The following is a 144,179-nucleotide window of genomic DNA, read 5'->3' as shown; positions in this document are numbered from 1 at the left end:
TGTTTAAAAAATATATATTATTAATATGGTTTACTTCTTGCTTCCTTTGCAATTCCTCATTTCTGTTTTATGCATAACTTGTTACATGTTTATTAAATATTTATTAAATGACTTCTAACTTTAAAACAAAGAGTGTGATCCTGGTATAATAATAATCATGAATTCAGCGATAATCTTAAATTCAGCCCTGACGCCACTCAGGAAAGACCACGAGATGAAGCTGAATGTGAACGACGGAACAGTGTATCCACGAAGGGGGCGTGAGCGAAAAGCTGTCACTCACTCAGATTGGCAGATTTAAAGGAGCGGCGATGCTGGGCTCAGGCAGAATTTAGCGCCACCCTTTTCCCCAAGCCACATGCGCTCGGCGAAAAAGCTGTTCGCAGGGGCTTCCTTTTGTTCCTCCCTCACGTCCGAGGTTTACGGAATCAATTAAAGGCTCTGTGATGACGAAGAGAAAGGCAGGTCGGCTTCACTTGCTTCGTCGTCCGTTTTTGCGGTTAGATTTCGACGGAGAGGCCCGAGCGTGATTTGAGCCCGATCGCGTTCGGAAGCGGGAACGGGCTACGGCGGACTACAAAAACGAAGGCGTTGGGAACGCGGTCCGTTGGGACCGGTTTGAATTCCTCTCCGCGGCAACGCTCTGGGTGTTTCGTTTAGACGTTTGGCCGTTTCGTTCGGAGCAGCTGGCGCGCAGACAAAGCCTGGACGGCAGCCAGCGGCCGCCCGAGAGGCGGAGAGCGCAGCGCTGACTTTCACAGCGACAAATAAAGACGGAGCACAACTGTGACCTGTGTGCAGGAGCGGTGTGATTGGTCGATGTCAGCAGCTTCTCACCATTCATTCTTCACCTGGTCACATACACACACACACACACACACACACACACAGGCATCAACGCACACACACAGACAGCACACACAGCACATACATCACCACACACACACCACACACCACACACACTCACGACACACACACCACACACACATCATGCACACACACACAACAACACGACACACAGCACACATCACACACACACACAGACACACACACACATGAACACACAAGCATACACAGTCACATGCACACACACACACAGAAACGCACACACAGGCATACATACGCACACACACACAAACACACATACACACACACACACGCACACAGACACACTCACACACATGCACAAATACACACTCACACACACACTCACACACAGACACACACACACACACAGACACACACACACATGCACACACAAGCATACACAGTCACATGCACACATCCACACACACATACACATGTACACACATGCACACACACACCAAGGTGCATGTACCAGCATGAACACACATTCAGAATGCGTAACACCAACATATATAACAAACATAGACTAAACCATATCCATAGACTAAAACCCAAACACACTCATGTGCACATATAAATATAATAAAAATTAATATGTGAAGCATGCACACATGCTGAAACATTCACAGTTACACAAACACACAGACTAATGCATGCACAAACACAAATACTGCTTCACACGTGTGCATGCATGCACTGTTTAAATGAAATGCAATCAGACAATGCAACGCACATGTGCACGCTCGCGCATCCACGTGCAGACACAAATTCTGATACTGCAACACATAAATGGCTGAGCGCGCGTGCGCGCACACACACACACACAGGTTCACGTGTGAGGAGTGTTTGCATGCACTATAATCAGAATCCTTTATCTTAGCTATATCCTGCTGTTTGGCCACTCCCCCTAAGCCATTCAGTTACATAATCAGAGAGAAAGAGAGAGAGAGAGGGAACGAGATTGAGAGATGAAAGGGAGAGCAATACACTGCCACTTGCCACAAACTGAGGGACAGTAAGTAATTATAACATACAAGCAATTACAATTTTTTTTAATTATTAATTTTTGTATAGTTTTCTTAATTATTGTTAAATTACCGTATATATTCACTGTTTCACCAAATTTTACACTTGACATTGCACCTGCTAACATACACAAATACCACGCACACACACATATTTGTACTCTGTTCATATGTTTATTGTTTGTTGTAGCTACACTTTGGCAATATGTATATATATGTACATCATGCCAATAAAGCTTATTTGAATTTGATCGTGAGAGAGAGATATATGATGTAGAGAGAAAGAGAGAGAGAGGGAACGAGACTGAGAGATGAAAGGGAGAGAGTGAGGGAGAGTGAGGGAGAGTGAGAGAGAGAGTGTATGGCCCTCTGCCAAGCCTGGGGCGCCCGCCCACCCCCCCAGTCTCACGCATGGAGCAGGGCTACCACACACACACACACACACACACACACACAAACGCATGGGCACACACGCACACACACGCTCTCACAAACACACACACACACGCTCACATATACATGCTCACACACACACGCGCACACACACACACACACGCTCTCACAAACACACACACACATACTCACACACACATGCTATCACACACACACACACACACACATATGCACACATACACACTCACTCACACACATACACACACACACATACTCACACACACACACACACATGCACTCACAAACACACACACACATGCTCACGCACACACACACACACACACACATATGCTCACACATACACAGACACACACACACTCACACGCTCTCACACACACACACAAACACTCACATTCACACTCACACACACGCACACACACACACACACACACATGCTCACACACACACAGACACACACTCACACACACACGCGCTCTCACACACACACACACACACATGCTCACACCACACACAACACAAGACACACTCACACACAACAGCTCCTCTCCACACACACAACTCAATCACCAACACACACAAAAACACACACACACTCTCACTGCATGCCTACTCATTGTGCGGGTTCAAAGGGCCTAAGAGACAGCTGGTAGGTGATTAGAAGCTAGATTACCAGCTCCTGCGTCGAGCACGTTCACACGACACAATGCCCAGCCCACAAGCGGGCATGCAGTGGGGCACTTATTTATGCAACACGCAATCAGGCTGGATTCAGTTCATTACAGCTCGTTCATTAGGGAAATGCTTTGCTAGGTTTGCAAGCACCTTTCCTCACAGTGAGATAAAAAGCATTGTGTATACGGAACAAGCATCATAGTGAACTTCTCTGCACGTTATTCTATTTATATGCAGGTACACGCATCTAGATGTGTGTGTGTGTGTGTTTGTGAGAGCATGTGTGTGTGAGCGTGTGTTTGTGTGAGCATGTGTGTGTGTGTGTGTATGCGTGTGTGTGTGTGTGTGTCTGTGTGTGTGAGCGTGTGTGTATGTGTGTGTGTGTGAGAGAGCATGTGTGTGAGCGTGTGTGTGTGTGTGTGTGAGCATGTGTGTGTGTGTGTGTGTATGCGTGTGTGTGTGTCTGTGTGTGAGCGTGTGTGTATGTGCGCATATGTGTCTGGGTTGGTGTGTACTTGTGCCTGCACGTGAGTGTGCATGCTTACATACGCGCACTCACGCTTATGCAAAACACATCTTATTAAAACACTTGCACAGATTAATAGCTTAACTTGATAAATTGATAAATGGCAAAAACTATTTTCATCTGTGAAGCATCCAGAGTGCATCTTGTTTCAGTACAATATTAATGTCATATTTCATCATTCATATAGCTTGGAACAATGCATTTTAATTCTATAATTTAATGATGTATTGTTTTTTTTCTCTCAATCACACTCTGTAAGAACACATATTGCCAAAGGCTTTGAAATTATTAAAAGGGGTGCGTCTGGCAAGTTTATGACATTATTACATACACATATATATATATATATATATAATTAAGTTACATTCTCCGAAGCAGTAATTAAGTAGTTTATGCTTCATTAAAATAATAACCTGACCTCTTTGACAAATAAATATTACCTTGCAATTATAATTATTTAAATGATCCATAGTTTTAATAAAAACCTGCGAATGCATAAGGCATTCATGTACTTGGGAATCGGAACGCGGTAAAGTATTATCTGAACTTAAAAGATTCATCTGAAAAAACGCGCCTTTTGCCTTTGACGAAAAACCAAAAAAGCTAAAAAGTTTAATCCGGTTACGTGTTTAAAAAATAAATTTAAAAGTAAAACACGATTAAATTTCCACACACACAGTAAAATGTCCAGTGTCGATTCAGCTCCAACAGTGTTAATTCAGTTCTTAAAAGATGACATTTGGTCCCACACTCCAAAGTGGGACAAGATTTTATCTGTTAGAGTTGAATTATCCTTGGACATTTTACTGTGCAGACCTTTTAAATTTGTATCGCACACCTTTAAAAAAAAAAAGTATCCTATACTACGTGACTGTAGTGTCAACGCATCTTAATGGTCAGGAATGACGTCAGGCGAAACCGGGTGGTGTGGAGGAAAGGAAACGTACGCGTGGGATCGAAATTGCCTACAGTGACGCTTTCGTCAGAGAAATACATTCCACAAAAAAACAAAAAAACAAATAAAATAAAAAACCAGTTCGCTTCCAATAAGAGAAAGTAACTGTCTCATATGCAACACCGTGAATATACTGCAGTTGCAATTGTATATGCTACTGCTGCTGCCGCTAATAATAATATAAATAAAAATAATATAATAATAAAATAAAAAAGAATACTAATAATGTGCTTTCGAGTAGTAAAATAATTGCATCTAAAAAAATTTCACGTTTTGTTTTGGACAATTCCCATCTTCACTCCACTCCATTTATTATTGTTGTTGTTGTTGTTGTTGTTTTCATTATTATTATTATTATTATTATTATTTTTATTATTCAGAAACGCATAAATTGATTTCATACAAAAAGTACTCAACATTTTTAAAGATTATTTTACACCCAGCAGTGCAGTATCTGAATATTAGATTTAAAAATACAGATACCATGGCTCGTGAATTCAAGAACAATTCAAAGTTTGTTTTCAACATAACTTCACTTTGCCGAATTGGAAAACTAACGGTTTATGTCATTTAAACGTCCTATATGAACTAACCACAAGTGCCAATATTCAGCACCTTCTGAAATGGACAGCAGCCCCCATTAATTTACCGTTGAACTACGCGAGTGAGCGGCACGCCCGTCTCGTGCAACACACATTTTAACATCCTTAAAATTTCTAAATTAAATTTCAAAGCTAAGCATTTAAGTATAAGTAAACACTGACATATTAACATTAATAACTGTCAATTACTCGTGCATGAATCATTGCTATCAGAGAGGATTTTAACAAGCTCCCTCTCTCTCTCTCTCTCTCTCTCTCACACACACACACACCACACACGCAAATACATGCGCACACACACACGCTTGCTCACACATATGCACCTTATCTTTCTGGCGGGAGAGGGCAGGACTCCCGGCCCCTTAGTCGCAGTAGTAAGAGGATTCCAGTTGTGTCCGGTTCCGACTCGCCTGCTCTCGAGCACGCCGACCCACCGACTGTGAATCATCTCGAGGCGCCTCTTCTCTTCATTCATACCCTCAAAACTCCTGTCATGCGTCCTGCTCTACCATTGGCGGTATCAGTGGAGTGACGTATTTATCCTGACGACACACCTATACTCATTTTTAATTGGCATTTTGCATTAGTCTTATTTGGAGGGGGTGCTGACTGCGGCCTAATTAATCCCTGCACTATCCGGAACCGTTTGAACACCCCCATTATTTAGTTGAATCTTGGATAGCGCCCGGAGAGTTACGTGGAAACGGAAGAAAGATAATATTTCCTCATTACAGCTAAGGGACCTTCACTATCAAACGTTTCAAGAACATTGCTCTATCTAGAAATATGTGTATAATCATATGTAGGCCTGAGCAACATTTAAAGTTCAATATATCCCCAGCACACTATGCGGATTTGGACAGCATTCTTACTGCACCAAACGCTGGGGGGAAACTAAACGTAATACGCGGATAATTTCATTGTATGCCATCAAAATATGACTATTAGCCACGTCGTGTTATATTTTACTATATTCTTACAGTCATCCACTTCCTCTAAATTTAATTCGATCCTTTGGCCGAGCCAATCTACCGTCGTCATAGGCACCAATTAACTAAATCGATTTATCTCAGAATTCATAACCCATAGAGGTCTAATTCTGTGTAGTGAACATGAGCAGTTGGAAAATTGTTTAATTTGGAGAATAAAGAACAGAACTCAGTGCATTCTTTTTTCAAAATAGTGGAGCCATTTACCAACCGAATAAAATGTATTGTTATTCACGAAATTGTAATAGGAAATTGCAAACTGTTACACTAATTTTAATTCTAGCTTTTGACATTGGTTTCGTGTATACTTGGCAAAATGTTCCCTAAAAGACCAACAGTGTTTGTATAATTGTTGACTAACAGTTTACGTGTGCCTTGGATTTAGTTCATTCTGGCAAAGACAGTATATTAAAATGTAGGCCCAATAATACTTGCCTGGTGGGTAATGACGGAATCACCTTTATTTTGTGTGGGAGGGCGTGGGTTGGCACTAAAAAATCTAGCCCAGTTGTTATACGAATGTGTGAGCTTGCGTATTTTGTTTATGCATAAATTAAATCTTGAACAGATTGATTTTTACTGATTTGACATGGGCCACTATAAATATGTGCTTTATAGCAGCGATGTGGTTGTAATGCAATGTCAGACCTCTTAGCTATAGCCTACATAAACCCACCTCTGTAAATCGATCTCAGTGGCCTGTGTGTACTTAATTGCTTCAAGGCTCCAGTCGAAATACTTTACTTTCACCCTTCGCGACTGGACCACTGCCAAAATACCAAATAAACAACTCTTCAATTAACTAAAAGGAAATCAATCACAAGAGCGATTTGCAATATATTTTCGCCAGTCCAATTACAAAAAAAAAAAAACACTTTAGCATGCTGAGATCATTTAAAATGGAAATATAAATGCGTTAAATACATGCTCAACATGATAGTAAAACATAAACGTGAGATAAATACGCCCCTATAACGTTATGAAAAACAACTGCATGTAAAAAAAGAAAGCTATTCTGGAACAAACTAGGCTATGTTGTCACGCAGCTTGACAACATGACGGACCAAAAACACATCATGGGTGGAGATATACATTTAAATATTTCTAGTTGGAAAATCTTAAGGATAACGATAGTTGTGACATATATTTATTATTTAACAACATACGGGTTGGTTAATATTGTTGCGCCACAGATGTAGTATGTGCCGTGTGTAGCACACCCGTTCACACTGTGAAGTGGCAGGTTTCATTGTGCGGATTTAATGATAGTTGAGGCCAAAATGAACACACGATAAATACAGGCTTCCATTTAAACCGCTGATTTTACATGTCGAGTGTCTGGGGAAAATGTTTTTACCTGTGCCGTGTGGCCCGTCCCTCCAGAAATGTTCTTTTGCGAGGTCCTGAAAAACATCAAGCATCCAATCATGTTTTTGTTAACTCCAGCGCACATATATGATACCTGTTCAAATCTTCATGGGCCTACCGGTACGCAATTCGCACATGTACCATTCTTCCCTGGACGTTAATCTCTGCATTGATCTCACGTGACGTAGGCAAAGGAGCCGAGCACACTAGCATCCTTCAACGGACGTTCGTTTACCTCTAATTACAATTATGACTTTTTCGCGAACTGCGATACACTGCTGCCGATTTAAACGGATACTGGGGGAAACGTTCCAGAGTAGATTTGTGTGCTTAAAAGTGTTGGTTGGCAATTCACGATGGAGGAAAGCACACGAAAACCACACCCGCACTCACGTGAGCAAAAAAGCAAAATTAAATTAGCCTTTGCTCATGCGCTTTAATCGAAAACGAGGTAGGCCCCCTCCGACACCCCCAATAACAGTTGATTGTGTATGGAATTGTTTCAGCAGGTGTGGGCTACCGACAGCGTGTTCATTCAAAGGCCCGTGCAGTAAAACGCTGTCTGTAAAATTATTCTCTTCCAGTAGAAGCATAAGACGCCTCGGATTGTTCCGCCCAATTTGTTGAATTGTATTTTGTGTTTATCGCTGCGTTCAAGTAATACAAATCGGGCAACCGAGAATATCACACGCATCTTTACATTGGCACTGCATATGGTACTTCATACATGAAGTTTAAAATTCAATACTAAATCAAATTTCTCCCTTTCCAGGCTAAGACTTTCCCCATTACAAATGAGATCATATCTACGGTATAGTGCTATCTGTTGGTCCTGGTTCTGAACAGGTGACTATTACCTTCGGTCACCCTAGACAACTTCAATTAAGACAGGTGTAGGCTAGAATAAATCACTTGTTTTTGTTTAAACCGCCTTTATTGATAACGAAATCAAGGATTTTCCGTCTCTACTGGCCGACCTACAGTTTAAAACGCTTAATGGGAAACAGGCGTATGATGTCGTTTGAAAGAATACGATCTAATATTGCCTTATCTTGTCGTAACTAATGGTTTCAGGCCATTTTAGCCACTGAAACAATTGTATGAAACAAGTGTCACAAAACCGAAAGGACCTTGTATGTATCATATAGCTATCTGCGATATAATTCTTGTACTTGTATGCTTTTTAAATGCATGTAGTAGCACCGGGGCCCCTTTCCTGCACTGCGTTAATATGTGTTTTTGCATTTGCTCAACAACCTAATGTGATTTGCAGCAGTGTTAGCGGACGCTATAGCCTCGCTGCCGCCTGTTACCGCCCAGTCATTTCAGTTCTTTTGCTTACGGTGCCAAACATGAATTTAACTAACGTCTAATTAACAAAATGAACGCACACTGACTGGAAACACCACAGCCAAAAAGCTTTATTCAATACACGCTTCAGAAAACAGACACACACTAATTCGGCTGCCATTCGTTTCAAGTAATGGAATATTCATAAATGTTACTGTATTAAAGCCACTCGTAGGCCAGACTGGGCGCATAACCAGACGTTGGCGTTGCGACGCGTTCACTGCACTTGTGCGATTCCACACAGCCAAGGGTTAATTATCATCGAGGCATTCTTAATTATTCATGACCTCATTAAGATCAGATAAACCTCAAAACCACCGCTCTGTGGGATCTCATGTATGTTAGACAAAAATACAGAAATCCTCACACAAGCCACAACTACAATAACATAATAATAATAATAATAATATTATTATTATTATTATAATAATAATAATAACACAAGATAGTTAAGAAGAGTTCTATATAAAAAGTCGGGAAGGCTTCTAACCACAAAAATGCCTTGTAGCTAAACACGTTGCCGTGAAATCCTATGTGGCATACCCCCCTTTGTAACAGTAATTAATATTCAACGCAAACTCTCTCATTACTTTCACTTGGAGCTCGAAGGAAAGATTCTACCGCTCGCTGCCTGGAATCCACGGCAGGTCTTGACGCATTTCGCTGCCATAAAATCCAACTCCTTTTCCTTTTAAATAAACCTCCGAACAAATCAGATTAGAAAATGTTTAATCCCAAACGGATAATGCACCCCGTGGCAATTCGCTACGTTAAAGAGAGAATGGTAGGCCTGCTAATCGTCGAACAAAACTTCACAGCACGCTGAAGGACCTGCTAACCAAAGGCCAAGTGAGAAACGGGATTTGCCTTCGACTCGTGTGCATTGAGGATTTTTCTGAACGTTCCTCTGGATTTCTATCAGCACACAACATAACCAAGGCCCTCAAGATTAAAATTTGTAAACACCTGGTACCAAAGGCTAGTTAAGCTGTATTGCACACTGTGTAAATAGGAAAGGTTTTATCATTCGCAGAAACAAACCAAATGCTGAGCTACAAAACAAAAAATGGCAGTTTGTTTTCCATCAAAGGTTAAAGCAGGCCTTATGTAACGGTAAGATCTTCGCTTTTTAATCAGGCTGGTAAAACGCACGTGTCTCCGCACAGTAGCCTACGTCTCACAATCTTTGAAATGGTGGACAAGTACATAGATTATTGAATATTTTTATTTCTTGTTTTTCCCCCTGCTATTTTTGGTTTCCATATTATCTACATGCACCGAGAATGTTTTAATAGACAGAAAATAATAACAATATACAATTTTATCAATGTGAGACTTGCAAACCGTATGGTAGTAGTACCGCAATAAAAAATATTGCCTGGCGTTTAGTTAAGGTTATTTTCACAAAACGCGGTCACAAATTGTTGCACACGTGCGTGGTCATGCAAACCGTGTTCTTGTAAGACACGGCTGAATGGATGACTGGTAGGCTATTTGGCGATATGGTCAATGCAGAATAAGTATGAACTTCTACAATGCCCAGGTTATGATTTTTGTCGTTTTTTTTTTTTGCCCCTGCTCTTTCTCGAACTTGTCCTCGAGGTAACTGAGGTATAGGCCACGTAGAACACAAGGCCCGAATTTGCGCAGTGATATTTTCTTGACAGATAACACCCTGGCGACAACAGACGCGCGTGGTCATTCTTTTAACGCAGTCTCTGATAAAGACCGTTTTAAAATAAACTTATCCATGTGTTAATTAACGAGTGCGCTACAGGCACACAACGCCATGACAGAATATATGTTGGGTAATGTATCTAGTGTTACACTCCGGAATTATTCAACAATATAGAAAACAACAACACCAACAACACCAATAATAATAATAATAATAATAATAATAATAATAATAATAATAATAATAATAATAATATTAATAATAATAATAATAATAATAATAATAATAACAAATAATCAGCGCCATTATAATAGGGCAACCATACACTGATTGCCCTCTACTTTGTAGATACACTCAGAAGTAACATATTGGCTCTGGATTGCTCACGTAATTCCTCGCTAGCACATGGTCGTAAATACAGTGGATGCTCTTTTGTCCGTTGAGAGGTCTTGGTCGGCACGTCGCAGGGGTATTATTGCACGGGTTTCGTTAATCTCCTTCTAGACAGGCCACCCCTGCCTTACTCCGCCACAAATTGAGTTGCGAAGAGGAATGAGATGAAAGGGGAAGAGAGAGGCGTGAAGCTCGGAAAGGGGAACAACGCGTCCTCCAATAGACGAGATTTTAATCTGATCCGACGCTACCGTGACCTTCCAACTCGCCAACTCAATTCCCCTTAGTGTCGAACTTCGGCAGAATCGTCAAAGTCTAAGGATGGGGAGAAAGAACTCCAGCGAGGACATCTTTAGCCACGTTGCCAATTTACTATATCGAGCGTGCGTGTTGAAGCGATTTCTATACTTCGAAATTCTCACGTCAGACCGTTTTGTAACGCAAATACATTTTTCACATCGGGTGCATTGTTCGTCCTGGTAGGCTGAGCAGCGTTCGGTGAAATATAAAAAAATGTACGCTAAGTAAACGAGACGACAAAGAGAAGAACGTTGGGCTTTTTTTCTTAATACATTTTCGTGTCATTTGAATTGCGACGATAGTTTTTCACGCAGCTAGAGGAGACCACGACTCCTGCGTACGACGCACGAGATGTAGCGCGTGCCATTCCAACGGAAGGGAAATGATGCCGGAGAAAGTGACTACATTTTCCTACAGTGAAGCAAAAAAAAAAAAAAAAAAAAAGATACTGCGTTTTGGGTATCCTCGGTAAAAGGGCAAAAATGCAATATTCTCTCCAATTATGTCGCACTTACCCTCCCCTCGAAGACCCGCGATGATGTGAGGATTTGTCATACGCTTTCCACAGCCATCAACCGAACGATCCAGGCTACGGTGGATAAATGTGCTCCTGGGGTTGGCCCTCCCTTGGTCTTTCGCTTTGTGGCAGCGGCTCGCCGTGACGTCGCGCCGGCCCCGTCCATTCAGCTTTTCTCGACCGGGTTTCCCTGTTTTTTATTATCATGATTATTTCCCGTACAGATAGCTCTCTCCTCCCCTCAAGAGAAAGCGAAGTGAGCCGCTCGCTCGCTCCTCTCCCCCCCACACCCACCCTCCCAAGCCCCGGCGACACACCATCCCTTGTGTCAAAGACGGGTATGGACTTAACCACTTACGCCAAAAACACATATACCACCGCCAAGGCCCACCCCTAAATGACACAATGCGGTTGGATTCTTTTTGTCCCACCCTCTGAAATAAAGCAAGCGAGAATAATGCGGTGAAGTGAAGACATTGCAAACCTGTTCCCCGCCCATTGTGGACGGTCCCCCCACAGCCCCCTCCTCCCCGTGTGCCAACCGTACGTATGTCTGTCTTTTGCTCTGAACCCACCCATCTTCGAGGATTTGATGTGGGCACGCTGAACACACTGCTGTCCGTTAGTATGTCGGCGCGAAACGTTCTCAGCGTCCATTTTGTTTTACCTTGAGCTGTATCCCATTCTGGCCTTTCCCTGTGGACTTCTCACCTTATTTTCTCAGATCTGGCAAAGTGGTGGTACATATAGCACTACACTGTCATTGGTGTTACAGTATGGGCTTCAATGTATGGGGTCAACGTTATTAAAAACGGTGTAGGCCAACACTAAAGGAATATCAATTTAGTTTCAATGCCCACTTTTTAATGTTTATTATTATTATTATTATTATTATTATTATTGTTGTTGTTGTTGTTGTGTGCTTACATAAGTTAGATTTCTAGATTTCAGTGTAGGCCTACAGGCCCACTAATGGGCGTTTGGGAAACCATGAACATTTTTGCAGTGCATTTTTAAAACATTTTTATTTTTTTATGAACAACGCTACTGTACAGCCAGCGACACTTAATCCTTCTTAACACCTTATTATTATTTTTTAAACCGTACCCACATGATTGTATTCAGCCGCCAAAAACAATGGCTCCCATTCCTCCTCCTTCTTCTTTTTACCCCCTTGGATATCCTGAAGTCTAGGAATGCGACCGTTGGGTCACCAGCGCGAGACCGTGCAAATCAGCTTCAGCTGTCAGCACCAAGTTCAGACCCGCAGACATGCGAATAGAAAGAGGGGTCTGGGTCGGTTAATTATCATAATAATCACATCTCGGGGATAAAAATCTCCTTTGAATACATTATTTGTTCAATAGGAGGCGCGAATACCAAATAGTCATCTTAGCCCGTCCCCGTTGTTGGTTTCCCTGTACACCGCGGTCCAGGTTTCGGCTTTCTTCTTTCCTCAAACTTTGGACGCCGTCCTAGAAGCCGAACTATAAATACAGCTACTGTTTCGTGTTCGATTTAAGCCGCGAAAGCTTTCCGCGTTCAGAAAGCTCACAGCGATGCCTGGTTACCAGGGGCGGACCACGGGACCTCCTTTGGAAGCCGGCGCGAGAGCGGCTAATGGGGTATGGATAATGCACAATGGCTTCGTTTTTCTCCCCTCAAATGCATGGGAACCCGGACGCGCCGAAGTTGACAAGAGACTTTCTGAATTGTGATGAGATGCCTCAAGTTCATTATCACCCAACCCAAGTGTTTTCCCAACCCCCACTCTCGCGAACAAAAAAGGGGGAAAAAACTGCACGTTGCCAAGAGACGACGTATGAGAAACAGAAACTTGGCTGGATATCACGGAGAGTCGCAAATGTTCCAGGCAGCACACCGCGTGCAGTATCCATCCCATTGTTTTCCGGGGACGCTACCAGACAACAATACGTTGCCTGTCGACTTGTCAATCAGACCTTGTGAAAAAGACACATCAACATGCGACAGAGTAGCCTGCACCAGCAGGAGCGGGCGCGCGCGTCGTTGTGGGTTTCTGACATTTTCAAGTCCATTTTGCCAAATGGGCTACATTGCCCAGGAAGCTCACGTGGACTTGCATCGTCACCGGCGGCATCTTTCATTCGTGCGTAAGCATGCACGTATACTGGCAGACAGGCACACACATGCACACACACACTAAATAATGCAACTTCATTTCATTTCTCTTTGTCAAAAGAACATAAAATAACTCCCAGTGAAGGATTTCTCTCCTGCAGAATATTGCCTGACGACAGTTCATTCGTTTCGCTAGGCACTCCAACAGTTTTTGAGACACGTCCAGTGTCGTCTTGCTTGGTGCTTAGAGAATTGCATGCAACGTTTAACGCTAATAATGACTAACTGTTACTGTGGACGTTCCAAATGCAATGGATCAATCACTTGACCGATTAACAAATAAATAACATGAAGTCTATTGATATTTAAAGATATTAATAACTTTGTTTCGCAAATTTCGGTGAATGTACGCCTCCCGTTTAACACTTACTTGTCTTACATGTTTAACAGACGATTATTTATCATTATTTATGGGCATGCTTGCAGTGCTGCGCCTGCAAATTAGGTCATGTGAGACGTTGCCAATGCTGACATTTTTATTTTATTTCAATTGTTTTAATAAGAAAACTGGGATTGTTACGAGGCGACTGTCATTCATTTGCAGGTTAATTGGAATCTCAACCTCTTTGGCTTGTTTGCATGGATCCATTTCTACTTTGAGTTTTATTTTCTGGAAGTATCAGGAAATTTGTTTCTATTGATTTCGTACCATTGGTGACTGGGATGGTTAGGTGACATGCTATACCATATTGCTTAACATTGTTCCGATTGTTTAGATAAAGACGCAGACTTAAGAGCGTCGCACTTAGCACGTGCTAATAATTAAGGTTTCGGATTTGAATACAAATGGTAGCGTTCCAGCAACCGTCTTCAGAAGTTTTTAGAGTAGGCCTAAATTTGTAACCAGAATATTGTCGGTTCCAAACGAGGCCGTGTTCGAATCGTCGAATAACGGGCTCTTTCTTGATGTCTCTAGTAAGCACCGAGTTCCATGCAGGTAATTGTCAAACATATGTTCATTAAGTATTCTGAGCAAAGAGTGTCTGCTCACCGACCAATTTTAATGTTGGAGACTCTGCCATTCAGTCTAAAAACACGTAGTCATCTCTTATTTTACATTACTACGAGGGGGATTCATTAATAAACACGAACTGGCAAACAATGTCACATGCGCATAATAAAGTAAATCAACAGTAAAAATAGAACCACGTCCGAGCATTTACCAGTAACTGTTTCTGGTGTTTTAAAGGGCGGATCCTAAAATAGTCTGAAGTCTAGTGGGTGACAAATCGTGCTTGTCAAAACTCATATTTGATACAGGAGGGGACTTAATAGTAATGCACACGTGGCGAGTGCTCCATTCCAAAATAAAGTGACTGGAGTTACAAAATGAAAAGGATGAAATCACATTTGTATGTGCGTGTTTATGTACATTGTACTAACACCTCAGTATATATTTCAATTAAATCAAACATCAAGCGTGTTTTATTACCTACACATGATGTTTATCCTACAGTGCACAGTGATATCATAAATGTAAGCGTTATGTTATTCATATATTTCCCAGCGTTAACAATTTACACTCTGTGTTTCAGCTAATTGAACTGGTTCCAAGTGAAATTACAAGCGGTTCCAGACGGTGGGCGACGACACGCAACACGGTCGCCGTACAACATGCTGTTCAGCATTCAGCTGAAATTGTGTAATGTTGGCACCGTTTCATCAGACATTGTTTTAAAAAATACATTTGTGGATTGTGCTACCACAGCCATTTTTCATTCGGATGGCGTGCTGGAGACAGTTTTGTAGGATGTACTGTCTTGCGTTGTAATCCAGTCTCCCGCCAAGCACACGACACAGAGATTGAAATTAAATTTGGTTAGCCCAACTGAATTGTGTTGCATTTTACTATGCATTTGAGTTTGTACACTGCTATAAAACAGGTTTCCATCTTATGAAGCATATAAACGGACAGTACATTTGGATAATGTAACGTAACACTTCAGCACAAAAGTGGGTGACACAAAGTTGGTTTCTCCAAGTGTTTATTAATTTATGCAGTAATCGCTTGTTGTAGCGCAGCATGCGAGCGCCTATTGAACATCCAACTCAACGCTAAGCGATTACTCTTCCTTGGACGCCCAATCCTCGTATAGCATGTCAAACAGAGGCAATGAGAGTTGATCAACACAATCTAGAATTGGCCTGTATTGGGGATCGAGTAAATTTCAACTGAAAAATATAACAAGTAATCCATATATATCCTTTGTTGAACGAGGACGACCAGTAAACTACATCTAATGGGAATGCACGCACACACACACACACACACACACACACACACACACACACACACAGAGCGAGTTAACTGCAGTCGTGCTTCATTGGAATTTCAATAGTATGATTTAACTGAAGCACCGGCCCCAGTCGAAAATAACGGGTTAATAGAGCCAATGCGATTATCCGCACTTAGAAACTCCGGACAAGGGCCCGCATTGTACTGGGCCTGTCAGCATCTTAACGAGTCGACACAGACAACCGCACCACAGCTAGACACTCTCGCATCTGAAAACAGTCCCTTCCGTCGACAGGTTTAACTATTCGAAACTATCGATAAATTGTATATGATAAATGCCAGCGTTTGATGATATCACGAGATGGTCCACGGCGGAACAGTGGCAGTCCAGAATTTATTTTTTATTTTTATTTTTTTAATATGTATACAGTGCACACTGTACTAACCCTCCTGTTCTCCTCAGAGTAAAGAAATGACCCTATCCTGCGTTTATCAACAATGACAACCCCCGAAGTGTAATTTTTTTGATGTCATTTGATGACTTTTCATAGTGTAGTGACCCTACAATTAGAAAAAAATTTAAATATTGACCTTTTTATATTTATATTAAAGTGATACACCATCAGGGTACAAAGATTGTCTTATGAGCCTTTTTTTAAAACCTGCAGTTATGAAATCAGAATAAAAGTCATAATCAAAGTTTAAGTGCCACACTTCCATTACAGCACTTAAATCATCTATGATGTGGGTTTTGTAGTAAACAAGTGGTGAAGACTGAAGAAATACATTCTCTTTGGATGGTGAAGTAGCAAAACAGTTATTCACAGATTTATTGATAAGTGACAGGTTATTTCTACAAGAAAAGTGTTGATTTAGGGCTTAAAATTCAATGAAGACACTTTATCACAGGGGGTATGGTGAGGATGGCTCATCCTTAACCCCATGGACACAGGGTGCATGCATAATACAAAGACAAAAAATGGTTTTAAAAAAAGGCAGCATTCAAATCCAACGAAAACATGTCAGGACCAAAAAAATATTTTAATATTATTAGTATTATTACTGTTATTGTTGTAAACTTGCTTAACAACGAAGGAATAGTTCATAGAAATGGACAGTTCCAAAAGGCAGTTAATGAATTTGCTACACAGCAAATTGACCAATGTTAAACAAGCTCTGACAGAGAGTATTTTTATCCATCGTGGACTCAAATAAACAGTATTAGAGCTAAATACGAGGTAACAATTCTTTACACGCTTTGTTCACTTACTGTATTGGCACTTATCAACTTCCAGAGTACTTTTAACTGTAGTCGAGTGCACATTGTCCCGTTTAAGGCTCTTATAACCTCTGTTGGGGGTGTTTTTCTTCCCCTGATCAAGATTCTCTTGCCGAAGGAAGAGGAAAACCTACTTGTCACATGCTGCAAAAAGGAGAACACGTGACATGTTTTCCGGAATGGATAAACCGACCAAAATTTGAGGTAATACACAGCCTTTATGCTACTCCTGTGACAGAGTAGGTCTGTATGCTACTCTGGCACAGATCGTTCCATGAATTCTGGTATCAGAAGGGACGGAACGACTCGGGAATGGAATGAACGCTGAGCGTTTAATGACGGAGCCTACTTCCCAGGATCCACATGTTTCACCCACCAAATTGGGTTTTCAGTGTGCCTAATTAAAACAATTAAGTTAACATTAAAAGTCCAAGATGGTTATATGGGTCTAGTGTTGAATATATCAAATTAACTAGGGGCCTCCATTGCTTAAAAAATATCCTAGTATGTCTTCTGCAAATAATAACAATTTTAAAAACTGAATCCACTGAGAAGTTGTGACAAAATGGAGCATAGATTATATACTCATATCCCCTGTAATATGAAAACGAACATGAAAACTTGAGTTCTTTGCCTTTCTGTAAAATACATTCTCAAGTGATAACGTTGCTACAAATGATGTGCTGTGGTTGTTTTCTGTACAACATATTTGTGTATTGCGTGGTACATTTGTCGCCCTAGACCTACGTCACATGCAGTGGAGCTGTGAAATGGTTTTTTATCTAGGTATGGGGTGTTTTGCGAATAGCCCCAAAAGTAATTTATAGAATTCACCGTCGTGGTTCTATAGCAAAGTCCACCACCTTTCCTTAGAGGTTATGTTTTTCCATCACTCACCCAGATTTCCGTGTTAGCTATTTGATTTCATATTTAAATACGCCTGGTTATACAAAATGTCACTTTCGTCAGGTGCTGAACAGTGCTGAAAGGGTCTTTTATACCTCATGGTCTCCCGCCTAAAACGTTAGCCAACCTTTGGAAATTCGCGCGTGGCTTGTTCTGCATCCTTCCGTTTAATAGCGCTGCTAGATGCTGCAGGGCTTGTGTTTACTTATTACATTCGCGTGGTTGCCTTTGAAATAGAGGAATCTCTGGGTCCGTTTTTTTCCACGAGACCAGCATAGTTATATTTTTCCCTTCGACTTTTCTCAGCACTTGCCAATAAATTTAATCCCTTGTCTGGCCAGCTAAGATTCTTGAACGTGTTTAGCAACCCAAACCTCGCCGTCCTTTGTTCGGCCAATCTGTGCATATTGTTGGCCGGAACCGATATCTCCCCGCCCCTAGACGCACACACACACACACACACACACACACACACACACACACACACACACACACACACACCATTTATACCCACCTACACCCCCCCCCCCCCCCCCAAAAAAAAAGAGTAGGTGTAATTCACAATACTGCATGAGAAACATCCTTGTTTCTGGACCGCTCTGGAACCTTTCAACATTTCATATTCAATATATACATTCAACATTGGAAATGGTATCTAAATGTTCTGCAATTACAGCATACTACCTCAATACGAGTTGTTAACTTAGCGCGAACGCTGGCGAAAAAGAAAGACTCGCTACAAACATAGTAGGCTATCACTACTTAGCCTATGTTTGAATTTCCGAGAGTATGAACTTAATAGTGTACTTTCTCTCAACGTTATACCAGTTTCATTCTAAACTACAGAGGAGGAATTCTAATGTGATTGCTTACCTGGTTGTGACAGAACGCTACTCCAGCATTCGACTGGTTTTCCTCGTATTTTTCAGTGATTCCTGCACCTCGTGCAACATACAAACGCACAAGCGCCCCCCTCCCGCTACTTGTCCTCAGATAAGGGATAATATGGACCTGAGATAAGTCATTCAGCATTTGATATATTTAATGTATCAGTCGTTGAGCTTACTGTGGAGCACCAAGCGGCGAGAAAGACTGAGTGCCTGATCAATGCAGCGTCAGTGGCGCGTGGGCTGCAGAGGGGACTGGTGCTGCTGCACGTGGAGATTCTGCACCCGCCGTGCATGTGTATATGTAAAGATGGTGGTTATGGGTAATTTTGAAACGGCTACGATATGATATTTGTAAACAATGTATGGTGTAAAGGGGAATAGTTACAGGCAGAAAGATTATAATATGATTTCGGGTAGAGAAAAATATTTTTGAATGAACAAATAACCCAATGCATGTTTAAAATGAATACACACATGCAGGGTAATTAGACGGGGTTCATTTGAATATATGCAAACTATTTGCAAATTTATGCATAATTCAAATGCGGAAGATTTTCTCGAGGCACAAAGCTGTGAGCCGTCCCCGTGCCAAGATTATAGAACACTGTAGTAATAAGCCCACGCGATGCATTGCCGCAGACGGAAATATCATGCAGTCAATATAGCCTATACCATACGAACATGCATGAGCATAGATTTCATCAATAACCTGCATTCCACACTAGTCTTTTCTTTGGAATTCATAAGCGATATGTCTCGCAGGGCTAATACAAGGATACCATGAAGTAGCATATGTTGCAGAAGGCTACTAAAGAGCAAAACATTTGCTTAATTAGGACTGACATTGTTTACATTTTCAAAAAGTTTCCGGCAGAAAAACTGTTTTCCAAGCGCTGAGAAATATGTTGGTCATCATCATGAACTGAAGTCGTATAACATCAAATGTTTAGTTGACAAAACTACACTCATAGGGCGTGCAGTAAATCTTCAGTCAGTGATTCCTTATTCATGCAATGCAGTAACATAGTTTTGCTCTATCGCATTAAGTTATGTTTTGCCCGCACGTGTTCAACACCCAACCTTGTGTTACAACCAAAGCCTGGGTAAGACTTAAATAAAACTTTTTAAATATGTAGATATACGTTGACCTCGTCATTTAAGGTTTAACTGATACTTGGCGATAAACTGGCCAGGCCTTCAAATGTCTAAATTGCAGCATGCCTGCATTAATAAACAGGAGTTCAAGTCGCTCCATACTATTGACTGAAAGGAACAAATGTATACTTCTACGGAATGGATTATCGCAGTTTTAATTAATTAATTAATTAATTAATTAATTAATTTTTATTTTTTACATAGCAGTCTAGTCAATATAAATACTCATTTTCTTCTTTTTTCTTCTTCAGCAGGAACAACAACAACAACAGCAACAACAATGATAATAATATGATACATTTAATGTTATTAATCATAATACAAAAGGAAATAATGTTAACTATTACGTGTGGGGGTGGGTTCGTGTAGACGCTCGTACGCGTATTTGTATAAAGCACTCTAAATTTTGTACATTTACTAAAAAGTCATTTGTTATGATATCCTCCTAAAACTCGGTAGAAAAAAACTTTAAATATTTATGAAACAGAATATATAGTTCTTTAGATTAAGTCCAGAGCCTTTGTCTCCTATAGAGGATAAAAAATGAAAATACTGGGTCTTTGGAGGATTTAGCCACTGAATTGACGACACTGAACAACACTCGACTGTAGGTCTGTGGAATGAATATATATTGAGCCAAAAACCGAAAGATGTTCACTGCCTCATATTCCTTCTTGTTTAGATGGAAACTGGCACAATCCTGTCAGCAATATTTTTTCTAATAATAGATAAATAATTATGTATATAGTTGTCATTTATTCTGTAAGGCAAGAACATATCTTCGGTGAGTCACGTGGCTTTAGCCGAATCCCGTGTACGCAAATTTGGCAACATTCCAACATTGTCTTCCACAGAGGACACAAGCTGAATGTGAATGAAAATTACAAATGATGACCGGCATGGTTTTTTTCTAGAAACTTAACTCTTTTCAACCATGGAATGGCTATATTAACATTGACTGCAGTCAAACTTCAATTTAATGACAGTACTTGTCCATAAACCTTGCTGCCGTTATTTTATTCTTACCCAATTGTGTACTTCAATGCCAGTGACCTCCTACCTTGTCGAGTTGGGTACATCTGATTTCGACTCGAGCGCATTGTGGGTAGATTGAATAAAATGAACGAAATAAACGGATTTTACTTGAATCTGTACCACACACAGAGATCTTTCATAAAAAAGAAAAACCTCACTTCCGATTAATTATCTCACAGTAAAATATTCAGCGTAAACTCTTGCAGGACTCGTATGTACTTTGTTAGAGTTTAATTAACACTGGATATTTTACTGTGCAACAAACTTCAAATGTGTAATAATTTGCAACAGTTGCATCACGTCTAAATGATTATTTTTGGTTACTATAGGATTTCAGGTAATAATGTATTTACTTCTTGCTTGAATAGCCTCCAATATTACAACGATATTTCCCAAATATTAATTTGAGTTGACTACATTATGTCAGAACACCGGTATACACTCTGCACAGCTGGCACTCGTACCATGACATCATGAAATCCTAGAAATTAGTAGGATATATATATATCATATACAACCCCAAAGTTAAACAGTAAAAACATATTATTATTATTATGAATGATAAAAAGAAGAATATCAGTTTAAAAGGATTTTATGAACGAACTCCTGTAAAGGGCGGATATTTATACACGTATGCAGTGTAGACATACTTCATTGTGGCTAACTTCTACAGGCTCCACACCAAAAAAGTAAAAATAGGCTGTTGACTTTTAGGACACCTTTGTGGTTCGTGTAGGGGCCTTTTGTTTTTACTGTTGCCAATTATTTCCTGAGTTCCTTTTTAAGATGAACCTCTATTTTCTAATATAATTTAGTAGAGCCACGAGTAAATGAGTCTTTTACCTGATTGGAAAGTAATACAGCCAAGCATATTAGAGCCTCTTGGATTTTATTCGTTACGTAGGCTATAACAGCACTGTGATTTTGGCGGTGGTTTCTGTTAGCAAGACCTTCTGAATTATTATTTTTTAATTATTTTTTTTTACTTTGAAATGAGTTTATTATTTTATCGTGGTTTAAGCAGAGTCTAGAACGCGCTCGTGGGCCGTTGCCGTTGAATTCTTCTTTAGTTTAATGAGACTACAGCCTCTTACGGGTAGCCGTCATACCTGTTGTATGACATGTCCATTTTAATTCAATTAATGCGTTTTATATTTCGCTCAGCTCAATATTATACCAACGAAATGTTTATATTTCGCGTTGATTTTGTGTTTGGCCATTCTCGTGCATATATATACAGATAGCATTCACCTGTGCCATGGTAATGTTACTTTTTAATAGTTTGTATTCACGTGATTTGCATTCCCTTGTAGTCGGGCCTACAAACAATACGATCAGGCATTTACAAGCAAAACAGGCCGTTGTTCATATGGTATAGGTAACGACTATTTAAGAGAACTTGCTCGAGAATACACCAGTACCCCAATATGAGATATTAATCCACCCAGGTCAGTCCACTCCGTACAGGTGTCAAGTAAGTTTTTTTTTTTGTCATAAAAGTTTGACTGGTCTGAACAGCACATGAAAGACGCAGCTAGTTCCCATTACGTCTGTGATCAATTCCGAATACGAGTGAATGTTATATTAGTTCAGTGAGTAATATCAATTATATTTGTACGATTGTTCTCCAAAATCGTTATTTAATTTCACCGCGTGTTACTTCCACGGTAAAAAAGAGAGGGGGGCGGGTGGTGGCGGTGTATGGAGCGGGGGGCGTCAATCTCGCTACATCCCTCACTGCCAAACTTCCAGCGTCACCTGCCCTTGTGTTGTTCGGGTCGATTATCTCACTTTGGACCCCATTCATGCAAAATCTGGTGAGGAAAGGCGGATTTGCGATAATATGGCCCACTCCCTCTCTTCTCTCCTGGCGATTAAAAAGACGAGGAGAATGGGCGAAGGAAATCACGGGTGGAGAGACTGCGGCGCGGGAAGCCGATCCTTTCAGGCCTTCTAACCTCTGCGATTGAGTTGTCAGCATGGGTCCCTTTTATTAAAAACAGGAGGTCGAGCCGCGGAGAAAAAAAGAAAAGACTTCGCTACACGACACGGGGCTGCTATTGGAGAGAATGAGTTTTTATTTTGGCGGGGCGCGCGAACAATGTGCCTCTGAGCTCGCAATTTAAAATGTTGGTTTCTTTAGCCTACCCCTCGAGTTCAGACAAATTTAGTGGATTTTTTCGCTCTTTCACTCCCTTTATCGACAGGCACAAAGGGGCATGGAGATGTTTTTTCTCTCTCTCCCCACCCCCCTTTTCAAACTTAGGCTGGTCCTGTTTATTTTAGCGATGGCCAAAGGGTGGGGGGAGAGATGCCCTTTGATGGGATTATGGTATCAAGACGCAAATCTCTGGTGATGAGCACGAACTTGAAATATTCCCTATTAAGACGAGCTCTAACGAACCTTAATTTTAGGTTTCGTCCCAGTGAACTGAATGCAGATTCGTGTGTTTGAATTTAGTTTGTATTCGAACATTGATCAAACGTACATTTCAGATAACGATAACCTGGAGTAGTACTGGTCTGCGCTTTACTGAAGTTTCCCTTATAATCACTGGTCAAAGTATGATATTGCTCTAAGTTCTTTCTGTCGGGCGAATGCACGCGGGCTATATTCTCCCTCATTATAATTCGCTTTGGATAAGAACGTCTGCCAAAAAATAATGCAATTTAATGTATAAAAAGCTTTTATGTGCAATGAATACACAATGGCCTACATTGAACTCATTGCGATTTCAACGTTTTCCCCCGAAAAAGAATTGCAGCTACTTTATACTTTATACATCCGAATGGGTTGCTTTATTGAATCTTAGGGAGAAATTAAATGGTTGAACCCTAGAACTTTGCGCTTTGTCACGATTCATTCAATAAAAATACGAAAGAGAATACCATGCCTTGATACAAGGCTAGCTAGAACATAAATACAGATATAAAGTTTGTGCTATGTATATAGGCCTTCTCGACAAGTGAAAAATAACTAGTTTTGTCGTTGTCCGTTTTGATAAATCAGTTTTCTAACAGGTTTCTGTCTTACCTTGATTCAGTTACACTTAAGTGTTGCATTGGTACCCTTGGTACACATACACATTTCAATGCATTGGTAAACTCTCAGAAGTAGGCAAAAAACACTTTTTAAAATTAACTGCTGTTCTATTTCAACACTCCTTTCCAATTATTGAAGGCGCTGTCCATTCCATGGTGCTGAAGTCCAGCAGTCGCGTCAGGGTCATCCGTCTTCGTGTCGCGACATCTGATCCAAAAAAAATGTAGGCCCCTCCCAAAGTTATTCTGCCTTCAGCTGAAACCATTGTTTCTGAACGAGGACGAGGTAAAAGTGAAATACTTTCATAAGTGCAAACGCTAAACAAATAATAACAGTAGGCTAACTCGCAACACCGGGGTCAGGAGCACGATATCTGCAATCTCTAATGTCTTATGTTATTTTAGGCCCACGCAGTTGTGGTTCTGCCTATTTATTTATTTATTTTGTGAATGTGATTAGAATGTTGCTAGAGTGTACGTAAAATATGATTTTAATATAAATAATATTTAGGACGAAATTCTATGAAAACTGCGATTAGAATGTAATTTTAAGCACTTTGTAAAATCGGGGTTGGAACTGGGTTGCATTATTAAAATGTGATTTGGATGTATCGTCGCAATGGTCTGTGATTTGAATGTTGATGACGTCACAATCAGAAAAGGAAAACTGTCAAAAACGGGAGAAGGTTTGGAGAACAAAATCAAAATCAAAATAAAAAAAAACAAAAAAACAAAATCAATTGGCAGAGTAATTATTGCAGCAAATATCCTGCTCAGTATGGTAGGCTATATGTTAATACATGTATAATTCATTGTAAACTATGTAAAATATTTTTCAAGGGAAAGACGTCAACGGTTTAGGAGTCAATAAACCTACCGCCCCTGAACTGTTACTTACTTCGACTATCTTGTATTATTTCACAGGTGCGACACAGATCTGGTTATATTATACCACTATAATTTAGACCTTTTAGGCGAAGCGTTGCCCTCCCTTCAGTTCGTGTCGCGATTTAACCATATACCAAAATGCTAACATTCAGGAATCTTTTATGCATTATGATTCAATCAAAGCACAAAAGTGAGTTTACAATTGTATTCAACTACTTTAAACAAACGTCGATCCTTTCTGGTATTCAACACGCAGTTGCCGTGTATTGCACCCTGAAATTAAACAAAAACAGCCTTCTTTTTTTAACCAAAATCTGTCTTTTGGTTGGAATGTAATCACTCTTGTATCATTATGGTATCTGTTTTTTTTTCTTCTTTTCGTACAAAATTCCTGACCTGCGTTGATTGCCAATCAGAAAATTACAACGGCCTTCATTCCCACCTCAGGAAACCTTCAGGAAAGTTAAATAGCAGGTATAGGTAGCAACTATTCATCCCACTGATTATAGAACATTTAGGACAACACTAAAATTGGGCTTTTCCGCTTTCTCTCGAAGCCAACAGAATGCTGGAATTTGATGTTAACCGTTAAGGTTGCACGCATTGGTCGAGCGTACACACTGGCCTAATTGTTTAAGCTGCTTCCAATCAGTGCGAAACAAACTTTCACAAAGAGGGAGGAGAGATGGCTGGCGAACGGAAAAAGGATCTTGCTTACGGATTAGAAAATCAAAATCCTAGTTAACTCAAAGAACAGTTTGAAAGTAAACTCGGAGGACAGAGGGCGAATGGATTTCCATTCAGAACTACAGATACATTTTAATCACGTGATTGAGAATTTAGGCATGTTCTCGCAACTTTCTGGAGGTATCGGATCAGTTAACATAAAAATACGTTGTTTTCCCTTGTTGTTCAGCTTTAAACTTGTATTTAAACGTTTTGTCCTTGCCTTTTTATTTCTCTAAATTCTAAAGAGAGCCTAGGATATATGTCCACTGTAAGCGTTACCGTGCCAGTTTTGATTTAATTTGGACAAAACTGAAATATTTTTCGTTTTCCCTTTTCCCTTATTAAATTTCCCCATGTATATTAATTCACTTATTAGCCAAATTCCCCGGTTAATCGACACCCTAGAGAAATCGAGGGCTGAGTCAAGTGCAGCAGTCAGATAAGTTTTTTGAAAAAATAAATGCTGTTTAGAAATAGAATAGCCTTTTCTCAAAATAAATAAATAAACAAATAGAAACACAAAACAATGAATTGCTATTTAGAGATACAATAGCCTTTTTTCTCCAAATAAATAAATAAATAAATATAAACACAAAATAAAATACCTTTCTGGAGGCTAAAAAAGCTAAAACACCGACACCTCTCACGAGGACAGAGGTCACCTGACGTCACAATAACAGTAAATAATATGTAGGCCTTCATCCAGGTGTATCTACATTTTTGTGCATATATTCTGGCAATTTACTGCTACTTCTTCTCTACTGCGACTATTAGTCTACTGCTGCTGCTACAATTACCACTACTTCAAACATTATTATTATTATTATTATTATTATTATTAGTAGTAGTAGTAGTAGTAGTAGTGGTGGTAGTATGAGAGGTAGGAGCTAGTTGTAGTTAATTACCGCGAATGAAAGTAAACATTTATTAGAATTGTAGCCTACAGAATGCTGTCATTATCCCGACATTACAAGCTGAGTTCGGGGAGATATACAGTCGTTTCTTCGCAAACTGTACATGTCGCGATGCATATTCAAAATTACAAACAACTAAGCGGTAAAATCAGGCCGTTTAATCTTCTGACTTATGATGTTAATTTGATTGCATTTAATCTTACCTGAAAGTCAGTTGAGTTCAAATTTAGAAAACACCTTTAAGCGTGGCTTTGCAAGCATTTGTCAAAATACAATTGAAGTAAGTAAAATTTACTTTAGAACTGTTTTCAAGGGAATGGATTCGATCAACATTTCCCCTTGCTAACTTATAACTTACAAGTACACCTGGTTTTTTTTTTTTTTTGTAAAACAGTTCGGCTTGTTTTAATTTCATTGATTGCTGAACTGCTGCTGAATAAAAAGCTTTATTCTAGTTGGACATTTAAAAACCTTATAATATATCATGTTATAGGCTACTGTCATACTATATGATGGATATATGGCAACATAATAATGTAATATGTCAAGACGTTTTCTGCTTGTGATTTTTAAAAGAAGCATACATTGTCACGAGAATGATTCATTGAATAGTATTATGATTACGATGACTTGTGTTGTTGTTGTTGTTGTTGTTGTTATTATTATTATTATTATTATTATTATAAGTAGTAGTAGTAGTAGTAGTAGTAGTAGCAGTAATAATTATTAGTAATTGGTAAAATACCCATAAATCTCCATTTCTAACTGACAGTTCAGTGTACTTTCGTATAAATGCGATGTGCTACGCAATTCCTGAAAACGAATTTTTTTTTTTTGCACTATTTTGTGTACAATGCTAGATAGCAACTGTGCAGCTAGCCATTTTAAATACTTCTTATTTTCATTTATTTCAGGTTGAATGATTAGGGCGTCTCCTTGCTGTTCAGCAAGGTGTGGCCTGGGACTGCTCTAACCTTTTAAGGTGTGAGATCACAAATATATGATTAGAATCTTATTAACTGAACATTCTATTGCTGATGTAACAATCACCATTGGTGACGGATAGCAAAGGAGTTCTAGAACACTAGCTGAGAATTCTGATAGAAAAAAATCCAAAAAAACCTACTCTTCAAAAGGTTAGTAGAATTACCAACAAAACATGTTCTTGTAAGAGGCATCGCACAGCTGACTAGAAACACAAAAAACACCCCGCAAATACTATTTCATACTAACCCACATTCCTTTATTTTTGAACGTTGACCACTTATCAAATCGAATTATGGTTAACACGGCTATAACAGCATGAAATTTTGATTAGACTGAAATGCACTAAAAACTTATTTGGAAACTATATCAGTTTGTTTCTCGATGCATGCTAAAATATTTGAGAAAAGTTCACAAAATAACAACTGCTTTGCTGTAAGTAGCCAATGAAATTAAGTGTGCTTTACTGTTTATGGAATATTTTCCAATAAATGATTGCAGGTTGTGACAACGACGTGATTAACAAAAACAAAAGAAAAAAAATTAAGGCCAAATTTACATAATAATCTAGACGAAGGCAATGTGAGTACGCGTAGAGCACTTTACTCTGTATATACATTCAGAAGTTTACCGGATAACTATTAGTTTATATCTCATTGGAACCACATATCCGTAATTCTGTTTTCTGAAAAAAAAAAAAAAAACATACGAACATGAATGAAAAAAATTCGTTTGGAAGAACAAAGAACATATGAAGTCCTCAGCATTAACAAGGCCGAGCCGCGAACCACCCAATCACTTCTGCAGGGTTTTTGTGCTTTAAGCAGACACCTATACAGGTATATCCAAGTGTTTGAACGTAGTACTGCATCAATGTAATTTATAGCGGTTCAAGATAACAAGGGGATCACAGACAGATGCAGTTTTAAATAATTCCTATTAGATGTGTGTGTGTGTGTTATTATGTGTATGTGTGCGTGTGTTATTATGTGTGTATGTGTGTGTGTGTGTGTTTGTTATATGTGTGTGTGTGCGTGTGTTATTATGTATGTGTGTGTGTGCGTGTGTTATTATGTGTGTGTGTGTGTTTGTGTTATTGTGTGTGTGTGTGTGTGTGTGTGGGCGGGGCCATCATACCGAATTTATCTCTTTTGACGTAGCAAATTACCTGTGGAGAATGTTTCTTTTTGTTTCCACACCCAGTGAAATGTTCAGTGTTAAATCAACTCTTACAGAGTACATAATGTTCCCCATTGGACTCTGTCAGAGTTGGATTAACACTGTATTACTGTAATAGTACGGAGAACTCTTCATATGTCCTTACACATTTACAAATTGCTTGATATCTGTTTACCATCTTTGACAATTATTTGAACCACTTTTTTGTTTCCTCTTTGCATGTAACATGTACAATGAATTTATCTTTCCAGGATATTTTCATTGCTTCACTGTGATGTTGCCCTGTAAGAATCTATATTCTATATTCAATTGATTAACTGTATGGTTGGTTTATTGATACTGGACTTGCCAAAGCAAACACACACACAGTAAATTATTCTAACAGTTTATATAAAAATTATACAATATTTCTCATGACCTTTTTGGTGTGTACAAAATAGAGCCTTCTTGAAGACATTTTTAATTTATTTTGTTGGTCTGGCAACATTACGTGCACGTGATTTCAGTTTTTTCTCTCAAAAGCATTTTCTCTCACAAACATTTAAAAGACTTTTTTCCTGAAAATTCTGGTGTCTATGAGTTGCCGTTATTAATTATAAACCAATATCGTCTCAGCTTTAACCTTGCAATAGACTCTTGCTTACCTCTATGGCTCGTTTCACATGCCTTTGTGCTGTTTTATTCCACAAACACGTATTCAATTTATTTTAATCTCATCAGTGGTAAAAATAGAAATGTAAAGGGCTTAAGTATTGGTGTGTTACTTCTCCAAAGGGTAGTGTGAACACTATAGGTAAGTTTTTGAACATTTATTTTTTCTGTACGTGGAGAGACTGGGAGTTGGGGGGGGGGGGCTTAACACACAAACACACTGTTCATTTGCATGTTGTGTCCCACAGTGACAATTACAATGGCGGCCAATTAATATGCGCATAAATTAAGAGCCGGGAGGGATCCACATTCCAAGAAACGCTTCAGACGGCGAAGTATCAAACCGCATTTTCACACGCTAAATTTAAGAATGAAGGGATGCGAAGACGTTTAGACAGCTGAGGACCGTCCAGGCTTTAGCAAACCAAAACCAGCGCTTCAAATTCAACCCCAATGTTCCAAGACCAGTCCCCCACCCCCTCACCCCAATAAGGATTAAATAGTTCTAGATTCAACAACCTTATTTTTTTGGTTCGTTCGTTATATCTACTTCATAAATAGATGCAAATAACACACACGCGCGTGCACACACACACACATACTTGCGTGCGTGTGCTTGTGTGTGGCTGGGACCCTTCTTGTTCATATAAGATAACCAAGTAGCAGGCGGATGCACCAGGTGCCAGGGCCCTGTGTTGTTAAATGAGCTGTTTATCCATCTCCCAGTTGCCCATCCTATTTAATGGAGACATGATGCGCTCGTGCACTTGACTTAAATTTTCAGTCGATGGGTTCTCGAGACAGTGAGAACGTGTTGAGCCGATGCTATAATGTATGTTGCCCTTGCTACAGAACATTACGAATTTACTTACTCCTACGAATTTGGAGAAGTTCATACTGCGTGCTAAAATATCTAGAAAGTATCATTTTTTTGTTTGTTTCTCAGTTTTATTTTAAAATTTACCTAGAAATTAATCAATGAACACATAGTTATTTTACATTCTAACACCTGTGAAGATGGGAAATTATACCATTTATATAACTGAATAAAATAATATTTGACACTTACCTTCGTTTACTAGCATCCAACTATACGGGATTCAAAGCAGATGATATTTAATACAGCCGTTCTATATTGATGTTATATATTTTATATTTGCATTTTGTACAATGTAAATGTGCAATAGATTACAATGAGCCTAAGCAAATACAAATATTACCAAGAATATGGCAACCGCGCGTCGGGGTTTGAAACATGCTAATTTTATATTGACGTATAAAAATTTTATTTTATTATATTTTTAATGAAACATCTAAATATAAAAGAAAGACTCTTAAAGAGGGAACCTAATTGTTCAATTTTGTCGAAGGACCGTCCTGGGACTCTTTCACCGCTCTCTGGGGGCCCCCGGACACCAGTTTAGGAACCACCGACTTAAAACATCCATTCGTCAGAAGTGCAGGAATGTATTTTGAACCACGACGCCATCGTGTGGGCACGACATACACTGCACTCTACGTCGTCGTGGTCAAACGCAGATTTGCGTTGCGTCACGGTCCAAATGAATCCCGGTCAACTGTCAAGGTGTTTTTATGGAAGAACAGATAACTGATACATTTTTTTAAAGGTTGTGCATAAATAAAAGTAATATTTCGTATTTAATGATTTGGCCTGCTACTGACAGACATTTCGAGAGCTTAAAAGTAGGGTATACGGGTTGTCGCCGTAGAATTTTAGACCAATATAACAGCATTGCTTTGTATTGCATCCGTTAGTTTTAGTTCAATCTGTTATATAAAAAATACAGAACAAAAAGCATTCTAATTTTGACAAAATGCCAAAAAGAACCCTATGTTGACCTCTCGATTCAGTGCTTTTTGAGATCTAGGGGGAAAAAAGGTTCTGCCCTCGGCAGTCAGTGAATGCCATATGTTCGTCATTCATGACCCACGTCTTCCAGGATGAGGTCTAGTCTACACCAGTGTGCGCCAACGCAGCAGCGGGACACACAACCCTGTGTTAGTGTGTAGTTGCGCGCCACTGATTCACTCACTCAGTGAACACAACTGTCCATTTTAGCGTCCCCGTGAAAGGACATAAATTTGTTCTGTGTGCGTTATCATGACGTTTCTGTGTGGTGTAGCCTACATTGTTTGATTTCATTTTAGTTGTCGTATATTTCGTCGTGTGCAAGGTGACACTACCCTAAGTACACTTTTTGTAAATATAACGGATAGGCTATGTATACACCAAGCACAACGGACGCACAGTAAGCCACAAACCATGTTTTAACTGAATTTTCAAGTTAACGATCCGCTAATAAATAGAATAGTAGGTGAAAGAGAGCCCCACACACCCAAATATCAAAGTCTGATTACTTACATCGGACACCAAAGTAATACTGACGGAACCAGTTATGTGTCAAATGTGACAAACTCGCAAATATGCCGTATAATGGCCCCACTCAGATGCAGACGCCACTGAACGCGTTTCTCATTTGTAAGTTGTGCTTTGCTCGGAAATGAAATAGTGACCGTTAAGCACACCAGATGTGCGTTTGTTCACGCCTACGCCGTTGCTCGTCTCTCGGTTCGGTGACCGAAGGAAAAGCTAATTGTCTGCAGCTCAAGAAACCAAAATCTAACTTCTGTCCTCAAAATAACATGACACCCGTTTTATTTTATTGCAACATTGTTTGTGTGTGCATTTTTCTGGGGTGGAATGTGGAATTAGGCTACTGATGATTAATTCTTCTAGAGAAGAATTTCCGTTTTAAGATTTGGAGTGATAATAATGTTATTAATATGCCGTCCTTTCTGGAGAGTGTTTCAAAGGCCGACAAGTCAAGCGACGACTGAAGACTCACCTCTTCAGGCCGCACCTCTCCCCATCCCTCCCTACCTCCCTGTAGTCTCTAATTTGACTATGTAATTTTAGGGTTGTAGCTAGGTAAGCTGTTTATTTTAGTTAACTTAGTTATTGCACTCGCGCCTACTCAAGTATTGCTTGTATTATTTGCATAGACTTCTTTGTTCCTGTTTTTGTTTGTGTTAATCAGATTAACCTACAGGGTCCAAGTTAAACTACGCGGTCGTTCCCTGCACTTGGAACTGTACTTCCCTCTAGGGTTTCCAGCACACTTATTCCTGGTTATGGTTATACACTTTGTTGTACGTCGCTCTGGATAAGAGCGTCTGCCAAATACCTGTAATGTAATGTAAAAGGCCATTTTTACCTGATTAGTTTGTAATGTCAAGAAAAAGCACTGCCGCACGTGTATCGACAGTATCACATTTCATAGGAAAATAGGCTACTTTTATAATCGTAATCAGTACCATTATAACAAAATGCTTGATATCACTGTTGAATCGAATCGGTCATACAACAAACCACATGACTCTACCCTGGACCGCGGTCAGATTTCTATGCATTTATTTTATAGAGGGAAAGCAACATTACTTAATGGCTCTATCTAGTGGTGAAACATCGTCACTACAGCATTTGCTCACTCAGCGGAAATTCGGCGGGTTCGAGGCACAACCGTTAAAATAACAGCCTGACCTATAGCAGCTGAGAGTGTCCAAGTGTTGCCACCCACAACGACAGCAGGCACAACGTTAAAGGTCACTGTTGGTCTGAAATACTACCGGCTGCTCTGAGACAGCATCATAGATTCAGATCTACAAGTGAGAAGCATTTGATACTGTTATTTCTTAAGTTGAGATCAGACCTGGGTCAAATACGTATTTGTTTTGCATTTCAATACTTTTCTACGCTTCACTGATCTTGTCTGGTGTATTGTAACCAATGAAATACTCTCAATAAGTGCAAACCCCTTCTGGTCATATTGGCTGGGTCAATTACACCAGGCAAGATCAAATATGTATTAGACATCAGAGCAGGTCCTAGACATAGGCTACATAGAGCTGTTGCCAAGGGGCCATTAGCCTAGATGTGCCCATGATAGTCAGTGGAGTGGCAACCCAAGACCCCCCCCCCCTCCCCATTTTAAATGTTGGCCTTTTAGAAATTGAGATCACAATGGAGACACAGAGTTGGAAATTACTGAGTCAAACCACAAAGAACTGGAAAAGACAAGCCGTACCGAGAGACCATTATGTTTTTATTCAAATACAATTCTAAAACATTCTTGTTTAATTAATTTAAAATGACATTCGTTGCAGATTTATGTTGAAATCAGGTTGGCTTTTTTGAGAAACAAAAGTTTTTTGTTTTTTTTGAAAACGCTGTGTTTATGTACAAATACAAAGGCTTATTCAAATGTTAACTGTGTCAATGACAGCCCCTGACGTTAGGTTAAGGCAGCTGAACGTTGTTACTTAATTCTACGAAACTTTATTACAACATAAAGCTTTCCCATAGAACCGTGTCAGTAAGATTATTCTGTTTTTCAGAAAGTGCATGGGTAAATTCGTGAATTAAACTGGAAAAGGCTAACGTTTCATCAATGGTTCTCAGTACTAAAAGAAATGTTATGTGTGCAGTAAAAGGCTGGAAACAAAGAGTTTTAGAAATTTGTCTTCAGAAATACAGAGTGCTTTAGAAAAAACTGCTTTGGAGTTGCAAGCCATCATTAACCCTGCCTGATGACATCACATCCTGACTGCTCCCCCACTCCAATCTCGACAGTAGATCGGTTGCTGACAGTGACAGTGTGGAGGGGCGGGGTCCTTAAACATCATAATGGGCTTGACTAACATTTGCTGTCAATTACCAACTTTTACAAATCACTCAAAAAAACTTTCTCCACCCACTCCCAGGTTGCTATAGTTGCGTAATACATGAAAGATAACAAGGATGAAAGAGCTCCGCCCATTTTGTGGTTGGCCGAAGCCTCAGTCTCCCACATCCAGCTGTTGCTTGTTGATTTGCTGACCACCAAGCGCCGAATATGGAAGCAGCCAATCAGAGGAGGAGGATCGGTGAGGAGCGGTGTGGGGACTGGGGAGAATCCAGACCCCTTTCTGTGATGCAGCCAGGACCCCGGGACAGCGAACACCCTAAAATTTCGGGAAGTGAGCGGAAGGACCCACCCACCCAGATGAGGGGTGTTTCACACCAGGGGCATAAGCCAAAAAGGTGCTGGTGTCGGTGCAGGATTTTGTTCTAGCCCAGCACTAAGACACCTGATTTTACTTGTAGGTATCATGGTCTTGACTGAAGACCATGATCAGTTAATTAGTTGAAACAGGTGTCTAAAACAGAAACCAGCGCCCACACCGGCCCTTTTTGGATAAGATTGGACGCCCTTGTTTTACACCCACGAGTTACATGGGACTGGCCAGAGAATCGATAAGGTAAAAAAAAAGAAGGAAAACACAAATTCGTAATCCATTTCTCGTGTCTTCCTTTATTTCATTTTAGGTGACACCCAACGCATTGGCTCTTGAATTTTTCATGGGTGTGCGACAAGGCAAGAGCCAAAATGTCAGGTGTCGGCTAAAATGAAATATTGTGATTCCTTTTCTCTTAACCTGGACCAGTGAGTGCACGTATCCTACTAAAGCATTTGGGTGGAGTTCTGTTGCGTCTTTAACCTGGTTGGAGGATCGAAAATACTCAGTGCTAAAAAACATACAGTCGCTCCTCGATATCAAGTGAAGGCCCAGCTCTACGATAGGTCCAGTGGGTGGGGGTGTGGGAGGGGCTCAGGGTAGGGGAGGGGGTTAAAGGGAGAGAAGAGAGGGGAGTGAGTGGGGCTTCAAAAATTCCACTTGATGTCCCAGAACCGGAGTGTGGCCTTCTCGGTGGCGGTCCCCTGGACGACCCCTTCTTCTTTTTCGACGGGGAGGGCGGCGCCCTGCTCTCCCTCCACTGTGCTGGCGGGGTCTGGAAGCAAAGCGGACCCAGACTCACGCTGTTAAGGCCCCATCGCCACAGCCTCCGTCTCAGGGGCACATAATACATACGTACACACGCTTCTGCATTCTGTGTGCCCCGCTCAGCTGATTGGCTGCAGATAAGCGTCACATGCTGCAGTAAACCAGACCATATATGGGCAGAGCCTTTCCACTTCATGAAGAGCGGGGCTTCCAGTCTGCAGGACTTTGGTATCTGGTAAGACAACTCCATAATCCTCACTCTCCCATCCCGACCAATCACCTTCCTTTCCTGACCTCTCTGGTATGCTAACACAATGCATAACAGGCAGCCATGTTTGTCAGGGCCACATGTTGTGTTTCAAACCATACTTGTGTTCTATCTAGCGTGTATAGCAGGAGCTTAAGTAAAACGGTCATGTGATCAAGTGTGTTCCAAAATGAAGAACGCAACAAGGCCAGAATGCGAGATTTTACCAGGACGTCTCTTCATGTTCTTGGGAGGACTAAAAAAACTAAGTGTGCTTTGAAGCAGACTTTTCCATGCTTTCCCTTCCCAGCAGCCATTGCATTTTCTGCTCTATATTTGAGGGCAAATAATAGTTTTTTACTCAGCCAAGAAAATGGATGACAGAAAGCAGGAGGATTCTGTGTACAAGTCTAAGTATACTTTATTAATGTATTTTTGTACTGTCGACGTGTTTCCTGCTAAGGTATGAGGTCAGCAGTGGTGATGTCTAAGTACAAATACATTTCAAACTGAAATGCAAAGTGTACAAAGTGTAGTCTTGTAAGTGCACCTGGACGCACGTTCTTACAAGAACTCAAAAAGACAGAATGCAAGTATACAGCCACAAACTCTACAGACTGCTGGTGACAGAATATTTCAGTGGAATACAACAGCACAGAACAATCACTGAGCAATGCGCAACCAATATTGTGCCTGACCACACCCCCATAATGAATATCAACCAGGCTTGGCCACACCCCTTAATTAATATTCAAACAATGCCTCAGATTGTAACGGCTTACTCTGAACAGCAGGGGAGACATGAATGTTCAGTGTTGAGAGTGCAGATTTGAGTATCTTATGGGTCTACAGAATCTGCACTGGACTTTCTGGGTAAGTTCTGGGTGGACTTTAACCCCGCCCTCCCCCTCTCTCACCTTGGAGACACTGTATCTGTGGCTCCTCCCACTTGCCGCTGGGCAGGCACCGGATGACGGGGTAGTGCCTCTGCAGGAAGCCATCGGCGCAGTAGTAGCGCACCACAGAGCTGGTCTCGTAGCGCGAGCGGAGCTTCCCAAACATCCTGGCATTGGGGACCACGGGCGGCTCGCTGCAGAAAGCTGCTCGGAGACACAGGGTAACCGTGACGACTGCTGGGACCATTAGCAGCCATAACACCCCAAGACCTGGCAATTATTTTTTTTGTCCCTTTACATTACATTTTTCCCTTGTCCCTTGTGGAGGACATGAGTCGCTGGTCATAAGAGTCTCTGTTCTAAAGAATAGTAATAGTCTACTATGCTGAAACCAACAGTACAAGAAACATTAAATGAAAAAAAATTTAAAAAATGTTTTTTACTGTGACTTCCTTTTATTTACACGTAGGTAAAAAAACAATTAAAACACTAAAAACTTTTTTTCTGCCAGGTTTCAGTAAGATAAACAGAGAGCATGAAAACCTGTGGATAGAACAAAGAAGTAGACAAAAAACCATGGGGAAGCATTCAGTTGGACATACTAGAGTGATCTGCTTGTCCAACCAATACTATCCCTGGGGGGGTTCTCTGTCCCACAGACTCTCACACAAATCACGTATCCACAAATCCATCATCTGTGTATCTTATCGTATGCATGGTACTGGAGTGTATTAGCGTTGCCCTGTAGCAATAGAAGGACTGCAGTGTATTAGCATTGCCCTGTAGCAGGGGCAGCACTGGAGTGTATTAGCATTGCCCTGTAGCAGGGGCAGCACTGGAGTGTATTAGCATTGCCCTGTAGCAGGGGTAGTACTGGAGTGTATTAGCATTGCCCTGTAGCAGTAGTAAAACTGGAGTGTATTAACACTGCACTGTAGCAGTAGCAGTATTGGAGTGTATTAGCATTGCCCTGTAGCAGGGGCAGTACTGGAGTGTATTAGCATTGCCCTGTAGCAGTAGTAGTACTGGAGTGTATTAGCATTTCCCTGTAGCAGTAGTAGTACTGGAGTGTATTAGCATTGCCCTGTAGCAGTAGTAGTACTGGAGTGTATTCGCATTGCTCTGTAGCAGTAGCAGTACAGGAGTGTATTAGCATAGCCCTGTAGGTAGGCAGTGCTGCAGGGGTGTACGTGGGGCAGGCGGTACGCACAGGTGCCCTTCTTGCAGGTGTAGGACAGGTGGTAGTTGCAGGGCACGTCGCTCCAACGCCCCCCCTCGTGCCACACCATCACCACACAATCTTCTCCTGACAGGAAGTAACTATCCGGCTGGCCCCTGTACCAGTTCTCATAGAGCTGACAGAGGAAGAGACATTAGTTTACTGCTACTACTACTACTTCTCCTACTACTACTACTGCTACTACTACTACTTCTACTACTACTACTACTACAACTACTGCTACTACTTCTACTACTGTCACTATTACTACTATTAGTTCTTCTACTATTACTACTACTACTGCTACTACTACTACTATTAGTGCTACTACTACTACTGCTACTACTACTAGTATTACTACTGCTACTACTGCAAATATTACCTGTGCATTTAGTGCTACTATAGCCACTACTACTACTGCTACTACTACGAGCAGTGCTACTGCTACTACTGCTACTGCTGTAGCTAATGCTACTACTACTGCCACAACTACTACTACTTCTACTATTGCCACTATTACTACTATTACTTCTACTACTATTACTACTATTACTAATACCATTACTACTACTACTACTACTACTACTGCTACTACTTCTGCTACTACTACTAGTACTACTTCCTGTGCCATTAGTGCTACTACTGCCACTACTACTGTTGCTACTACGACCAGTGCTAGTGCTACTACTGCTACTGCTGTAGCTACTGCTACTACTGCTACTACTACTAGTACTACTACTACTACTACTAACAAACAAATAATAATAATAACAACAATAATAATAATCATTGTCATAACATTAAAAGTCATCAAATTTTTACAAAAACAAGAATAACAATTTTAAAAATGGCCAACCTGAACTCAGGCTGAAAGTCAAAGATAAGGGTTAAGTTCACTGCAGCTGAACTGAGTTTAACTCACCACAGGGTTTCCATCAGACCAGCGAAAGTCCCCTTCGATGGTTTTGTCATTCAGACCGGTCCACTGATACTCCTTGTAGTTATCTAAAAGGCGAAGGAAAGGGTGAGATTGGGTTTGAGTTGGGGAGGTACTGTGGTATTGGGGTTATTGACATCAACCTCTACAGCTAACCACCGCATTACCTGCTTAAACTGCAGCTGCATTCGTCAGGAAACAACATTTTTTAAAAAGGAACGCTGGGAAAGTATTCAGTTGGCCATGCCGAAGCTCACATTGTGTCAATGGCCCCTAACAACTGACTGGCGGAGTCCGAATCAGCACACTTGCCTACTATTGAGTATACACATTGTATCCAACTTGCATGCAGCTTGTATACTCAACACTAGGCAAGTGCGCTGATTTGGACACAGCACTTATTTTTAAATCCCCGGCACGTCCAACCTAGAGCCGTCCCTGGAGTTTGCTGGCTCACAGAGAGCTCATTTTAATGGTGGAGGAATAAAGGGGGGGGCGGGGGGGGAAGGAGCGAGGAGGCGCGGGGCGTACCGTTGATGAAGTACTGCTCCTCGGGGGTCATGACGGAGACCAGGTGACCCCCGGACATGCGGCAGTGCTGCTCGGCCACCTCCCAGCTCTTCCGGTTGGAGAAGTGCTTGTAGCAGAAGCCCTGGAACTTCTCCCAGCCTGCCTCACACTGCTCCAAATCTGAGAGAGAGAGAGGGAGAGGGAGAGAGGGAGCAAGAGGGACAGAGAGAGGGAGAGAGAGCAAGGGGGAGAGAGAGAGAGAGAGAGAGAGTAGTGTGCATGTTAGGACAGGCCTATACTTGTCTGTACACCATATGTCTAGATTTATGTTTATGTTCTCAATTGTATATGTTCTTTTCTGTGCTTTGGCAATATAATAAATATCTTGTCATGCCAATAAAGCATTTTGCATTTTAATTTGAGATAGAGACAGTTAGAGAGAGAAAGAGAGAGAGGGAGAGAGAGAGAAAGAGAAAGGAGAAAGAGACTGAGGGAATGGGAGAGCTAGAGAGGTAGAAAAAGAGGGAGTGAGAGGTATGACTGAGAAAGAAAGTGGACATGAAAGAAAGACACTGAATTAAATAGAGAGAAAGAGAGAGAGGCCAAGGGAAGTTTGTTTTAATCATCACCCTGCCAATAAAGTTCATTTGCGCATATGGAGTTAAAACAGCATCACCACCACTGACTGACACAGGAAGTTAAAATGATAACACAGGAAGTAATATGAATGGTGAAAAGGACCCCATTGTCTGTGGGTCAAGCTTACATCTGTGATTCTGGTGCACGTGTGTGTATCAGTTAGATACATTTAGTCGGAAATGACACAAAATCTTGTCATTTACCCAAATGAGTTATCTGCCTTTAATTACACAGTGAAGCTTTCTCAGTTGTTCCTCAGCACTACTTGCTTCCAGTTTTAATTAACTTGCCCTGCAGCCAGGATCTATTTCCCCTTCTCTGCAAAAGCACTTTGTGCTCTGGAAGCAAAAGTAACCCGCAACCATAAAAGGGATAAACTTAAGCCAGAGGGTGTCTTTTGAAAATACAGGAAGGCCTTTCGGTAGGGGTCCTGCACTGTGCTAGACCCACATAAAGAATTAGATACGCCGGAGTGACACCCGTACAATATTGATCACTCTTTGATCTCCTTCGCAGAGACTCTTCCTGCGCCAGTCCGATCAATGACTCATCGTCTGAATGACAGCTTTGCTCTGTTCCGTCTGGTTTTGTGTCGCCTCGTTCGAAGCTCAGCTGCAGGTCGGGCACGTTGGGCCTCATTCACAAAACATGCATTGATCGTAAACTGCGTGTAAGAACGTTTCTAAGCACATTTTGACATTAATCTTTTTTTAAAATCTATACTTATTTAAGGCCGTTTCCTTATGCTAATCACATGAACAGGATTGCCCATTAAATTTACAGTTAGCATTCATCATCTCATACGCCTGGGATATGCACAAAAACAAATGTCTGCAACAAATGTGTCATGAATCCCGTATTAGTTTTTCGTAGAAACATTTTTAAGAACAAAACTAAGAATAATTTAAGAAAAGTTTTGTGAATGAGGCCCATTGTGAGGAAGGTTCCAGTACATTCAGACTTTAGCCAGCAAGAAACCCTTTATTGTTTAAGTTCTCCGCATCAGAAATTGAATACTCCGCAATAAATTGCACATGTGCGAACCTTTTTGATAATATAATGAAACTTATGAGCACCATTATTTAAGAAATGCTTATTTTCCCATATAATGTGCAGAGTTGCAATACCCCAAATATACATTTTATTTCAATATATTTTGAATATATTCCATTTCTGTTAATGCTGGTTAGCTGTTCCTGAAAAATATTTATTTTTAAAAACAGATTATGATCCATTTTATGTGCTCCTAGACCTTAAAATACACTTTTTTTGTATTTATGCACGTTACACGATGTAAAGAGGATACCCAAATGCCACGGGGAGGTAAGGTGGACTTTTTTTCAAGCGAGAGAAACGTCATCACACCCTTACCCTTATGACAGAAGTCTCCTCCGTACGTGGGCAGACAAAGGCACTTGGCATACCCTCCTTCCTCCACGCAGGTACCCCCGTTGGCACAGGGGCTGGCCACACAGGCATCTAAAACACAGCACACAGTGGGCAATGCTGGCAACGCTAGGTGAGGCGGGCGGCTTGGTCGCGGGCTAGACTTTTGAGCAACGGAAAAACAGCGAAGGCGCCTCGCCGAGTTTACGGCGTGGTGCGTGAGATAAACTTAGCCGACGCATACAAACCAACACAACCGGGACTGTGCGGGCGACAAGGTTCCGGAAGGCCGCTTCCGAGTTTCACGACTCCTTGCGTTACCTTGTACCCCCACATAAATTTCCTCGTACACCAAGTAGGCCTACTTGCCTTTGAAAAGTCGCCATTTTGGCTCAGAGGTGCAGCATTTAATGCTTTAGCACTAAGACATTCCAAAAACTTGTGAAGTAAACTGTGACATGCAATAGAGAATCTACTGAATATTTTTATGAATTGATAATAATCGAGTAAAAAATCAGTTATGTATGGTATTCACTGTTAAATTATGATGTTCAATTAATCTCTTATGCACTTTGTAGTTTTTTTCATGCTTGATACATTTCCTTTCGGATTAATTATGAATTCTATCAGCTTTTCGATTAAAACTGATTGAAAAAATGTACCTGTGGCCAGCAGCTATTCGCAATGCTGAAAATTAGCTTTAATGCCACAGCCCAGCATTTTTGCATGAGTGTGCAACTGTGTGCCAGCAGATGGAGACATTTGTCTACGGAGAACATTGCAGAAGATTTGTACGGGAAAAAAAACCTGGAAAATGTCTTTTTTTGCATTTGACTTTCACCTTTAATGTTGTCCTCTAGAAGCATTCCAGTCCATTGAGTCATTGTGCAAATATTCCTTCAAATATGCATCGTGGCTTAGAGCATCAAATCAAGGTCACGTCTCTTCATTACAAAATGGACAAAATATAAAGTCTATCCATTATATATGTTATATATGTAAAAAATAATCTCCTACAAGATAACTGCCATAATCCAGCAGCTAATATCATGATTATATAGCTAATATACACAGAAACAGCCCAAACCTCACAAAACATTCCATGTTCTTAGGCAGGTGATGCAAATCCTGCTGTTCATGTTTTTTTTTAATTTACAGAAATGTCATCCATTTCTGCTGGCAGCCAAAGGGGTGTGGCAGTTACCTTGCAGGGCTGAAGCTACCTCTTACCCGAACATGCTAGAAAGTGCACAGCTGACCATTTATTTTCATAAAAACAGGCTTTATGTTTGTCAAACTCTCTACAAAGAAAAATCTTCTTTTTTCCACATAGGAGTTGATAAGATTTCTAAACAGGCATTGAAGAACATAGAAAACATTTTCACAGGAGAGCGCTGTTAGAAAATGAAAAGGAATTTGATATAGTCTATGGTAATTAACACATTTTCTTCAAATGCTATTCTTTCTCTGCAATACAGAAAAAAGCACTGCAAATGCACGTGGCTATCAGCTATCAAAACTTGGAACTTACAAGTGTTGTGGAGGATTTAGATACGTTTCACTATCAGTTGAGGGGATCCATACGTTATTATTCAGCAGTTCTACAGCATAAAGTTTTTTTAGTGTAGAGTATAGTATCTTTTTCATACCAGTGACATCACAATGATTTCTGTCAGTAATCATAAAAACTCCAAAGTGGGAAACAGCATCACCTTCTGTTTGGATTCCCACCCAGCTGCTTGGGGTCCATTAGTGATGAATGTAATACTGGAACAGGTGATTACCAAAACAATGGCACCAGTTTATAGCGTGAAAGAAACTGTCAGTTTAATCATGTATATTTGAATAAAACAACAACTTAATAAATAAATCTATGTAATAAATAAATCTAACTAGAAACTCAATATTGTGTTATACTCTGTAGCTGGTTACCATATTTGGCTGTGGGCTGGGGTGGATAGATACTTTACTTAATTGGAGCTTGTCAGTATTTGTGATACTAATTGATAATGAAATTAATTTTCTTCTTTTTGAACAGTTACAGGAATGTCTGGTTCTCCATCCTAAAACAAACAGGACATGGAGCTGAACAGAGGCAGGCATAGGATAAGAGGGCATCCTGTCTCACAGAAAAATTTGAGGGGGGGCGGGGGAGGGGGGGGGTACAGGCAAAAAAAAAAAACAATATCATTGTTCCTTTTTCACAGAAACCACTGGTCCGAAAATCGAGTACTTCACAGAAGTCACGGCTCTAAAAAAAAAAAAAAGCACAAAACAAAAAACAAACAAAACAAACAAACAAAAACAACAGCAAGAGACTGATTCGTCTGACAAACGATTTAGTGGAGTCGTCCCTCATTTCAGTACCCGGTGGGAGGCCACACAGGAGGGGGATTGTTTGTGGGCGGGGTTGAGCTGAGGGGGCAGGCAGTGAACCAGACTGGAAGATACACATATAGTAGAAGCGAGGGTTGGAGGGGGGTTGTTGAGTGGGGATGGGTGAAAGTGGGGGGAGGGGGAGGAGCGGGGGGGTTGGATTTTTAGGTAGTACTTTTTTAGTGCGTCATCAGGTCGAGAAGGAACAGGAGGTTGGTTAGCATGGTTAGCGTGGCGCAGACGTTACCTGAGAGGCTCCGCCCCCTCCCCACCGCCGCCCTCTCATTGGGCAGGCTGGCGAGGGTGGGCGGCTGGGTGGGGGGTAACTCGCGCTGGGCCTGCTCCGTGCCCACCGTGGGGGACCGGTCCTCAAAAACGTCCTTCTCTGGGCCGGCCGTTTCCGCGAGAGGCCGCCCCTTGGTGGCGGGGGGGCTGCTGGGCTCTACAGACTCGGTGGTGGGCGGGGCCTCGAGCTCAGCCGAGGATTCTGGGACGTGCTCCCGGACGACCACGTCCTCTCCGCCGGGGCGGTCGTCTCCGCTGTAGTCCAGCTCGGACCGGGACTCCTGGGGGGCGGTGGTGGAGGGGCGGAGCCCCCAGCTGGAGGTCTGCGATTCGTCGGGAAGGAGGGTCACCTCTGACTCGAGAGGCGCGGCCTCCGTGCCGAAATCGTGTCCGCTCTCCTCGTCCCGGTCGGAGGCGTCGTCGGCGTCGGCAGTCACGATCGCGGTCGCGGTCGCGGTCGCGGGCATGTCAGTGACCGCGAAGGCCAGCATGGAGGAAGCTGTGGTCAGGTACTGGTTTTCCTGGTCGGAGGTGGCGGTGCGCCTGTACCCCGGGTCGGGCGCAGGTGTTTCGGACGCCTCGGGGGACGGGACTGGGGTTGCTGTAGACAGATACGGGGAGTCCGTCGCCTCTGCGGTGGTCGCCCCATCCCCGGACCCTGGCTGCGTTTCGAGCGGGATGTCCTGTTCCTCCAGCTCCGCCTCCTCCGGGACCAAGGTCCGCGGCTCGCCCCAGGGCGTGGTCGGGCCGGGGGTGTGGAAGGGGACGGACGGGGTGCTGAGCAGGGTGATCGTGACTCCCTCGGGCTGGGCCTCCTCTCGCGTCTCGGACACCGTCTCCACGGCAATGACACCCGGGTGCTCCTGGGCGGAGTCTCCCTCTGTGGGGGCGGAGACACATATAGTTTCTACGGAAACGGATTAATCTCCTATGCCATTTTAAAGACTGTTTCATTAACTTCCATGGCATGCAGGCCGTTTTGCATTTGTACTGCTACTTTTTAACTGTGCTTGGTTTTATAATATTTTTTTTCTTTTAGTAAACCTGTATGCTCACTTCCTGTTGTTAATCCTGATTGACTCTCTCTCTCTTCCGATTTCCTACTTCAGCGAAGAAGTAGAGCGAGCCGTCCCAGTGTTACTGTTAAATGGTGCGTTTCCCTCCGCTCATGTAGGGCGATCAGTAATGCTGACTGGAAGATTGCCTTTGAACGGGCTGCACGTACAGCAGAGTGGAACCACTTTCATCAATAATCGACCCTGTTTTGTCTCATCCCAAGAGACGCAAAACTGTGCTCTGATAAACACTTCTCACTTCTCCCATTCTTTAATCAATCTTTAATAAGTTCTTTGATACATTTTGGCCAGGGCTCCCTTGAAAAGGAGATTAATACGTCAGTCTGACTCACCGGGATAAACAAAGGGCTAAACACAAATAATGAGTGTGTTAGTGCAGTATTTTATGCTTCTATGTTTTTCTTTTTGTTTGGGCAGAGAGGTGAGAGGTGAAAATGCCGAATGCGCATATCTGAAATATTCAGAATGTAAGACCGTTAAAAAGGCAACCTTCCAGGCAGTTGGTAGCACTAGAAAATTCTCAATGGTGTTAATTGTACCCGAGAGAAAATGTCGGAAAATGTGATGGTGAATTGGGTCCAACCCTGCCCCCTACACCCCCCCCCCCCCCACCCCCCCCCCCCCCCCCACGAAGCTTCGCAGAGATCCACCACTGCTTCCACCCCCCCTACAGAGATGCATACTCTACCTGTGGACGTGTCTGAGGGCCCGGTCTGTGCTGAAATATGGACCTGGTCGACAGGACCATATGAGACCGTGCTTAGGGGGCCCTGGGTGACACGGTCAGCGGATTTGGCAGTGCCGGAGGCGCCCAGCTCTTCCCGATGGGCCACTGCCGCCTCCCACGGGTCCTCGGGTCCAGGGCCGAATTCTCCGGAACCTTCCGTAGCGGAGTCGACAGAGAGGGTCTCTCTGTCGGGCGTTAGGGTGGACCGGGTCAGGGGTGTGTTCGGGTCCCGGTCCTCGCCCGGCCGGGCGGTCGACGCGGAGGTCTCCTCCACCCTTCCCGCCAGGCCCTCTCTGGACGTTCCGCGCCCGCTCCCGATGGAGTTGGGGGTTGTTGTGGCGACGACCCCCGACGTACTCCCCTCCTGTTCCTGCACAGCCCCTCCGGACACGTTGAAATGGGGCCCCGCAGGCTCGATGGACTCCGGGTTGGTCTCCGGCATGGGCTGGTAGTGCTTGGAGCCATCGGACAGTCCGCTGTCCGGGGTCCAGGGAGTAGGTTTCGGGTGCGTGTCTGGCGTGGGGTGGGCCTGCTCGTGGTCTTGGCCCAGAGGCTCACCAGATTCCAGGTTCGTCTCCGGCATGGGTTGGTAATGCCCGTGGTTTTTTATTACAGGTTCACTGGACTCCAGGCTGGTTGCCAGCGTGGGATGATAACGTTCGTGGTCTTTAGTCGAAGGCTCACTGGACTCCCTATTTGTGACGGGCACGGGGTGATGGTGCTTAGGATTTTTGGTGGAAGACTCCTCAGACTCCTGGTCGGTCTCTGCCGTTGGCTGGTAATGCTTTGGGTTGCCAGGTTTTTCGTGTGGGATAACCGGCCTGCCAGATTTCGGGGTCGCCACCGTGGCAGGTTTCCATGTGAGCCGGGGGTCCTGGGCAGGGGAGGCCGGGGTGACGGGGGTCTGGAGGTCAACGGGGAAGGGGTGCCCACCCCGAGAGGCGGCGGCGGTGGTGGTGCGAGGCTCGTTCCCGACCTCCTGCCGTCCCCTCTCCCGCCCCCCGAAAACGGGGAAGGACTCCAGAGCGCCCTGGACCTCGCTCTCCACCTCCTCGCTCACCTCCCCCAGGCTGATCTCCTCCAGGGGCTCCATCAGGGTCACAATGTCCTGCCCCAGGTCCTCCGGCTCCGTGGCCAGGTAGTCCATGGGGGCGTCCGTGTGGGGATTCCCGTTACCTGCACAGGTGAGCAAACTACCCTGAATAGAGCTTTCTCATCAGACTGGGGTAAAATAATCATTCCACCCTGTTAGAAAGCCAGTGGAGTCCCTGCATAGTACTGACAACTTCAACAGAACCACATATTTACACTATTATTCAGAAATCATTCAGAAATAGAATGATTGTGTGTGCTTTGGTTGGCTACATATTTCAGTTAAAATAACACTGGGTGATTTGTTGTGCACTGAACAAAAGGCACATTTCTCCTAACTCATTGTTGCTCTGGATCAGGGCCGCCCAACCCTCTTCCTGTAGGTTTTCTCTCCAACTCTAACAAAGCACACCTCATTCATTCATCAACCAGAGACAGATAGCTAGAGTCAGTTGTGCCAAAGCAGGTTGAAAGGGTGAAATGAAAAACTTAAAGGGCAGTAGATCTCCAGGAACAGGGCTGAGCAGCCCTGAGATAGATATAGACAATGACCAACAGTCTCATTTCAGCCAATTAAAGTTCTCATTTTTGGGCCACTACCACAATAGCCAACAGAATAAATCCTAGCCAATGAAACCAATCTTTCTCTGATCCCTCCCACCAAGACCAACAGTCTAATCCCAGCCAATGAAATTTTCTAATTTTCTGGCCACTCCCACAATGACCAACAGTCTAATCCCAGCCAATAAACCTTTTTTTTCTGACCCCTCCCACCTCTGAAGCAGAAGGCGTCGTAGCGGGCGTGGGGCTCGGGGAAGCCGGTCTGGTTGGCGTGGCGATAGACGGTCTTGACCCCGGGCTGGGATCCACCACAGCGCTCCCTGGGGGCAACGATGGGGTAGCGCACGCTGCCGTCCGCCAGCCAGCCGGGGCTGCAGTGGTCCAGGCCGTCGTTCCAGGCGGCGTACAGCTGGCCTGTGGTGGCCAGCTCCGCCCCCGACGCCCGGCAGAACAGCTCTGCCTCCTCCAGCGTGAGGCGCTGTGGGGTCGAGACGTGGAATACCTCACCTGCAGGGTGGACAGACGGACAGACGGACGGACAGAATTTCATTTATTGAATGTTTTTTCTTTATACTTCATTGATTGTACTGTGTTTGTCAATAGTTGTCAATAGTCTCTTAAACTGCTAGAAAGGTCAAAGGCAATTTTTCCACTTGTTTGGACAATAAAGCATTCTATTCTATTTTATAATACCTTATTCTATTCTATTATAGTCTGTTCTATTCTATAATACCTTATTCTATTCTATTCTATTGTATAGTACTTATTCTATTATATTCTATTCTGTTCTATTCTATAGTACCTTATTCTATTCTGTTCTATTCTATTCTATAGTACCTTATTCTATTCTATTCTATTCTATTCTATAACGCCTTATAAGTTTCTGAAACTAGAGGACACACAAAGGAGCAAACACATTACCATCAATGTTCTCCACATAGCAGTACACATCAAACAACTCTTCTGGGTACTGCGTCCCATAGTTCCTCACTCCTGGGAACCCGTCCATGTCACCGTAGCAACCCTCGCGGGGGGTTTGGATGGGGTATCTGCAAGTGCAGAGATAGAGAGAGAGAGAGTGACATTTCAATGACACTACTATGATGTCACCGACACATGCACAGCTGCATGTGACCTGTCTGACCTCCAGGCAATCTGTGCTGCAGTTCCATCATCCGCACATGTTGCTGTGTGTCCCAAACGGAATGTGCATGTTCTTAACATGATATTTAACATGTATTCACACCCGTGCAGTTCCACTCCACTGGCCTGCAGTACTGAACTCACCTGATATGTAATGCATATTTAAACCTGATACAGATCCACAGGCCTGCAGGACTGAACTCACCTGATATTTCACACATATTCACACCTGGACTCACCTGACGGTCTGGTCGGAGAGCCAGCCGGCGTCGCACTGCTCGTAGCCGCTGTCATAGGCTGCCAGGAGCTGTTCGGGCGTGGCCATGTGCGCCCCGATCCCCTCGCAGGCCAGCCGGGCGTCCGCGAAAGAGAAGGCGTAGCGGCCGAAAGCATGGCGGTAATGGAACACCACACCTGTTAACATGCACACGTGTGAACAACACCACACCTGTTTACAACACCATACCTGTTTACACACACACACGTGAACACATCACACTTGTTTACACACACACACGTGAACACATCACACCTGTTTACATGCACACACGTGAACACATCACACCTGTTTACACACACACACACGTGAACACATCACACCTGTTTAGACACACACACGTGAACACATCACACCTGTTTACATGCACACGTGTGAACAACACCACACCTGTTTACATGCACACGTGTGAACAACACCACACCTGTTTACATACACACACGTGAACACATCACACATGTTTACAACACCACACCTGTTTACATACACACACGTGAACACATCACACCTGTTTACACACACACACACGTGAACACATCACACCTGTTTACACACACACGTGAACACATCACACCTGTTTACACACACACGCGTGAACACATCACACCTGTTTACATGCACACATGTGAACACATCACACCTGTTTACACACACACAAGTGAACACATCACACCTGTTTACATACACACACGTGAACACATCACACCTGTTTACACACACACACGTGAACACATCACACCTGTTTACACGCACATGTGTGAACAACCTCCTTCTGCATGTAAACAGGTATGGTGTTGTTCAGGCGTGTGTGCATGTAAACAGGTATGGTGTTGTTCACGTGTGTGTGTGTAAACAGGTATAGTGTTGTTCACACGTGTGCGTGTTTACACGCACACACGTGAACAACACCATACCTGTATACATGCACACGCGTGAGCAACACCACACCTGTATACACACACGTGTGAACAACACTATACCTGTATACATGCACACACGCCTGAACAACACCATACCTGTTTCCATGCACGAGGAGGTCAGACCCCCCAACCCCCCCCCCCCCCCACTCTTGCCAGTTACCTTTCACCTTGACCTGCACGAGGTCGTGTGCGTCCTCCAGACCCTGCTGAACCTCGCAGCGGTAGAAGCCCGTGTCGTTGTGGCGGAGGTCGAGGAGGTGCAGGGTGAGGTCGCCGCGGTGGGATGCGTAGCGGGGGAGAGAGGCGCGCTCCCTGTAGGCCTCGCTGATCTTCACCCGCTCGCCCCGGGCCACCAGGATCTCCGTCTCCCGACCGGCGGTCAGGATGCTCCACTTGAACCGCGGAGCGACCGGGGACGAGCGACCCAGCGCACGGGGCGGAGACGCCAGGCACGGGAGGGTCAGAGACCCCCCCAGGGTGGCCGCGGGGCGCGGGGATTTGGGGATGGTCACTCGCAGGACCCCTGTGTCTTCTGGAGGGGGCGGGACGGGGGGAGAAGTGGAGGGCAAAAGTATGTGTGAGAGAGAGAGATGGAGAAGGGGAGATAATGCCAGAAAGAATGATGGAATGAGACAGAATGAAAGCAAAAGGACATGAGAGAAAGAAGGTGAATGAGAGAGGGGGGTGTAAGATAAAAACAATGAAAAAAGAAAAAGAAGTAATACAGGAGAGAGAATTAAAGAAAGGGACAAGAATATAAGAATGGCCAAATAAAAGAGAGAGTACACTTTATAGATTATTCCTCTGTATTAATGTTTACACAGATTACTGTAAGAACAGACATATCTAAAAATGTATTTCCTGAATAATGCTACTTCAGCTTCAATGCGTGCGGGTGTGTGTCTGTGTGTGAGTGTACGCGTGTGCGTGTCTGTGTGTGCGTGTGTGTGTGTGGGTGTGTGTGTGTGCGTGTGTGTGGGTGTGTATGTGTGTGTCTATGTGAGAGAGAGACAGAGAGAGAGAGAGAGAAATCCCACATCCTGGGTTCTTCTTGTATGATCTTGCATGTTGACCGACAGGCCTTGGAAAGTAGCCATCACCATCTGTCTTATTCTACACCGCGTGCCCGAGCTCGGCCGCGCGGAGCCGTGAGCTCACGCCCGAGGCCCTGATGGAGGGGCGGCGGTTTTGGGGACAGAAATAGACTCTCGCTGTAACAGATTGTCCAGCTGATGCCCACGTCATCAGTCCGGCTGTGTGGCTTTGGCTACCGCAGCTGCCGGAGGGAACTGGTAATCTACAGACCCGACTCTTTAAACTCCCCACAGTATGAGTCAGCCGAAAAAAATGCACCGAATACGGTTACTTACAGTTATTTTTATTACATTAAAAATAATGCTAAGAATTAGAATAAGAAAAAAGTAAAATTAGTACTGAATAAGAATAAAAAAAACTTAAACTTAAGATGAAAATTTACTGAATACAGTTACTTGCAGTAAATTTTTATTACATTAAAAGTAATACTAAGAATTTGAATAAGAAAAAAGTAAAATTAGTACTGAATAAGAATAAAAACAACTTTAAATTAAGATAATAATAAATAAAAAGCTTAAAATGGACAATATTAAGATTAAGAATAATACTGTACTTTTATAAGATTAATAATAAGAATAAAATAAGAATAATACTAGAATAAATAAGACATTTTTGAGATTAAGGTGAAGAATCTGTATTTAAATGGGAGGGCGGTAAGGAGTGGGGGGTCCTACCTGCTCCTTGTCCCAGGTTCAAAGGGGATGCATGGATTAGGGGACAGAGAGCACACAGGAACAACAACAGAGTCATTTCACATCTGCAAGAAGAGAGAGAGAGAGAGAAGAGGAAGAGAGAGAGAGGGAGATTAGAGATGACTGCAAAATATTAGATCAATGGGAAAATTAATGAGTGAGATGGACAGAGATAAAACGGGTCAAAGACATCAATCGAGAAGGGGGAGGGGCTTCTGATAAGAGTAGGGTGGAGTAGAGAAGAAGGGATGTAAATGTGCCTAACAGGGGGATGAATATCGAGAGAGGGAGACACTGACGGAGGTAGAGGATCCAGGCAGGAGAACATCCGAAAAATGAACGGGGCCAGTGCAGGAGAGGAAGGGGGAGAGAGGTGGACCTCAGCCAGCCAAATGAACTCCCATTCAGAAAAATGCCATTAACCCTCTGAAGAGTAGGTTTTTTCTGGAATAGTTTTTTCCAAAATCCTAAGTCAGCGTTCTAGAACTTCACTGCTTTCAGTTGCCAGTAGCGAGCGTTACATTAGCATTGGAATGTTCAGTTGAGAACATTCTAATCGCGTATCTGTGATCTCACAGCCTAAAGGGTTGAAAGGCTTACAGCAGGGCTATGACCCTGAGTTTCCTCAGAGTAGGAGTGCTGATCTAGGATCAGGCGTACCCCGTCCTCATCCTAAGCTTCCCCGTCATGAGCCGAAAGGCGAAACTGATCTCTGACCAGCACTCTGAGAAATTTTCTGAATACAGGCTGAGTTCTACATCAGCATACCCCCCAGCTAGTGACAGGATAGTAAGCCCTTGCTATGTATGTTTTAAAGATGCATCTGCTTTGTTCACACCAGGGTTTTTTGCTTTAGCACAGCACTATGACACCTGGTTCACCTAATTAACTACTCACGGTCTTTAATCAAAACCTTAATTAGAATCAGGTGTCCTAGTGCTGGGCTAAAACAAAAACCTTCACCCACATCGGCCCCTTTTTGAATAAGACTGGACACCCCTGGTTTGAACAGGTGTACAATACATATAATTTATATTACAAACACTTTGTGGGAAACAATTGGCTCATATGCACCTTTTTTTAAAAAGAATGTGGCCTCTGGGAAACAGTAGTCAAGGAACAGACCGTTCTAGAATGTGTCAGACAAATTCTCTCCATGCCTCTCAGGTGATTGGCCAATTTGAATAGCCAATGGGAGGCCGAGGACAAGCCGCAAGGTTGCATTAGAAGAGTGAGGTAGGGAGGCTGCTAGCTACCAGGCCCAAGGGAGTTGGCTCTGATTGCAGCAGCGTTTTGTAATAACGGGTGCTTCTCAGTTCTTCTGACACTGATGTTGATCTTGGTGTCCTCACAGCCACTCGGGAACGGAGACACCTGACGTCAGCGTTATTATTCAGACCAGAGCTGACTGCTGGCGTGAACACCCTACGCCCCTGTTACTCTAATCACGGCTCTCAGGGTCCAGGAACTGCTGGTGTTCCACCCGCTCCCTTTACCTGGGAGTCAGGTGTGAAGACAGTCTGGCCAATCGGTAGCACTTACTGTTCAGTAAATTACCTGGGCGGAAAAGAAAACCAGGACCGGATTTGAATTTGAGGTCCAGATTTGAGTATCCGTGCTCTACGCGGTCGTTTAGGGCAGGGGTGTCAAAATAAACTCCCAGGGGGCTGTAGTACCTGCAGGTTTTTGTGGTTTTTCTTTCAATCAGTTGCCAGTTAAGGCCTTGAGAACAAGCTGTGGCAACACTTTGGGGCCACAACCCCACTCTTGTTTAGGGCCACCAAAACCCTGAGGCCGGGTCAGGACCCCCTAAACCAATATCTCAAAGCGGTCCGACGCTTGGCAAAATGGCCGAACGGGGCCGTCCAGTGTGCCGCGCTGTTGTGCTGATGTGGCGGAGGCGCCGACGGCGAGGACGCGCTCATCGTGTTCAGAAGTGGAAAAACAACGGAGCCCGGTGTTTGAGGGAGGAGAGAGAGAGAGAGAGAGAGAGAGGGGTGGGTGGGTGGGAGAATGAGGGCTTTTCAGAGACAACACACTCCCACAGCATCTGAGAAAACTGTCTGTGTGAGTGTGAATTCATGTCTTGCTGTCTTTGTGTGCACATGTGTGCTATGCAAGAGTGTGTGTGTCTGTGAGCACCCTGTGTTCACTGTGTGTGTCTGTCGGTCTCTGTGATTGAGTGTTTGTGAGTGTGCCTTTGTTTTGCTTTCTGTGTCTATGCACACGAGAGTGTGTGTATGTGTGTGTGTGTGTGCGGGCATGAGTGTGTGTGTGTGTGTGTGTGTGAGGTGAGTGTGTGTGTGTGCTCGTCCTTGCGTTTGCTTGTGTGTGTATGTGTGTGTGTGGGTATGAGTGCGTGTGTGTGCGTTTGTGTGTGTGTGTGGGTATGAGTGCGTGTGTGTGCGTTTGTGTGTGTGTGTGTGCGTTTGTGTGTGTGTGTGTGTGGGCGTGTGTTTGTGTGTGTGTGTGGGTATGAGTGTGTGTGTGTGTGTATGTGTGGGTTGGTTGTGGTTGTGTGTGTATGTGTGGGTATGAGTGTGTGTGTGTGTGTATGTGTGGGTAGTGAGTGGTGTGTGTGGTGTGTGTTGTGTGTGTGTGTGTGGGTAAGTGTGTGTGTGTGTGTGTGGGTGTGCGTGTGTTGTGTGTGTTGTGTGTGGAGTGTGGTAGTTGGTTGTGGTGTGTGTATGTGTGGGTATGAGTGTGTGTGTGTGTATGTGTGGGTATGAGTGAGTGCGTGTGTGTGCGTTTGTGTGTGTGTGTGTGTGTGTGAATAGCCCAGCTGGCCTGACTCAGGCTTTTGGAGTCGGAGCCTGTGATCAGAATCCTGATGCCCGCCTCTTGTTTAACCCGTCTGCGGAGCCCCGCCCACACCGGCCTACGTTCGCCCGGCGGGACCAGCGCACGGAGACTTCCGTTGCTAAGGGGGGGGTCTTTTGACCGGTCGAGGCGGGGAGGCGGACGCATGAAAGGCAGATTTCCCCCCGGAGGTGTCGGGGCCCAGAGGCCGCGCGGAGAGTTGAACGGCGGAAGGTCCCGGAAGGAGCGCTGAGGTCAGGGTCTTTCCCAGGTTTACGTGCAAAATAAAGACGTTTGAAATGAACTGCGCTGAGCCGAAATGCGTCGCCAGTCCAGATAATGTGTACCACTCCTTACATTAATGAAATACACTGTGATGTATTTACAATATGTGTAAGTTTCTGGGAAATACGATGCATATATTTTTCACCGCAATGTTTTGGCATATATTTCAGTACATTGTAGTATATTCCATAAATGACTGCACTGATCCCAGTGACATCTTCAGCCCCGATCTGCAAAGAAATCCCTTAAAGAAATGTAAAATGCAGCAATGTATTGCAAATATGTGGAGGTTTTGAGATATTTCACAGCAAAATATTTATATATATGTATTTTTAAATATATTTATATATTACAATTAATATATATTATAACCTGAAAGCTCTGTCTTATTCCAAAGTTACAGTGCACTGGAACAGTTTTGTGAAACCATTATTGTGGATAATTATGTGAAAAATCTATTTTTTATGTTCTTTTTGTTTCCTAATGTTTTTCTTTTTCTAAATGAGGCAAGTCGCAGTTGGCTGGTTGCATTTAACATTCACCGCTCGATCGCTGCGGACAAAAAGAGTCGGATCCGGGATCTTTCATGTGTTTTACGAGCGCATTCAGAAGCAACCGGAAGCCAGCGAGAGGACGGTAAGGAAAGCAGGATGGGAGCCGCTGCCGCTTAACCACCTCGTTTGTTTGATTTTTGAGCGGGGAGATGAGGAACCGTCGTTTGAATAGCACAGAGGAGAGCTGGAGCCGTTTAAGAGGGAAAAGAACGGTAACAGGCGAACACGCAGTGGGAAATTTTAATGATACCATCATGGCTATAAATGGATTGGTAATTATGGTTACGGCTTGAAGGCAAAAAGTAATTGCTTTGATGACAGTTAAGGAAATGTTCGCCAGATGTTTTTTTTTTTTTCTCTTCATTTTCATATGCAGCCCTTCTCAGGGAAGGAGGATCACAACTAAAGTCACACCACAGTACAAACTCTTGTCCTGTCCTGGCAAATAACAAGGCCACTTCAGAAGAGTACATATGTGTATATGTGTGCGCGAACACCGAGAGAGCGAAAGAGAGAGAGACGGAGAGCACAAGTCTGTGCATAGGTGTACTTCAAAGGATCATAAGCACATGTGGTTTTTGGAGCAGAGGAGTTTTTCTATTTTATAAACATAAATCTGTCTGTCCAAGAGCAATTACCAGAGAAGTGGTGCAATTTTTAATTCCAGTTCTCATTTTGCAGAACCTAACTTTTAATCTGTATTTTCTTATTTTAGCTGGAAACATGGGAAATTTATGTCTAGGCAGCAGTTGAGGAAATTTCAATTGGCCGTTGAAAAACGCTCTTCGCCCATTATGACATCACAGTGAGCCAAAGAAGGCACGTAACACGGAAACAAGGCCTGCCAAATATGGGCACGTGGAGGTCACAGCACCAGCGCAAGACTCTGGTTACAAAGAGCCCAGTTCCTGGACGGGAGAGTGGAGAGGGGGTGGCAAGGGAGGGGAGAGAATTAATGAGCTGGTCGTGAGTGCCAGCCCTCCTGCGACACGTGACTCTTTTTGCAGGAGAGTCAGTGAACACACCAGGCAGACACACAGAGGAATAAGAAGAAAAAAAGGAAGTCAGTGGCAGGACTCCAGGCCACATGTCATTTGCCCTGCCCCTCCGCCAGATTCTGGGAGCCTAATAGCCCATCCGGCAGTTTAGGCGCAACCGTTAATGGACCAGACACAGGAGAAAGCTTTAATATGGTTCAGCCTCTTTACTTAACCCCCCCTCCCCCAACCCCCAAACCCCCACCCCCCCACTCCAGCCAGGCTCGGCACATGGCTTGTGTCCATGGCCACAGGTCCTCCATCCAGGACGTGGAGGGCGCAGTTTTGGGGAGGGGGGGAGGGCGAACAGCGCCTGGCAACCACAGAAGAGCTTAGACAGTCATTACCGCAGAAGGCTGCCGTCTGGCATGGCCAAAAACTCCATGACTTCATTTCGAGGAAGGGGCGAAAAGGGTTCAAGTCAGGTCAAATGCACAGGGAATATAGCTACAGAGGCATTTTAGGGGTGATGGAAGGGGGGAGGGGGTGGGGTGTGTAAAGGGGGTGCCCCGGTATGAACCCCCACAATGGATGGCGCTAGAATGAGATGCCAATTCCTGACCTGTTTTAATCAGAAGCATAACCAGAAATACTCGTATAGCTGGACCTGCATAAGAACTATTTGGGCCAGAACTACATAGGTGGACATTCACAATTGGGTGTGATGGTTCAGCCAAGGTAAAAGGGCAGGGCAGGATGCCACCCACGACTATGCCGGTGGTTTGAACCAATCAGAATGATTGATAGAGACAGAGTGGGAGGGAGAGAGACAGAGCGGTAAGCACATGTCATACCCAGGTGATGAGACATCCCAGACCCATATGCAAAGCATGAACCTGCTTGAGCCAGTCAGAATAAGTCCTGATCCTACAGCAAAGCATAATGATTGGTCGAAATTGGCGGGTCAATGATAGGAACCATATTTTAGAAGACTCACTCTTTGTCTGCTCACTCTCCATCATTAGGTTCAGGTTTAATATTTGAAACCAGCTATCAGACCTATTCTCCCCTCTCAGGTGTGTGGCAGAGCTGATCTCCCCTCTCAGGTGTGTGGCAGAGCTGATCTCCCCTCTCAGGTGTGTGACAGAGCTGATCTCCCCTCTCTGGTGTGTGACAGAGCTGATCTCCCCTCTCAGGTGTGTGACAGAGCTAATCTCCCCTCTCAGGTGTGTGACAGAGCTGATCTCCCCTCTCAGGTGTGTGACAGAGCTGATCTCCCCTCTCAGGTGTGTGACAGAGCTGATCTCCCCTCTCAGGTGTGTGGCAGAGCTGATCTCCCCTCTCAGGTGTGTGGCAGAGCTGATCTCCCCTCTCAGGTGTGTGACAGAGCTGATCTCCCCTCTCTGGTGTGTGGCAGAGCTGATCTCCCCTCTCTGGTGTGTGACAGAGCTGATCTCCCCTCTCTGGTGTGTGACAGAGCTGATCTCCCCTCTCAGGTGTGTGACAGAGCTGATCTCCACTCTCAGTGAGTGGGGGCTCCAGCTGTTCCTTGGCTGGCGTTCCCCTCTTCGTTCTGGCACTGCCAGTGAGGCATTGAAAGAGAGTGAGAGTGAATGAACCTGCATAAATGAGTGCACACTGAGAGCCCGGGCTCCTAACTCTCTCTTTCTTTCTTCCTCAGTCACACTTTCTCTCCCTCACTCGTTCTTCCTTTCATTCTAGACTTTTCCAGGCAACTTGCCTTTCTTCTCCCTTTCTTTCCAGTTCATTCCAGGCAAAGTCTTTCTTCTCCTCTCTCTCTCTCTCTCCGTCCCCTTTTCCTCCGGCCAACAACCGCTCGCCCCTGGCCGACGGCACAGATTTTGGCGTCTGCCCCTCTCTCGCCCACAGGCCCCGCCCATTCCATCAATCCCACCTCTCCTCACCTCGGATGACTCCATCGCCCCGTCTCCCGTCCTGACCAGAGCGAAATGGGGGGGAAAGGAGTATGTGACCGGGGTGCTCCCTGAAGGATTCTGGGATAGCGCGCGCACTCGGCCCGCCTCCAGCCCGGTGGACTGGGAAACGTGGCGCCAGGGGCCGCTCCCAATCCCTGCCCCGGCCGATCGGTTCCTCCCTCAATTCAGCCGTTTCCACGGGACCACACCTACAAGCCCCACCCCCACCTGCATTACGCTGCTGAGCCCATGTCCTGAATGCTGCAGCCGCTCTTGGGACTGTCACTGCAGACACTGACAGGCACAGAGCCCACTCTCTCCTGCTCTCCCTTCCCCTAAAGCTACCTCTGCAGGTAAAAGGCTGAATGGCCTGTTCTTATTGCGTATTCATAAGACCTTTTGTATTAGCTTTTCTGCAAGGTCAATTGTTCTAATTGCACTTTCTTTATACAGGTGAGTCCCACTGAGATTAAATTCTCAAGGGAGAATTAGCACTACATATCCCACAAGTCCTAGTTTCTGTTATAACCCCATTTGTGTTGACCATTCAGAGGGCCTGAGTTCTTCTAACTGCCTTGCTTGCCTCGCGCTCGGCTCCACGGTTGCTGGGCTGCGGTGTCGTTTCCATGACTCCGGCGAGAGCAGGGTTTTGATCCCGAGCCGCGGCGGCCCTTCCTTCCGTTGGCGGTTTGGCCGCGCAGCTCTGCTCTGTCACGTATCGCGCTCCCGTAATGACAGCTTTCGGCTGGGCCTCCCCGCCGGCGTCGCCGCTGCCCTTTATAAAGGCGTGCGGTTCCCAGCATGCAACGTTCCAGCAACCGTCAGCCGTTAACGTCGCTGGCAGCTCACGCCATTCCTCCCCAAAAACAGGGAAATGGCGCCAAACAAAACCTGTCCGTCAAGCTCCCTCCAGAAAGACGACGGCTTTTAATGACAGCTTTAACCGGCAGCCATGGCATCCCGTAGCCACGTCACGTTAAAACGTTGGAGCAGATCAGGGTTAAACTCATGGATGGGAAGCCTCCAGGGAAAACTAGGCTGCTGTTGGAGGAGGCCTTGGTGGACCAGTAGGGGGTGCTCTTCCCAGAGGACCAAACAGAGGTCCAATGCCCCAGTGCAGTGATGAGGCCAGTGTACTGTATAAGGCACACTGTTGAAACCACAGCCCCTTGTCCCACCAGGGTAGGGCAGGTCAGGTTTCCTACTGCATTAGCGCCCCCTAGCTGATCATCGGGTATACACAGGGCATGAGTGAGAGATGCTCTCCTGTGATTGGTTCTGTAGTACACTGTGTGGCCCTGTAGTGTGTGGAATGGTATCTGGCACACGTGCCTGTGAGAAATAGACATCAGCTGTAAGGCTCTATCTGACTCTCCGACTCTCCCCATAACATATCAACTAATTGTTCTTATTAATAGTTTTATTAGTGTAGCGCTTTTTACAGAAAACTGCCACAAAGACGCTTTACGGTGTTGCAGAAAAAGAGCAAGGGAACAGAACAAAAAGAGCAAGTACACGAGAATGGGGAGGAAAAACCCTCAAATGGTGACAAGAAAAAAAATCCTTGATGGGAAGAAATCTCAGGAGGAACCTGGTTATAGAGGGGGAGCCCATCCTCCACTGGCCAGCCTGGAGGAAACTCTGCAGCATGATTAGCCACTTGACTGTGCTGTTGAAGTGCCTATGGGGACCCCTAGAGGATAACCCCGGAAATACAAGTTTAAATCCCTGCAGGTCACGTCGTGGAGACAAACTGGTGGCCCAAGAAATAGAAGCGCAATACAATCGCTCCAGCTCTAGGGCTCCCTCTGTTGGCGAGGGTCGTATAGCGGTTGCATGGGGTGCGCTCAAGGGGGGAGCTGAGTGGGACCGATGCACAGCTGCAGAACTAATGTATAATTCATAATGCATATCAGCTATGCTTATTATGAATTTAATTATCATCGCTAATTATCAGCCTGCTGGTTGTCCTTTCCCAGGGTGAACCAGCACAGCTTCCATTTTAGTTCTTATCTATTCAAAAATTAAGGGTGCATTCTGGGAAGTCACTCGAAATATGCCCCGATTACAAGGCCAGTTCCTCCACCAAAACACCACCGCACTGACGCTCAAGGGTCCTTTCAATGCACTGTCCAGACTAACATCGTAGTCAGCCGGGTACTGTAGGGTTAATGTTGCTGATCGACTGAACACAGCTCCAAAACAAATTGATTTATGAAAGAGACACCTCCAAAGACATGTTCATCTGACCGCTAACATCAGGTCATGTGACCACCTTCAGATCATGCGACCACCTTCACACTGACCCAAGAGCGTTTACTATTTTTTTCAGTGAAACAAGAGCTGGTGCGAACTGGGCGTGTCCAAGGAGGATGCATCATCGGGATTGGCTCAAACCTGATGGCGCAGTAGGTTTGGTTCGCTCCCACCGGCGTTCCCGTGGCGACTCTCTGAGTGTAAAAATCGCTAGGATTCCCCGGTTTCCCGCCGTTGGAACGCAACCCCCTAACTTTCAGCTCAAAAGCACACCTCACCACACGCCCAAGATTTTTAAACCATTACATTACAGGCATTTAGCAGACACTCTTATCCAGAGCAACTTACATTGCATTTACACTGAAGCAATGCAGGTTAAGTACCTTGCTTGAGGGTATAACGGCAGTGTCCTACCTGGGTATTGAACCTGTGACTATTAGGTTACGAGACCAGCTCCTTACTCATTATACTACACCGCCGCCCCATCGCAATGTGCCTCCAGGGAGCCATTTTCTGTCACAGCCGGACTACGGGCATCATTAACGTTGCGGTATCACTAGGAAAGTACCGTTAAGCGTCATTCCCCTGAGATTTGCAAAAACGGGTAGCAAATAAAGATAAACAGAGCAGCGTGAACATAATGAGCAGAGTGTTCAAGTGAAAGACATTCAGCTGTCAGAGTATGGTGTGAAGAGGAAAATACATAATATAAAAAGAACAAACAGGGCCTCCTTAGCAGTCTGGGACAGGACTGCACTGAGCCTGCTGCACTGCAGTACAACTCTCTCTTTAAGTCTCTCTCTCTCTCCATCTCTATCTCTCTCTATATCTCTCTCTCAAACCCTTTTGTGCCGTCTCCCTTGCTCTCTCTCTCTCTTCATTGCTCTCTCTCTGCCTCTCTCCCTTTTTCTCTCTTGCTCTATCGCTCTTTGTCTTTACTTTTCCTTCTCTGTTTCTATCTCCCTATCTCTCTTTATCTCTGTCTCTCTCTCTCTCTCTTTTTGCTTCTTCCCTCTCTCTTTCTATCTCCTCCTGCTCCCTTTCTCATTGTCACACTCTCTTTCTCTCTCCTCCCCTCTATCTTTCTCTCTCACTCTTCTTCTCTCTATATCTCCCTCTGCCTGTCTCTCGCTCTCTCCCTCAGAGCTGAGCTTTCTTGCCCTGTGCTCTTATCACAGAAATAATGTTTCAATGAGTACTGACATCACCTGCAATGGGGTCTGACAGGAGCACGCCCAGACCAAGTGCTGTTGTCAACTTTCCAGACCTAACAGTGCACTTAAATTTAAAAATATATATATTTTACAGTATTTGAGATATTAACTGATGTTGGAGGGTTAAGGCTCTGCTTTTTAACCACACACCCCATGCCCCATGAAGAGAACTGATAGTGCATACTGAATATTATTATAGATTAACTCTTTAAGATGCGAGACCACAAATTGAAATGTTCTTAAATGAACATTCTAATGCTGATGTAACAATCACTGCTGGTAACTGAAAACAGTGGAGTTCTAGAACACTGACTGAAGAAGCATTCCAAAAGAAAACCTACTCTTCAAAGGGTTAAAGAGAGAATGGCTGAAAAGATAGTCAAGGAATGAATAGAGGCTTAAATAAAACTGATAACACTGCAGTAAAACGGATTGGAGGAGAGCCTGTGTTAAACAGACGGAGGAGTGAAGAGGTGGGAGGCCCAGGAATGGAACTAAACAGACAGAATTAGTAGTGATGTCATAGATAAGGAAAGTTTACACCACTGACAAGACAACCAGTTACTGCCAAGTCTCCTCAGCCCTGACAGTGTGTGTGGGACTGCATTGTTTTGGGGTGTATTGTGCTGTTCTCAAACCACAGCTGTGCCACCCGAGTGAAGACCGCTGCCATTGCTGTGTGTGTGTGTGTGTGTGCATGTGGGTGTGTGTGTGTGTGTGTGTGCATGCATGTGTGCATGTGTGCACGTGCGCATGTGCGCATGTGCGTGTGTGTGTGCTTGCATATAAAACTACAAGCCCCAGAACACACTGCACGATAAGGGACGTGACTCACAGAGGACAGCTGGTAACCTGTCAGTGCCTGGTTGAGCGGCTAGGGGGCGCCGATACAACGGCTTCCTTCACCAAATTAAGCCGACCACACCCTCAACGGGATGCATGCAGCCACGCCCTGCGGCTGTGGACTCTGTCAGTTCACTAGTGAAAATGTCAGTAACTCAGCACGTACCACAGACTCATACGGTGTCAGTAACTCTGCAGGTATGACAGAGTGCAAAATCACAGGAATTCTTAGAAAGCCTCAAAGAAGTAAAGACACAGACGCAAACAGCACTGGCCGAGATCTGCTTCAGTAGGACCTGCCGAGGTTATCATTTTCAGCTGGACAACGTTGCTTATGATGATGACAGTAGTAGTAGTAGTAATAACAATAATAATAATAATAACAATCACCAACATCATATAAAAATGATTATTTTTGTTGTTGTTGTTGTTATTATTATTATTATTATTATTGTTGTTGTTGTTAGTTTCTTTGGCACCAGAACATATCCAGGACAATTAAAATATATATATATATATATACTGTCCACATCTGTAGCAGCATACTTTCAGTGAAGCCATTGTATTAAAGAAGACTGCTTAAGGTGTACAATGGTAATGAACCCACAAAAACCTGGCAACCAAGTCCAGTTCCACCATGCTCCACTGCTGCAGTGGGTGGACACGTCCATGACCTGGCAACCTCTCACAATATAGGTAGACGTTCAGCCGACTCCAAAGCAAGCACCCGGGACTTTAACACTGGAAAAGCGACCTCATTCTGTTACATGTGCCTGCTCGGGAATGACACCGTTGTCTGTTCGCAGCTCCTGTTCCCAGCTCCTGTCCCCTATTCCCGTCACCACTAAACTCTCTCTCTTTTCACCTTCCTCAAATCCGCTGTTATCAAGGCTGCCAAAACATCAGAGATCACGCGTGTCCAGCGGGTCCGAGTTACGCCAGAGGCCAGGGCCTCTAACCGAACTACAGCCTCTTGTCCGGTTTGGAGCACGTGCTGTCAGAGGTACTTCGCAACCACGCGTTTTAGGGCGACCGGTTTCTGGAAAGACCCCCTGCGGTGTAGCTACAGAAAGACTTAGGGGCGCAGGACCGCCGTAGGCGAAAACCCTTGGCCATTTCGCGGCACACTGGCACACACTTGAGCCCGCCGAGGGCCAAAAGTCAGGAGACAGTGGGAAAAGGCAAGGCAGTTGCCCGCCGCATAAATCGATGTATTCACTGCAATCTAGCCCATAATACGTAATCCCCGAGATCATCAGTTTTCACCACGCCGTGACAGGGATAGGCTACAGTTCTACAAAATGAGATGCCAGTCGTTGTGAAAGGCGTAAATGCTTTGTTTAAAGAGGATATAAAATGCGGAGGATAAATCACTGCACCGGAGAAGTTTCACACCACCGTCTCTTACGACACCGGTACGTTGGCAGAGGACACTCACGCCCTCCTGCTAAGCGTTTCAATTAGATTTCATGAGAAAGGCACCCACTCCGGCCAGAAAACTAACTTTCCGGCAAACAATTCTACCTACATAAGCAATTACACACTTAGTATTTGAGTTAGCTAACTGACAAATAAGCAACTCAGTTATTAATATGGAAAGCAATGTTCTGCACACTTCTAAAATGTAGAAAGCTTGACCCCAGATTAAAATCTAGATTCGGGTGAGTGACCGTGTCGCAAAAGGACAAAAATGGGTAGCAAATGAATCGGAAATTAAACAGAAACTATTTAAAAGAATAAACTTAATTTATGCAATAGAACATATAGGTAGCCTAGAACTTGGAACAAAACAGCCGGTGCTTAAAGATAACTTAAACACAATGAACTAATGATGATAGAGACGAACTTTAAGGAGAAGAAAAATCGCAGATGGACCAACGCAGTAGCTACATTTCTCATTCGGGATGTGTCGAGTGGGAGAAACACTGCAATAAACGAAAAGCGAGGTGTAACTACCCCTCACGTCAATTGCGCAGGTTACCTGTCCTGGCAATTAACATAAACGTATGTTAACTTTGAACCTTGGATTTCGTTCAAACGAATGATGCGCAGTAAAGCCAAAATAATTGAATGGACAAAACACGACCTACCGCATTCTCCAGACACAGTTTATGGCAGCGTTTTCCCTTTGAATAGTTGTTTTTTCTGAAGCATGGACAATCGATGTATTAGCAGTCTTCTTTGTTGCCTTGCTTGGTTTGTTCAGAACGAACAATACGGGACTTTCCGCTGCAACACTGATTATTTTAAAGATGAAGAAGAACCTGGGACTCGTCCGACCGCGAGGGAGGTGAGACGAAAAGGGGTAGAGATACGCTGAAGGCTGAAATTGAACCCTGAACAGCCCATTTTCCCTCCTACAAAATCTGCTTTCTTATTTGTCTTACAGGGGGATGGAGACAAAAGTGGGATGGGAGGACGGCAAATGGGAGAAAAAAAAATTGCGACGTAATCACAGAGGCGAGATGTAGGTATGCCAATATCACGCCGGCAGTTCAGTTACGTACATAGAGACAAAAGAAAGGGGCCGTCGGCGCGTGTAGGAATATGTGACATTTTCAATGAGAACGTCCCGACGGCCAGGAGTTGCAGGAGAAGAAGCGTGTGCGGAGTTGGGAGAGAGAGGGAGCATTTGGACAGTGCGCCAGTGCGGTGCCGGGCAAAGTTGCTGATGCTGCACGCGGGGAGAGTCAGAGCAGCGCGAGCCGGCCGGCCGGTCAGAGCGTCCCGCAGCTACTGCGCTTGACGGGTCCGAACAAGCGACCGCGCTAATCTCATTTTAGTAGCTACTAAAAGTCACATCTGAGAAGCTGACGAACTCCTCAGTGTACAGCCCAGATATTCAACAATCCATAAACTCACACAATGTAGTTTGTAGCCTACTACAAAAAGCAGAATGATCCCTACGCAGTAAAATTAGCAGTGCTATATCAACTGTCGGAGCCATTTGTACTCAGTTAGAATGGACATTTTACCGCCTACGGAGTTCATAAATAAAATTGTCAAGAGTGGTCAGGATTATTAATGATCTCAAATAATTTTTTGAACAATTGGTTGTAAAAACCTGACCTGCATGTCCACACAGCAAAATGTTCAGTGTTAAATCAGCTCTTACAGAATACATGTACTCCCAATTGGACTCATATGTACTCTGTTAGAGTTGAATTAACACTGGAGATTTTACTGTGCCAAGGCTTATAGTAGGACTAACTAGTTTCTTGCTCTCTTTTGACAAATTTGCAGGTTTTGCATCTTATTAAATTGGTTTTTATATATTTTGTCCTGGTCAAGTTTTTCTCCAAAGACTAAACGAAAAACTGGCCTCCGCACACAAAAATAATGAAGGCTAATAAAGGAAACAAAGAAAAGGTTTATTTTGAGCGCCTCAGGATGAATCACTGGGTACTACAGTAACTGAATTCCTTTCCATTTTAGGATTTTCAAAGAGGCATTATGTTGATCTGCCAAAAAAAAAAAAAAAAAATCACGAATCCAAAATGAACTGCAACATTTGGTTAACATTGAGTTATGACTTAAAAAAAACAAATTGCCCATTCATTTCCCTGTGATTGATCCCATGAGTTTGCCTTAAATTAACCTGGATGTTTAGGCTGAACCTTCTGAATGCAAAGTAAATGGCTTCAATAAACGGACAGCAGTTACTGTTTAAGGTGGAGTTTCCTCTGCCTGTGCTTACCTTTAAGCAGCTGCTTGGTCATTGAAGCGACCCTGGTTTATTCTCACCGGTGCAGGAAGCTGTGTGCCAGCTCGAGATCCAAACGGTGCGGCCGCAAGTCTGGGACGCAAAGCCCCGTTTATGAACTGCCCCCAGAGGGTCTCGTTTCAGCTGCATCCTTATGGGGTAATTTCAATCGTCCTCTTGTCATTTATAAACACACCGCCTCTAATTAGCCTGTTCGTGTGCCGACTTCAAGCGAAGGTCAAAATTGCTACGCCGTAAGAAATACGCTAGTTTGTTTGAAGTAATTTTAAGAAATTCGTGTCGGGACAGTGGCAGGTCACAAGGTCACTGATAATTTAGGCGATGCTTGGTGATTGGGTGATGGGTTAGTATAGACAGCTAACTTAAGCTGCCACATCCCAAATATCTGCAGCCGGGTAATTCCCTGCATGGCATCCATCAAATCAGACATGTCGCAGTTGAAAATTCATCTGCTTTTAAAAAACCTATAATTCTATGTCTGGGACAAAATGGGGCCTTTGGGGGGAGGACTTCATAAGGCAGATTTAATCAAATGAAATCCAGACATCTAGCTGTTTTATTTTTTCTTGCCTTACAGTAGCAGTCAATTAAGGACAGGGTGGCCATGAGTCACGTGCCTTAACCGGAGACACATCTGGTAACAAGGTGGGTTGTGGGGACTCTGAGCTGACCTCACACAACGATGGAAAGTGTGTGAAAGAGTGCGAGGGCGGGGAGGGTTCTGCGCTACAGGAGCGGTTCGGTACTTTAGCCTCTCCAGAGTTCCAACTGCGGGTGTACAGGAGACATTTGTGGGGTGGGGTGGGCTGGGGTTAGGGCTGCAGCCGTCGACCGGTGGAGGAATTGTGGACTGAGAGGGTAGGCGGGCTGCATTTCAATCGCGGACTGGTAGCGGGGTTGATGGAGGGTTGTAATAGTTGACCAGGGGAGGAATCGCACACCGACGAGGCGGGGTGGGGGCATTTCATGTTTGGGTGTATCAATCGCAAAACCACAAAAAACTGCGTGTGGCTAGGACACCCAGAACAAAACCTGCCACAGCCAGTGGTAGTGCATGAGAGTTTAGTGGAGAGTTTAGTCCAAGAGGGATCAATGTATACCACGACAGTCGCAGAACACATTAGACCAGTACTGTACTGTGCTATAGTCGAGGCCAAGTGCGGTACAGTACTGAGTAGTTTAGTACAGAACAAGCCACTGCAGTATGCTGTAGTACGCATAAGACCGCAGTGTAGCATGATGGTTAGGTAACTGTGCCTCTGACTCAGAGATTGCAGGTTTGATTCTCTAGTGGTGTAGAGCAGTTGTGCCCTTGAGCAAAGGTTGAGCCTGAACTGGGTCAGTAAACGTCCAGCTGGATAAATGGGTTGTGTGTGAGAGACGTTTGCTGCGCAAGTCGTTCTGGGAATGAGTGTCTTTCAAATGCTGAATTTAAATGCAAATGTAAGTCAGTCTGCAGCGCTGTCGCTGATATACTGTACTGCAGTGGCATAGACCAGTATAAGATGCTGTAGTGGTAATAAGCCAGCATAAGATATTGTACCAGTGAACAGATATGAGCCAGTTTAGCACACTGTAGCAGTGAGCAGTGTTGGGTTAGTACAGCACACTGTGGCAGTGAGCAGGTATGGGTTAGTACAGCATACTGTAGCAGTGAGCAGGTTTGGGTTAGTACAGCGTACTGTATCAGTGAGCAGGCTTGGGTTAGTACAGCATACTGTATCAGTGAGCAGTGTTGGGTTAGTACAGCATACTGTAGCAGTGAGCAGGCTTGGGTTAGAACAGCATACTGTAGCAGTGAGCAGGCTTGGGTTAGAACAGCATACTGTAGCAGTGAGCAGGCTTGGGTTAGAACAGCATACTGTAGCAGTGAGCAGGGATGGGTTAGTACAGCATACTGTAGCAGTGAGCAGGGATGGGTTAGAACAGCATACTGTAGCAGTGAGCAGGTGGGTTAGTACAGCATACTGTCAGTGAGCAGGATGGGTTAGTACAGCAACTGTAGCAGTGAGCAGGATGGTTAGACGCATCCGTACAGTGAGCAGTGTGGGTTAGTACAGCATCGTAGCAGTGAGCAGGTTGGGTTAGTAGCACTACTGAGCAGTGACAGGTTGGGTTAGAACAGCATACGTAGCAGTGAGGGAGGCTTGGTAACAGCATACTGTACAGTGAGCAGGTGGGTTAGAACAGCAACTGTAGCAGTGAGCAGGTGGGTTAGTACAGCATACTGTAGCAGTGAGCAGGGTGGTTGTACAGCAACTGTATCAGTGAGCAGGTGGGTTAGTACAGCATACTGTACAGTGAGTCAGGATGGTTGTACAGCATACTGTACAGTGAGCAGGGATGGGTTGTACAGTACTGTAGCAGTGAGCAGGGTTGGGTTAGTACAGCATACTGTAGCAGTGAGCAGGTGGTTGTACAGCAACTGTACATGAGCGGTGTTAGACAGCATACGTACATGAGCAGATGGTTAGTCACATCGTAACAGGGAGCGTTGGTAGACAGATACGCACTGTACAGTGAGAGTGGTTGTACAGCATACTGTACATGAGCAGGTGGGTTAGTACAGCATCTGAGCAGTGAGCAGGGATGGGTTAGTACGCATACTGACAGTGAGCAGGTGGTTAGTACAGCATACTGAGCAGTGAGCAGTGGGTGACAGCATACTGTACAGTGACAGTTGTTATACGCATTTACAGTGAGCAGGTGGTTAGTACAGCATACTGTAGCATGAGCAGTGGTAGACAGCTACTGTACAGTGAGCGGATGGTTAGTACAGCATACGAGCATGAGCAGGATGGGTTAGACAGCATACTGTCGACAGTTGGCATTGAGCATGGTAGACAGCATATGACAGGAGCAGGATGGTTGACAGCTACTTAGCGTGGCAGGATGGTACAGCATTGTCTGAGCAGTGGTTGTACAGCTTGTAGCAGGCTGGGTTAGTACAGCATACTGTAGCAGTGAGCAGTTGGGTTAGTACAGCATACTGTACAGTGAGCAGGTTGGTTAGTACAGCATACTGAGCAGTGAGCAGGGATGGTTAGTAAGCATACTGTAGCAGTGACAGGGTGGTTGTACAGCATACTGTAGCAGTGAGCAGGTGGTTAGTACAGCTAGTACTGCGAGCAGCTGAGCAGGGATTGGGTTGGTACAGCATACTGTAGCAGTGAGCAGGATGGGTTAGTACAGCATACTGTACAGTGAGCGGATGGGTTGTACAGCATACTGTAGCAGTGAGCAGGGATGGTATACAGCATACTGAGCAGTGAGCATTGGTTGTACAGCTACTGTCATGAGCAGGATGGTTGTACAGCACTGTAGCAGTGAGCAGGGTGGTAACGCTCTTTCAGTGAGCGTTGGTTGTCAGCTCTTAGCAGTGGCAGGTTGGGTTGTACAGCACGAGCAGTGAGCAGCTTGGGTTAGACAGCATACTGAGCGTGAGCAGGCTTGGTTAGACAGCTCTGAGCAGGAGCAGTTGGTTAGAACAGCAACTGACAGGAGCAGTTGGTTAGTACAGCATACTGTGCACATGAGCAGGTTGGTTAGTACGCATACTGTATCAGTCAGGATGGGTTTACACTACTGTATCAGTGAGCAGGATGGGTTGGTACAGCATACGTAGCTGACAGGATGGTTGACAGCAACTGTACAGTGAGCAGTTGGGTTGTACAGCATCTAGCATACAGTATGTTATGTACACATACTGTCAGTGGCGGTGGTTTCAGTAACATGAAAATACAGCTACAAATAAGGTATGGATAACATACGTTAGCATGACAGGGTTTCAGAAGCATACTGTACATTGAGCGGGATGGAACAGTAGCATAGCAGGATGTATACAGCATACTGAGCATACAGCTGGTTGTACGCATACTGTGCAGTGACAGTGGCTGGTAGTACTTAGTGGCGAGTAGACTGTACGGAGCAGGTGGGAAGCTACTGTGCAGTGAAGATGGGTTAGTACAGCATACTGTAGCAGTGAGCAGGATGGGTAGCGCATCTGTTCAGTGCAGTTTGTTGTACAGCATACTGTAGCATGAGCAGGTGTACATCACTGACATAGCACTTAGACAGCATAACTGTAGCAGTGAGCATGTTTTAGAACAGCATACTGTCAGTACAGATGTAGAACAGCATCTGTACTGAGCTTGGGTTAGTACAGCATACTGTAGCAGTGAGCGGTTGTTAGTACAGCATACTGTACAGTGAGCGGGAGGTTATACAGCATACTGTACAGTGAGCAGGGGGTGTACAGCATACTGTAGCATGAGCAGTGGTTACAGCATACGTACGTGAGCAGGTGGTTGTACAGCATCTGAGCAGTGAGCAGGATGGGTTAGTACAGCATACTGTAGCAGTGAGCAGGGATGGGTTAGTACAGCATACTGTAGCAGTGAGCAGGGATGGGTTAGTACAGCATACTGTAGCAGTGAGCAGGGTTGGGTTAGTACAGCATACTGTAGCAGTGAGCAGGGATGGGTTAGTACAGCATACTGTAGCAGTGAGCAGGGATGGGTTAGTACAGCATACTGTATCAGTGAGCAGGGATGGGTTAGTACAGCATACTGTAGCAGTGAGCAGGGTTGGGTTTGTACAGCATACTGTATCAGTGAGCAGTCTTAGGCTAGTACAGCATAATGTAGCAGTGAGCAGGGATGGTTAGTACAGCATACTGTATCAGTGAGCAGTCTTAGGCTAGTACAGCATACTGTAGCAGTGAGCAGTGTTGGGTTAGTACAGCATACTGTAGCAGTGAGCAGGGATGGGTTAGTACAGCATACTGTAGCAGTGAGCAGGGATGGGTTAGTACAGCATACTGTAGCAGTGAGCAGGCTTGGGTTAGTACAGCATACTGTAGCAGTGAGCAGGGATGGGTTAGTACAGCATACTGTAGCAGTGAGCAGGGATGGGTTAGTACAGCATACTGTAGCAGTGAGCAGGTTGGGTTAGAACAGCATACTGCAGCAGTGAGCAGGTTTGGGCTGGAACAGGGTACTGTATCAGTGAGCAGGATGGGTTAGTACAGCGTACTGTAGCAGTGAGCAGGCTTGGGTTAGAACAGCATACTGTAGCAGTGAGCAGGGATGGGTTTGTACAGCATACTGTAGCATGAGCAGGATGGGTTGTACAGCATATTGTACATGTGAGCAGTGGCATGGGTTAGTACAGCATACTGTAGCAGTGAGCAGGATGGGTTGTACAGCTATTGCAGCAGTGATGGTGACAATTCGTGCAGGCTGGGTTAAACAGCTCTTTGCAGTGGCCTTGTTTTGGACAGCTAGCGAGGTGGCAGGCTTGGGGGATGTGCATGAGCAGGTGGGGACAGCCAAAACGTCCGGACTCAGGTGGACAGAAGCCGGGAACACAGAACAGAGACGACCGCCACGGGAAGAGCCCCTTTCTGCAGATTTCACTGCTTCCATCCCAGAGTCTGTTTGACACACTTGACCCTCAAGGGCAGTAGTGCAGCTGGTTTTCTTTCCTACCCGATAATTAATTGATTAGTGCCACCGATCAGCCCCAGAGATTTAACTCACCTGGAGTCTCAATGAGTCCCCATTAGAGGGGAGGAATGAAAGCAAGCAGAACGCCTGGCCTCCAGAGCCTGATGTGAGCATCCCTGCTATACAGGCTGCGTTCTCCTGAAAAGCATTGCTAAGCCCATACAACTGCTATTTATGTTTGCCATCCTACATTATACCTGTCAATGCCGTTTCAAGTAAATGAAAATACATGCTAACAAAATAAAATGTGATACTGTGGATTGAAAATGACGTTTAATCGTATATGACAAAGGTTCTCAGAAAGTACATGAATCCATTTCAAGGCCGGAGATCGGAAAACAGGAGAACATAGCGGAAAAAGAAAAGCGACTGCTCGAAATTACAACCTGGCTCCCTCAACTTGCAATTCATCAAAACGCTGGCTGGAGCCTTATGGGTCCCCTGGCGCCGAGCTCGCGAGGCAGAGGAGGAGGAGGAAGCTCGGGAAGACAGACGAGCGACGGAGCCAAGCGGGCGAGCGCTCTTTCTCCTTCTGCTTGGCACCGTAGAGCGAGCAGCCCGTCCACATTCAAGCGCTGCCACCAATAACAGCCACCGCGAAACAGTACAGTCAGCTGTTGAGTCATTTTTCCAAACCCCCACCCCACCCCCCACCCCTCCCATGCAATAAAATAAAAAACCTCAACGCAAATTTTCTGCGGACTCATTGGGAATTTTCAACTTTTATTTATTTCATTTTTTAAACGACTGTGAGGTCGGCAATACCCGAGGCTAACCGAGCGCGGGCGCTTCAAACGGCTCGCGCCTCCCTCACGATTTACAGGCCGTCCCGCGCCAGACCCAGCCGGAGGACCGCTCCACATTAAACACGGCTCTGGCACGTGCGGCTAAATCTAACGGCGCGGGGCGGGGCGGGGCGGGGCGGGGGCGGGGCTGTGTTCCACATTCATTCAGCGCCGCGTCATTCTCCCAGTATAACTAACTGGCCGCTTTTAACGGACCGGGCCGGCGGCACAAGGGAAATACTGAGCCGAAAGAGACAGAGCAATGAAAAGACGGCTTTGTTGCGGGTATGACTGGATGTCTCTGCATTTGAAAAGAAAAAAGAAAAAAGAAAAAAAATCATCCAGGTGTTTCCGAATGAAGCCCTCTGTGGTCGGGACAGAGAGAGGGGTGTGTGTGTGTGTGTGCCTGTCGGAGGTGGGACAGAGACGGGTGTGTGTGTGTGTGTGTGTGTGTGTTAGCGTCGTGGCTGCAGCTCGGCGTCCAAAATAAATACCCATCTGCGTTCATTGATCAGCGCTGGACATGCATGTGTGCATTCATACATGTGCGTGTGCGCTGACAGGGCCTTGTTGGGGTCCCGGAGCCCCAGGCACGGACGGAGGACAGGCGTCCTGTTGATGATGCCCGCGGAGCTCTCTCTGTGCGCTGCAACAGGTGGCCAGTCGTCTGAGAGGGGGCGATTCTGTTCCCCCCTCAAAGGGCGTCTTCTTCGCAGCTCCCCGCGTAGCCCCAACCCAGAATCGAGAGCTTGTTAGAAGGGGGGGGGGGGGGGAGGGAGGAGGATCTGAACCAAGCGATCACTTCTAAATTAACTTTCTCCCCCCCCCCCCACCCCCCGGCTTTCGATGGGAGCATCAGGGCTGGGTTCAGAGTGGAACGAGGGTGTGTGTATGAGTGCACGCATGCATGTGTTCATGTATGAATGGTGTGTGTGTGTGTATAGAAGTGGTGTGTGTATGAGCAGTGTGTGTCCGTGCGATGCAAGTGTGTGAGTGGTGTTTGTACACATAAGTGGTGTGTGTGTGTGTGTGTGTGTGTGAGTGTGTTTGAGATGGAAGGTAAAATTAATACGGCGGTGTAGAATACACCACGGAGAAATAATGCTGAGTCGTTCTCTCTCTCCCCCCGGGCGAGCAAGCTCTAGGGGCTTTAATAATGGAATGGTGTGGAGAGACCAAAACTAAGCTCCTACTAAGACACACACACACACACACATGCACGCGTGCACACACACTGAAAGAGTTTATACGCACTGATGTAAAATTAATGGAAGCAGCAACACAAGTATATTCAGAAGCAGAAAAACCCTCATCGTGCAATATCCCCCACACAGCAAGAATCAGTAGCCTGTGTATGTGAGGATCGCAAGTTTACACTACTAATTCTTAAAAGCTATTTTGACTTTCTCCCCCTCAGAATGACTCATTTAATCACAACGGCACTCTAGTATAACAGTGGTACAGTAGTTATGGAACAGGGCTTGTCACTCAAATCGAGTTGCGTAAAAAACAATTTAAAAAAATCAAAACCTCTTGGGGGGGTGGGGGGGGGAGGGGGTTAGGAAGAAAAAAAAAGTATATTTGAGTTTACAACACTCATAAGTTATAAGTACACTAAAAATGTTTTTGGGGATTTATAGTGTTGAGGATGCGGTCAGTTTCATGGAATGGTGTGGAAGGAAACGTTCAGCGCCCTCTCCTGGCTAAATGGAGAATGCCACAAATTCCCACTGCAAACGCTAAATTAGAGGGGGAGGTTTATTACAGGTGTGAAGTGTCATGAAGAATGGTGGTGTTATGACCCCCTGTCGTAAGTTTAGCATTCACATTAGCCTCTGCTGCGTGTTCGTCTCGTGTTGTCCTGATTCCTCATCTGATTGGACGTTTCCGTCTCCAGTTACTGGGATTGAAAAAGCTGTCATTTGCCACTCACCAGGGGAGACCAGCTCTTCGGACTCGTGCTCGGTGTGTTGTGGACAGCGACTGCTTCATCTGACTGTGCGTATTTGACCTGTTTCTGTTTGATTCTGATTCCCGTCTAGCCCTTCTGGTTTGTTCGCTCACTAGATCTCGTGTATGACCACTGACATTCCATTCGACAAAGATCTTAGCCCTTCGAGTTTGTTTGCTCATTAGATATCGTGTATGACCACTGACTCATTCCATTCGACAAAGATCTTAGCCCTTCGAGTTTGTTTGCTCATTAGATATCGTGTATGACCACTGACTTGTTCCCATTCGACAAAGATCTTAGCCCTTCGAGTTTGTTTGCTCATTAGATATCGTGTATGACCACTGACTTGTTCCCATTCGACAAAGATCTTAGCCCTTCGAGTTTGTTTGCTCATTAGATTGGTATGACCACTGACTTGTTCCCATTCGACAAAGATCTTAGCCCTTCGAGTTTGTTTGCTCATTAGATATCGTGTATGACCACTGACTTGTTCCCATTCGACAAAGATCTTAGCCCTTCGAGTTTGTTCGCTCATTAGATATCGTGTATGACCACTGACTCATTCCATTCGACAGAGATCTTAGCCCTTCGAGTTTGTTTGCCCCGTTGATTTTGAGCGTGACCATCCGCTCGTTGTATCCGATTCAGATTCTCGTCTAGCCGTTCCGGTTTGGTGCAGACCGGATTTCGCGTTTGACCGCTCGCTCGTTCGTGGCCGCGACTCTCGTGCTGCCCTCTGCTCGCCGCATCCTGACTCCCGTTCTTCAGCGTGTCCCCAGCAGGAGTACACACCCTTCCACCCAGGACACTGCTTTGTCATTTCTGAAGATACTCTGTGTGGAGTTTTAAATCTCCGTTGGGGTACGCTGTTCGGACTTTTGGTCTCAGACTGCAGACTAATCGTCCCGAAGTTCAGCATCCAAAGCCACCCCCCCATTGCCAGGAACCCTTCAAAGCCTAACCAGTTTTTACATAGAGTTGGATAGCGAGATAGGGACCGGAGTTACGTGTCAGTCTGCAGTACCAGTTTTTTCACCCAATCCCCACTCATTTCCCTTATCCTACTTCCTGTTACGGTCTGAGCCTCGACCAGCTCGTAACAGCTTATTAATTATTTTCAATGATTAAATACATATTTTTTTAAACTACACCTAAAAACATATGTATGACTTTTGCATGCAATGTTTCCAAAAGAGCCATCTCTACTCTATAATCCCCTCTAAAACGGAGATTATTTCCCTTTTCCCCTCCTTTATTATAAAGAAAATTGTAATGTGCAGCTTTTCTCAGATTTCATATTCTGGGGATTTTACAAACGCTGGTTTCAAGAGATGAACACTTGGCAAGATGGCCTCTCTTTCCCAAAACCTTTAAGAAGAAGAACCGCTTATTTCAGTCTCTCTCGTCATCCTGGGTCTCATTTAAAGAGCCGCATTCTGGGCTCTGCCCACCCGCAACACATCCTGCCCGAACTTCCTGACCAAAGGAACGGTCTTCGGTCCGATTCCAATGGCCCTAACTGGATCACCGTGTCATGTGTATAATAAAAAAACAAAGATTGTTTGCCCCTGGGGGGGGGGAAGGGGGGATTCATTTTGGTCACTTTTGCATCATTTCCTGTCAAGCACAACAGGCCTTGTTTTATAAGACCAGGTCAAAGGTCAACATCTGTGTAACTGGAGTGCTGTAGGACGTGGCGGCTTGGGTTTTCACCGTGACGACCGTAACTAAATCAGATCCAGGAATCCACAAACGGCTTCTGAGATCACAGCGGCTCTAGGCATCTGTGGCACTCGGTCCGGCGGTGAACCGGATTGGTCTCGGCTGCGCCGGCAGGTGGAGACAGCACTCGCACCTGGGCGGCGTTAGATAATCAGCCCAGGTGCTTATAGGAGAGTTCCTCTCCACAGTTTGGGGCCGAGACCGGGAGCTCACGCCGAGAGAGCGGGTCTTTGAGTTCTGTGTCGGCGCACAAAAAGACAGAGAAAGACACCGGCAGCTGAAAAGCTGACCAGCGGATCCCAGCGGCGAGCTGAATGGCTGTTGCTGGGTTTTACGTTTTGGTCTTTATTATTTCAGCTTGTCGTTTCAGTTTATTGTTTTTGCCCGGAACCCGTGAGGGGGAAGGGTGACCACGCTTGATTTCTTTCATTTCGTGTTGGTGTGGGTGCGCTCTCTCCCTCTCCATGCGTAAACAGACGGTGCAGTCCCGGAACTGCCCCCATCTCCCTCCCAGGGGTGTCAAACCCGCGTGTGAGAGTATCATACAACAATGACAACAAAATGGTTTCCGTAAGATAACCCCTAAACAGCCAAAGGTGAACGGTCGGGAAAACACTGCCATTGCAACATACACATTTCATATATTTATTCTTTCGCAAAAATGGAAGAGAAATAATTACAAAAACGTTCAGAGCATGTGATTAACAGAGACCAGATACCGCCAGATTTTACACGTATCCGTATCCAAGTAACGACACTAAACACAAAGCGCTAACCAAACAAGCCCCTTGGGGAAGGGTGGCTTAAATGTGCGTTTAACTGGCAGATTCCAATAGCCAGCAAGTGGACTGCTGGGGGTTAGGAAATAAAGCAGAGGACTAATCCCCGGGGGTCATAAATGCAAGTGATTGACAGTCTGTGACACGGGGCTTGCAAAGTTTCATGTTCTGTTTCAAACGGGGCCAGCATCACAAGGCAGGATAACGGAGTTAGCAGGGTAACTGCGCTGAGTAAAACCCGGAACGGCTCCTTTTCCTTCAGTCCACGTTCCAGAGGTTTCCCGGTTTTACTCGGGGCAGTCATTCAGGTAACTCAGTAATTCTGCTCCGTGAAACAGGGCCCTGGTATGATCTATATCTGAACGGCACCACAACACATGAATATCACCGCTTCAACAACCTGACTTGCAGGCCCACCAGACTAAGCTGGCATTTGTGTGTGTGTGTGTGTGTGTGTGTGTGTGTGCAGGCTGCAGTTCTGTCCCAGCTCTCAAACACCCCATTCAACTAATCAAGGCCTTGACTGAAGAGGTGCATTAACCACAATTAGTTCATTAACAAATCTGACTATTTTATTTTAGCACAGGGCTACAACCAAAGCCTGCATCCACACTGACCTATTTTAAATAATTTTGCATTGATTTGATAGGGACCAGACAGACACTGACTACATGACCAGTCATTCAGTGCAGGGCACCATTAACACCTGTATCTTATGCTCAACTCCCATGCTCGGTCCCACAACGAACCCTCTCGGGTGAGACTGGGCACCCCGTCTCCAAGGTTACGGATGTGAGATGGGGGCTGGGTGCGGAGGTGACTCCCACATGGCCCCCCCCCAGGCCCACGGGCCCCGGGGCCCCTCAGTACCAGAAGCTCGTTCGGGGCTTGCGGGGCTCGTGGATGCCCAGGCTCTCCGTCACCTCCTCCTCCAGCGTGCGCAGGGTGGGGGTGTAGGTCTTCTCTAGGGTGTCCTCTGGGGACGTGTCTTTGGGTCCATCTGGGGAGGCAGACCGGGGGGGAGGGGGGGGGTGTCAGCACGTTTCAGGGAGGGAGGGGGGTCGGCACTCTTATCCAGAGCAAATTACAAATAGTGGAGCACCAGATCAGCACCAGAACATCTCAGGATTACATATAATGTAATGTAATTTAATTTAATTTAATTTAATTTAATTTAATTTAATGCAATATAACGTAATGTTATGTAAATAATGTAGTGCACTGTAATAAAATCAAATAGAAAGTAACGCAATGTGATTTAACATTGTACTCGGTAATGTAATGCAACATAATGTAATAAAATGTAACGTAATACTGTAATGTAATGGCTTCCAGAGCCATGCTCACCCTTCCACTGGGACGGCACAATGCCATCCTTGCGCTGGACCACGGGTTTGGGGATGATCCGTCCCGTGCGGACCGACACCCTCACCTTCTCCCCCTCCTCCGTGAAGCGCCACTCCACCTCTGTGGGCTTCCTGCAGCGGGACAGGGAGACGCGTTTGGGACCGGCCCACAAACGACAGAGCGAAACGAACAGCTGAGGCATCGTATCATGGCCCGAGTGAGCGAAACATTAAAAAAATTAAAAACTACTCTGCATCATCAGCACGAAGATCAGATGCCAAAATCCCCCCCCGTATGTTAATCAGATCGTTATCCCCCCCCAGTATCCTATGCCCTCTGACTATGCCAAAAAAATACAACGCCCATGCAACTTTGAGTTGCCCTTGACATTACTCCTCTGGTCTGGTCTGATCACAAAGGACGTTCAACATAGAACCATACTGTGTGGGATCTAGACTTATGAAATCTGACATGCTTACAAAAGTTGAATTTGTACCACAGTTTTAACTCAAAAATATTAAATTATGAGAAAATTGTTAGTTATTAAACTTTGATTACAAACTGGGCTGTTCCAGCACCCACATGTCCTTCCTTGTGGAACAGACAATATGGCATCGCCTCCGTTTTCTTATAAAACTTTTCGTCTGCACTTTTGTGAGTCAGGATAAGTGGGCTGGCCTAAACGAAAAAGCAAAATGCTTTGGCCAGGAGGCTGACCATCCACTAATCAACACATAGATGTTCATAAGGGGTGTGGCCAGCGAGAACAACCATAGCTGGAACCGGTATGGGCAGCACTGGTACTGTCTAGGCCAGGGCTGCCCAACCCTGTTCCTGGGGATCTACCATCCTGAGGGTTTTCACTCAACCCAACAAAGTACCTTCAACAACAACTGAGATCCTGTTCTGGGTGCTAATTAGTTATCAGGCGTCCCAAAGAGGACCTCAATCAACAACCCAAGATCCGAACGCAAATCTCCGGTGAGAACCAGATTGCGGCAGCCAGCGGGTCACTGCCAGCTGAGGCACCGAGGACACACGGACACGCGGAGCGGACCGATTCCCGCCCGAGGGCGTCCGGCGGCGCTCACCGGTCGGAGGGGTCCACGAGGGAGATGTCGTTGAGCAGCAGCGGCGCTTCGCTGGTGACGTAGGTGCCCCTGTAATCCGCCGATTTACCGATGTACCTGTAATGCTGGGAGAGGAGATGGGGGTCAATCTCCAGTGGCTTCACCATTTCACCAGTAACTGCATTCTACAGAGCTACAACATCCTTCGGTGTGTGCGTTTGGACTGCATTGGACTGCATTTTTTATGTAGCGCTTTTATCCAAAGCGCTTTACAATTGATGCCTCTCATTCACCCATTCACACACGCACTCACACTCACACTCACACACCAACGGTGAAAGGCTGCCATTCAAGGTACCAATCAGCTCGTTGGGAGCAATTAGGGGTTAGGCGTCTTGCTCAGGAGTCAGGGACACTCCAACCGGCAACCCTCCGACTGCCAGACAACCGCTCTTGCCTCCTGAGCTGTGTCTCCCCTACCGTAACATTTCTGTAACATTACGCACAAACACACTTACAGCCTCATGTACTAAAACCTTTAGCATGAGCAAAACCTTTTAGCTCAAGCAAAACCAATAACATGACCAATGATTGATCATGGCATTTGTTTTGCACCAATCATTGGTTACAAATTTTGCGTAAGCTAAAAGTTTCGTACGTGCTGAAGGTCTTAGTAAATCAAGACCCTTAATATGTTGTATATGTTGAGTCACATAAAACTTGGCTCTTTAGTCATATTTAACAATTCTGTGCGGCACTCGAGCACTCCCAACTTGGCTGGCCACAGCAAGCCTTTCTAAACTAACCTGGCAGGCAACACTGACTTGTCTTCCCATCTGTGAGCAGTTAATTCGCCTGGACTTCATTGCTAAACAGGCAAACGCACAGACTTGTCGAACGACGCATTTTAAAGTAAAAGATCAGCCTTTCAAAGGAAAAAAATTGAGGTGATCTGGCGTCATTTGTTCAGAAAATGGGCCTCGGCCTGCATCAAAGTGAATCACATTCAGAGGGCAGCAGTTCGGGTAAAGAGATGAGGGGTTTACCTCGTGAATAACAAATGCAAGCCACTGCAGTGCTGTGTGCAATTTAAACCTGCGCAGTTGTGTCTGTTCGGGTCTTTACCGTGTTGAGGCCCTCCAGGATGACCCAGTTGCGATTCCGGAACACCTGCGTGACCTTCCCCTGTTTTCCCTTGTCCTTCCCAGAAAGGATCTCCACCTGAAAACGGGCCCCGACAACATTAGTTCCTAGTCGACACCGCTAGCAAGCTATAATGTCAGCTAAAGGAAAAACCTCACTCACTATAAGCCACAACCACAAAGGGGTTGTGACAGTAGTTGAAAGATTAAGGGGAGTTAAACCTGGAATCCTGGTAAAATTACCACACAAGCTCTCTGCATCTAGCTAGCTAATCATCATCCACAAAAATTGCTCTGGATTAGACTCAAATAACCGCCATTGATTTGAGTCTAATCCAGAGCAATTTACAATGCACCCGACTAGCTCTTCCTACGCACTCATGCTCCAGGTCGTCACTGCAAAAGTGAACAGCGTTGTCAGTTGACGTCCCTGACTAAACAAATGATAACAAAGCGCGCTTCGAACCAGCCGTTTGTCTGTCTTAATGGTATTTGTGCATCCAGTATGCACGTGCGCTCCAGTGACTGAAGCAAGGGGCTATTTTTCGCACAGTACCACAAGGAAGCTACAGACGCTATGACTGGAGATTCGCCGCTCGCTCCACACAATTAGAAACCGGAGGGCGCTTTCACTCAGCCTCCGCAAATTAAAACATTTGGCGCGCGCGGCAGGCTTTTACCGTATCGCCCCTGAAGACCGACCACTTCTCGTGCGGGATGTGCTCGACGAAGACCTTCCTCCTCCGCTTGCTGGGGGGATTGAGTCGCTGCGCAGGGATGGTCCAGGGCCGGTTTGTGCCAAAGCGGTAATCCGGCGGTAGCCTGACCCGTCCGGCCATCGCCAGCAGCGCCGTAAGCCGCATTCTCCTGGCTAAAAAGCAAGCAAGCAGGTCGTAACTTTTTGTCCCACATTTTTTTCAGAGCACAATGGGCGGTCAATCACGCCGTAGAATTTAAACTATAAGTTTCGACTTTATGTCGCATTCTTAGCACAAACATGCTCAATTTTCGTGCTTTAAACCGGTGCTGCTGAAGACTTCAACATGACCCATTCGTTGAAGCATATCCATTTTTACAGAACCACTAAATGGCATTTACATTTTCTCCACGGAAAACTTTGACTTCACCTTTAGTGTGAAATGTGCTTCATGAGACTAAATACATAATGTATCCTTATTTAAAACGTGGATGCACATAAATTGATTTGACAAACCAAAGGTACTGATATCATTTACACAGTATTCTACTTCAGAGGTCTGCATTACAAATATAATACAGTAGAGGTCTTGAATGTCATTGCATTTATAAAAACATTGGAGCTGCAGACACACGTATTTCAAATGACACGCATTAAACGTCGATATTACGAAGTAAATTAGCGATCTATGGCAATGCGATAACTGTTAAGCAAATGAATAACAGCCAGACTGTCATGAAGCAAATTAATAAAGAAAAATAATATTAACCAGTAAACCAAAAGCAATAGAAAAAGTGGAGTAAAACAAGTAAAAACTATTCAAAATATGTAGCGACAACTAGAAAGGTATAATTGTTCATAGCTCCAGAGAACGTTTCCTAGAATGTTTTTGCGTGAGCTAGGCTAACAGTTTAGCTAACAAAGCAAGCAAACAAAATACATGTATAAAACGTACAGCTTTTCAAAATAAAATCTAAGAATAACAAAACACGAACATACTTGCACCGTTGCTCTATCTACTTGAAACAGTGAGTTATTCCCTCGACATATTCATATGCTTTGCTAATTTGTGGTAAACCGTATAGCTAGCTACCTTGCTGCGATGCTCAATGTCACATGTAATGGGTTGAACTTTGACCTTTCACTTTGAGAGCAAATCCTTTCAAATGTCAAAATTTAATCCTGATAGTCAAATAATAGTTAAACGAAACATAATTTTAAAACAATGGTTTAAAATAACAAAAAAAAAATCATTATTATTATTGATGTTAAATACGTCAACGACGTCGAAGAACCGGAAGTACTGCCAACATTTAAAATCCTGCAGCGCCTCATTTGGTGCAATCCAGGAAGTACACACAGTTCGTCGACAGAACTGCGTAGGTCTAGAAGGCACTGAACACTTTTAGCACAGCCCCAAACTGATGTCATAAAGAGTAGATTTTATTCCTACATTTATCTAATTTGAAATACACCGTTTTATGTTCTGCTGGTCCAACTTTGCTCTAAAGTCAGATTATGGGTGTCCCATTTTGAGTTTCTGTGTAATGCATATTACCAGTGCTCAATGTTTTTTTTCTTCTTTTTGCCAACAAGTCAAAGTAATGCTTCAGCACCACCTGTTGACACATAATGAAGCACAACGGAGATTTCTCCCCTTTTCTTGATCAACACACACAAGCACTACCTTTTTACTCAAGATTTACTTGAAAGACGATGCTCACAAACCACTTCTGCTTCCATTAGTGCCTGCAGTGCATCAACCTCATCTTACAAGAGAGAAAGAATGAGATTGGAAATGTTCATGCAAAATAAAATATAATAATACAGAGCAGGCACATTTTTAATAATCAACTTGTTTATTGTTTTAACCAAATGAACTGAAGGCTACAGCAGAACTAGGCTTAGAACATAGCTGAGTATCAATCTGCATAAAAGAGAAGAAAAAAAAAAAAGGTGTTTTATGTCTGAATTTCCCAACCAACTACTCTAAAAAGAGACTTGACTAGAAAGATGTGATGTGATGATGGGATAGCGTGGGGGTGAGGAGGCGGGGTCATGATGAATGATCAGGCTACAACACAAAAAAAGCATTACATGTCTCAGTATGTTTCAGAAAGGGGGGGCCTCAGAAGTCATGCACTCAGTCAGTATTACAAAGGATGAGTTTGATTTGGGGGGGGGGGGGGGTGGGTGAAAGGGAAAACGGTGTTGAAATCAAGTTGAATGAAAGCCTCGATCAAACATGTTTTCAAACGGGCTAGGCACAGGTCAGTACACTCCAGGCAACATCCAGGGAGGAGATCAGGGGCTCCCAACATAACATAATCGCATAATTTAAAGCAACGATAAGTGCATGTTACATAAGGGAAACTTTTTTTAACAGAAAAAAAAACAAAAAAACAACAAATAAATTTAGTTCTCCAGTCACAACAATAAGACAACCTGACCCAACCAGGGGGTAACACTTCTCATACTGAGAATACATAAACATTTAAGACACTTCGATTCGATTTTTGTTACCTTCTTATGTTTAATACGCTGAAGAAAAAAAAATTAAATAAAACAGGATAACAGCTTTGGTTTTGTTGTTATCTATCTTTCAGTTACAAATCGGGATCACTTCATCCCCAAAGCTTAGTGCAGGTTCACTTCAGAGCACTTTTAAAATGGTGAAGTCTACAAAGAACAGGAAAACACGTTAGTCAACAGTGAGGGAGCCCTCGGTGAATTCAGCTTCTTTGCCAGGGATTTTGTACGGATAAAGTCTCTTGTAAAACCTCAAGTATCAGTGACAAAAGTTATGAATGGGCCTCAATGGCACCACACTACACCCAAAAAAAAAACAAAAAACCATGGGACCAGTAACTGTACATCCCCATAAAATCTTTTTTTAAATTGTCTTTTGAAGCTTGGCTATAATTTTGCTGCACCATAAAACTTTAAATTGGTACCTGTGAGGCAACTCGGAAACCTTAAAGGCAACATCTAGGAATGTTTTAGCTTGCGTTTTAGCAAGTTACTCATGCCGTTTGACCGAATCCAATTATGTTACCGATTTCCCATAAGTTTGAGTTGGTTTAATGAAAAAAAATAAAATTCAAATAAATTGGGCAGCTGGGTTAAACATCTTAAATATCAATGAACTCAATAAAAATAGTAGATCAATTCTCCAGGAACATTCAATAGCACAGTGGGAGCTAATTGTCATTTGGTGACATATCTTAAAACATTTGGTCAGCTCTAGCATGCCACTTATCTTAATATCAACCACGCAGTCTGACTGGTGTATATATAAAGCGATGCACAGTTAAAGCAAAACAATTAAAACACTGTGCAGAACATCATCCGTAAGAAAACTAATTATTTCAACCCAAGTTAGGTCAGAAAGGGAATAAAATTAAGATAATATGTATACATCTTGAATCCCAGAATGCTATTGCAGGCTTGTTCATGTTTTCTTTCTTATGAAGCACAACATACATACAGCGATTAGCAAACGTGTATCAAACTAACAAACTGAAACTAAAGACAGATTCAAATCGAGTATGTAACAGAGTGATTATTTTCCTCTTCAAATGGATTAACATTGCTAATTCTGTATCTGAAATACTGAAGTTTTATTCTTTCAAATTAACATCTGAAAAGAGAACCAAGCGTGTTTCATATTTAACTTAATCTTTCATTATCACCTAGTGGCCAGACTTTGTAATTGCACTTAAAAAAACAACCCTTTCCCCCCAAGGCTAAAACTTTTGTCTATACTGTATTATATCTGGTCTCTGCAACTCAGCTTAATTGGATCCCAGATGAACAACATCCAATACTGGCATATGAGCTTTGTATTTTCTTTCATAATATTTAAGTTCTTGCAACAACAAAAAAATGTCTCCATTACTTTAACTGCAGAAAAACCTAGAAATTCTGCAAATTTTTTCTGTCTCCAAAAACGATCTGTAGTTCTGGGATGGGGGGTGGGGCCAGGGGGCGGGGCCTCCAAGCTTCTCAGGGCGTTAAGCGCTGTCTGTCAAAGCCTAGGCAGGAGAATACAAAGAAGAAAGGGTGGGGGTAGGGGGGACAAAAAAAACAGAATGTGAGATCTTCAAGAGTTCTAGAATGTGAAAAAGTTGTTGCCCAGCAACACTGCTTAGACTTAAGAATCATGTTCCCACATATCACTATCAGACTCTGTGGGTTCATTCCAATCGCTTACTTTCACTTCTTGCATCTCTTCCTAGACATGCAAGCATGAGATACGAGGACGGAGGAATCAAGGCAACAAGTATTAGGCAAATGTAACGTCCCTGTTCAGTCAAGCGGCAGTTTGAAGCTACGTAAATTACAGACGTGGCAGATGTGGAGAGGTGGATCCACAGGTGGATCATTTCAAAAAAATTTCTTCCACAGCGAGGCTGTGTTTCCTCACTGAAGCATCCTCCGGGAGCTTCCCTTCTCCTCCAAGGAGCATTTACACGGATTTGAATGTCCTTATATATGGCGGACCTCAACTGATTTCCGAGTCACGGAAGGACTGAGGAGACGAGGACGGATAAAATAAGCGACTGGAACGAACCCTTCATCATATACGGTGAAATTATGTTGCTTATGGTTAAATGAGTGGCAAATCTTTAAAATTCATTCAGTGTTTATATTTATACACATATGATTTTAACATGGTTGTTTTAATGGCAAGAGCACATACCAGAGATTCCACCTAATGCTGCATAAAAAATAAAAAAAACATTTTTATTTCAACCAAGGTGATGTGTCATATTCTGTAACATCAGCTTCTGCTGCTGCATGACTATCACTCACATTCAGAGGTCACATGTTTGCGAGAGGCCAGCCACGATTCACCCTCTCACCTTCTCCGCCGTTAATTGGCCCTCAGTCGCCGGGTTAGCCTGGCTCCCTGGCTTCAATTCGCTGGGTGGAGCGACAGCAGGGGGTGGAGCTGTGGCGGTGGGCGGGGCAACCGGGGGCCCCGCCCCTGCGCTGTCATTGGCCTTTAGCTCGGCGCGGTCTCCGCCAGGCCCCTCGGCGTCGGATTTCTTGCCGTCAGCTTTCGTTTCTCCCTCCCCCTCAGCATCCTTGGGCCGTTTTGGAGAAGCCTAGAAATGGAACACCAGAGTTAATTACATCAGATATTAAAACACAGCCACCATGGTATCAGCCTTTTAACCCCTTGTGAGGTCACAAATACTTGATTAGAATGTTCTCAACTGAACATTCTAATGCTGATGTAACAATCACTGCTGGGAAATAAAAGCAATGTAGTTCTAGACCACTGAGAACCAAAAAAACTACTCTTCAAAGTTAAAGCTTTTTCATCCCCGCTCTTTGCGTCCCAATTTGGAGGGATTTTCCTCCCAGTAGTATTCACCAGCTGAGCTCACTGCTGCAGCCTCTTTTGCTATTGTGTAGAGGAACCCTGTCTAGTGAACAGGGTGGTCAACCAATGTGTGCCCCTTATAAAACCCCAAAAGGAAAACAGACCGTGAGTAGGTACAGTTTTGATATAAGGATGGCAGTTGCTGAACATTCTCCCGGATCAGCATCATGTAAACCTTAAGCTGGTGTCTTTGATGGTGTGGTACAGTGGGCTCTGACTAACAAACACCATTCACAAGTGAACAGTTATTAGTCAGCATGAGCCAGCAACAAAGGTTAGCCCAGTGCGATAGGCTTACGGAGGCAGTGCAAGCAGGATTGTGTCTTCATTTGAGGACTTGGGGTTTCACCTTCATCCTTGGGTATATAAGGGGAAAAGTGGAATGGTTTGAGGAGACTCACCAACAGTCTTCTGCTCGCCATTCGCGTGTAGCCATTCCACTACACACACATTTACATTTTGTATATTGCCATTATTGCATTCAGTTGAACCTGGTATTTGACATGTCCTAACACATACACCCAGGATATCTGCACCCTGTAGTCACTTGTCTATATACTAGTGCCATAGCAAGATACACAATTGCATCCATGCAGGCTACACATGGGAAAGGCATGTCCGCTCTACCAAGATAGATAGCGATGTGTATAGAGCTACGCTACTGGTGGAGAGCAGTCTCCACTGTCTCTGTGCTACTGTTAGCACAGAGGAAAGGTTAAAACGTTACCTTGGAGTCTGATAAACAAGATATCATTAAATTAATCCAGTTCCAGTAGCACCGGGTAAGACTACACGCTTTCCTTCGCCACTCAGATACTTTTTCTGTTTGGTGCATCTGAGGGAATGCTTACAAGTACAAGGGTCTTTTGTTGGCCTATTTTCATGAGAGCGAAGCATCCCATGTATTGGTTTACGTTGGAATGCCAAAATTTCATTACCGCCTTTACCTCAGACCTTCAATCAAGCTGATTGTAACGAGGGGATTTTGGCTGAAAAGCAGGCCAGTTTAATGGCTGAAAAGCAGGCCAGTTTAATGGCTGAAAAGCAGCATTTATACTAAGCAGCGTAATGGTGAAAGCTTTATGGGAAGCAGGCAGTTTATGGCTGAAGCAGGCGTTAGCTGAAAGCAGCAGTTTAATGCTAAGCTCGATCTCTGGACTGGCGGGGCGACGCGCGGTGGCGCTCACCTCCAGCGAGTCCTCGGCCTTCCGCTTGGCGGCTCCCTTCTCGTTCTTCTCGTCGATGACCAGGTTTCCCTCGCCCTCGTCGCTGCTGCCCTCGGCGTCCCCCCCCCTCGCCCCCGGCCCGGCCGCCGCCTCGCCTGCCCCCGCCCCCTTCGCTGGGGCCTCTTTCTTCTCAGGCTGAGAGATTGGGAGGGGAAAGGAGGAGCCATGGTTAAGACAGCCCACTAGGGATGCCAGACAGTGATCTCAGAATAACTGCTCTAAGAGGTAGTATCAAATGAAGGAACCAAAGCATTAGCAAAAGGTCGCTCTCAAGTTCCAGAACTGGATGATACGTAGTGTAGGTGGGACAGCTTAACCAGAGGATGTTGTCCAAGTGCATTGCTACAACATGAATTGTAGTAAAATCAGCTCTATGATGGATTTAAGACTGCATCCAGGTTCAATCCTGTTCCTGGGAGTCTACTGTCCTGTAGCTATTAATTTCAAACCTAATTTGACTCACCTGATTTTTAGCTGCTCAAGGAGATCTCTAGCTGCTGACTGAGGTGTGCTTTGTTAGGGTTGGAGTGAAACCCTACAGGTTAGATCTCCAGGAACACAGCTGGCAAACACTGCATTATGACATCGTAATGACATCACAATGCAAGCTGTGCAAGCCGCTGTGGGTAAGTGGCGCATGCTAAATGAACACGACGCGATGTAGCCACGCAAGCCAACGCGCCAGAATGTAGCGGCTACCTCGTGTCCCGCGGCCTTCACTGTGGGATTGTTCTCGATCTCCCACAGCCCGTCGCTGAAGCCTTTCCTCTTGGTGGGCTTCCCGAACTTCTCCTTGCACTCCTCGTACGGGAACAGGTCCTTGGGGCCCAGGAACGCCCTGGTGGGACGGTAAACACACGGTTAATTTGAATCCCCCCCCCCTGCCACCTTGGCTTTTACCCCTGTGAAATGGGTAAGAACCGTCATTTTTACAGTACTGCCGAGAGTCTTGTGAGAAGCAGGCTGGATCGGGCTCAGTTGCGCCCTTCCGTTTTTGGGTAGGAAACCCCATGGCGCCATGGCCATGGAAACCATGTACTCACGTCTCATGGGTCCCGAAGAAGAACACCTGGTACTTGTTGGAGGGAGACTTAACCGCACCTTCTGGGAGTTCATCGATCTGAAGGGCGGAGCAAAAATTAGGTTCACACTCCATGTAGGAAAATACATTTGAGGGAAACAACTGTTCTTATCACAAATGACGACTCCCAATGTTACTGCACCCTCCAAAAACCAGAAAAATGTACCCCTCCCCCCCTCTTTCCCATAGTTTATTTAATGGACCATTAAAAGACTGGAACAGAAAGAGAAAGGACAGAAAAAGATGGCAGAAGACACAATTACCACAGAAACACTACCCATCCGTCTCCAGAACTGTTCTGGTCAAACAAAGCATGTGTTGGTAGCTTTTCGGTTTCAAATGCTGAAATTAAACGACACATGCAATCGCACCATGCATCAAAGCAGGATGTCACGGTGTCAACAGAAGAAGGACTGAACTTCTAATGTTGGGAAAATGGTGTGATAGCATCTGACGGGTTTTCGAAGTCTGCGGTATTACCACTCCAGTAACTACGGTTATCACCCCATTCTAGAACAGGGCCAATGTACTGGCTCAGGCGAGCCCAGCCAGTCAGACTCAGGGAAGCCTAGCCAATCACAGGAAGTGTGAAGTGGGCCAGTAGGCCATCAGACAGTCTTGAGAGGCAGGGCTGTGCACAAACTTTGTGTATGCGTGTGTGATTACGTGCGTCTGTGTATGTGTGTGCGTGCATGTGTCTGACTGTGTGTGTGTGCGTCTGTGTATGTGTGTGTCTACATGTGTCTGACTGTGTGTGTCAGACTATACGTGCATGTGTGTCCATGTGTGCGCGCGCGTGTGTGTGTGTGTTTGTGGTGCCACCTGTCAGAGAGCCCAGCTAACAGCCACACCTGTGCAATCACATTCCACAGCTGTTAGGCCAGGACTGTGAGGCTTGGGCAGCACTCAGCCAAGGGGATTTCCAGAAAACCATTGGCCAATTCAAGCCATAACCCCTCCTCCCTCAACCCAGGGCAACACCCAATTGGCTTTCTGGCTCTTTTAAAAACATCACTGAAAGACTCAATTGCCATTGGTCTGTGCAAATTCTCCTGTTACCTACCTGCTTCCTAGTTGGCAAAATCTCACTAACACAAAGAATACGGTTTTTTTCTGGGTGGGAGCAGAACTGTACTTTACCTAAATGACTTAAAAATAAACTGCATCAAACCAGTCACACCATATGTCAGAGCAAGGCTGATCTTTGACTTACCACGCATCTCTAAACTGTGTAGGATCCCTGTACTGGTCATACACGTTACAAAAAGCCAGATTTAAGTAAAATCTGAGCAACTTCTTATATTCACAGACTTCTACGAACAACCTTCCGAATCCCTTGGATTACTGCGTCCAGGAGCATACACCAAGAGGCCCTCAGTCTTTTCACACCACTGTCCTGTTAGATAAGATAATCTACTCAGACAAATTGAGCATTTACCCAAATAGAAAACAGGCTCCAAAGTGAGCAAGGCAAGATCATCTGCACGTAACTACATAATTAGCCCATATAATGTCTTGCCAAACGGTTCCCTGCGTTGGGAAACCATGCTGTGACTGTACCGCTCAAAGCTCCAGGCTGTTCAGACGCCTGCAGGAACGTGCGAAAGGGGACATATGAGATCCAAGCTCTTCCCAGCACGAGCTGCCCAGCGGTGGCGACGGGCTGGTATTTGGGGCGGAGCCTGCCGGCAGGCAGCTCTAGCCACGCCCCTCACCCCGCATGGAGGCGGGCCGGGCACAGCCGTTATATCCCACAGCTTCCTGCCCTCGCTGGCGCCCGTCCCAACACCATCCGGGGCTGCCAAAGTGAGATTAGGGCTTGTGAGAGAGGGAGAGAGAGTGGGTGTGTGTGTGCGGGTATGTGTGTGTGTGTGTGTGTGTGCAGCGGGTGTGTGTGAGTGTGTGAGAGTGCGCGCGAGTGTGCATGTGTGTGTGGGATCTATTGCCAATGCTGCTGCTGTTGCAGTTGAAAGTTTCTCTGAGGCAACATGCAGTCAGTTGACCTCGCTGCAAGCACCTGCACGCACACACACACACACACACACACACACACACACACGCACACACACATATGCACACACTTGTGTGCGCACACACACACGCCCCACTGATTATCTCTGTTGCCTTTTTCAGTTTGAATTGGGGGAGGAGCTTAGATTCTGCCCTGGGCCGTGAGACTGCTGCCTGCTGCTGCACCGTGTGTGTGTGTGAGCGAGTGTGTCAGTGTGTGTGTGTGTGTGAGCTTGTGTGTCAGGGTATGTGTGTGTGTGAGTATGAGTACGTGCATGTGTGTCAGTATGTGTGTGTGTGAGTGTGTGTGTGTATGTGTGTGAGAGTGCATGTGTGTGTGTGTGATTGTGTGTGAGTGTGCGTGTGAGCTGGTGCACATTCTCTGACCCAATCAGAGGGCTCCCTGCTCACTAAAACTCCCAGTCAGTGTCCAATTCTGCCAATAATCTTGAAGTGGGGAGTTTGAGCGCGGCGGCTTTGGCGGGAAATTCACACTACAGCCAATTCAAACTGTAATCAAATTATTTTGTGTGGGGTAGGGTGGGGCAGTTCACACAGAGTTCCAGGGTGGAAGTGTGGTGCCCAACCACCACAGCCCATGAGTCCACCCCTCAACAGAACCTTTACCTGGAAACCGCCCAAACAGCCAACCCCTCACTCCCCAGTGTAGGGGGCATTCAGTCCAGAATCCTCTCCCATCCTCAATGGCGATACAACCTCTCACCCTGACCCCCCGCCCCCTCTTCTGTTTAGTGCAAAACTGGGGGGGGGGGTTCATTGTTCAGCAGTGACCCCCCCCGCCCCTTCCCCACCCGCAGAACCGCCAGGAAGCCGGGCCGTTGGGCCTGAGTCACCGCGCGGTGTGGATGGCCCCGCCCCCCACCCGCTTCCTCCCGGGCGTCACGCCAGGCCCAGACAGCGGCCACGGATTCCCCACCACTGTCGAAGGCCTCCGGCGCAACCGCACTCGCCAAACGCGTTCACACCTGGCGCACACACCGACCGCCGACGCTCTCCAGCGCCAACTAATGGCTGCTCTCTGCAAAAATTTTGCCTGTTTCCAGCCGCCTCTAATGTTCTTCGCAGTCACACCTGTGGCACCCACTTCTTGGGACAGGGCAGGGGTGAGCTAAGGAAACCAAGACCACCAGGCTCCCAACAAGATTATTCACTGTAAACTGTGTAAGGGTTGCTGCTGAAGGATTTCAAGCTGAAAGTTCTATTTTGTTTGTTGATTACACAATTAAGGTGGCTGCAACCAAGAAGAGTTTCCCCATACATTTCATCATAGACTACCAGCATATTGTTCTTGAAAATTAGGGGGAAAAAAATGTTCATCCACAAAAATTAATTACAGCAGCCGAATGTCTGCCAACTTGCGTGCTCTTTCAGCATCTTCCCATTTGGCAGCCATTTTTATTCACTGAGTGCAAGCTTTTCAGACGGTTACATAACAGAGAGCGCTTGTGGCAAACAGAAAAAGGTTTAATTATTTTTGTGAATCTCTGCCTGCAGAACTCCCCCGTCAAGCATTAGCCCCTAGACACCTGTTGCCAAAACACCAAAATCGAGTATGTCATAACGGTCCAAATCCAGGCCTTTAGGCTAAATGTGGCAAGGCTTCCACCAAACAATGTCTTGACTCTTTTAAAAGATTCACCCTCAACCCATTTAAAAAATCTCAAAAACAATTATGCAACCAAAAACTCTGGTTAAACACTCCAATTCAGAATTCAGGCTGAACCGAGGTTGAAATTTCAACCTTTAGTTTCAGTGCGTGTATGGACTTTTGTACGTCGCTTTGGATAAAAGCGTCTGCTAAATAAATGTAATATAATGTTATATTCAAAACACGAACACGTTGGGATGTTTAATAAGGCTAGTGACCAATGACATCTGGTTAACATCGCCAGTGAATAACGGGACCTCCTACAACACACCGCAATGCACTCACCACAGGACACGGATTTTTTCCTCGACACCACAATGTAGACAGAGAGACACCCCAGCCATTTTCATCCAAGAAACTAATTGTAAATAACCATTTTAAAGTAATTTCGCTGAAATTGGCAAATTGCCCAATTTTCCTGCTAAATATAGCCTGCTTAGATAACCGACCGGTTGATGCAGAAGTAACACTCACTAATTAATTATTACGAATCACAAACTAGCAAAACATTTACACCAGCTTTGCTGTACTGCACATAGCGACAACTCAGTATTGAAACGTGTCAAGATCAAACGATTTCCAGCGCTTGAGGTTATTTGGGGGAAATGAGCCATTCCGCCGTGTCCTCCATTACACCTACGCAACAACACGCCCTCACGGGGAAGATCAATAACAGTTACTGTTTGCTTCTGGAGTAACTTGATACGGATTCCCGCCGTCCTGAGTGGTTACATGTCATTCAGGCTGTCGGACAGAACCACACGCCGCGCCGTCACTCGACTAGTCTAGCAAGTACAACAATGTGGCAATCAAGCAGATTGCAACAGTGTCAAAAATCAACCACGGGCATCTGTAGCACCGTAGCTGGCTAAGCGGTTAAATAACTTGTAGCTCCCAGGCTTTCTAGTTACTTACAAGCAAACCCATGCTAGTTAGCCAGCCAGTAAGCTAGCTATCAAGTTAGCTACCTAAAGCTACCTGTCAACTTGTACAATCCAGCTAGCTACAAAATACAATGCCACCCACATTTCGAACAGCTTAAAAATAATTCCTGGAAGGACTGAATGCCATTTTCCCTCTTGCATACACAAGCAAACCCAATTTCATGTTCCATGTTTATCTGTTGGCATGCCTCAATTAGCCACATGGCTAAACAGACAGATTTTACAATTCGACTGACGTAGGCCTCGATTTAAAATGAGCGAGCTTGAACGGTATTAGCCACCAACACGCTTGGACACGCTTCGGTGAACACATTCAAGCATCTTCTATTTCGGGTAGTGGAATATTATTTCACATAATAACTGTCAACAAATACGTATTATTCCCGCCCCTATACACAGCCCCATGCAAGCGTGCCACGAGCCACCTACAGTAGCTTTAGCTAATAAACTTAGTGTGTGAACAGCAATGGCTAGGCCCCGTCAACTGCCAACGTTAAACGTGCGTACAGCAGCTTCGAGCACGCACAAGTAAAGAAAGTTAGATACAATAAAATCTAGTATTAAAGTTTCTTACCCTCGCCGGCCAGTGTGGATAGCCCTTCATTTTTGCAAACACGAGATCGCCAGGCTTGTATTCCCTTTGCCGATTCGACCTGGGCATATTCTCCTTTCCCCCAGTAACAGTAAAAAGTGAAAGTATATTCGAAATAGTTTTCGAACGTTAGCTACACAAATATTTTACTGTAACCACAAGCCAGCTTATGTCAGCAGCTAGCTATTTTATCAAACGCTTTTTACATCAAAATAAATCCGGCGCAAAAAAAAAAATTATAATTGGAAAATTTTTGCAAGCGAGCAAGGCTCGCAAACTTTGCACAGTCCTCTACCGCGTGCAAAGTTGACAAGTTACAACTCACGGTTGTGATTTTTTTTCTTCGACTTTTTTGTGAGGAATTCCTGGTTCAAGAAGTCTAACCCACTCTCTCTTCAGTCTTCTTGTTTTTGTTTGAAATCGGAACTGCTTCCCTCCTCCGAGCACAGACACCCCCTCCTGTTGGTTCCTCACATCAAGGTTGACTCGTAAGGCCTAGAATAAGAAACAGGCGCCACAGCAAGGCATCATACATCGATATTCCGATAGGGCAGGTTTATTTATTGCTACAGGTTAAAATCTTCTGATCATGAACTGCCCTGAATGTAAATGTTTTTCCCTGGATATTTATATCGCATCGTTTCATCCAATCATATGCCTGGCTTTTTCAGGAGTGCGTTTTGAACTATTTTGATTTTGCATCATCATTAACAATAGAAGATGATTTGTGAATATAATCAAGATCAGTTTTATAACTAAATGGAGTATATATTGCGCACGTTAATGGCTCATATTTTACTTTCCAATCAAACAGCAATATGAATAACTGTAGTAACAAAAGCAGGAATAAAGAAATTATATGGACATAATGAAAAAATATATTACAAAGATGAAGACATACTCTGTAAAATGCATATCCTTTTAAGAGGGTCAATGTTACTCCAACCATAATATTAGCATACGTTAAAAGCTAATTGATTGGAAGATCTTTTACCCCATATAGTTATAACTTCTTGGAAACTACCATAAGTAGTTTTAAGGGGAAGTTTTAAGGTAAAGTTTTGAATTATTTGCTCCAGCCCCAAATAATAATAATAATAATAATAGTTACATTGTACATTTTCTCACAAAGTGCTTTACAGTGATGAGAGGGAAACTCTCTTCAACCAGCACTAATGTGTAGCACCCACCTGGGTGATGTACAGCAACCATTGTCCCAGAACACTCACCACACATCAGCTGAGGTGGAGTAGGAGGTAACAATTTTATCTCATTAAATTAGGGGTTGGTTATGTGGCAGGTTAATATAGCCAGGTTGGGGCGACATAGCTCAGGAGGTAAGACCGATTATCTGGCAGTCGGAGGGTTGCTGGTTCAAACCCCGCCCTGGGCGTGTCGAAGTGTCCTTGAGCAAGACACCTAACCCCTAACTGCTCTGGCGAATGAGAGGCATCAATTGTAAACCGCTTTGGATAAAAGCGCTATATAAATGCAGTCCATTTACCATTTACCAGGTTGGGAATATACCAGGATACCCCCTACTCTTTGTAATAAGCATTGTGGGATCTTTAATGACCACAGTGAGTCAGAACCTTGGTTTTGCATCTCGTCTGAAAGGCGGCATCTCTCACAGCACAGCATCCCCATCACTGCACTGGGGGTATATTTGGCCAGAGGGAAGACTGTCCTCTTCTGGCCCACCAACACCACTTACAGCAGCAACTTAGTTTTTCCAGGGGGTCTCCCATTGAAGTACAAAGCAAGCCCATACCTGTGTAGGTTCAGACATTCAACAGGAGCAGAACTCATGGTGGTAACTGGGGGCATATAAGCTTTTTTTATGCATGGCATAGCAAGTTGCAATAATGCCGCTTTTTAGCAGAAATGGGTACAATTCTATCTTTGTGTTCTTGGGTAATAAAAAACGAAGTATGCGTCGAAGTCAACTTTTCCCTTCCCTGTAGCCATTCCGCTTTTGGCTCTGTATTTGAGGGCGAAGAAGTTTTTACTCAGTCAAGAAAATGGACAACAGAAGGCAGGATCATTTCATGTATTTGTGTATTTTATTTTTTGATTTTTGTAGTGTCAATATGTTTTTCGGTAGGCTTAGAAGTCAGTAGTGGTGACGTCAAACTACAAGTATGTTTCATATTGAACAAATTTTCTTTGTTCTTACACTCAAGAGTGTTTTCCTGCAAGTGTACCTGTATGTGTGTTCCTACAAGAACACAGAACATATGTATACAATTTGAGCATAGCCATCGTTACCTCAGCATTAGAATGTGCAGTAAAGAACATTTGAATCTCATATTTGTGATCTCACACCATAAAGGGTTAAACCGTGGGCAACTGCCTCTCTGATTCCGAGAAAATTAGTTTCATGGGTAATAACTGCCGCACACTTGAGTGAGAACAACTGTAAAGAACTGTTAGGCCTCTGTCGGTTTGTTTTTCATCAACTGTCAGTTGATGAAAAATCAACTTGCGCTCCTCTGATTTTTTTCCCCATTGGGTTTCAGGTCTTTCTATTCCCTTTTAGCTCATCTAGATATTGAATTAAACAGTGCACCATAGTTTTTTATATGAAAATATTAATTATTTGTACAAAAAATTGAATAATAATTGAGCTAAAATGTATATTGTAGTCTTCGACCATTAATACAAAGCAGGTTTGGCTCATAATTTTTGCTTTGTCTTTAATTTATTCATTCTACCAAATGGTTAAATTCAGTGGGCATGTGCACACTTTCACCACTTACGAGCCTATTGCTTCACCTCAGTAATTAATTTGAGCAGTGTTTTTTTTTACCTCTTTACCTATTTTTTCCTCCTTTTATATAATCGTTTACAGCATAGCACAATGTGAATATTGGACTCTTATTCTTCATGGCATGCCTAGCCATTTCGCACATAATGTGGCTGAGAGGGTAAATAATACTCCAAAACACAAAAAGGATCTAATTCATAAAAATGAACAGCCTGTTAAAATTCTGGGATTGTGACTGTGGTTGGAATGAAAACCAGCATACACAGGGCTCCCCAGGACTGGGTTTGAGAACCACTGGCCGTGTCCTAAACAACTTACTTGCACACTATAGAGCCGGGAGTTGACGTCATACAATCCCAGCATGCATCTGCCTTACTCAAAACTACGCCACATTGGCAGGTATCTGGGAGTGCCACTAATTCTGTGCCATTCATTTCAGTTTAATAGTTACTTAGATTTTTAAATAGTAGATAGTTGTTCTGCCCCAGGATTTTAGAACAAAAGTGGGCATGGAAAGGGGAGATCTTTTTAGTGAATGCCAAAAGATCCTGTAAGGCAAAATAATGGATTTCTGGCCCCTGTTGGCTGCAGCTAAACCATATTAAGATGACTGCTTATCATAACGTTAACTTTACATTTATAAAGTAATCCTTTAAAGCTTATTCAAAACAGGCAAATGTTACTTATTAATGGGTGAAATCAACACTTTTATACCAACTACTTGTGTTTTACCCATGTTTAACTGAATACAGAGCTTGTGATATCACTAATGTAAAAATCAAGCTAGCGCCTATTGTCGGACACAGGACTTATTCTGACACTTTCCAGTGCTAATGTCAGGTGACACTACTCTGGGCTACTCTTCCAGTAAAGACAATACAGTTTTCAGAAGGAATACTCCACAGCTGAACATTCATGACCAATCCAGGCTTTATTCACTTCTAGCCCATCAGGCTTTTAGAAGCCTTTAAACAATCACAGAGTACATGGAGAGAAAGTTTAGTAAAAAATATTGGGATATTGCAGGTCAGGAGCTTTCTCCCTTTTTCTCAGTTTGGATTGTGGTAAGAAGCACCCCAGGAGCATGGTAAGGGTCACTGATATTTAGTCTGTCAGTCATTTTAATATACCGATCAATGTCTTTTTCCCGTGGCGTGCAGGAACTGGCGCCGTGGGCTATGCATGGCAAATTGTGGTCACTCACTCACTCACGGACGATCTGAGAGGAACGTTTAGTAGGACGCATGTGCAGGGGGTGCTTCGTTTAGGAGTAGGCGAAACGGGACGCATGTGCAGGTGGTGCTTCGTTTAGTAGGAGTAGGCTGTTTTGTACACGGCCCTATAGTGCTACTTGCCAGAAGTTTGACCATTTTTGGTGGGAAATCGGTAAACCTTAACCATGGAATTTAACATCTCAATTAACTGATGAGCACAATAATGTAATATTTATTTACAAGATGTCTGCCGGTGCGCAAGTTGATGTTTGCGAGGAGTGAGAATCTGTGGTTATTTCTGTGGAAATTATTTCGTACCAAACTCTTGGTAATGGTATCTGAGCCCCTACGTTTTCTGCGCTGTTGCGCAGTGACCAGCTGCTGCGCTACATTGAGCCTCGTGAACGTCCCATTACCTGGTGTTTTGAGTGCCTCTGTAAGGCTTTAGCCGAAGTTACCTTCAAATGAAAATAGCATCGTGAATTTATGCAAGGTGACGGGGAACGCTGGACTTATCGTATCACCGAGCGAAAACGAAGCGATCACACGGGCAGCATGGAAGATGTTCTGGACTCAAATTCAGAAGACAGTGCGAGAAAACAACCAGTTGCGGCCTAGCTGCTAGCCAAATCCCCGGCCTCAATTTGAAGCCAGGCCTGAATCGCGCATTCTGCCGACTTCGAGTGTACTCCCAACTGGAAACACTAAACCGATAACGCTCTCCATAGCAAGGCATTTAATATTGGTGCGTTACGCTACTATCTGACACTGGCAAAGTTAGGTACCTGAAGTTTACTGTGTTTAGTAATGTAATTGCGATGAGACCAATGGTATTTCTTGCACGCAAGCTAATAACTTAGCAGTACTAGAACGGGGATTGGTACTGGGACAATGAAAAAGTCTACAGCAAACAAGCATGCAATGTTACTGCTACAAGTCTGGCAATTTTAAAGTTTGAGTTGAATGTAGTGGAGAATAAAAATTTAGGTTTTAATTTTTATATAGAATTGTAGCCCGTTTTATACTCCAAGTAGTTTCCTAGCTGGACAGCCATCTAACAGTTAGCTAACGACTCTACCTACAGCTCAAAAGGAAAGTACCACAGCAAGCAAACGTTAGCACGTAGCTCCGCGTGAGGAGTGGTTTTTTTGTAAGATAAGTTAATTCCATATGTAAATGCCCGATTGTTAGCTCGCTAACTGTCACAAAATTCCACCATGTCTCTGGTAGCATACGGTAGCAGCGATGAGAGCGAATCCGAAGACACGCCGAAGTTTTGCGAAACAGGAGGGAAAAGTTTGGGACTTTTTGTAAGCCTCCCTTCTCCGAAGAAGCCTGCTTCTGAACCAGAGGGTCTGAAAAACAGTGGACCAAGCATGGGGTTAAACCTGCCACCTCCAAAACGGGACACTTCTCAAAGGTCCGGTAGCCCTCAGATACCCGCGTCTTTCATGTCAGATATGGACCCCGGGCAGAATTTGGACCCAAAGGGCGCCCACCCTCCGATTTCGAGTGGGTTGCATTTGAATTTACCGAAACCGAAGAAGCGCACCGAGCCGGTGAAAATTACCATTCCAGAACTGCAGAGAGGAGACGTGAGTGTTACTTGCGCAGGTTTTCTTCGTTATGTTCCATCGTCTGTTACTTCTGCGGTGTGTTCAGTTTGAGTAAACGTTGAGCGACCTGTAACGTACCAATGTGAGTTGATCGACTATTAGAGATTGGAGTACTCTTAAAACATCAGCACTTGTAGTGTTGTGGTTACTCAAGGATATTCCAGCGTTCTTCCTATCCTAACGGCAAGGGAAAAGTTATTGGCAAGACCTAGGCCGTTTTTTTTGGGGGTTTTTCAATGTGCATATGAACTCGCTGGTAATCTCATTAATCTCATGAATAATTGAAGTAACTTATACAAATTAGAAAACACCTTGCAGTGCTTATATACACGTTTGTCACATAGTTTACCTTACCGGATTGTCATAAGGTTGTGTTGAGTACTTGTATCTTTTATTTTTTACAGTCAGATTCTGAGGAAGAAGAACCAGTGAGTAAAAAGGCCCTTTCTCAGGTAAGATTCATCCCACTGTTTTGTTTATGCTAAAATGCCTCTAGCCTTCTGTCCACTGGTCGGTGTTGCAGTCTGGGGCTACAGCTATGAATTTTTAGACCTGGAACAAAATATATTGGGACACCCTCCCCCCCCAGCAAATCTGTAACAAATTAAAAATAGTTACACTACCATATCCTCCCCCCCCCCCGGGGCCTGGGACACAGTGTCCCATAACCCCCCCTCCCCCCCATTGCAGGCTGTTCTGATCTTTAGCTGAAAGCCAGGATAATGCGTATTACAGGCTTTGGGAAGGCTACTGTAAGCTTCCAAAAATGAAACCTGTAATGGGAAAAAATCGGCCCAATTTGTTCTTGCTCTGTGTCCGTATAAGCCTCCTTCTGTGGGAGACAGAGAGTTTGTTTGGTGCCTTTCGCTCACTCGACTGTGTCACCCAGCCACCAAACACCACCCACCAAAAGCAGTTCCCTCTAAACCCAGAGAGCTGAGGGTCTGCTGGTTTTCATTGGCACTTGGCACACAGTTGGCTCCACTCGTGGTTTCTTGGGTCTGAATTGGTTGCTGATTTGAAGTTGAATACAAACACCCGGCAGACGCTTCAGCTGTCCAGGACCAGGGACACAGGACCCTGGCTGTGGCTGGTGTGTGATGCGTATTAGGCTTTAACTGAAAGTTATCAGTAGCCTGAATGTCTCCGTGTCCATCAGGATTGTTGTTTTGAATTCAGTCACTCCAGGAAATGATGAAATTCAGTTCACTTTGTGGGCAGTTTTCAGTTGGCGAATCAGACTTTCTCTCAAGTTGTTTTCCTGAATTGACTAAATCGAAAGTGGTTTGATCCTCTGACCTTGAAGTCCATTTCAGCGGAATGTGGCACCAGACGGTCCAGTTTCTTTCATGAGGTTCACGTGTTTCCTGTTTCTGGTTTTGACCCTGTTGCCCCCCCACTCCCCCCTCCCCAGTCTTCGGGCGGCCTCTCCTCCCTCCTCCCCCAGCCACGAAACCTGGTCGTCAAGGAGACGCAGCGACTGCTGGTGCCGCACACCCTGACCAAGCGGCCCCAGGAGCCGCGGGCCCCCGCCCGTCCCGCCAGCGGTGCCGCCCAGCCCCTGGGCGCCAGCGCCTCGCCGTCCGCCATCAAGGCGGCCGCCAAGTCCGCCGCCCTGCAGCTGGCCCGGCAGATCGCCCAGGAGGACGAGGGCAGTGACGAGGAGCTGGCCCCCGAGAACTACTTCTCCCTCTCCGAGAGCTCCCAGGCCCCCCCGGTGCTCCCCGCCCCGGACCCCGACCCCCCCGCCGCCGCCACGCTGCCCCTCCCGCCGGGCACCGAGCCCCCCTTCCAGTCTGACGCCCCCCTGGAGTTCTCCTCTGCACCACAGAATTTCCCAGGATCCAGTGGGGCCTGGGAGGAGCACCAGCAGGAGGCGTTCTACCCCCGTTACCCAGAATCCTCCAGTCAGGGCACGGAACAGCAGCCGCTCTCTCAGGTAACCGCGACAGGGTGAATTCCGTTACCAGGCCTACACTCGTGAAAGATTCGCACTTGAAATTCTTTTTGTTGTTGTAGTTCATGTCAGGCTGAGATTGAAAGGTTTTGCTGGTACATTTCCTGCTTATTCAGTAAACGTCAGTAAGATCCACACTCAAGAGTTTCTCCCCAGTTATTCACCACCCAAACCTTGGAAAAATGTTTGCAGCAGAGTCCTGATGGCTACGACATGCATCGATTTGCCAGTCTAGCTGCAACACACTGCCATTTGATTTAACTTTAAGTTAGCAAATTTTTAAATTTTAAAGTTTTTGAGTTCTTGGTCAATGTCACAAGTTTGATAGCCAACTGAAACTAACAAACGAAAGTACTGTGTAGGGTCGATAATGAAAAAATTATGGAATCGTGGAATCAGGCCTCTTTGGTTCATAGCAATGCATTATCTTGTTCTCCATATTGTGCTTCAGTCAGTTTAACATGAGCAGTTGCACAACTTTTCACCTCTGAGGCGCCATCTAACCGGGTGCTTCCTGTTTGGCAGGATTACTACAGCGGGGGGTACTACCAGGACCCTGAGCCTGCAGCGACGGAGGTGGAAGGGCCAGGGTCCTCGTCCCTTTTTGATGACGAAGCGGTAATGGGAGTCCCACTTTATGCCTGCATGTAATGCTACTATAATCGCATGGGCTCTCAGCTCGTGCGAGATAATAGAATTGGAACACGTACGTCTGGCGAGTCAAAAACCGATGTCTGGACCACTCGTGGTGGTTTGTGTCATGTGTTACAGATGCAACATTGTAAGAATTCGTAAACTGCATTGGGTATTACATACCTAGCTGGTAGTCAAGTGGGTCTTATTTCCGAATTGGGGGGATTGTGTCACTGCTGTCTGGTGGTTGGGGAAGGGCTGGAAAACCCATCACACTGTCAATCAAAAAAAGTGATGGGAGGAGCACTGGCTGCTGTCCAATCCACTTGGTGGCTGTGCAGCACTCTTGATTGGTTCAGTTAGTGATGACATATTGTAGTTCCACCCATTCTGGGATTCACAAGGCCTGCCATCTTGACTAACCTGTGGATATCTGGGTGGGTTCCTCTCCCTCTCTCTCCCCCTCCCTCTCCTCTCCCTCTCCCCCTCTCCCTCTCCTCTCCTCCTCCTCCCACAGTTTCGGAGGCTCCAGGGCAAGCGGAACAGGGGGAAGGAGGAGGTGAAGTTCCTGGAGATCAAAGGCGATGACCAGCTGAGCGGCAGCCAGCAGTGGATGACCAAGAGCATGACCGAGGAGAAGGAGCAGCGCAAGTCCTTCAGCAAGGTAGGGGTCTGCCCCCCCGAAATGGCCTCTCCCGTAAGAGCCTAGACCAAAAGAGTCCCACCCAAAACAGCCCCACCCAAAAGAGTCCTACCCAGAAGGTAGGGGTCCAACTTCACCTGAAAGTGCCCTGCCCGAATGACCCCCACCCGAAACAGTCCCACCAAAAGAGTCACACGCAAAACAGCCGTGCCTGGACGGTAGGGGTCCGGCCCTGTCCAAAAGAGCCAGGCCAAGGGCGTCCCTCCCTGGGGTAACAAACTGTCCTCAGATGACACACTAAGCTAACAAGGGACATGGAGCAGATGGCTTTTGATGCATCACATCCAGGCAAGTGTGCGGTTTAACAGCTCGGTGTGGTTACCCGGTTGCCTGGTTACCTGTGCACAGCTGGAACGAAATGCAGCGGGTGCAGTGGTGCCCCAAGGACCAGGTTTTGGGACCAGTACCCCATAATGTATTGGCCTGTGCTTTAGCGACTGTCCACAGTGACACCCCACCCTTAGGGCTCTTAATCCCCCTTACCAGACTTTTAAAGATGCTGGACTGCAGTGGAAATAGCGTTTGTTTGTTTCTGTGTCTTTGAAGGCATACTATGCAGGATCTTTAAGCCTGTGTTTACTATCAAATAAGTCTCCTCTTCCATCTTGAACCCTGCCCACTCACCCGACCATGTTACGGACCGACATTACCTACATTGTCTGATCGAGACCACAAAATGGGCTGAAGCCACCAAGGAAAAGCATTTCGAGGGTTAACTCTTGGTCTTGAACAGCCCTGTCAGCTTGTCTTTTTGCTTCACTGTATCTGGGCCATTGTGGCTGCTAGCAACAAACCAAAAATCTTACATTACATTACATTACAGGCATTTAGCTGACACTCTTATACAGAGCGACACACACATTTTTACATAGCTTTTACATTACATCCATTTATACAGCTGGATATATACTGATGCAATGCTGGTGAAGTACCTTGCTCAGGGGTGCAACAGCAGTGTCCTACCTGGGAATCGAACCTGTGACCTGGAGGTTATAATGCCAGCTCCTTACCCATTATACTACTCTGCTGCCAAACCTCGGGCGCCGTAGCCACACCCACCCCTCGCCCACACAGAAAAGAGCGCCACGCCCAGAAATGTCCCAAACACATTTTAGAATAACAAATACAAGTAAAGGTGCATGAATCCTTAGCATGGCTATTTTAGAATATTTTCCTGGTAAAAATCCTGCATAGTATGCCTTTGATGTGCGTTTGTGGCTCACTGATCGGTCCCCACTCATTCTGAACTCTCCTGTTTTACAGAAAAAGGGAGAGCAGCCCACTGGCCAGCAAAGGCGCAAGCACCAGATCACATATCTCATTCACCAGGTAAGAGCTGGCCCCGCCCACTACACTCACATATCTCATTCACCAGGTAAGAGCTGGCCCCGCCCACTACACTCACATATCTCATTCACCAGGTAAGAGCTGGCCCCGCCCACTACACTCATATCTCATTCACCAGGTAAGAGCTGGCCCCGCCCCCTACACTCACATATCTCATTCACCAGTTCAAAGGTCATATCTTCTCATGTCATTGCAATAAATTCTCCCCATTTACAGCTCGTTTTTATGTTTTGAAGGCAGAAAGAAATATCTGGAATGTTTGGAATTTGTCAGTTTATTTTTGAAAATCTTGAGAAAATGGAAGAATGTTTTTTTTTGTTGATCGAAATGCAACCATCCTTAATTAAAAGCTTTGTTACGGTTGAATACTTTACTGTGGATGCACATTTCACCCACCGGATCCGCTCCTGAGAGACTGACAGTGGACGTTGCAGCAATACGACAGGCCTATGATGGCAATCGGATATCACAGACTGGGAGCAGACAGGATAAAAAATTTGCCAACAAAAAAGTGGGGGTAAACACCCCGCTCAGAAGGAGGCTAAGCCACACGTGCTGGGCTGCGTGTGATTAAACTGCTGCCTCGTCTCTTGCTCCAGTTCTCTGTAATTGCCTCAGATTTGTCTGACTGAATCGCTTGTCTAGTTCTAGCTCTCTTTTTTAGCCTCGTTATACGCAGGTTAAGCGGAATGCTTAAATGTGCATGTGAAGTATCAGCTGATACCCAGCTAACACTGAACGTTCTCACGATGTTGCTGCAATAGCAGTGTAGCCACGCTTAACAAACAGTTCTCAGATCGTTGACTGACAATAGTTGCTCAGTTACAGCTGTTAAATGGACTGTTCTATGTAGTTGTGGGGGATGGACATCCTGTCTGTAGAAGGCTGACTTCCTGTCTGTGGAAATGCCTTCAGTAGAGCAACAGCCTGTTTCTGGCTGTTGGACATCAGCTCCATTCGTTTGAACAGAACTTTATTGTTCTGCAGGTACTGTGGGCGCTCAGGGGGGAGTGAATAAAGTTGTGTGTCTCTCCACAGGCGAAGGAGCGGGAGCTGGAGCTGAAGAACAACTGGGCGGAGAACAAGCTGACCCGGCGACAGACGCAGGCCAAATACGGCTTTTAGGGGCCGCTCCCTCCAAGGGGGCGGGGCTGGGGGTGGGGCGGAGGAGGGCATGGCTGGGGTGCACAACATTTTCCTTCCTATTGTTTTTAGTCTTCACGATGGCCAGTTGAGAAACTAGGGGCAGCACATTACCTGTTACCCCCCCCCCCCCTCACAAACTGTGTGATGTTTTACTAAAGTATATTTCTATTCTGTTTGTATGGGGTTTCTTTTAGATCTGACACTTGGTGAGAAATTAGGAAAAGGGAAATGAAAGTTTGCAGAAAATGAACTAAAAATTTCACGGTTAAGTTGTGTTCCCACCTTTGTTGTGATGTAAGCTGAGCGGAGGCTGTCAGGGCTTGGGGGCAGGCATCAGAGGAGGGGCTGGGTGTTTAATTTTGGGGAAAGTATCAGTGAAGTGGTTTTGGGCCTCATAGAGGGTTGGTACAATCCAAAAAAAGAGGCTCCGGTACTCTGAGCTGGGTTAGTTGATGACTTCAGTTTTGCTCACTGCTTCCAAAATGGAGGAAGCCGGACCATATCCAGGTTCTCCGAGCATACCAATGGAAATTCTGTTCTTTCCTCTGAAAAAATAGAACACGCTGTCCAGATTTCCTGTTCACAAATTGAATTTGAATTGATTTCCCGAGTTTACAGAATTGAAATGGAATTGAACCCCCAAACCACGGAGAAGTGCTTCTGAACTTCCGCAGTAAGACCCAGACTCTGCTTCAGAACCCATCTCCATCTGAGTTCTGCCGATGGCCTTCGGTCCGATTAACCCACCTGCAGTTTGGTGCGAGTCCTCCCTTTTTGCTTTTCGCCATCAAACGAAGGAACCGACATTCGAGGACGTTTGCGGTCGCGTGCGAACGAAGACCGGGGAACGCAAAGGAAACGCAGGCCGGCTGCGAGGTTCGTGTTTTTTAGGCCGTGAAATTCGAAGCGGCAGGCTTTTTACTGATCATTTCTCAGGAATATAATCATGTCTGTGGCTCATCGCTTCGTTGCCTCGTGAAGGGCAGCATTGTCTCTCGGAACCACCCCATTGGCTGGTCTAGCCGTGATGTCACAGAAGGCCACGTTCTCCCCGTTGTGTTTGATCTTCAGATACAGAGCACGTCTCGCCACGGCGACCGCCTCGCCATGGCGATGCATGTGCTCCGTATTCCCATGGCAGGTGCCGCCGAAGAGGCACTTCCAGGTGCCACGAGGCGAAGATTTCCTCAAAAAACTGCGTAGCTGTCCATCTGAACTGTCGTTGTCATTGCGTTTATTTTTCTTAATGATTGGAGGACGAGCCCCACGGTCCCCCCTCCTCATAAGCAGATATCGGATAGCGGCCCGTGTAATGTAGTGACACACGGTGTAGACGGTGGCGTTTTAATCCCAGTGGCTTCGTGTCGTCCTGTTACATGCATACTCTTGCGTGCAAAACATCACAGCAGTAGGAGGAAATGTGCAGTCTGGATATGAATGACTGTAAATAAGTTGGATGTAACCACCGAGTCATTCCTTGGGCAGTATTTTTATGAAGAAGACTAGAGTCCTGAATGTGTGTACCTTCCCTGAAGATTGGGGAACGCCCTGATTTTGGGTGATAACCGGGTAATGGTATTGATAGGAAGGGTCACCTGACCCACCCCTCAATATGTTGTGCATCCCCTGTGCACCCCTATGTCGCGCAGCCAGTATTTCACGTGAACCATACCCACCCCTCCCCTCCCTGGAACTGAAATGGTACATCCCACAGAGTTACCCTAGTGCACCCAGTATACGTGCCGTTGGAGATGTAGATGCCAGAACTCTCTTTCCTCTTTGTTTTTTGTCTCAATCCTTGTTTTCTCTTTGATACGTGCACATTTACTGCACTGTTTGTTTATAATGTCTCTTCCATTACTATTGTATAAATATATAAGGGCTGTTTCCCTGCTTAGGGGTCATAAGGAAGATTCTGGGCTTCTGGTTTAAACCGTATGGGGTTACAAATGACGTGGAATTGATCCCAACCCTACTGGAGTCATCCCCCCACCTTCCCCCCTGTGTACAGAATTAACCGAGTACATAGACGGAACCCTTATTGGAAGTGCCGTGTTTCCCGCTGGACTGAGTTTAAAGCGGCTTGGAATCCGGCATTCCTGTCACCCTGGGTTCCTCCCGCAGTGTCACATGGGTCACCTGCCTGCCCGCACACAGCGCCCTACCCCGCCCCCCTCCTTCCCTTTTCCTGACCCAAGCTGTCCGCAGCCATGGCAACGTGGCTATTTGGCCGGGCCGAATCCCCGGGATCCCCGCTTTTTTGTTTGGATCACCCCCGTCTCGGATGGGACGTCCCAAACCAGTCCGCACCCACTGAAAACGTTACCGAGCCCAGGGAGACAGAGTGAGCATCTACATGACTGTAGCTTCCCCACTGAGTGCAAACAAACATTAACAAGGTTTTTTGAATCTAGGATAGTGCAACTGGTAAGTAAGTCTATGCCAATCGTTGATGTATTGTTCTTAATAACCCTATGTAAAAACATAAAGTTGTTTGATTAAAAGGTGAACAAGGTGACTTTTACAACCTTCCTGATGCTGTAGTGTTATGCAAGCTGTAATCAAGGTGGTCTGAACACGGCTGTGTGTCACGCTGCCCTTTGTAATACACATACCTGACGTGGTGTTGAAATAAAAGTCCCTGGATATCACTGCTTGGTGTCGCGTTAATGCTGAACACTGGGGGCTTGCCTGACTGTCTCTGTTATATAAACTGCAATGAAAACCACACTCAACACAAATTACCTATCAATTTGCACAATGGTCACATGGGTTATCTCGACCAATCACAAAAGGGTGGGCAGTGCTATGAAACCTTTTTTTTTGGTGTCAGTTGAAACATTGATTACATTTCACAACCTCATTGTATAATCCTCTAAATTTTCTGTTTATAATAAGGGTTTTGGGAGACTACTTTAAGGTCCTGTCTCAACTATATACCAATGTGTTGCAATAGGCAAATACACAAAGGTTGCAAGTGAACTACATTATATACACGAGCATTATACATGTTATTGTCCTGTTTATCAACAAGCGCCCTTGTAATGCTGCCTGTTGGCCAGCAGATAGCACCATTGATGGAAAAAGTCACTGATGCTACTATCTACAGAGGGTTCACAAGCCTTTTCACCAGAGTTTAGAGCAGTTGTAACTAGCCCTGTTCCTGGTGATCTAACGTCCCGTAGGTTTTCACTCCGACCCTAACAAAGCACACCTCGTTCAACAGCTGATAATCTTTGCTGAGTTGACAATTAGGGTTACAATGATAACATACAGGATGGTAGATCTGCAGGAACAGGGTTCATTACCACTGGTTTAGAGGATCAAGTGTATTTGAGGACCTATTAATGAAATGAGGGTCATGAAACTTGCTTATTCAGTGTTGACCTTTACCTACATTGCACCCTTGAGGAAGCTTATTATATATTGTACACGCAGTACTCAAACTATTTGCCTGGCAGTTTTCCGAAGCAGGATTATCCATCCTGTTGCCCATAGACATCAAATTCATTATGTTGCCATGGAAACATCAATAGCAGGGGAAAAAAGTGTCTTGTTGGATTGTTGTATTGTGACATCACAGGAGACGGGTACTGTCACTGTTCTCTTTAATAAGAACTCACCTTGTCTGGTTCAGACAGTCTGCTTATCTGAAGTTTGGTATGTACTTCAAATGACCTCTTGAAAATAACACCGAAGACTGTCGCCTGTTACATCCAGAAAATGGTAAGGTGCAACCCGATGAATAAAAGGGTCTATTTTCTATGCCATTCTATACTAATTTCAATCTGTTCTTACAACTTGTGTACTGATACTTCGACTTGTTAAAGGATAACACCGGTAATTTACGTTCTTTTCAGTATTGTCAACATATCCTATGAAAAGACCAACACCGATAATGTTTCTGTCCAACTCTCAGTGAATTTATCCTATGAACAATTATTTTCCATCCAGCCAACACCTATATGCCCCAAGTCAGATCTCCATTGTTGTCCAAAAAAAGTCATTTTAAAACAAGTCTAGAAGCATACTGCTGCTTCGTTTAGCATAATTTACCATTACAAAGAACCTGTCCTTTGGACTTTTTACTGAAACAACTTAATAAAGAGACAACCATTGCATTTTTGATATGTGGAGAGTAGTTCACCGCAGCATGGAAACCAAATCGTCCCCATCGAAATGAACACTTTGCTCCATTTTTAAGTAAATTTGGCAAAAACTTCACGGGCCATGTTTTTCGTGAGAAGAGGTTGCATTGCCTGAAAATGACAATAAGCCTTTCTGAGCGGTATTTCAGGACTGCAGCGCATTCGCTGAAATGAATGGTTTTCCTGGTTGAACGCTAAATGGGGGAAGATGTAAAAAAAAAAAAAAAAAAGCACTGAAGCATTGGACAGAAACATTTTTGGTTTTGGTATTTTCATAGGATATGTTGAAAATGAGCAGGGATATCCAGATAGTAAGCCAGACAGTAAGATAGTTATCAGGGTTACCCAGATAGTAAGAGACTCAGATCTCCGAATCCAGCCCGGCAGTGCTGACTGCGGCCCAGAGTTGCTTGCTATCTCAATTATCTCCTATAAAGCCCTGAAATACAGATGCAAGTGTATTTCCAGACCAATGTTTTTCATTTAACGATGGCCCCACCGCCCCCACCCCACAGGACACCCGAAACCTAAAAAGGCCAACTGCACCCATCCTGCCTCCGGACGGGGGCCCCCAGCGACCCCACCTGGGGCCCGTCACGCGGTCGGTGGCCGCCGGCAAACCCCGCCCGGAGAGGAGGGCGCCAAACCCAAAGAGGCCGCCGTCCCGCCGTCCCGACTGCTTTTCGGAGAAGTACCGCCGACTGATGGAGGCGATGGGCGGGAGCGACAAGGGCGCGGGCGCGGGGGCGGGCGGGTCGAGCCCGGGGGGCCAGCGAGACCAGGGGGCCCACGGAGGTCCCCAGCAGAGCCCCAGGCACCCCGACAGCTACTCCGTCAAGTTCCGCACACTCATGGAAGTGATGGGGCGGAGCGAGGAGAAAAGGGCGGGGCCCGACGGCGGGAACGTCGCCGTGGCGACTCCCACGACCGAGGCAAAAGGCGCCAAGGAGGAGCGCAGCGGTGCGGAGAGAGAGAGCGGCGGCGGAGGAGGACAGGAGAAAAGCAGGAGCGAGGATCCTGGCCCTCTTCAGAACGAGGAGGAGGAGGACGAAGAACACGACAACAGCGCGGAGCTGGATTGGATGGCCGCCATGGTCGAGGCGCTGATTGACGGAGAACTCCACCAATCGCAGATTCAGGAGCCCGAGGCTGTCCGTACGTCCCCGCCCACAACACAGCCTATCCCGGTTCCTGGACCAATCGGGACAGAGCGACGGTCCCCCGGCACACGGGACGGTATCCGTGTGACCTCTGACCTGGAATACTCCTTCTTTGAAGACGTCCTGATGGGACAGCAGCTGCCAATCCCTCCTCTCTCTCTCGGGCAGAATTTGGACTTGGGCCAGGACCCCCTCGATGACTTCTCTCTATCTGACTGGCCGTTCCTCACAGACGTGGATCTGTTCCTCCCCAAGCCCTCCGAACCCAACACCCAGCCAGGACAGGGTCCCATCACACCCCCATCTGTGCCTGGCAATGCTCACCGTGGCAACGGGGTCGGCCATCTTGAAAATTAACTGACGAAGAAGAGTTTTTGCTGGAACAACATCCACATCCTTTTTTAAAATCTGAAATCATCACGAGAATTGAACCACCAATTGCAACCATATTTTTAAAAAATCATTTCAAGATATGAGATTTGTAGCAAAGAATCAGGATAAGAATGAGATCTCAGAAAAGATTACCTTTACCTTTGCCATTATGTTCACAACTTCAGCCTGGTCATCTCTGATAGCTAGAAGTATCTCAACACACTTAAAAGTGAATCAATGTTTTCAAATTAATGGATAACAATATCTACTACAATTTCCAAAATATTTTTCTTTTGTATTACATCCAGAAAATTTCAAGAGAATAATTGTTTCAAACATCAGCAGAAATCAAGATTCCCAATTATGGCATTCTGTATTTTCTCAATGATAGTGATATTTTCCAAAAAAAAAATAGAAGAGAGAATAAAGTAGAAGTAGAAAAAGTCCCTGAAAATACACCAAATTATATTATAATTATGAAATTATGACATAACGTAATTCCACCTGTGGAGATCATTGTGAGGCGCCACTGTTATCCAAGTATGAGTAATACTGAAGTAGGGTACTCAAGTCTGGCCCCCAGGGTCAGCAGTACAGCTGGTTTTCTCTTCTGCCTGATTGGCCAGAGGTCACCCTCACCAGGTGCGTCAGGTTTAAATCGCTCCCTGATTGGAGGAGAGGACTGAAAGCCAGCCGCACCACTGGCCTCGAGGGCCAGATTTGAGGATCCCTGTATGATTAGGAACAGCACTTTCACTCTTCTGTGCATTCATTTTAGCAGTCTTTGGTTCCAGGCCTCTCTGCTCTAAGCTGCTGTTGCCCTGTGCCTGTTTCTTCATTTTCAGTGCTTCTGGGATGTGTAGTTTTGTTCCGTAATAATGTATCATGTACAGAGTATCATGCCTTCTGAAAAAAAGAGAATGTTCCAGATAAAGAAGCTGAATGCAGCTCTAGCAATGCCTGTTGTGGGGCTAATTCTTTTTTCCCCATTAGAAAAAAACAGCAGGATCATTTCCAGACAATCGCACTGAAGCCACGCCTACATGCAATAAGCAGCTGTGTGTGAAGCTTACATGTTCTCTCCGTGTCCGCGTGGGTTTCTTCCGGGTACTCCGGTTTCCTCCTGCAGTCCAAAGACATGCAGGTTAGGCTAATTGAAGAGTCAAAATTGCCCCTAGGTATGAGTGTGTGAGTGAATGGTGTGTGTGCCCAGCGATGGACTGGCGACTTATCCAGGGTATATTCCTGCCTCTCGCCAAATGCACGATGGGATAGACTCCAGCACCCCACAGAGATCCTGACCAAGATCAGCAGTTTACATAATGGATGGATGGAAACGAAAAAAAAGTAAAAGAACTGGCTTTATAAACACTAGCCGCGAAACTTAGAGAAATGAAACGATAATGACCCAGACCTCATGTATTTGTTTGCAATGGAACAGTTATGGGACTTTATCAATGAAGCTGTAAGGTCAGGTATCTAATGAACCGAAGAGGATTTCTGATTGGCTGCTTGCTGGCAGCATACACGTCCAGTGTCTTTTTTGTGCAGCTAACAAATGAAGATTTTACAGATGAACGAGACCGCCGAACTGAAGTTTCTTAATATCAAAATTATATCCATTTATTAAACTAAAAATCAAACACAGCGTTTTTATATTTTCCTGCAAGAAAGTTTTGGTGAATGCACATTTCTGCTTGACACGGTGTTCCACAGAGCGAAGCGAAGTTTAATTGAGTTTTGCGAGACGCGAAGCAGGCTGAAAGTTCAGCCACAGAAAATCTGAGACAGTGAACCGACCGCGATGCGCACACCTCATTTTGCCTTGTAAATGTCCTCTCTAGTGCATCATAAAGCATTGTACCCATGCTGTAAATGCCCTTCAGTGCAAACGCAATGCACTCTGCACTCAACCATAAGAGCAGGAGCTGAAGCACATAACTGCGTTCTTACACGTCCTGAGTTCCACAGGGGGGGAAGAAAAAGAAAAAAAAAAAAAAAAGAGAGAGAACATCTATTCATAGAATGGCATTCGCATTCCGAGTTCCCCGGATTAAATTAAAAGGGTCACAACGACCCCCCATTTACGTGCGCCCCACTCCGAATAATGACCCACCTTGCGGTTCGGTCCATTTTTGGCCGGACCGCAACAGCAGGGCCAGCCCTACAAACGCGAATGTCTGTGACTGACTGAGTGAGTGAGTGATGAAGTTACACCATTGGTCGGCCGAGTTATATGAAGTTACACCATTGGTCAGCAGGAGAGGTCCAGCCATATACTAGGTTTTGACCTGGTCTTGTTGCCATTTACATGAGTCATGAAAGGAACAACCAAATGTTATTCCTGTACACATGGTTAGGACCAATGATTTGTTTCGGTCCATTGACTTAGGGAAATGATTTACATACTACAACCGCCACCGCCCCCCCCCAACCCCCCACCCCCCCGCCAACAAAGACTGCAAGATGCTGGATTTTGTGATACTGTATTTTTTCTTTGCACTCCTACAAAATGCAACCGTCGCCATCTCATTAATATTCAAAACATGTTTCCTTTAGCCTGGACTTCTGCAGACACACTTCAAAGACTTGGCGAGCCACCTGGTCGTGTCGAGAGCCCGCTGGATGACTAATCTCTCACGACGCGCGGATTCACACGTCGTTTTTATTACTTTACAAAATGGCGGCCGCGGGTACACATCGCTGCTTATGAGTGACACCTCGTGAACCGGGCTGTCAATCACAGCCCCGGCGACGAGCCAATCCGAGGGCTTGCTCTCCAAAGCGAAACGTGCTCGGCACAAATGGGTGCGTCACGGCTGCTGGCAGCTTAAACTTTTAGGGTTTGTGAAGTCTCTTTTAACATCAGTCTCACTCTTTATACCCATCACGAGGGCAAAAGCTTCCAGGGTTCTGTATCTGTACAGTATCTCAGCATATGAGAGCTGATCTGAGATCAGGTTTTCCCCTGTCCATATCCCAATCATAACCATAAACAGCCAAAAGCCACAACTGATCCTAGATCAGCGCTTGTACGCCGGGATGCTTTATGACCGTAGGCTCATTTTTGTTTTGTCCTTCCCCCCCTCCCACCCAAACAAGAACAAGATAAGAAGAGGGACACCATTTCACACCCAATAGTTAACACAGGACCCTTGATGATGACGGTGATGATACTAGCGATGAGGATGATGATTATGCTTTCACAAGCAGGTGCTCTGGTCAAACTCCATGACATACCAGGCTTGGGGTTGATCCCATTTTAAACCAGCCTATTCAGAAAATCAACTGAAATTCAGTTCATGAACTGAAATGTCCACCCGGAACCCGGACACATGCAATTCTCAGTTCATTAACTGAATTTCAGAGGATTCCCACAGAATGGAAATGACCCCACCAACCTGATTTGACACATTTGCATAACAAAGAGAAGAAACAAGCCAGGATTACACAGAAACGCTTTTCAACCAATAACGGCATAGAGCCACAGCCACGCCCCCCATGGGGATGATGTAATGCGAGTCAGTGAAATCACAAAGAGTTGGGTGGGGGAGTAGTTAGGTGCAAGTCTAGACTGAGAGTGCTTTGGACGTGTTTTCTTCAGTCACCACTGGGGAAATGTCTCTGGCATATTAGACAATGCTTTAAATAAGAGATTTTAACGATGCACCTCTCCCCCCCCCCCCCCACTCGCTGGTGTCAGCGGTCCTGAAACGGACGTTGGGCCGTGTTACGGGTCGTTCTTGGCTGGCTCGTCTGAGCCAGGCCTTTTGGTTTCCCCCTGTGGTGCCGGCTCCACTCCCTGCGGCACTGGCTCCTCCCCCTGCGGTGCCGGCTCCACCCCCTGCGGCACTGGCTCCTCCCCCTGCGGTGCCGGCTCCACCCCCTGCGGCACTGGCTCCTCCCCCTGCGGCATTGGCTCCTCCCCCTGCGGTGCCGGCTCCACCCCCTGCGGCATCAGCTCCGCTCCCTGCGGCGTTGACTCCTCCCCCTGCGGTGCCGGCTCCACCCCCTGCGGCATCAGCTCCGCTCCCTGCGGCGTTGACTCCTCCCCCTGCGGTGCCGGCTCCTCCCCTGCGGCATCAGCTCCGCTCCCTGCGGCGTTGGCTCCTCCCCCTGCGGTGCCGGCTCCACCCCCTGCGGCATCAGCTCCGCTCCCTGCGGCGTTGACTCCTCCCCCTGCAGTGCCGGCTCCTCCCCCTGCGGCATCAGCTCCGCTCCCTGCGGTGTGGGCTCCTCCCCCTTCTGCCATTTCTTGCGACTTTTCGTCCTGGGTTTCTCATAATTCACCACGGACATGGGGACGCGCACTGTGTCCAGCCCGTTCACCTGCGAAATGCAACCGGCCAGTGAGATGAGAGCCCCTCTGCGGCTAGTCCAATCGGACGTGAGTCACTGTGTGGTTCAACCAATGAGGTTAGCTTCCCTCTGCAGCTGTTATATAAACTCAAGAAAGGCATTTGATTCAACAGTAAGATCTGTTAGCATACTGTTCCAGTGATGACTGTAGTTTGTTTAAATTAAAATTTCTAATGGAATTGCTACACTGAACAAAAAACGTTCAAAACTTTTCCAGCCACGGTCAGTTTTGCAGACCTACCGTAACTTCACACCAGTACTCTCCCCATCGCGTGATTGGCTCTTCTGGAAGCGTCAGGGCATGGGGCGAGACAAACACTCCTAGCTATTGGGCAAAAAAAAAAAAAAAAAAGTGTTTGTGATGTCACAATCGCCATGTTACCCAGGCCAGTGCTATTGTGCTCCCATAGCAACCATCACCTGGATATAGAAAAGGGCCAAAAATAAAAAAAATCTATAATCTGATTTAGTGAATTATGTGTAAAGCCCTTAACCTTTACCTGAGAAAGACCCCATAGCTCTGTTATTATACAGCATTTACCACCAACAACTCACCCTCCGGAGGAAATGGCGGCAGACGATTTCTTTAGTCAGCTCGTACTGCACGTTGTTCCTCATACCCACTTCCAGGCGACAGCCTTTCAGGAACTTCACTGTCTGAAGAAACAGACACAAACAGATACAGTCTTAAGGAGGGGCCCATGAGAAAGCTCATACAATAAAAGGACCGTGGAAACCAAGAGACAACTAGCAGCACGTTTCACAACCTCAGAAAATGTTCAGCACAAAAACTCAGATGCGTTTCCCTAAAAGACCATTGAGTGGCACAAAGCGGCTGGGCGTTGGTGAGTTAAAGTGTAGGCGCGAGTATGTTTGCATGTGCTTTTGTGTGTGTATGTGTGAGCGTGTCTACATGTGTGTGAGTGCGTGCATGTATGCATGTGCTCATGTGCGTGTGTGTATGTATTCATGTGCGTGTAAGTATGCATATATATATGTGTGTGTGTGTGTGTGCCTGCATGCATGTATGCATGTGCGCGTGTGTGTGGGTGTGTGTACGTGTGTGCATGGGGTTTCCTGCCCCTGCTCTCACCAGCTCTCCTGTGCGAGTCTGGGTCCTCCCCTCCAGCTTCCCCTCCTGCAGCTGCTGTAAGGGAACCAACAAGAACCGAAACACCTGAGCACTGGACCTCAGCGGAATACTGCGCCTGCATGCCGCGGTCGCGCTGGCGTCCCGTCAGGACGCTCAGGGAAAACTAAGCAGAGACGGAAAGTCCAGGTTCAGAAAGTAAAGGTTGGGGGTGGAAGAAACACACGGCAGGACTTTCTGACCCCCGGACTTTCCACCTCTGACACGTAGAGACCGCGTGACCGTAACACGGCGACATCCACATGAATACTCAGGCAGAACGGCAGCACGTGTTCAATTCTTCATTTCTTAACATCTCACTTACATTCAGCGTCTTACATGGAGACTGCACGCTTACTCTCTTCCGGCGGCCATTTTGAGAGCTTAAATAAATACATTTACTCGCTTCCAGCAGCCATTTTGAGAGTTTAAATGCGCAAGGAAACCATACGAAGCAAATAAATGAAGGAGCACGCCCTCACCTTTTTTTCATCCAGGAACATCTGCTTGTTTTCGGGGGAGGGGTACACAGCGAGCCCCTCTGCCAGGAGCTTGTTGCGCCCCACAGACTTCTTCACGATGACCGTGTCTCCCCGGCCCCCAAACTCTGACACCATACAAATTAAGGAGGGGCACATCTTAAACACAGTGTTTCACCATCCCTTCTCCCCACTGCATTAATGTGACTACCAGCAGAGAAGTGTGAGATTTCAGAATTGGTAGTACACTGTACTACCCAAATACTCAAATCTGGCTTTTGAGGCCAGTAGTACGGATTGTCTTCCTTCATAACCGATTAATTGAGTGATTAATGTCACCGGTTGGCCTGGCGTCCCAGGTCTAATTCAGTCCATGTTTAGAGGGGAAGAATGAAAACCAACAGCACTACCAGCCCCAGAGCAATAATAGCAATCATGCTGTAAAATTCAACACAGTTTCAGTTTATAACACAGCGCATAGCGTTTCTCTAATCCGTAATGCAGCCGAGTATCCAGCTGTAGAACTCTAGAAAGCTGAAGGCCAGACCAGTCGAATCAGAGGTCAGAGAATGTGATCGAATCCTGCCGCTGGTTCACCGACTCACTGGGAACGGTCTGTGTCAGAATGAGCTCCATCTTCTCCTTCGGAAGGTGCTTGGTGTCTTCCACCAATTTGTAGACCCGATGCCGCCTGGGGTGGAGCCGAGGCGGCCGTCCTTCCTTCGAGAGCGGTACCTGCCACCATCGCTCAACAACGACCGTGTTCTGCGCGGAGAAAATGATGTCACCAACGCTGCCTGTACACAGTGAGCTACATAGGGACGAAATCCTGTGTAGAAGACTAAATTTCAACTAAAAACGGGGCGTGTGTGATTAACAATCATTGTTACCGATCAAATTGTCTTAATTAGCACGAAAAAAACGGGAGCAATCTGTAGCCAGATATAGCCATTCGCTAGCAAATGAGATACATTAGCCTACATGAATCTGTGCAATTACAGGTGTATGATAAAACAATAGGACGGGTCAATATAGGCAGATCCTTGCTGAAACGAGCTTTCATGCCATCGTTATTAAAACAAATAGGGGCGTCGATCTCGTTGAGTTAAACGTATTTAAATAACATATCGATTCACCTGTATGACTCGATAGACACGGATTCTGAATTTAGTTTCCAGGGATAAACTAACAAGCTGGTTACGTAGCTAGCCAACCTAGCTAAGTGTATTGTAGAGGGGTACAGGTATCAATTGTACAGTAATTCTGCATGTATTGTCAATGTACAAGCTAAGTAGCACATTTCCTGACAAATGATTACTAGATACCCTTAAACGCTTACCTTGCACGCAGTTTGTGAGAAGTTTTTAACAGGAGAAACCGTCACTCTACTGAACTCCCGGGTGAGACCTTCAAGGACATAACGGCTCCGGCACCACATGGTTAGCCGGTAAGCAATAGAGCAAAACACCCGTTTCCCTTTAAAAGTGAAATAAATGTGAAAATACTTGTTGTCTTCAATAACACGTAGTTACCATGATCTAATAAAGCTGTAAGTGTTCTGTAAATGTTACTCTCAACAAAAACGGAGGGACCAAAAAAGCATGACAGTGCGACGCCGATTAAAGAAGGTCCCCACTGGCGTTCATAACTGATATTGGTTCTACTCTCTTCATTATTGTTCACTGATAGAAACGGTTTTATGGTGTCTTTTCTGACTGCTTATTTGATCCTATTCATGATATTTTACTTTTTGTGTTCACTAGCTGACAAAGTATTGAATAGCTATAGATATATCATATATAAATACATCAATTGATGCTAGCCGTTAAGTAATATTATTTATTAATTGTAGCCTACATTGTCTATTCATATAACATTTTGTGTTTTATTGAATGAAAACCGAATAAAATTTTAAATGAAAAAATATAATATTCAGGAAGGAATTCATTCAATGAGGAAATGCAATGTGCTTCCACGGGTCTGGGAACCAATCTAATCTGGGATCCTGAGACGCAGGAATAGACTGGCTTTCATCTGGCTTTCACCCAGCTCAGTTGAAAAACGGGGATTGTGCGCAGACCCCTGACTTCATTCAAACATTTAAACAGAGCTGGAGATTTGTTTTTTCTTTCAGGAGAACCGTACACAGATATGCACACGTGCACACGCGCGCGCTCGCCTACCCACGCCCGCGCAGCAGCGTTTGTTGATCTCTTGGGATTTTTTTGTTTTGCTTTGTTTATCAGAGGCCATTCTCAGAGATTATAGATTAAATCTCCACTTTGACCTGCCGCTCAACAGAATTAAACACTTGTTGGTAAAGTACCGCAGACTAAACTGGAAATAAGGAGTGACCACGGCCTATGGCAGACTTCAGTTTAGTGAATTACCCTGACATGATTGCACGGTTGACGTTCTATGCCGACAGACATTTCACGGAAAGCTTTTAACGCAATATACATTATCTGTTTATATCGGCGGAGGTTTTTAATCACTACAATAAAGATTAAAGGCCTTGTTCAATGGTACAATGGCCAGGTCCCACCAGGTTTTGAACCTACAGCCTTCTGGACCTAAATCAAGTTCCCCATATGCTCAACAGGCTACCATACACCTATTCAGCCAAGAGCATTCATAAAAACGTGTTTCATCGTGGGAGTCACTTTAATTGCTCAATAGATTGCACCTTATGTCAAAAGAATATACCATGAACATAAGTCTCAATTATAGCCTATAGCCAATTTTTTATTAAAGCGTTGGCGCATTCATTCTCAGAAATGTAAGCAGTTTGTCCTTGAAGGAATACATTTCCCAAATGTACCCTGAAAGTCCTCATTTTTTAGTAAATATAATTTTTTTAGTTCCCAGTAAGTAATTTTTGAGACTAATAAATAGGCCTACGGTGCCATGAAAAGGTGAAAAATTTCCCCCCCTTCCTGATTTCCTTTATTATTGCGTATTTGTTACACAGAATGGTTTCAGATCTCTAGACAAAATGTAATATTTGACAAAGGGAACCTGAGTAAACACAAAACACATCTTTAAAATTATTATTTCATTTATTTAATAAAAAAAGTTATCAAACACCCATTTAACCCTTGTGAAAAGTGATTGCCCTCTTAGTTACTCAATCAACCAAAATATTACATTTTGTCTCTAGATCTGAAACCATAAATATGCAATAATAGAGGAAATCAGGAAATGAGCAAATATTTTGAAGGCACTACCATTTACAAGCAAAAAAGACAAATTATGCTTTGCTATAAATTAATTATATATATTGCTGGCTGGGGGATAGGCTTTCATGTATTATCTATGGGGCTCCGGTGGCACCCCAGTGAGAGACGTTTGGATCTTTTTAGACACGTTTTCATATATTTTATGAAAATGTGTCTAAAAAGTGTTTTTGGTACATTGGTACACTCGTATATTTACAAAATATACATTTTGATCCTTGCTATTCCTACTTTATTTCCTTTTTAAAAATATATTTATGGGCTTTTTCTACTTTATTGGACAGGACAGTGTAGAGAAACAGGAAGGACGGGGAAAGAGAGGGAGAGACATGCGACAAGGGTCCCCGCGACCAACGCGACTGAATGGCAGTGGAAGAGCACACAGTTTCCGCGGACACCGTTCTACCTTATGTTTTGGTAGATTGCGCGGAGATAGGCAATGAACACGTGCGTGGATAGCTTTAGTGTTTGATGCAACGAAGGACCGAGCTGGGAACCTTTGGTTATGAGGAGTGACCGGTGTACTTACTTAATGCTTCTTATCTAGCTTCACGGGCGGTAGTTGTCTGTGGTGCTGAACTGAGTAATATTGACAGACGGAAGCGTGCATACGCGTGATTTCAATGACTAGAGACTGTTTTCAAAACTGTTGCGGCATGAAAATATAAAGTTCGATTGTGTAGGCCTACTTTGGAAATAAGTGACGAGATTAAATCAGGAGCCACACAAGGCTCATATCCATGTTTATTATTATAATAAAATAATAATAATAATAATAATAATAATAATAATAATAATAATAATAATAACAACAATAAACGCTCAATAAGGCTCATTTAGCCTTGATTTCCGGTGTGAGCATGTCTTCATGTCTTTGATAAGCAATGGGGCCATGTGTCTGCCGAAGTTTTCAAACCATTTTTTATGACGGAAACTACAAGAAAAGGCGGGTAATTCCCAATTATTTTTATATGTTATCATTTAGCCTTTTAGTGTGATATACCCCGATCAGTCACAACACTAAAACCACCGGCCTAATATTGTGTAGGTCCCCCTCGTGCCGCCAAAACAGCTTTGACCGGTTTGCGGCTTCGCAGCCCCATACGCAGCAAGCTGCGATGCACTATGTGTTCTGACACCTGTCTATCATAGCCAGCATTAACTTTTTCAGCAATTTGTGCTACAGTAGCTGTTCTGTGGGATCGGACCAGACGGGCTAGCCTTCGCTCCCCACGCGCATCAATGAGCCTTGGGCGCCCATGACCCTGTCCCCGGTTCACCGGTTGTCCTTGGACACCCCACAAGACCTGCCGTTTTGGAGATTCTCTGACCCAGTCGTCTAGCCATTACAATTTGGCCCTTGTCAAGCTCGCTCAGATCCTTACGCTTGCCCATTTGTCCTGCTTCCAACACATCAACTTCAAGAACTGACTGTTCACTTGCTGCTTAATATATCCCACCCCTTGACAGGTGCCGTTGTAACGAGATAATGATATTCGCTTCACCTGGCAGGTGGTTTTAATGTGGCTGATTGGTGTATGATGGCAATATTAGAATACGAAGCAACGATAGCATTGACTAGTCTCATCGTTATAGGCTAACGACGATTATTGTTGTTTATGAAAGTTTATTTGCAAACCAAAATGTGAGACCAAATGTGCTTTAATTAGGGATTTCTCTTGCATCCTGGGTCGCGCTTTTCGACCGGGCACACGGCAGCTCCATAAGTAAGAAACATCATTCAAAAAAGCGGTTGGAGAAGATTTCCCACAGAGCAGAGTTCCATTAACAAAAGAGGATTTGGCAGAGAGCGCGCGCAGGCTTTAATACACACTCAAAGCATTAAATTATTATAAGGTAAAGTCAACTCAAGTGATTGGCATCGCATCTCTAAGTGTTTACAATCTGTCGCTAACTCCCTTCTCCTTTCCATCCGATTCTAATAATAGACACACTCACCATGTCCACAGTCTGTCGTATTTTTTTCCGTAATCTGCTATGTACAATGACAATAGCAATCTTCAAAATCACACCGGGAACAGCAAAACAGACGAGAAAAGGACAAACAACGTAATCACAGATCAAGTAAGATCTGACAAGGATACAATAATAAAAAAAATTGCGGTGTAAAAACAACGGTTTTCCCTTTCCGCACGGTGGCACTGTTAGTGCCTGCAACAAAATACTAATATGAATTGACATGAAAAAAATGAACGGTAAATATTTAAAGGCTCTGCCAGCAGGTTTTCGTATATAAGCCCTGGGCCCCTTTGCGAAAGGGTGATATGAAGCGAGACTGTGGCCCAGACAGGCCCATATAGGAGGGGGTCGAAACACTCGGAGGTAATCCAAATGGGTTTAAATCCCCGGTCATACACGTGATTATTATTTTTCTGGGTTATGAGAGAGAGAGAGAAAGAGAGAGAGAGAGAGAGATTTGCCTTCCACTGGTGGAATTAACTCGTGTGTGGGAGACGTCTGGTCGAAAAAATGTCAGTGTGCCCGCGAACGCCTGAGCATCCGACATGAGGTGTGTTTCGAATTATACAGACCGGTACATATTCAGAGAAGTACATTGCACTCTTGCGAAATTGTCGGTCTCGGGAAGTATGTCCTTAGCACCTCTTTCGGAAAAAACACGCAAAAAACACAACGAGGGTGTAATACAAGCGTTTTTTAATTTCAAGTCCAAACGCAATAGATTTTCTTTCACAAATGCCGTAGCAAAACAGAGAATGAACTATGTCATGGTCTGTAATGTAGTAGATAGTGTCATTTCCGTTAACCTGGGCTGTGCTAGTAGGAGTAATAACCTATTTATGTAACCACCCTGATCAATTCTCACACTATGGGTTTGCAATAGCATCCTTTTCAAAGTGCGGAGTTATTGTTTTTTTCCAGCTGCAGAATAGTAATGTTTCTTTGAATAAAACTGTGGACTGGCTAGACCATTTTATACTATGATGTTCCATTATGATCTAGCTGTATAAATGGATTGTGTGTTAAAAAATAACAATAATCTGTGTAAGGTGCTCTCTGTAAATGTGTCTAAGTGTGACTAAGATGTAAATATACTAGTGTAAAAACCTCCAGTGTTACACTTCTGTGTGACTTAAAGAGAACACATAGCCACATTGAAATATCCATGTTAAAAAAAACTGAAAAGTCCAGTTTCTAACTCCAAAAGCGAACTGCTCTGGTGACACAGCTTGGCATTAACAGGATTTCTCAGTTTGTGTCCCACACAACAGTTTGAGGAGCGTTCACGGGTCCTCCTAAATCACCTTGCCGACACGCCGAGACACCACCCCGTTGCTTGGCGACCACGACCACACCCGCAACCGCGCCCCCTGACTCTACTGCAGTTGCTTGGCTCTGCGCCGCAACTGTAACCAATGAGGGGGTACAGCCCCGCCCCCCTCCCCAACACTGCCCAATCACATTCTCAGATGAGCTTCATGGTGAACCTGCCCGTCTCGAAGCGGTCGCCGCCCTGCCGGCTGGCCCCCCCCGCGGGGCGGGGCACGAAGTCGATGGTGGCGGTGTGCTTGAGCTGCCCCTTGCTTCGGCTCCAGAAGAACATGAAGACGAAGCAGATGACCACCGAGCTGAGGAAGGAGAGGGACCCCATCGTCACGGCGATCACCAGCGTCTTGCCGTCGAAGGGGAAGGGGCCGGCCCCCTGGGCGGAGCCGTTGGCGGGGGCGGGGTTCCCCGAAGGCGGGGCCCAGCCCTCGGAGAAGAAGGCCGAGGAGCGGTTGCGCGACGAGGAAGAGAAGGAGGAGGAAGAGGAGGACGAGGAGAAGCCGCGGACGTGGAGGCCGACGGAGAAGCTCTGGTTGCCGGCGGCGTTGGCGGCCACGCACAGGTAGGTGCCGCTGTCCTGCACCTGGGCGTAGCGCACCTCCAGGCTCCCGTCGGGCAGCACGCGGACGCGCCCCGTGGGGGAGAGGGGCGCCAGCTGCGGGGTGAGCCAGGAGATGGCCGGGGCGGGGTCCCCGTCGGCCCGGCAGGAGAAGAGCGCCGTGTGGCCCTCCTCCACCCTGGCCTCCTGCGGCTTGCGGTTGAGGATCCGCGCCGGCCGGCAGGTGAACAGGCCCGGGAGCTCCGCCTCCGAGAGGCCCCGGAAGCCCCGCCCCTGCGCCCGGACGGGGGTGTGGCAGGCGGGCGGGCGCCCGTCGAAGTCCAGGCGGAGGCGGCGGCGCACCACCCACAGCAGCCGGCAGTCGCAGGCCAGCGGGTTCCCGTCCAGCCGCAGGGTCTCCAGGCTGCCCACCGCGTGGAAGGCGGCCTCCTCCAGCGTGCTCAGCCGGTTGGCCGACACGTTGAGCAGCCGGAAGCGCGCCAGGCCCCGGAAGGCCCCGGGCTCCACCCTCAGGAGCCCCGCCCCCACCAGGTGCAGCTCCTGGAGGCGGAGCAGGTCGCCCAGCAGGTGGGCGCGCACCACGGCGATGGGGTTGTGGGAGAGGTCCAGGTGGCGCAGGTAGACCAGGTGGCGCACGGCGGCGTAGGGGACGGCGGTGAGGTTGCAGCGGGCGACGGTCAGCGAGGTGAGGTTGAGCCCCAGCAGGCTGTTGGGCGCCAGGGCGCTCAGCCGCGGGCACTGGGAGAGGCTGAGCTCCCGCAGGCGGCCCAGCCCGCGGAAGGAGTCGTTGGGCAGCGCGCTGAGGCTCAGCCTCCGGAAGCGCAGCCGCCAGAGGCCCTGGAGCTGGGACAGCGCCTCCGTGGGGACGGAGGTCAGGTTGCAGCGGTCCAGCTCCAGCTCGGCCAGGCCGGCCAGGCCCGAGAAGGCCCGGGGTGAGACGAACACCAGGTCGTTCTCCCCGGCCTCCAGCCTCCGCAGCCCCCCCAGCTCCCGGAAGGTGTGGTCCAGGAAGACCAGGATCTCGTTGCGGGACAGGTCCAGCAGGCGGAGGCCCGGCAGGCCGGAGAACGCCCCCACGGGGAGGATCTTCAGGCGGTTGCCCCCCAGCAGCAGGGTCTGGAGGCCCGGCAGCCCCTGGAAGGCCTCCACCTCGATCATGGAGAGGACGTTGGCGCTCAGGTCCAGCTGGCGGAGCTGGGACAGGCCCAGGAACCCCCGGCGGGCCAGCGTCTTCAGCCGATTCCGGGAGAGGTCCAGGAGCCGGGTGTCCCGGGGGAAGCCCTCGGGGACGGACGAGAGGTGCTGGGAGGAGCAGTTGGCCTCCAGGCGCTCCTGGTGGCAGGAGCAGCGCGGGGGGCAGGGCCAGGGGGAGGAGCTGGCCGGGGTCCCGCCCGTGGCCACGCCCACCCAGAGCAGGAGGGCGCTCCATGACCCCCAGCGGACGACAGACTCCACAAACATCTTGGGTCCTCCCTGCATGGGTAGGGGGGTAGGGTTTGGGACCGGGGGGGGGGTTACAGAAAGGACCATCAGCTCAAACCTTCGGTCTCTATTTTTGCACTCCCCCCTTCTCTTCATCTCTCTTTTCTCTCTGTCTCTCTTTAAAATCCAAAACCAAACTCAAATGTGATTTATTTGTCAGTAAAGAGGGCCGCTAAAGCAATAAGAACCTAGACGATGACAAAGAAAGAGCGACCCTTCCCCCGTCCCACATTCCCACACAGTCAGATTTTCATTAGCAGCTGAGATAAACAGATAGATGGAGAGAGAAAAAGAGAGATAGAGAGAGGGAGAGGAAGGAGAGGAGGGAGAGAAATGGAGAGAGACAGACGGACAGAGTTGTGCTCTCTCCGAAAACACAGCCAGCAAAACCACTCGGGGGGGGAAAACTTCGTCTCGCAGCTCGCTTCATTAAGCCTGCATTTCCCTGCGTTTGACAGATGCAGGGAAAGGATGGAGGTAAGCAGTGGCCTGAGGGAGAGAGGGCCACCGAGGCACCAGCCAAAAAAACAAACAACCAAAAAAAAAAAACGTGGAAAAGACTGAAGCCCCCCCCATGCCTGAATACCGCATGTTATTCTGCTTCCCCTTAACTTCAGCTACAAACCTAAATGTCATAGATGTTTGGAGTCATTCCTGGTTATGGATGAAATGCGCTGTATAAATAAAGATTGACTGATTACTGTGTGCTGTTGTGTTGCTGCAGTTGCTGTTTTGTGTTTTGTTTATCATGCCCATGAAGCTCTATTCAAATTGAAAATCCACACTGAGAGAAAGAGAGAGAGATAACAGGGAGATGGGGAAATGGACAGATAGAAAAAGGGAGGGGGGGAAAGAGATTATAAATGAAGAGCGAAAGATTAGAGAGTAGAGAGAAGAAGAAGAGCGAGAAAGAAAGTGAATCAGAAGGGAGATGGAGATAGATAAATGGAGAGAAAGAGATGAGTGTATGAAATTCATGCGTATGTTGGGGGGTGGAGATGAGGACAGCCGCACACACACACATACACACATACACTCTCTCTCTCTCACTCTCTCTCTCTCTCTCTATCACACACACACATACACTCTCTCTCACACACACACACACACTCACACACATTCTCTCTCTCTCACACACACATATACTCTCTCTCACACACGCACTCTCACACACACATACACTATCTCTCTCTCTCACACTCACACACCCACTCACACACTCACACACAGTCTCTCCCTCTCACACACACCACACACACACACACTCTCTCACACACACACTCACACACACTCACACACACACACACACACTCACACGCACACACACACTCACACACACACACACTCACACACACACGCACTCACACTATCTCTCTCTCTCACACTCACACACACACACACTCACACACACTCACACTCACACACACACACACACACACACACACACACACACGCACACACACACGCCCCTCTCCCCGGGGGCAGTGCAGGTGGGTTTGAGAGGCAGGACAGGCTGTGGCTGTGCTGGGTAAGGAGGCCGTTTCGTGGGCCAGCGATGACTCACCTCTTCTCTTCGGGGCGACGCGCTCTCATACCCAGCGAAACGCAGCCTCGGTCATTCCGCCTCCGTCCCGCCTGTGCCTGTCAGCGACAACGGCAAAAACATCATCTTTATGTCACTTCATTCAAAAGGAGTGGTGTGGCCTAATTAAAAATCATCTTTTTTTTATCACTTATTTCCAAAGAAATGGTTTGGCTTAATTTAAAATGGGCTCTGGTGTGAATTGAGCGTTCTGTGTGTGAACCTGATGCCCCAGGAGCAGGGCGACAGTTTGTGAAAGAGTGCATAATTAACGTCTGATTTGAAGACATGGTACTTATTTCCTCTGTGTGTGGAGAACTCCTTGTCTTGTCCACTCTGGACATGCATAAGTTCTGTGGTACTGTATGGTCTTGGTAATTTGGAGTACATGGGATATCCAGGTGTAACAAGAAATTCCTCGCAGGATCCATATGGAGACTTCACCAAGAACTGACCCAGGATCAGGCTTATCCAGCCTTAACATAACCCCTGCTCACAGCTAATCACTTTAAAACTGATCCAGAGACATTTTGTTGAAAATGGAAATGAAATTTAGGCTGGTGAGTAAGCAGATACACTACACTAGGGCAAAAACAAAGAATTATAACTGGGGTTTAAAGATATTTGACCCTGTAGGGTGATGTGGCAAGCAGACAGAAAAATTCACACTTGCGTCAAATGTCTGTTCACAAAAAATGTGCACTTGGCTCTAATACCTGCAAATTAAGCATCCTGACATCCACTCACAGTGAACAAAGCACACAACCCTACAGCACAACTCCACACAACACAGAGTGCACAGTCCTACAGCACAACTCCACCCAACACACAGCACACAGCCCTACAGCACAACTCCACACAACACAGAGTGCACAGTCCTACAGCACAACTCCACACAACATGCAGCACACAGCCCTACAGCACAACTCCACACAACACAGAGTGCACAGTCCTACAGCACAACTCCACCCAACATGCAGCACACAGTCCTACAGCACAGCTCCACACAACACAGAGCACACAGCCCTACAGCACAACTCCACACAACACACCACACAGCCATACAGCACAACTCCATACAACACAGAGCACACAGCCCTACAGCACAACTCCACACAACACAGAGCGCACAGTCCTACAGCACAACTCCACACAACACGTAGCACACAGCCCTACAGCACAACTCCACACAACAGACAGCCCTACAGCACAACTCCACACAACAAAGAGTGCAGATCCCTACAGCACAACTGCACACAACACAGAGCGCACAGCCCTACAGCACAACTCCACCCAACACACAGCACACAGCCCTACAGCACAACTCCACCCAACACACAGCACAGTCCTACAGCACAACTCCACACAACATAGAGTGCAGTCCTACAGCACAACTCCACACAACATAGAGTGCAGTCCTACAGCACAACTCCACACAACACAGAGCGCACAGCCCTACAGCACAACTCCACCCAACACGCAGCACACAGCCATACAGCACAACTCCACCCAACACACAGCACACAGCACAACTCCAAACAACACGCAGCAAACAGCCATACAGCACAACTCCACACAACAAAGAGTGCACAGCCCTACAGCACAACTCCACACAACACACAGCACACAGCCATACAGCACAACTCCACCCAACACACAGCACACAGCACAACTCCACCCAACACACAGCACACAGCCATACAGCACAACTCCACCCAACACACAGCACACAGAGCCCTATGATGTGTGTCGTAGACCACTTATGAGTTGAGACCCACGTGAGAGAACAGCACTGACCTGTCTGTCCGTCCGTCTACCTGCCTATCTAGAGCCTTCTGAAGCAATCTCTTGCCAGAAAATTCCCCGGCAAACAACCGCATGTCTCAGGACATGTATATATATATATAGTCTTCATTCTTAGTTACAAATCGGACCTGGAAGGAGCAGATTGCATTTGACCCTGACCTGCTGTCGGCCATTTTACCAGGACCACTGACCAGAAAACAGCAACATCTGGTGGGCCCCTGGAGGGGGGGGGTGCGTTCTCTGGAGGGGTGAGGGGGTGTTTCAAGGGTGAATAGAGCACAGAAGCTCTGGAGCACCACATAAACGCTGAAACAGAAAAAAAAACCAAAAAAAAAAAACCAAAACAGCAGGGGACCAGGCCCGAAGGCACCGGCGTCTTCTGCTTGACACTCAGGCGCTGCTCGTTTCCCCTGGAGCGCCCAGAACAGCGTTCGCCCAGCGCTCATAATCAAGCTATTCTCAGCACAAAATATAAAAAAGGGACACCCCCCCCACACACCAACACCACCAGCACAGGGCCTGGACCGGCTCCGACAGCTCTGCCTTAATAAGGGAAGTCATGCAGGAGATCAGGGCAAGTGTGTGCATGCATATGTGTGTGTGTGTGTGTGTGTGTTTGTGTGCGCGCGTACATGCATGTGTGTGTGTGTTTGTGTGCGCGCGTGTGTGTGCGTATGTGTGTGTGTGTGTTTGTGTGCGCGCGTGCATGCATGTGTGTGTGTGTGTGTGTGTGTGTGTGTATGCGTGCGTTTGTGTGTGTGCGTGTGTTTGTGTGTGCGCGCGTGTGTGTTTGTGTGTGCGTGTGTGTGTGCGTGTACCTGTGTGTGCGTGTGTGTGCATGTGTGCGTGTGTGTGTGTTTGTGTGCGTGTGTGGTGGGTGTGTGTGTGCGTGCGTTCCTGCATGCACATGCATGAGTGTGTGTGTGTGTCAGTGTGTAAATGTAAGTGTGTGTGTGAATGAGTGTATGTGAGAAAGAGTGAATGAGTGAGTGTATGTGTGTGTGTGTGTGTGTGTGAGAGAGAGATAAAGTCGGAGCATGTGTGTGTGTGTGTGTGTGTGTTTGCGTGTGTGAGTGTGTGTGAGTGCATATGTGTATTCATTTGGTTTTATACTAGCTTTCAATGAAATGGAATTGATTGGTGAGGATCGTGAAAAGGCATAAGTCTGTGCTTGAGGTGGGAGTGGCGCATTGAGGTGGGTGAGCGCATTGAGGTGGGGTGAGCGCATTGAGGTGAGGGTGAGCAATTGATGGGGGTGAGCACATTGAGGTGGGTGAGCGCATTGAGGTGGGAGTGGGTGAGCGCATTGAGGTGGGGTGAGCCATTGAGGTGGGAGTGAGCCATTGAGGTGGGGGTGAGCGCATTGAGGTGGGGTGAGCGCATTGAGGTGGGAGTGAGCGCATTGAGGTGGGGGTGAGCGCATTGTGGTGGGGGTGAGCGCATTGAGGTGGGGGTGAGCGCATTGAGGGGGGGTGAGGATTGGGGGGAGTGCCATTGAGGTGGGGGTGAGCGCATTGAGGTGGGGGTGAGCGCATTGAGGTGGGAGTGAGCGCATTGAGGTGGGGGTGAGTGCATTGAGGTGGGGGTGAGCGCATTGAGTGGGAGTGAGTGCATTGAGGTGGGGTGAGGCATGAGGTGGGAGTGACGCATTGAAGTGGGAGTGAGCACATTGAGTGGGGTGAGTCATTGAGGTGGGGGGAGCCATTGGGTGGGGTGAACGATTGAAGTGGGAGTGAGCGCATTGAGGTGGGGGTGAGCGCATTGAGGTGAGGGTGAGGTGGGGTTGAGCGCATTGAGGTGGGGTTGAGCACATTGAGGTGGGGGTGAGCGCATTGTGGTGGGGGTGAGCGCATTGAGGTGGGGTGCACTTGGGGGATTGCTATTGTGGGTGGTCATTGAGTTGAGGGGCCATTTGAGTGGGTGACACTGGGGGTGATGAGTGGGGAGTGTGGGATATGGTGACCAAGGTGGGTACTTGAGGTGGGTGGCATGGTGGGTAGCACATGAGGGGGGCATTGGTGGGGAGGCATGGGTGGGATGGATTATGGGGTAGGTGGGCCATTTCTGGAGCTGTTTGGTGTTTATATTTTTTGGATGTGCTGAGGCAGTGACTAATGCAGAGGCTAGAGACCATGACTGGAGGAGATAAGGGATGTGTCTGAGAGGGCTGTGTGTGTGTGGGCGTGTGTGTTTGTGTATGAGTACGTGTGTTCTTGCATGTAAATGTGTGTGTGTGTGTGTGGGCGTGTTTGTTTGTGTGTGTGAGTGCAAGTGTGTGTGCGTGTTTGTATGAGTGCATGCATGTGTGCGTGTGCGGGTGTGTGTGCCTGTGTGTGTATCAGTGCATGCATGTTTGTGTGTGTGTATGTGTGTGAGTGTGTGAGCTTGCACGGAAAAGGATGTATGTTTGTATAAGACTGTGTGTGAGCTTGCACGGAAAAGGATGTGTGTTTGTATAAGACTGTGTGTGAGCTTGCACAGAAAAGGATGTGTGTTTGTATAAGACTGTGTGTGAGCTTGCACAGAAAAGGATGTGTGTTTGTATAAGACTGTGTGTGAGCTTGCACGGAAAAGGATGTGTGTTTGTATAAGACTGTGTGTGAGCTTGCACGGAAAAGGATGTGTGTTTGTATAAGACTGTGTGTGAGCTTGCACAGAAAAGGATGTGTGTTTGTATAAGACTGTGTGTGAGCTTGCACAGAAAAGGATGTGTGTTTGTATAAGACTGTGTGTAGCTTGCACGAAAAGGATGTGTGTTTGTATAAGACTGTGTGTGAGCTTGCACAGAAAAGGATGTGTGTTTGTATAAGACTGTGTGTGAGCTTGCACAGAAAAGGATGTGTGTTTGTATAAGACTGTGTGTGAGCTTGCACAGAAAAGGATGTGTGTTTGTATAAGACTGTGTGTGAGCTTGCACAGAAAAGGATGTGTGTTTTGTTATAAAAAGATGCTGTGTGTGAGCTTGCACAGAAAAGGATGTGTGTTTGTATAAGACTGTGTGTAAGCTTGCACGGAAAAGGATGTGTGTTTGTATAAGACTGTGTGTGAGCTTGCACGGAAAAGGATGTGTGTTTGTATAAGACTGTGTGTGAGCAAGCAATGTCTCTCTGCTCTGCGGTTCCCGGCAGAATTGGGTCACTGTCACAGTCAGACAGAGCCCCCATCTTTAAAAAAAAATAAAATAAAAAAACAGGTCCCGCTCAGAACAATGGGGGATTACTCTTCATTTCATTTCTGTGGGGCAGACACTGCAGCCTCTGTAAGCCAAGGCAACCAAAAAAAAAAAAAACGGCCGTTAGAATCACGGCAAAAAAATAGGGAAAAGAACGTTCTGGAAGGCAATTCAACACACGGCAGCCTAAATTCTACACGCAGGCACCCTTCACGGTACGGTGAAGTTTCCTTCTGGTTTGTTCCGGAACGTTGTCAGCATTCCTCTCCACTCGAATGCGCAACTCAACACAGTTGCTAAGGTGACCAGATTCAATAATGCTGAGCTGATGCTGGTGAAATTGTTAAGGGAAGGGGGGGGGGGGGTGGGGCATATCTGTAATATTATTCATTTAATACCCTTTAATCCAGGTTTAATTTAGTTTGTTTTAATTCAGCAAATTAATTACATCCGTGCCACACATCAGTCATTGGCTATAGCAACCCAAAATTTGTCCCCCAGACGCAATATGTGGAACAAAGAGCATTTCTGCCCACAATACGGAATGCCCTAGTCTATTAGTAAGCATGTTTTGTTGAGTGATGATGTTGGGGGGGGGGGGGGGGGCGTCCAGGGACAGAAGGAGATGATGGCCTCCCCCATCACATTTACGAGGATAAACAGCTGCAAAAAACGGACGGCGATGAAAAAAAAATCTCATTAGTCCACGTGACACCTCCGCCCTTTCGCGAGCTTACATGTGGTATTAAACTAATGCCAAGGCAGAGGTTCGCCTGTTTCGCTGAGGTTCATTTTGTTTACGGTCGTTCGCTCCGTTTCGGGCCAGGAGCGGCTCGGAGTTCGCGGGCCGCCTCCGCCCTGCTCGTTCCCCTCTCTCGCGCGCGCACGTCGCCCGGCGGCTCAGACCGCGGCGAGCGGCGCACGGACGGACGAGCGGCAAACAGGGAGGTAAGAACGCGGCGCGCTCGGCTAAAGGGCAGCCGACCGTCTCCAGCATTTCGACAAGCAACTGGACCTTTTTCCTCGTCTCTCTCTCCACGGCCCGAAAAGAGATTTCGCTTGCGGCCACGTCTGACAAAAAGGCCGCCGATGCTGTGTCTCCAGCCCAGACGGAAGTTTTTTTTACCCGTCGGAAATGAACAGGGCGGGCACTGGGACCGAAGCTGCCTGAGATGCCTCAGCGCTCCGTCCCGGTTCGGCTGCAGTTCCGGTCGATACCTTGATCTTCAAAAAGCCCCAGTTCCGCTGATTGGACAGGGGCACGGGGCCGCGGTTCCTCCTCCGATAGCTGGTATTCTGCCGCCGCTGGAAGAGGGTCTAACGCCCAGCCGCGTACAATCGAAAGCCGAGATTATCAGAAGTGCTGGAGTCTCCTTAATTGAGGGCACCTGAACCGGCAGGATTTAGAAAGAAATGAAAACCTGCTTGTGGCCCATGCCCCACTCTCACCCCCCCCCCCCCCCAACTCCTGTACGCCACCTCCAGAAAAGCCATTCGAGCTCCTCAAAAAATCTGGAAATATGGGAGTTTGGAGAAACTTGAACTGTTTATCAACCGCTGCAAAGATCAAGAGCAGAAACTAAAACAAAGACAATGCACATGGTGGGTTCACAATTTCACACACACACACATGCACACACGCACGCACACACACACACACACACACACACATACACACACACACACACGCATGCACACACACACACACACACATACACACACACACACACACACACACACACACACACCACTCAGACACACCACACAGACATACATGTGCACACTCACACACATGCTCTCTCTCACACACTCATGCGCAAGCATACAAAGATATGAACTTAGTCCCCTAGTCCCATTTCCCTCCAGGTGCCCCCCTCCCCATTCACAGCCTTCATTAAGGTGAGCAAACCACCCCCCCCCCAAAAAAAAAAAAAAATTCCTGGATGCACCCACAATGCTGCACCTCCTCATAACTGCTCTAACTAGCCTGAAACGGCTCTGACCAAACCTGCCCCCCCCCAAGTCCCCAGGGCCCCCTGACTTGACTGCAGTCAGCTGCAGCAGCAACCTGCCCAGGACCTGGGGAGCCACAGGGCCTATTTCAGCACCTAAAAATATTTTTAAGCTGTGAAATACACAGCTAACCAGCATCACCTCACAGCTGACTCAGTGAGCTGTCTGCATTTCATTTGGGGAAAAAAAACAAACCAAACAAAAAAAGAAAAAAAAAGCATTTCAGTGTGTGGTCTGTCAAAACAAATTATCTGTAAGAGAGAAGCCAACTCTTACACATTTTAATAATGCTTTGCCTCTTTTATAATATACTTTAAAAAATATAGCATATTCATACACGGCATATTGTGTGCTGCTCCTGCTGGTTAGTTAAACGGACGTTACATGCAGCAAACTGTGTGCGTCTGTGAGTGAGGGATGGGCAAGAAATGAACACTGCTTATCAGCCAACTGGTGCAGAGATATACGTCTTTATGTGCCCCTGTGATATGAACGTGTGTGTGTGGGTATTTACATACACAGCCATGGTACAGGGCTGGTTCTAGGCATAGGCAATATAGGTCTAGGGTGCTATCCATATTGGGAGGGGAGAGGGGGCAAAAGAAAGGAAAAAAAGGAACGCCATGTTGCGCTCATTGGTAGTGGGCGAAATCCCCTCCCCCCACCCTGTTCCACCTATGGCGGACACATACGTGAGCACGTCAGGTTTCAGTGAGAGCGAGCGCTATCTGCCACAGAAGGTGAGAGCAGGAGCTGAGCCAGGACTGCGTCTCGCCTGGTCCAGGGGTTAGTCTTCAGCTCAGCGCGTGACGCGGTGAGAATGTGTGTGTGTGTGTGCGTGTGTGTGTGTGTGTGTGAGTGCGTGTGTGTGTGTGTGTGTGTGTTTGTGTCTGTGTGTGTGTTTGTGTCTGTGTGTATCTGTGTGTGTGTGCGTGTGTGTATGTGTGTGTGCGTGTGTGAGTGTGTGTGTGTGAGTGTGTGTGTGTGTGTGTGTGCGCTTGCATGGTATGGATTTGTGTGAGTGTGTGTGTGTGTGTGTGTGTGCGTGTGTGTATGTGTGTGTGCGTGTGTGTTTGTGTGTGTGTGTGTGTGTGTGTGTGTGTGTGTGTATGTGTGTGTGTGGTGTGTGTGTGTGGTGCATGGTATGGGTTTGTGTGTGGTGCTGGGATGGTTGTGTGTGGGTGTGTGTGTGTGTGGTGTGTGTGTTGTGATGTGTGCGGTTGTGTGTGTGGTGGGGGTGCGTGCATGGTTGGATTGTGTTGTGTGTGTGTGTGTGTGTGTGTTTGTGTGTGTGTGTGTGTGTGTGTGTGTGGATATGCTTTCACAAAACTTTCACACACTGTGTACACAGAAGGAAAGGACAGCAGGAGTCTGTAAGACCGGGTTAGGCCTGGTGTCCTGCCGTATAATGAGAGAACTTTCCAGCAAAACCCTCATTGATTCTGAAAGCATTTCAGACGGCTGCTGTGCCAGCGTGGACCACCATGTAAAGCCAGGGTATCTCTTTCCTCTCTCTCTGTCACTCTCTCTCTCTGTCTCTCTTCCTCTCTTTCTCCTTCCTTTTTATCACTACTGCGGCGCAGTGGGTAACACCTGGAGTGACAGGTGTGCGTTTGGCCGTCTCGGTTCCTCCTCGAACCCGAGCTCCGCTGCTGAAGCCGAAGTGTGGCTGACAGCTGTGGTGCCGTGCGTCACCCAGGTGAGTTCATCCCACCTCCTCCGGGTTGGCAAGTTGTGCTGTAAAGCACTTCGTGATCCTGAGAAGAATGGCAGTGTATAAATGAAAACACTTTTCTTCTTCTTCTTTTTACTCTTCTTATTATTACCGCTATTATTATTAAAAGCACTGTGAGATCCTGCTCTGCTATATAAAAGAACTTTTTGACAGCGATAATCATTGGTAAAAGTACTCTGTGGTCCTGCAAGCTGCTATGTAAATGCCATTAACAACTGCCTGCGGTTAAAATGGGGGGGGGGGGCAGACGTCTTCGGCACCCTCACCTCTCCGGTCCCCATTATCCGGGAGATCGTTATCTATCGCAAAAGTCAATTATTTTTCTTTTAAAGAATAAGCCGGTAACAGACATGGAACAAAGGGGGGGGGGGGGGGGCTTGAAGCTTAACTGGCAAACAAAGAATGGGGATGGGGGGGGGGGGGGCGAGGGGAGGAGGGGAAGGGTGCATGAGAGACTGTTCCGACCATGAGTACATCAGAGCCTGGAAATTAGGGTGCAGACACTGTCCTGGACAGCTCTGACTGGAAGGATTACACCCCCCCCCCCCTCCCCGTCCCTTCCAAAAAAACAAACAAGAAAAAAAACATCTGCAAATAGCAGATCCCTGTACCAGGGATTAAGTGCCAAAACGGGACATTTTAGAAACATCCTGGTCTTGGATATCTGGGACATGGGAGGAGCTGTTCAAATGAACCCAAAAGCACACACGCGTGCGCACACAAGCATGCACACATACAGGCAAACGCACACACAGACATGCACACACACACACACAAGAATGCACGCACACACTCCCCAGCATGCACACACACACAAATGTCAGACAATGTCCAATAATGTATTAGGCATATCAGGCAATACCATAGCAACATCAGTTCAGGAAACTTCAAGCCACATCAGGCAACTTCAGGCAACGTCAGGCAACATCAGGCAACATCCGCAACTATGAGCAACATCAATCAACTTCAGAAAAAAATCAGGGAACATCAGGCAACTCCAAGCAACATCAGGCAGCTTCAGACGGCGTCAAGCAACGTCAGGCAAAACTAGCCAACATCTGATGGCAGCAAGGAAGACTGAAGTCACCTGACCTGTTTCAAAATTTGAGGCCTGTGGAACACCTTCTCACCTGTTCTTACTGAGTCCAACATTCCATTCCAACAGCAAAACGCAATTTTTTAAAACCTGTCTTTTGTCCCATTTTGAAATGCTCGGCTGCACTTAGCAAAATGCAAAATGAAGCTTAACTGAATTTAATTACAATGGAACTGCACTGAATTGAACTGAAAACCCTGTACACCAAACCCGCTGTTGATTTCCACTCCACAGTCCACCTCTACTGAGCTGGCATAAGTACCCAGCAGGCACCTGCACACGGACCAATCAGAGGAGACTTCTGTCAGCCTAGGTGAAGTGATAGCCAATCGGTATTCAATATTGTCCATTGGGCCATGGGCATATGTCAAAATATGGGGAAGATGCATTAAAACGAATAGACTTTTTTTCCTTCCTGGCCTCAGTCTTTGTTTCTAGCTGAACGCAGAACAAGTCACTGGTAAACCATCAGCCATAGAATGGCATAAATACCGGCCACATAGCCAAATCCTCGTAATAAAACTGGTCGGCTGGATTCTCCTCCACCAGCGTCCTTGTGGCGCTTAAAAATTAGCGCTTTTTCCCCAGGCTTCGTTTTTAAGGGGTATTTAATTTGTGTTTTTGCCATCTATTACTCAGAATGTAGTTCCTTTCTTGTGAAGTGAATGACTGTTGAAGGGGTTCCACAGAAGGTTGCTAGATAGGGACAACCCGTATGAGGTAACAGAGCCGAGCCTGTAACCAGGAGGCTGCAGGTTTGAAGCCGTGTAAGGGTGCTGCTGTGCTCCCCGAAAGGAATCATGGCCTGAAGCACTTCCGCTGTTTGCAGAGTCTGAATGTATTGAATTTACACTGGGCTAGGGTAGCAGTGGGTAGCACTGGTGCCTCATAGCAAGAAGGTTCTGGGTTTGAATCCCATACGTGATCATTCTTTATGGAGTTTGCACGTTCTTCCCGTGTCTGTGTGGGTTTCCTCCCACAGTCCAAAGACAGGCGGGTTAGATTAAATGGAGGGTCTAAATTGCCCCTTGGTATGAGTGTGTGCGTGAATAATGTGTGTGCCTCGTCGATGGACTGGCGACTTGCACAAAGCATGCTGGGATAGACTCCACCCTGTTTCTGTTTTTTTTTGTATTTTTTTCTTTTTTCTTTTTGTTCCAGAACTCCATTGCTTTCAGTTGCCAGTAGTGATTGTTACATACAGCATTAGAATGCTCAGTTAAGAACACTGTAATCACACATTTGTGATGTCACACCCTAAGGGGTTAACTGCACCAGCTTATAGTTTCTTTAGACAGCTAGCTGTCCTCTCCATTCAAGATGTAAAACCCTTCAGATTGAAAGATGAGCACTGTGATGCCTTCAGAATGGTTCCTCAGCACAAGCTGCAAAGAAAGGCCAACAGGTGCACATGCACTCAGGGGACGAATTTCAGCCCATAAATCAATAATCAGATTCAAAAGTGAACTCCACTTGCATCATCTGAGCCAGGTCATTTGATTTCTGATTAGCTGGATATCTTTCATTGCATTTCAAAGATACTCTGCATGAAAAGAGGTTCAAGTTTTCTGAGAACAGAAACAACGAAAACCCCTCTCACCCCACAAACATTCAGTGTCCACCAATCACCTGCTGCCGAAAGAACAGTCAGTTCCCCTCACATTTCAGAACCGACCCTGCAACAGTCTAGGGCGGTGCTTCTCGACACTTCTGCCCCCAAGGGTCCCTGTGTCCATGCAAATATTCCACCCCCACCCCCTTCACAGGAGACATGATAACCTGTCTGGCTGACATCACTGCGGCTCCATCTGTACAAACATCAACGCAGTTAGTCAAGTTGAATCCATTTAACCCTTAAAAGCGATTTTTAAAATTTTGATGTTCTAGTAAAAACAAAATCCTGGCATTAACGATGCTCCAATAAGCACTCGCTAACCAGGAAATAACCTCACACATTGAATATCCAGATTGCACGTTCAGAGTCAACTCTGTTAACTCTGACTGAAACCCACCCTACCACAGAGTCTCCCAGTAAATACATAACAGGAACAAAGTGATCATGGGATGTAGAGGTAAGACAAAGATGGGGGGCAATCATTCTACCCACACACAGTAAGGGAATACCGTGCAGTTACATTTCCTGAAACAATCGCGAATCGATAAGGACAACTTCCTCTCCATAATAATTCATATCTGTTGCCCTTGACTGACCATAACCATTGCTTTAATAAGTTTCATTGTAACAAGTTTCAATCACAATAACTGCTGTCCAAGCAAAATCATTGATCAATTTCTTTTTTCTACCCAGCCTGCATTTGGGCTGTCATGGCAACAACTGGATCGGAGGGCACAAGACTGGAGGGGATGGAGGGGTTTTATCGATGGCCTATGTTCCCTTGGGAATTTAAAGGCTTAATCAATCAATCAATCTGCATTTGGGTATTCATCAACTGGAATATGGAAAAGTCAAAACTACGAATTATGGTAAATCATTTTATTTAATCCAAAGCAATCATAAAATCAATTTAAAGAGGTTTTTGGTTTGTGGAAAAAAACACCCTTGAAACCCTTGAAAATTAAAATATATATATTTTTGCCACAGCTCTTTGGGATGAAGCAGAGCAAACTCACCCTGTACGTAATCTGATCGCCGTTTGTTGGGTTATCTAACGCTAATCTCTTTATTGTGTCTTGCGTAAACACAGAACTCCTCACAGCTGTCTTTGGCAGCTTATTTACTGTTTCTGTTGATAGCATTATTTTAAAACAAGGCTACGGTTTTTTTCTAAGGGCTGGCCTGAAAAACAATCCAAAAGGCAGTCCTTCCAGGTGTTTGTTTGGTTACTGGCTGCTTTTAGCTGGGCTCGGCCTGCAGTGAGATACGTATGGAAAATTCAACAGAAAATTTTAATTGGTGGCAAGGTTGCTAATATCACCTAGATTAGCAAAAAAAAAAAAATCAGGAATCCTTTTTTTACATTGGTTACCTTAAAACAGGGATCCCTAACCTCGGTCCTGGAATGTCGCACGGTCTGTTCGTTTTTGTTGTTCCTCAGCACTTACATGTAATCGATCTATTAAAGCAGCTGGTCATGTAGTTAACTGGGCTCGCCAGGTTTCTTGCGTCTGCATTAGTTTTATTGATTTAAAGGTATGGAAACTCCAGACCCCCCCCCCCCCCTTACGGAGTAGCATACTGGTCTTTCATTACATGAATATGTAGCTGCTCCTATTTAAATCACTCATATTATGTGCAATATACACACAGTGTAAGCCAACACAGAGCGGAGGTATGAGAGATGTGTAAAATGTCCCCCAGGACAGGGGTGTACAACTCCAGTCCGGGAGGAACGGCGCACAAGCTGGTTTCTGTTCCAACCGGCAATTACCCTGGCTACGTTTCCTAACCAGATTTGTGCTGCAGTGCTGGTTCACTGCCAGAGTGGATCACAGTAGGACAAATAGGGTATCCGTCTACAGCTCTAGCTGAGGCGTATAAATAACACCAGATCATGATATGGGCACAAAATTCAATAATTAAGCGTGGAGGTTGACACAAAATCCAGGAACAGGCCAGCACCTTGCAGTTAACACCCTGCTCCAGAACCAAAGATGAGGCCCCAAACTCACTCTCTTAACCCCCTTAACAGATCTATCACTACCTGGCTCAGAGACTTTGAACCTGATCCCCCCCCCCGCCAAATTGTCAGCTTTGCCAGGAGTTGGCAACCCTGGTCCAGGAATACCATAGACTTCCCTGGTTTTCCACCTCCCAAGCCTATAACTAATTAACTATACTAATTAGAAAGCTTAACGAACGCAGGCGACCATGTCATGGAGGTGCCCAGCCGTCCACCATTCCGGCTCTGAATATTCAGGGTCAGGCTCTCAGTAATCCACAAAAATCTTGCAGTCAAGCTCAGATGGACACAAACCCAGAAACATCACCAGCACTGCAGGACCAGTGTTGCCTATTACCCCTGATCTTGAAGGAAAGACAAAGGCAGACCTTCAGTCTAAATAACAGGAAGTGGGACGTCCATGTTCAAAGAAACACATGGAGCTGACTTCAAGCTGAAAACAGTTGCCCTGTGTTGGTGCAAGCATGAACCCATGTTCCTGTCTTGAGTGGTGTTGCATACGTACTGGAAATGCTTTAACTCTTTAGGCCCTGGTGAACACAGAATGTGTAATGGAAGAAAGTTACCAATCAAAAGATAGAGCCAAAACATAAAGGGTTTGCCAGTTACTAATTTGTGGGGTAAGAGACATATGTGTGAAAAATGTTGAATGCACTTTTTTATTAATGTAACTTCAGGCAATGTCTCTGCTAAAAGAGAATGTTGGCCACGCAGAGGAAAAATAAGAAGAATAAAAAGAAGCCTTGTGATTACAAAACGATTTCTGTATTTAGACAAAAGCCTCTTTTGCACTTGTACCAGTGCCAGTTTATGGTAGCTGCCAGTACAAGTATCCAGCCTACAAACAACAACCTTTCATTTAATGGCCCATTTAGCGCATTGGATTTAATAGACCATTAGGGTCTAATGATAAGCACATCACGGATTTATATTTGACTTCCTATGCTGTTTTTAATTCGTAAAACATCCACCACGTCGTTAATGCTACAAGCTCAACTGCCTCGAAGCCGAGGGAAACGTTTTAACTTGTTTAACTTGTTAGGGACCACTGATAGCCTAATGCAGCCCTCAGCAGTGAAGTCATTTCAAAGCCTAGAGTTGACCATGGTGCCTACAGTCCGCATGCCAAAACAAATCTTTAATTACAACAACTTTCATTTTTTCCGCCACCTAGAGGACAATTAAGTTATGACAATGTAAGATCTCTTTCCTTCAAGCTAACGGTAAACGGTAATCATGCTGCTTCAAGGAGATCTAACTTCAGCCTCTCTTTGTTTTCCTGAAACACAGTAAGCAAACCGCTCATTGTATGTTGAAAACTCTTTAGCAAACTTAACCTGTATCAATGAGCGTGTCGTCATACATTTTGTGCGAGGCCAACAAGCACAGTATGAGGCAACATCAGAAACAAACAGGAGCGCGCGACAAAAATTGGCTACACAGAAAAATAATGAACACAAGTGTTGTGCAGGCTAACGCATTTAACGTATTTAGTTTTCACGATAAAAGTGGAAATGGTGGTCGTGGAGCGGCACATACCAAGCTGGATACGCTCTAGAGGATGCAAGATTATAGGAGGCAGGAACTTGTAGTTAACACTGCGAAAACATAGCTTCACCGTTAAACTTTTCATCTTAATGAAAGGATGTGGATTCACATATCCATAGCCGACTTTTGTTCACTGTATTTCAAATGAGCATTGCATTGCTACTGTGGTTGAATGTACGCCCATTTCGCAGTAATATGTGCACTGTTAATTCTACTGTTAACATACGGTCGCATTCTGGAATTTGGGACCAAATGTTATCTATTAAGAGTTGATTTGACACTGTTAGAGTAAAATTAACACAACATGTTACTGTGTACGAGTGTTATCAATAATAATAATAATAATAATAATAATAGATATACATTATTATATTCGTATGAGTATGATTATATTTATTAGTATTGTTGTTATTATTAGCAGCAGCAGCAGTAGTGGGCTAGCAGTAGAAATTATAATTATTACTATTATTAAAATATGTTGGTCGATGTAAAAAAGCAGCTTATTTCCTCAATGAACCGTCCTTTCACTGATGTGCGATTGAAAAAACTGTCAGTTTTCATTTCGCTGTCCTGCATCTGTATAGCAGTCTCCATCCCCCGAACAACAGTCAGCACTCTTGACAAAATTAGTTCGAAACATAAGGTTTACTCTCATCCTACGCTACGAATCAGTAATAATAAATAACGTGATAATTGTTATTGGAATAATATGTTTACACCGATTCATAAAAAACAGATCATTAGGTTACCATGCATGATTCAACACGATCTTACCCAAAGTAGGATTCACTTCAGACCTGGAAAACAAATGCCTCCCATATTTTTGTTGCAGCTCCCGTTTCAGATGTGCAAACACGGCACTATTTCTTAAGCGCTTAGCTTACATGCTGTCTTTGTGCAGGTGTGCCAGACGAAGTGATAATACACCTGAGGTCAAACGCAAGAAAGAAAGAAAAGTATTCCGCGGTGTGGGACCCTCGGAACACGACCCCCTCGGCCAAAGTGCATCCACAGTAACTACTTTACTGAGCGTATTTCATATTTCAGCAGTCTCCCGCGCGGCGTTTCCACCAAACCGTTCTTTTAGGCTGATATTTTTCTGGGCTTCGCGGTGCCGAGGTACAATTGGCCCTTTAATCAGTCTTCTTTCCAACCCGTTATGATTCCGCGCGGCGTCTTGTCGACTGAGAGAGAGAGAGCGAGAGGGAGGTGGAGCGATGTGGAGGGTGGGGGGGTTGGGCCGGCTGCTGATGGAGATACTGCAACACATTAATAACGCTTTAAAAGCCCCACGTGCCGACATTTAATTACAGGCCACTATGAGTTCATTATCATATGTTCTGTAACTTCAGCTCGGTTCCTCACGTCTGAAACGATAGAAAACATGCTTGTGTATTGAATACCCTGAAAGGATTTGTGTGTGCGCGCGCGTTGATTTAATAAACAAGACGATGGAGATTGTGCCAGTACAGAACTTAATAATATAATTCATTATATAACATAATTTATCTGGGAGCGTTTTTTAAAATAGAATGATGGGAAGCTACTGACGGCTCGGCAAAATCCACAGATTTCGGTAAAACACGAGATAGAGGCCAAATTAAGGACGGCGAGTCATGGAGACGACGGATACTCTAACGCTGGACTAGTTTAGCTAAGTGACGGAAACGGGACCCGCGACATGTCATTAACAGTATTTACACCGCATAATATGCGCAGACAGTGGGCAGGGAAATGCCGTACCTTCATTTGAGGGATAGGCTACGAGTGAAAAAGTTCAGCAGCATGACGGCTAGTTTAGGTAATAAGTAAAAACTTAAAAAAGGGTTACAAAGACCCAG

At 45.5% G+C, this 144,179-nt stretch overlaps 6 protein-coding genes and 1 long non-coding RNA gene across 9 annotated transcripts; 1 reads left to right on the top strand and 6 right to left on the bottom strand.

Annotated features, from left to right (window-relative positions):
- Positions 1 to 33,807: 33,807 nt before the first annotated feature.
- Positions 33,808 to 65,153, bottom strand: LOC135260192 (brevican core protein-like). Its single transcript, XM_064345381.1, has 14 exons — positions 64,582 to 65,153; positions 51,609 to 51,691; positions 50,000 to 50,371; positions 48,882 to 49,056; positions 48,421 to 48,548; positions 47,713 to 48,006; positions 45,808 to 47,022; positions 44,006 to 44,923; positions 41,368 to 41,475; positions 39,379 to 39,537; positions 38,833 to 38,915; positions 37,902 to 38,046; positions 36,713 to 36,895; positions 33,808 to 35,555 (listed from the first exon to the last, which is right to left on the bottom strand). The coding sequence occupies exons 1-14, from the start codon at positions 64,584 to 64,586 to the stop codon at positions 35,428 to 35,430; spliced, it is 3,996 nt and encodes a 1,331-aa protein (XP_064201451.1). The 5' UTR covers positions 64,587 to 65,153; the 3' UTR covers positions 33,808 to 35,427.
- An 11,661-nt stretch (positions 65,154 to 76,814) lies between these two features.
- Positions 76,815 to 82,461, bottom strand: mrpl24 (mitochondrial ribosomal protein L24). 2 transcript variants are annotated; one of them, XM_064345435.1, is made up of 6 exons: positions 82,312 to 82,461; positions 81,202 to 81,392; positions 80,505 to 80,600; positions 79,401 to 79,504; positions 78,310 to 78,440; positions 76,815 to 77,962 (listed from the first exon to the last, which is right to left on the bottom strand). In XM_064345435.1, exons 2-6 carry the CDS (start codon positions 81,382 to 81,384, stop codon positions 77,826 to 77,828), a joined length of 651 nt encoding a protein of 216 aa, XP_064201505.1. In that variant the 5' UTR covers positions 81,385 to 81,392; positions 82,312 to 82,461; the 3' UTR covers positions 76,815 to 77,825. The 2 variants fall into 2 exon arrangements, with proteins under 2 accessions (XP_064201505.1, XP_064201504.1); XM_064345434.1 differs by having other exon boundaries at positions 82,218 to 82,375.
- A 597-nt stretch (positions 82,462 to 83,058) lies between these two features.
- LOC135260212 (hepatoma-derived growth factor-like) lies at positions 83,059 to 94,640 on the bottom strand. The gene is made up of 7 exons (XM_064345433.1): positions 94,458 to 94,640; positions 94,115 to 94,207; positions 88,880 to 88,956; positions 88,536 to 88,674; positions 87,798 to 87,971; positions 86,084 to 86,329; positions 83,059 to 85,252 (listed from the first exon to the last, which is right to left on the bottom strand). Exons 2-7 carry the CDS (start codon positions 94,199 to 94,201, stop codon positions 85,232 to 85,234), a joined length of 744 nt encoding a protein of 247 aa, XP_064201503.1. The 5' UTR covers positions 94,202 to 94,207; positions 94,458 to 94,640; the 3' UTR covers positions 83,059 to 85,231.
- Positions 94,641 to 98,299: 3,659 nt separating this feature from the next.
- Positions 98,300 to 108,166, top strand: prcc (proline rich mitotic checkpoint control factor). 2 transcript variants are annotated; one of them, XM_064345403.1, is made up of 8 exons: positions 98,301 to 98,858; positions 99,344 to 99,708; positions 100,134 to 100,181; positions 101,144 to 101,668; positions 102,212 to 102,304; positions 102,837 to 102,983; positions 104,286 to 104,351; positions 105,408 to 108,166. In XM_064345403.1, exons 2-8 carry the CDS (start codon positions 99,490 to 99,492, stop codon positions 105,492 to 105,494), a joined length of 1,185 nt encoding a protein of 394 aa, XP_064201473.1. In that variant the 5' UTR covers positions 98,301 to 98,858; positions 99,344 to 99,489; the 3' UTR covers positions 105,495 to 108,166. The 2 variants fall into 2 exon arrangements, with proteins under 2 accessions (XP_064201472.1, XP_064201473.1); XM_064345402.1 differs by having other exon boundaries at positions 98,300 to 99,708.
- On the bottom strand, positions 99,080 to 100,348 carry LOC135260225 (uncharacterized). Its single transcript, XR_010331513.1, has 2 exons — positions 100,084 to 100,348; positions 99,080 to 99,796 (listed from the first exon to the last, which is right to left on the bottom strand). It is a non-coding gene; the product is annotated as an uncharacterized LOC135260225 (long non-coding RNA).
- Positions 108,167 to 112,903: 4,737 nt separating the features above from the next.
- mrpl9 (mitochondrial ribosomal protein L9) lies at positions 112,904 to 118,803 on the bottom strand. The gene is made up of 7 exons (XM_064345416.1): positions 118,502 to 118,803; positions 117,768 to 117,927; positions 117,166 to 117,290; positions 116,648 to 116,701; positions 116,110 to 116,211; positions 115,796 to 115,879; positions 112,904 to 115,524 (listed from the first exon to the last, which is right to left on the bottom strand). The coding sequence occupies exons 1-7, from the start codon at positions 118,598 to 118,600 to the stop codon at positions 115,216 to 115,218; spliced, it is 933 nt and encodes a 310-aa protein (XP_064201486.1). The 5' UTR covers positions 118,601 to 118,803; the 3' UTR covers positions 112,904 to 115,215.
- A 4,249-nt stretch (positions 118,804 to 123,052) lies between these two features.
- Positions 123,053 to 143,536, bottom strand: LOC135260195 (leucine-rich repeat and immunoglobulin-like domain-containing nogo receptor-interacting protein 1). Its single transcript, XM_064345387.1, has 3 exons — positions 143,113 to 143,536; positions 127,310 to 127,386; positions 123,053 to 125,736 (listed from the first exon to the last, which is right to left on the bottom strand). The coding sequence occupies exon 3, from the start codon at positions 125,722 to 125,724 to the stop codon at positions 123,844 to 123,846; it is 1,881 nt and encodes a 626-aa protein (XP_064201457.1). The 5' UTR covers positions 125,725 to 125,736; positions 127,310 to 127,386; positions 143,113 to 143,536; the 3' UTR covers positions 123,053 to 123,843.
- Positions 143,537 to 144,179: the final 643 nt, after the last annotated feature.

This window comes from Anguilla rostrata, chromosome 8, assembly GCF_018555375.3.
Source record: "Anguilla rostrata isolate EN2019 chromosome 8, ASM1855537v3, whole genome shotgun sequence".
Lineage (NCBI taxonomy): Eukaryota > Metazoa > Chordata > Actinopteri > Anguilliformes > Anguillidae > Anguilla > Anguilla rostrata.
Note: the sequence above shows the minus strand (reverse complement) of the source record. Positions and strands in the feature narration are given on the sequence as shown.

Bases quoted from the DNA above. Each gene is read 5' to 3' on its own strand.
- LOC135260192 (XM_064345381.1), bottom strand. The intron at 48,549-48,881 runs GTGAGTCCAGGT...CTGCACTTGCAG, and splicing joins CTCTCCGACCAGACCGTCAG to ATACCCCATCCAAACCCCCC. The intron at 38,047-38,832 runs GTGAGTTAAACT...TTCCTCTGTCAG, and splicing joins GGTCTGATGGAAACCCTGTG to CTCTATGAGAACTGGTACAG.
- mrpl24 (XM_064345435.1), bottom strand. From the start codon at position 81,384: ATGCGGCTTACGGCGCTGCTGGCGATGGCCGGACGGGTCAGGCTACCG. The intron at 79,505-80,504 runs GTAAAGACCCGA...CTCCTCTCCCAG, and splicing joins TCCTGGAGGGCCTCAACACG to CATTACAGGTACATCGGTAA. The intron at 78,441-79,400 runs GTGAGCGCCGCC...GTCCCGCTGCAG, and splicing joins CTCGTGGACCCCTCCGACCG to GAAGCCCACAGAGGTGGAGT.
- LOC135260212 (XM_064345433.1), bottom strand. From the start codon at position 94,201: ATGCCCAGGTCGAATCGGCAAAGGGAATACAAGCCTGGCGATCTCGTG. The intron at 88,957-94,114 runs GTAAGAAACTTT...TCCGCCCTTCAG, and splicing joins ATCCACACTGGCCGGCGAGG to ATCGATGAACTCCCAGAAGG. The intron at 88,675-88,879 runs GTGAGTACATGG...CCGTCCCACCAG, and splicing joins TTCTTCGGGACCCATGAGAC to GGCGTTCCTGGGCCCCAAGG.
- prcc (XM_064345402.1), top strand. From the start codon at position 99,331: ATGTCTCTGGTAGCATACGGTAGCAGCGATGAGAGCGAATCCGAAGAC. The intron at 100,182-101,143 runs GTAAGATTCATC...CCCCCTCCCCAG, and splicing joins GTAAAAAGGCCCTTTCTCAG to TCTTCGGGCGGCCTCTCCTC. The intron at 101,669-102,211 runs GTAACCGCGACA...CCTGTTTGGCAG, and splicing joins AACAGCAGCCGCTCTCTCAG to GATTACTACAGCGGGGGGTA.
- mrpl9 (XM_064345416.1), bottom strand. From the start codon at position 118,600: ATGTGGTGCCGGAGCCGTTATGTCCTTGAAGGTCTCACCCGGGAGTTC. The intron at 117,928-118,501 runs GTAAGCGTTTAA...TTCTCCGCGCAG, and splicing joins TCTCACAAACTGCGTGCAAG to AACACGGTCGTTGTTGAGCG. The intron at 116,212-116,647 runs GTGAGAGCAGGG...CTGTTTCTTCAG, and splicing joins AGACTCGCACAGGAGAGCTG to ACAGTGAAGTTCCTGAAAGG.
- LOC135260195 (XM_064345387.1), bottom strand. From the start codon at position 125,724: ATGTTTGTGGAGTCTGTCGTCCGCTGGGGGTCATGGAGCGCCCTCCTG.